The 144,179-nt window shown below is 39.2% G+C and overlaps 2 protein-coding genes and 2 non-coding genes across 4 annotated transcripts; 1 reads left to right on the forward strand and 3 right to left on the reverse strand.

Annotated features, from left to right (window-relative positions):
* Positions 1–25,115: 25,115 nt before the first annotated feature.
* On the reverse strand, positions 25,116–25,219 carry LOC142866068 (U6 spliceosomal RNA). The gene has a single exon (XR_012916137.1). It is a non-coding gene; the product is annotated as a U6 spliceosomal RNA (small nuclear RNA).
* Positions 25,220–34,411: 9,192 nt separating this feature from the next.
* On the reverse strand, positions 34,412–76,259 carry KLHL15 (kelch like family member 15). The gene is made up of 4 exons (XM_012784595.3): positions 76,003–76,259; positions 75,232–75,433; positions 59,667–60,378; positions 34,412–39,767 (listed from the first exon to the last, which is right to left on the reverse strand). The coding sequence occupies exons 1-4, from the start codon at positions 76,031–76,033 to the stop codon at positions 38,658–38,660; spliced, it is 2,055 nt and encodes a 684-aa protein (XP_012640049.1). The 5' UTR covers positions 76,034–76,259; the 3' UTR covers positions 34,412–38,657.
* Positions 76,260–93,011: 16,752 nt separating this feature from the next.
* Positions 93,012–110,691, forward strand: EIF2S3 (eukaryotic translation initiation factor 2 subunit gamma). Its single transcript, XM_012784593.3, has 12 exons — positions 93,012–93,144; positions 93,752–93,815; positions 94,705–94,832; positions 94,921–95,042; positions 97,682–97,776; positions 99,082–99,240; positions 100,296–100,430; positions 101,834–101,928; positions 102,388–102,532; positions 104,201–104,370; positions 107,019–107,191; positions 110,264–110,691. Exons 1-12 carry the CDS (start codon positions 93,076–93,078, stop codon positions 110,325–110,327), a joined length of 1,419 nt encoding a protein of 472 aa, XP_012640047.1. The 5' UTR covers positions 93,012–93,075; the 3' UTR covers positions 110,328–110,691.
* Positions 110,692–126,043: 15,352 nt separating this feature from the next.
* Positions 126,044–126,150, reverse strand: LOC142866027 (U6 spliceosomal RNA). The gene has a single exon (XR_012916100.1). It is a non-coding gene; the product is annotated as a U6 spliceosomal RNA (small nuclear RNA).
* Between the last annotated feature and the right edge of the window lie 18,029 nt (positions 126,151–144,179).

Here is a 144,179-nt window from a genome sequence, read left to right on the forward strand (position 1 = left end):
ATGGCCTTTATCAAAACGTCCCAAAACAATAGATGTTGGTGTGGATGTGGAGAGATAGGAACACTCCTACACTGCTAGTGGGACTGCAAACTAGTTCAACCTCTATGGAAAGCAATATGGAGATACCTTAAAGCGATACAAGTGGATCTACCATTTGATCCAGCAATCAATCCCATTACTGGGCATCTACCCAAAAGAACAAAAGTCGCTCTATGAAAAAGACACCTGCACTCGAATGTTTATAGCAACACAATTCATAATTGCAAAGCTGTGGAAACAACCCAAGTGCCCATCAATTCATGAGTGGATTAATATAATGTGGTATTTGTATAGCATGGAGTACTATTCAGCTCTAAGAAACAATGGTGATATAGCACATCTTATATTTTCCTGGATAGAGCTGGAACCCATACTACTAAGTGAAGTATCCCAAGAATGGAAAAACAAGCACCACATGTACTCACCAGCAAACTGGTGAGTTTAACTGAACAGCACCTAAGTGGACACATAGGAACTACATTAATTGGGTATTGGGCAGGTGGGAGGGGAAAGGGGGGGTGAGTATATACATACATAATGAGTGAGATGTGCACTGTCTGGGGGATGGTCATGCTTGAAGCTCAGACTTATGGGGGGAGGGGGACAAGAGCATTATTTGAAACCTTAAAATTTGTAACCCCATAATATGCTGAAATAAAAAAAAATTTATCCCAGTGAATTATAAAAAAAAAAATTCTGAGGAAAAAAATTTTCTACCTAGAATTCCAAAACCAACCAAGCTCTCAGTTGCTTGTGAGGGAAGAATAAGAGAATTTTCAGACATGCAAGATTACAGAAATTTTATCTCCCATATGCATTTCTCAAGAAACTCTAGAGGATATTTTTTCACCAGTACAAGAGTATAAACAAGAAAGAAGATGAATATGGGATCCAAGAAACAAGAGATCCAACACAAGAGAGGTGAAGGAAATCCTTAAGATAATGGGGAAGTCCCAAAATAGCAGCCATGGAACAGACCTGAAGAAACATATCTACATTGGAGCAGATCAGATGGCTCCAGAAGAGACTTCTTAGGAAATGAAATCATAAATGTAATGTGTTTGAGTATGAAAGGAGATTTACCCAACTGAGAGAAAGTCTGAACATATGTACTTAGGAAACCAAACAAATGGAAAAATTAGGACAGTTATTAACTTCAGAAAATAATTGGAAAAGAAGAATAATCATAGTATATTAGATATTTGAGCAATAAATAACATTTCCATTTACTGATCTAATAAAAATTAGAATATAACTATATGGGAAACCTGGAGGGATGGGAAATATATATAAACGTGTAGTTGTGGGGATGAAGAGGAAACGAGAGTTTAATCCTTATCTCTCCTAATGGAAAGTCAATAGATGATGTCTGTCTTAGCCTTTCAGGCTGCTATAACAGAATACCATAGACACGGTGGCTTATAAACAACAGAAATTTATTTCTCATAGTTCTGGAGGCTGGGAAGTTCAAGATCAAGGTGCTGGCAGAACAGTGTCTCGTGAGAGCCAGCTTCTTGGCTCATAGATGGCTTTGCTGTGTCCTAACTTGGCATAAGAGGGCAAGTGAGCTCTCTTGGGTCCTTTTAATAAGGACACTAATCCCATTCATGAGAACTCTGCCCTCATGACCTCCCAAATCACCTCCCAAAGGCCCCACCTGCTTATACCATCACACTGGGGGTTAGAATTTCAATATATGCATTGGGGTGGAGGTGGAAACACAATCATTCAGTCTATAGCAATGTCCAAAACTGAAAAATCAAGAAGCATCTAATTTAGAGGTAAATGCCAAAAGAATCAGTTAAAATATTTGAAATGGTTGCCTCTGAGAATCAGAAAATGAAGACAAGAGGAGCAGGGTCTAGTAGTTTTTATAACAATCATTAGAACTATTTGATTTTTAAAATTCTATGCAAGTATGCATTTGATTTTAAAAACTAAATTAAAAAAATACAAGAAAGCAGGGGAATTGTTAGGATGTGGACAGGAGTGTGCTGGAGCCGCTCATACTTATCTTGGTCAAGCTGGTTGTTAAATTTTCAAAAATTTTGTGAGCCAGTTGTTAATTACAGCCATTAGTAAAACTTAAATTGTATAAACTTACAACTAAGTAAACTATATTAAAAGCATAGGTATAACTACTCAAATTCATCACTTCCAATTATTTTCTAATTCTTAAATAATAAAATAATTCAATTATTTAATAACTAATTATAACTTAAATAATTATAATTAATATGTATAATTATATATCAATATAATTATAGTATATAATTATATAATGAATAATAATTCTAATAATTCTATATTTTACTATGATCTCCTGATGTTATTAATATCTATTGTATCTGTATGGTGGAAATGGTATATAATGGTGTGTTACTGGACATCTCTTCCCAACTCTGTTATGACATCATGTTGGTAACTTGAAAATATATGTGTGTGTGTGTGTGTGTGTGTGTGTATTTGTTGCTGTTTATTTCTTAGTTTTTTATTGTTACTATAAAACATCTGTAGAGAATCATATAAAATGAAACGGGGTATGGTGTCGTGCACCTGTAGTCCTGTCTGCTCGGGAGGCTGAAGCTAGAGGATGCTTGAGCCCAGGAGTTTGAGACCCGTGTGGGCAACAGAGCAAGACCCTGTATCCAAAAAAAAGAGAAAATTATATAAAATGAATGTACAGTTTAATGCATTATTATAAGGCAAGACACCTTTGTAACTACCATCCATATCAGAAGAAAGAATCACGACTGACCACCCCAGAAACCCTGTGCCTGAGAGTAACCATACTCCTGGTTTTTATGGCAATCACCTCATTCCTTTATAGTTTCATCACCTAAGCATGCATCCATAAACACTGTGGTTTAATTTCACCTCTTATTTTTATATAGCTTTTCCCTCTTTTTAATCCATAGGTTCCCCGTCCACCTCTTTTTTCTCCGTCCTACAATTTGTTGATGAAACTGGATCATTCATCCTATAGCATCTCTGATGATCTGGATTTTGCTGATGGAATTTGTTGATGTAGCTAACATGTTTCTCTGTCCTCTGTATCTCCTGTAAATTGGTAATTGGATCTAGAGACTCATTAAAAACAGTGACAACAAAAATACTAATTCAACAAATATACGTTAGATATTTATTACATGTCTGAATAGGATAAAAACATGAAGTAATTTTTAAGGACTTACATCATTTTAGGCAACTCGACAGAATCTTCTTGAGGGACATATTGTTATAGTTCACTCTGTAACATTAGCTTGATCAACTCAGGAGATATTTCTAAAAATATTAGGCCTTATGTGTGAAATATATAATAACTGACAAAGGGACTCCTGCTAACAGCATAAAAATAGTGCAGCAGTGCCTTCCTGAAGAAATTATTAACTGTATAACCACATGTATAGAAATTGCTGTCTATTTTTCAAGGCTGATTTTAGGAATGGCATATTAACCAAGCACCACTGACAATGATTGCAAATTTCCTGAGAACAATTTGCAGGAACTCAGCAATCAAGGATTGTTAAAAAGAAAAATCAGAGCCTTAGTAATAATCAGTGCCTTAAGTAAAAAAAAAAAAAAGACACAGGATAATAAGATTCTATAACTTGATATTTTCTATCACTTTTTCCTATGGTGAACCAGCAACACGGCCTCCCTAACTAATGCTAATTATTTGTAGAATAATATTAACAACTTGAAGAAATGTTGATTTGCTTAAAATCAAACATCAAGGCTTCCTTTTAATGAACAGTAGTTGGCTAAATTAAGTATGGCTTAATTTTAAGTTGTAGCTTATTTTCATAATGTACATGAATGTATGTACTATGTTTATACAAATAATACAGTTTTAGTAACATGAGAGCTTACTTCAGCTCTACTGTTAAATCTTAGTTTGGAAGTAAGGTGAGATGCTCAGATTTGTGGGCCAGGAAGATGTGAAAGAATGAAGATTGCCCCAAATCTAAAAATTTTCAACCCTAGTCTATAAATTTACAGTATTAGATTGGCTATGATTCATAGAAATGACATTAAGTTTAAAATATTCATGTGTATCATTTTTAAAATTTTTCCAAGAGTAAGTCATTCCCTTCTGTATTTTTGGAAAAGTGAATATTCATTTCTCCCTGGTAATATTAAATTATGACAATCTTTGGCATTCAAATTAACCTGTCAAATTATATTCTCCAAAATTCTCCAACATTTGCAGAGAAATGAGAAATTTCTAAAAGTGAAAATATCAAGATATGATGGTTATGAACCAGAGTAAAATAAGTAAATACCAAAAATTATACTGTTCCATCATGGAATATTAAGAAAGAATCAAATACAACCTGAACATATTTTGGATCAATAATTATTACAGATTTCTATAAATAAAAAGCCTCCAGCATTAAAAGATGTTGGATCAGCATTTCCGGAAATCTATGACTAATACCATTATACTGTCTGTCTCAGAGAGTTTTATTATGACATCATCTCTTGAGAAACTTTAAATATTAATCTATAGGTTATTCTCAGCATACAATCCATTACTTTTTTTCTCAGAGTACCTTCTCAGCACAGGTAAATTAATATATTAATAATTCTTTTAACATGCTAAAGTAAATAGGATCAGATGATGATATTTAGGTTTGCATTAAAGTGAATAAAGGCCGGGCGCGGTGGCTCACGCCTGTAATCCTAGCTCTCTGGGAGGCCGAGGCGGGCGGATTGCTCAAGGTCAGGAGTTCGAAACCAGCCTGAGCAAGAGCGAGACCCCGTCTCTACTATAAATAGAAAGAAATTAATTGGCCAACTAATATATACAAAAAATTAGCCGGGCATGGTGGCGAATGCCTGTAGTCCCAGCTACTTGGGAGGCTGAGGCAGGAGGATTGCTTGAGCCCAGGAGTTTGAGGTTGCTGTGAGCTAGGCTGACGCCATGGCACTCACTCTAGCCTGGGCAATAAAGCGAGACTCTGTCTCAAAAAAAAAAAAAAAAAAGTGAATAAAAATGCTCTATGCAATGACTATGCCTTGCCAGTCTCTTTTTGTCCTCACAGATTGTTTCTGTGAATTCTGTGAATTCAAAGAAATATTATTTTTGACAAAAATTGTACAGTGTCACCCTCAGGAATTACTTCTATAGTTTGAGTAATTTTGAAATAATTCATGATATTCCTACTTTCCTTTAAAATCATACACATCTTTCTCCGGGAGATAATTTGTTCACCATGTAATTCCCCTACCCTGCTGTGGCAGATGCTACAGGTGGCCCACCCGTGTGCCTTACCTTTACCACGTCAGAACACACAGCCTGACTTCCAACCTACCAGCCCCAGGACTTCTTTGTTGAGGGTGTTCTTCTGCCGCAGGAACCCACTGCAGCTCATGCTTAAGCAAGCAGGCCGGAAGTGCCAGGGAATGAGCACCCCTCCAGAGTAATTCTCACTCAGTGCCTGGGAGAAGTTGGTGTATAAATATCCCAGCTCCTTCTGCCCTTGGTGGAGTAACTGTGGTGTGTTTGTATGTGTTTCATACTGGTTCTCCAAATTTCCCCAGCACGCCTGAGGTCCAGGCACCCACAGTGGTAAGGGACTTATAGCCTTGTTGGCTGCTTCGCCTTCCTTGTCCTACTTCCCCAGTAACTTCCCCATTCTCCTACTGAGGTATTTTTTGTTAGTTTGTTTTGGGTTTGTTTTGGTTTTGCACCTTCTAAATAAACTACTGTACTTGCTCTGGAATCCTTGCCTCAGGGCAGGCTTCTGGGGAAAACCAACCTAAAGACTCACCAGCCCTTACTGCTTGGGTTCATTCTTTTTTTTTTTTTTTTTTTTTTTTTTTTTTTTAGTCCATCTGTGACTGAGATAAGGGTTCATTCTTTCCTCAACATTTGAATTCATTTGTCATTTTTACAGGTTTTATAGTGCAATGAAGAGAGTAAATGTCAACTTTGTTAGGAAATGGCTTTTTGGCTACTTCTGAACATACTGTCGTCTTTGCACTCTGTCAAGAATAGTCATTTTATCCCTTTGCTAATCTTCCAAGGTATAGAAATCTATAATTGATTTTAGCTACCTGGACAGAAAAAATGGCATCTCTGGTGTCTTTATAGTCAAATCAAAGTTTCAGTCAGTACTTGTTGATTTCACGTGTGTCTTTCAGCTTTAAAATTCTATGGGTTTTAGCACCAATTCTTATAGAAACTATTCCAGAAAATTGAAGAGTAAGGCATAATTCCCAACTCGTTTTATGAGCAGGTTAAAAATGGTGAAAACTGAATGTCTGTAGTATAGTTAACAGTAATTTACCAATGTCAATTTCCTGGTTTTGATATTATACTATGACTATTTAAGATATCACAACTGGGGAAAACTGGGGGAGGAATGTGTGGGTATGATACTTTGTACTATTTTCGCAACTTCCTGTAAGTCTATAGTTATTTCAAGGTAAATTTAAAAAAAAAATGTATGAGTTTATGTGATCATAACAGAAGGACAAGGCACAATAGGTATTGGTTTGGGATTCTTGGCTACTGTCGCTTTCCAGGTGGTAAAAGTATAGGCTGATAGGAGGAGCCTGGAGGTGATAGAACTAGTTAAGGGCCTGGCTGGAGGTAGAACAGTTACTTCTACTTTACTGGTATTTTCCTACCACATCACAGTGCCTCATTACAAAGGAATGGGAGTGGGAAAGGGAGTTTGGCCCAAGTACTCAGCTGTCCTTTTTAATCTCGCTTGGCAAACTAATAAGAGTGAAGCAGGTGTACTTGCAGGACAAACTCTATTCTTGCCTTGCCTTTCCCCAGCTTATTAATGTGGGAAAAGCTCTTATTAGAGAAAGAATCTTTAACCCATAATTAGAAATGACGCACTTAAAATATAAACTCTTAGAGCAGTAAACATGGAAATAAATTTCTATCAAAATGTAAATTACCCATCATTATAAAATAGAGTGTTCTTGAAACTTGAGGGAGAGGAGTTTGTTCAGCCCATTGGGATGGAAATACTCTCACAGGGCACAACCTCTTCTGCCTTTTCTATTTCTGTACCTTTGTGTTTCTGCCTGCTTTTCTGTCTGTATTTTGCTACTATTGGGGGTACATAAAGGTTCATCAATTATATAATCATAAAATTTCCATCTTTGTCTTATGGAATGTTTGCTGCCTTGAATTCTACTTTGCCTATCATTAAAATTTCCACAATGCTTTTTTGTTTTTTTTTTTTTTGCCAGAATTTGCTTGGTGTAGCTTTGCCCAAATTTATTTCTAACCTTTGCTTGTCATTTTATGTGTGTCTTTGATAAACAGCATATAGTTGTACTTTATTTCCCCAACATGAAAGTCTTTTGTCTTTTAAAGAAGAAATTTCAGGCCGGGCGCGGTGGCTCACGCCTGTAATCCTAGCACTCTGGGAGGCCGAGGTGGGCGGATTGCTCGAGGTTGGGAGTTCGAAACCATCCTGAGCGAGACCCCATCTCTACTAAAAATAGAAAGAAATTAATTGACCAACTAAAAATATATATACAAAAAAACTAGCCGGGCATGGTGGCACATGCCTGTAGTCCCAGCTACTTGGGAGGCTGAGGCAGGAGGATCGTTTGAGCCCAGGAGTTTGAGGTTGCTGTGAGCTAGGCTGACGCCATGGCACTCACTCTAGCCTGGGCAACAAAAGTGAGACTCTGTCTCAAAAAAAAATAAAAAATAAAAAAAAATAAAGAAGAAATTTCATGTATTATGCTTATTGTGACAATTTACTTTGGTCTTATTTATATTATGTTCTCTGCTTCCTATGTGTCCCTGATGTTTCACTTCTTTTTCCTTTTTTGAGTTTTGCTGGGATGATCCAGTCTTCCCTAATCTTTCTTTTTCCTTAAGTGATTTGTAAGATTTGTATATTATTTTTATTCTGCAATTATTATTCTTTTTTTGAGACAGGGTCTTGCTCTGTCACCTGGGATGGAGTGTACTGGTGTCACCACAGCTTACAGTGACTTGAAACTCCTGGGCTCAAGTGATCCTCCTACCTCAGCTTCCCTAGTATCTGGGACTACAGGTGTGCACCACCATGCCTGGATACTTTTTCTACTTTATGTAGAGATAGGGCGTTGCTCTTGCTCAGGCTGGTCTCGAACTCCTGAGCTCAAGCGATCCTCCCACCTCAGCCTCCCAAAGTGCTAGGATTACCAGTGTGAGCCACTGCACCCGGCCAATTCTGTAATTATTTGCCTTAATTTGTTCAGTTTCTAATTCTGTATTTGAAACTATGTACTATTTAATTATGAGAAGTAAAAATTATCTACATCTACCTCCCCGTGCCCATCAAGACATTTACCACACTTTAACCCTACCCATATAGCTAATATTTTGTTGAAATAATCCAGGTTTAGGCCGGGCATAGTAGCTCATGCCTGTAATCCTAGTGCCCTGGGAGGCCAAGGCAGGATTGTTTGAGGTCAGGAGTTCAATACCAGCCTCAGCAAGAGTGAGACTCCGTCTCTACTAAAAATAGAAAGAATTAGCCAGGCAACTAAAAATAGAAAAAATTAGCTGGGCATGGTGGTACACACCTTTAGTCTCAGCTACTCGGAGGCTGAGGCAGGAGGATCACTTGAGCCTAGGAGTTTGAGGTTGCAGTGAGCTATGATGACGCCACTGCACTCTAGACATAAATAAATAAAATAGCATTTTGGTCAGGCTGAGATGAGAGACCAACAATGATAATGGAAAAATAAGGATGATAGAATTTTTTTAAATTAAGTTTTATATTTTCTTATCCTTCATTTATTTTTTCCCTGCCTTTACTAAAATGCTTCACATTTCAGTCACGTTTCAGTCTAATGTTAAAGTGTATTGATTGAAAAAGTTTAATTCTGCAAGTAATAAGAGGAATAATAATTTTCAAAGAGGAGAAAAAGAATTTAGCCCTTCAATCCCTGTTTTTTGCTTCTGATAACTGATAAATGCTGGGTGCCTAGTCAAGCATGACTATGGTTGTAATCTTCACTTAGAAACTTGGGCCAGGGAAAAATGTTCTCAATACAGTGTGAAAATTTTTAAATTAATTTTAAAAATATAGCTGCTTTATTGAGGTATAATTGGCATATAGTAAATTGCACATATTGAAAGAGGACAATTCGATAAATTTTGATGTATGTATACACCCATGAAACCATCACCACAGTCAAGATAGTGAACATATCCCCATAAATTTCCTTGTGCTCCTTTAATCCCTCCCTTCTGCCTTTCCCAGGCCCCATCTCCAAGCAACCACTCATCTGCTTTCTGTCAGTATAAATTAGTCTGCATTTTCTAAAGTTCTATAGGAATGGAATCAAATAACATGTGCTCTTTTTTCGTCTGGCTTCTTTCACTCAATTATTTTGAGATTTATCTATATTGTTGCATGTATCAATAGATCATCTGAGTAGTATTCCATTGTTTTGATATACCACAATTTGTTTATCCATTCACCTGTTGATGGACATTTGGGTTGTTTCCAGTTTTAGGCTATTACAAATAAAAGTACTTTAGACAGTTATGTACAGTCTTTGTGTGGACATAAACTTTTATTTCTCTTGATATTGTCAATCTTTTTAATTTTAGCCATTAGGTGTAAAGTGATATCTCACTCTGGTTTAATATGCATTTCCTTAATGATTAAGGATGGTAAGCATCTTTTCATATGCTTGTTTCCATTTGTATATCATCTTTGGCGAAGTGTCTGCTCAAATATTTCATGCATTTTGGGTTGGGTTGTTTGTGTTCTTAGTGACTTTTGAGAGTTCTGTAGTATTTTGCTTACAATTCATTTATCAGATATGTGTTTTGCAAATATTTTTCTCACCCTGTGGGGGCCCCCCTTTCTTAACAGTGTCTTTCAAAAAGCAGTAATTCTTAGTTTTGGTGAAATCCAACTTACCAATTTTTTATGAATTGTACTTTTAGTGTCAGAAATAAGAAGTTTTTGTCTAACCCAGTTCAAAAAGATTATCTTCTCTTTTCTTCTAGAAGCTTTACCATTTTAGGTTTTATATTAATATTTAGGTCAATTTTTAGTTCATTTTTGTACACGATGTAAGGTATACAACAAGTCTTTTTTTGATTGTTTGGGATATTCCGTGGCTCCAGCAACATTTGTTGAAGAGATTATCGTTTTAAAAATTGCCTTTGCACTTTTGTCAAAAATCAGTTGACCATATATGTGTAGGTCTATTTCTGGATTCTGTTCTATTCCATGGATCTGTGGGTCTCCTTTTGCCAATACCATTCTGTCTTGATTATTCTGGTTTTATAGTTCATCTTGAAATCAGGTACTGTGAGTTTTCTGACTTTATTCTTCTTTTTCACAATTTTTCGACTATTCTGATTCCTTTGCTTTATCTTATAAATTTTAAAGTCAGCTTGACAATTTCTACAAAGTTTTTCTGGGATTTTGCTTGGGGTTGCATTGAACCTATTAATCAATTGGGGAGAATTGGCATTGTATCTATCTATCTATTATCTATCTATTACTGCATTACAAATTAGCCCCAAATCTAGCAGTCTACAATGTCAAATATTTATTATCTCACAGATCCTGTGAGTCAGGAGTCTGGGCTCAGCTTAGCTCAGTGCCTCTGCCTCAAGGTCTCTCACAAGGTTGCAATCAGCTTGTTAGCCAGGGCTGAGTTGAAGGCTCAACTGGAGGAGGTTCTGCTTTCAGATTCACTCATGTGGTTGTTGGCAGGATTCAGTTCCTTGCTGACTGTTGGCTGGAGGCCTCCCTCTGTTCCTTGACTTGTGAGCCTCTCTGTAGAGCAACTTAGAACATGGCAGCTCGCTTCTCCCAGAGGAAGAAAGTAAGAACATGCTCAAGACAAATGCCACAGACTGTTTGCAACCTAATCTAGAAAGTGACATTCTATCACTTTTGCCTATTCTGTTCATTACAAGTGAATGACTAGGTCCAGCCCACACTCAAGGGAAGGGAATTACACAAGGGCATGAATATCAGAAGGCAGGGATCATTGGGGACCATCTTAAAGGCTGTCTGCCACAGATGTCTTAACAATGAGTCTTCCAGGTTAGGAATATAGTATATCATTTATTTATGTCTTCTTTGATTTTTTTCATTAATGTTTTATAATTTTCAGAATATAGACCTTGCACATATTTTGTAAGAATCATGCCTAAGGATTTCATGTTTCTGGTGCTATTATAAATGGTACTGTTTTAAAATTTCAATTTCCAATTATTTATTGAGGTACAATTGATTTTCATATATTGATCTCATATCCTGTGACCTTAATAAACCCACTTATTTGTTCTAATAACTTTTTCTGTAGACTCTTTGAGTTTTTCTACATCGACTAGTTGTCAATAAAAATGGTTTCATTTCTTCTTTTCTGATTTGTATATCCTATATTTCATTTTCTTGCTAGGACTTCTAGTAGGACTTCTAGTACAGTGTTGAATATAGATCACTATTCTTTCTTACATCCCAGAGGTTCCTTCTAGAATCATTTTTATTCTTCTGGGATATGGGGTTTTTTGTTTTGTTTTGGTTTGGTTTTTTTTTTTTTTTTTTTTGAGATAAGGTCTCTCTCTGTTGCCCAGGAGGCCGAATCGTCCACCCTGGGCCTCCTGGGCACAAGGGATCCTCTGCCTGAGCCTTCTGAGTAGCTAAGACTACAGGCATGTACCAGTACACCTGGCTTGGGATATGTTCTTTAAAAGTTATTTTAATGATGTCTGCTTATGGCTGAAAATATCTTTATTACACCCTAATTTATAAAAGTTTATTTGCTAGACATAAAGTTCTAGGTTGACAGTTATTTCTCTTGCCACTTTGCAGGTCCTATTTCATTGTCTTCCAGCTACCATTATTGGAAGGTCTTCTGCTTGTCTTTGGTATTATGAAGTTTTATCACCATGTGTCTGTGAATTTATTTTTAATCATCCTGCTTGGGATTTCTTGGGTTTCTACATCCAAAGATTGGTGTTTTTCATAATTTCTGAAACATTATCTCTTTGTATATTATTATTATTATTATTATTATTTGAGACAGAATCTCACTTTGTTGCCCAGGCTACAGTGAGTGGCGTGGAGTCAGCCTAGCTCACAGCAACCTCAAACTCCTGGGCTCAAGCAATTCTCTTGCCTCAGCCTCCTGAGTAGCTGGGACTACAGGGGCATGCCACCACGCCTGGCTATGTATATTGTTTTTTCTTTTATTATTTTTCTTCCTTCCTTCTGGAACTCCAGTTGAAACATATATCAGATCTTCTCACACTATGCTCCATTTCTCTTAACTGATAATTAATATTTTCTATTATTTTGTCTTTTGTCCTACTTTGATAATTTATTTAGATCTATCTTCTAATTCTCTAATTTTCTGTTTAGTTCTATTAATATCTGCTGTTTCTAGCATCATCTGAGCTTCTAATTTAAATAATAATTTTTTATTGTTGAAACTTCTGTTTGATTTTCTTTCAAATCTGCTCTGGTCAGTTTTTTTTTTGTTGTTTGTTTGTTTGTGTTTTTGAGACAGAGTCTCACTTTGTTGCCCAGGCTACAGTGCTGTGGTGTCAGCTTAGCTCAAAGCAACCTCAAACTCCTGGGCTCAAGCAATCCTGCTGCCTCAGCCTCCCGAGTAGCTAGGACTACAGGCATGCGCCACCATGCCCGGCTCATTTTTTCTATATATTTTTAGGTGGCCAATTAATTTCTCTCTACTTTTAGTAGAAACAGGGTCTCGCTCTTGCTCAGGCTGGTTTTGAGCTCCTGACCTTGAGCGATCCTCCCGCCTCGGCCTCCCAGAGTACTAGGATTACAGGCGTGAGCCACCTCGCCTGGCCTCTGGTCAGTTTTGATAATGTCTTGTACCCTTATTCCATAAACTCTCCCTTTAATTCTTTGTACACTATAAATATCATTATTTTATAATCTATATCTGAGAGTCCCACTATCTGTGGATTTTTTTCCATGTCTTTTTCTGAAGTTTGATGTTTCTCTGTCACTAATGATGATTTGTTTCATCATGGGTTTAGTGATTTTTAAAAAATTCTGAATTTGAAACTTTATAGCAATTCTTTGAAGTCTATAAAGTGTATTCCTCCAAAGAATTTTTTTTTTTCTTCTGGTGGCTTTCTGTAGGCACTACCAAGGACCACTTTGAACTCTATTTTCGGCATAGGGTTTATTCTGGGCCACAGAGATTCAGGTTTAGATCTGCCCCACACCCATGTGAGTTTGCTTATGTTTAGCTATTTTCAGGGAGTTTATTTTCACCAGTTCCATCTGCAGGATGGGCTTTTCCCAGTTGAACTTGTTGAGGGTGATGCTCTTTGGCTCTCCTACCTTCATGCAATGGTCTCCAGTCTGACCTCACACACTGCTTGGCTCTATGCTTTGTCTCCTGTCCCCCACAGGAATGGCTCACTAAAGCCTGGCTCTAGAACAGCAGGAATCAGTAGATATCTCCAGAGTAAATACGGTCTCTAGCTTTCATGGATTTATGCTTTCCTATCATTTCTGCCCTCCTAGGAATTCCTTTGCTTTCTTATCACTATCCTGCACATTAAAACATCAAAACATTTTTTGACATTTAATGTGTTCTAAATATTTAGTCCAGCATACTGTTGGAAACAGAAGTCCTGCTGTTAAAATATTAGTGTATTCCTTTACAGAATTTTTTTCTGTGCAGATGTATAATCTGTAAAATAAGAAAATGCCATGCATAGTGCTTCATTGTCTGTTGCTGTGTCATTCAGCAATATATTTTGAACATCTTTTTACGGGAATGAATGTGTCAGTAGTGTTATAGGTGGGAAACAGGCTCTGAGACAGAGATTTGTGTGCAGGAAGTTTTTTAGGGAATGCTGTCAAAATCAATACCTATGGGGGAAGGGAATGAGGTAGGATTAGGCAGAGGGGGAAGTTAGGCAATGGTGCAGTAGCCACGGGGGATCCAGCCCTGGAGCTGGCAGGGCCCTGCTGAGTTGTCCCAAATTGAAGAAAGAAGGCTGGGACTTTATATTCCTGTGTAGTTTGCTGTGGGATGCCCCAAAGAAGGAGAGGGGGTGATTTTGGGTGAGGCAGCTGACTCCAACTGGGTGCAATTTCTGGAGCTAGCTGACAGAGGAAGGCTGTCAGCCTGTAGCACTCCAAGTATCTGGGAGTTTTCAATGGGGATCTGGGCAGCACATCACAGAATCCATCACGGTTAATTAGGGACATTTTTGGCTCCAAATAACAGAAAATCCAAATGACCCCCTTGCCTAACAAATAGTTAATTTTTCTCACGTAACATAAGGTATGGGCCGGGCATGGTGGCTCACCCCTATAATCCTAGCACTGTGGGAGGCCCAGGCGGGAGGATCCTTTGAGCTCAGGAGTTCAAGACCAGCCTGAGCAAGAGTGAGACCCTGTCTCTACTAAAAAAAAAAATATATATATATATATATAAAGAAATTAGCTAGACAACTAAAAATATATAGAAAAAATTAGCTGGTCATGGTGGTGCATGCCTGTAGTCCCAGCTACTCGGGAGGCTGAGGCAGGAGGATCACTTGAAAAAAAAAAACCATAAGGTATGCAGTAGATGATTGCTGGCATCAATAAGATCTGTCCCTTTTATTAGGAAGGCAAAAAACTTTCTCAAAAGCCCCCAGTTAACTTCTACATACATCTCATTGACTAGAACTGAATGAGATCTGGCTATGTTGTCCAGGCCACTCCTAGCTACATGGGAAGTGGGGGAAAGTGGGATCAAGATTGTCATAATTTTGTGCCTGGAGCGGTGAATATTGCTGTCTTGCACAATATCTGGGTGTTGTTAGCATATAAAAAGAGGGGAAAGAATATTAAACAAGCAGCAAACAGGGTATGCCACAACATAGACCCCTACAAAATTATTTTGAATAATTACATATGGATAGAACTTACTGTAACAATCCCCATATTGCTGAACACCGTGGTTGTTTCCTATATTTTGCTGTTATCCACTGTGCTGCAATAAACATCTTCGTCAGCCCATATCTCCAATCATTTTCTCAGGATGAAATTCCAAATATGTCACTTCTGGGCAGAGAGAATGTACATTTTTAAGGATTTTGATACAGATTACCAAGATGTACCTGAGGAAGGTTCTACAAACGTATGTTTCCAGGAACAGTAAAGAGGCCTAGTTCCCTTACTTGACACTGGATATTAACATTTTTATTCGTTTTCACCAGACTTATATTCTCAGAAAAGTACTGTGTTTTAGTTTGCATTTTTTATTACTTTTTATTCATCATATTTATTCCGTTTTTTAATTATGGTCCCAAAATGGAGTTTGCATGGTTTTAGCTTTTTGGAAGTTGTTGAGATACTTCGTGTTTTGCTCTGTGCTGTAAGGGTTAATCACAGCAGGTCTGCAACTAGCCTCAGCTATTTGGACAAAGCTCCTGCTCCTGGTCAAAGCATGAAACATATTGATTAATAGTGTCTCTATGTAACCATGAATCCGGAGAGTTTCAGGGCAGTTTGACCCAGCTTGTCAGCACTGTTTATTGATAACAATGAGATTGAAGAGTTACACCTGGTCTCGATGTGCTACCCCCCCCCCCGCCAAGATTACCCACCACAGAGTTCTGCTGGTTATGCTGCAGACTGGCGAAATATTAATATAAACCTAGGTGACCAGCAAAATATAAACAACTTCAGCAAAGACTCCATTTTAGTCTCCCTGCTTCCGAAGTGTTCTGTGCACACATTAGTGGTTCCCAGTCCAGGAGACGTCTGGCCTGGCCCTGCTGAGAGAGGACAATAGGAATCTACACCCGGGCTCTCCAGACCCCTTGCTAGAAGTCATCTGGTGTGATGTACAACCTGACTTGCATGCTCTTATGCTAGTGTGTCCTTCCTCTGTGATAAACTGTAGACTTGTAAGCTTTGTCATTTTGGATCCTGTGAGTCTTCTTTAGCAATTGAACACTGTTTTTAAGTGCCACTGTTAGTGCAGCTATAGATCCGATTTTTGTAGATGTTGCATGGGCACTAGACAGAAAAAGATATATAGTCTGATATATTTCTGTCCAGGAAGCTATTAAATAAGACTTATTAATTATATTATTAAGTGAGTCTCTGTCCTTCGTATTTTGGCTTTATATGTTTCAATGTCATTTTATTCAGGAGTTTTTGGTCTCAAATTCTACCAATTTAAGTATTTTAATCTTTGGTTTCCCTTAATTTATGTCTGTTTGTATACAGGATTTTCCTCACTCTTTTACATTGACCTTTTTGTGCCATTGTGCAATTCTTTTAAACAACATAGAATTGATTTTTCAAAAATCCAATCTGGTATCACAAGAATGGAAAAACAAGCAAAAAAAAAAAAAAAGAAAAGAAAAGAAAAGAAAAAAAGGAAAGAAATCCAATCTGGGAATTTTTGTTCTTAAATATGGGAATAGATTCCATTTATTCCTACTACATTTAGTTTATTATGCTTCATCTTTTTCTATGCTATTTTTTCTATTTATAGAGATGGGGTCTTGCTCTGTCACCCAGGCTGGAGTGCAGTGGCATGTTAATAGTTCACTGCAGCCTCTAACTCCTGGGCTCCAGTGATCTTCCTGCCTCAGCCTCCCAGGTGGCTGGGACTACAGGTGTGCATCACTAAGGCTGGCTAATTTTGTTAAACTTTTATAAAAAACAGGGTCTAGGCCGGGCGTGGTGGCTCACGCCTGTAATCCTAGCTCTCTGGGAGGCCGAGGCGGGCGGATTGCTCAAGGTCAGGAGTTCGAAACCAGCCTGAGCAAGAGCGAGACCTCATCTCTACTATAAATAGAAAGAAATTAATTGGCCAACTAATATATATAGAAAAAATTAGCCGGGCATGGTGGCGCATGCCTGTAGTCCCAGCTACTCGGGAGGCTGAGGCAGGAGGATCGCTTGAGCCCAGGAGTTTGAGGTTGCTGTGAGCTGACGCCACAGCACTCACTCTAGCCTGGGCAACAAGTGAGACTCTGTCTCAAAAAAAAAAAACAAAAAAAAAACAGGGTCTAGCTATGTTGCCCAGGCTGGTCTCAAACTCCTGGCCTCAAGCCATCTTCCCACCTCAGCCTCCCAGAGTGCTGGGATTATAGGCGTGAGCCATGGAGCCTAGCCTCTGTGCTGTTTTTTAATGCTTCTTTGCCATTTCCTTTGTTTTGTGATCTTTTACTTCTGTGAGTATTTTCTTGGCTTTTATCTTCATTGCTTTGAAGGGCGTATGTATTCCTTTTATGACTAGTAAGTATGACCTTTAAGCACTCAGTAAGTCTAGAGAAGAGCACATATAGGGCATTTTGAGAGCAAGCAAGTTATCAAAGACTACTAGGCCATGGCAAAATGATTCAGGAGCCAATTTTAAAACATTCCCACTAGCTGTAGTTGGGATAATTTGGGCATCCATAAAAATAATTGCAGTAGATTGAAACACATCAAGTAAGTGAATCTGTGAGTTCATAGTATTACCTAAAAAGGAACTTATTGTTTACCTTTTAAAAAAAAAACCATTGTTTTCTTTTAGAGCAGTTTATGGTACAAACTCTATTTGGAGAACTGCTAAATAAAATATTCAAGCAGAACAATAATTTTTTATTGCTATGTAATATTTGTACATATTTATGGGTTCCATGTGATATTTTGTTACAGGCATGGAATGTGTAATGGTCAAGTCAGGGTATTTAGGTGAGGTTCCATCACCTCGAGCATTTATCATTTCTATGTGTTGGGAACATTTCAAATTTTCTCTCCTAGCCATTTTGAAATATATAATACATTGTTGTAAACTGTAGAAATCCTACTCTGCTATCGACCATTAGGATCTATTCCTTCTATCTAATTGTATATTTGTACCCATTAACCAACCTTTCCTCATCCACCCCCTGCAACCCTTCCCATTCTCTGGCAGCTGTCATTCTATTCTCTACCACCAAGAGATCAACTTTTGTAGCGCCCATGTGAGTGAGAACATGTGATATTTGTCTTCATGTGCCTGGCTTATTTCACTTAACATAATGACCTCCAGTTCCCCCCATGAGAAAAAGAATACTTTTTTTTTTAGATAGTGTCTCACTCTGTTGCCCGGGCTAGAGTGCCGTGGCATCAGCCTAGCTCACAGCAACCTCAAACTCCTGGGCTCAAGCGATCCTCCTGCCTGAGCCTCCCAAATAGCTGGGACTACAGGCATGCGCCACCATGCCTGGCTAATTTTTTCTATATATTTTTAGTTGACTGGCTAATTTCTTTCTATTTTTAGTAGAGACAGGGTCTCGCTCTTGCTCAGGCTGGTCTCAAACTCCTGACCTCCTGACCTTGAGTGATCCACCCGCCTCGGCCTCCCAGAGTGCTAGGATTACAGACATGAGCCACTGTGCCCAGCCAAGAATAATTTTTAAAAAGTATTTTGTGGCCTAGATTTCTTAAATTGTCAGAATTTACATGAAATGGTAACCTTTTAGTTCCTCCTGCCAAGTTGAGCTCACTTTTATTTTCCTCACTCCTTGTTAAGAAAATCTTAGATTTAGATACAGATGAATTATTTAGACTTTGAAAAATTGCCTTTGTAGTTTTTATATGAGATCCCCATTTTTGAATCCTGTGAGTTTTTTGATCTCTTGTTATTGTGGTATATATTTTTACTAGGATTTCTGCAAGAAGTGGGGCATCAATGATGTTTTTTAACCCTGGCAACATAACAATTCAGAGCATGGGCTCAGTTCAGACTGCCTAGGCTCAATCCTAGGCTCAATAAATTATCTAGCCTCCCAGGGCTTTGGTTTTCTCATCTGTAAATTGAGGATAAGAATTCCTGTCTTACAGAGTTGTTCATGGAGTGAATGACTCGAGATACATATAAAGCACTTAGAACAGTGCCTGTCACATGGTGTGTGTTTAATACATGTTAGTTATTATGAAATTTGAAAGGCAGTTTGGCAGAGTGTAAGAATCTCTTTAGTTGTAATCATTTTCTCCAAAAAGTCTAGCTGTTCCTCCATTTTCTTCTGAAAGCTAATGTTGCAGAGAAGTCTGAAACCAAATTGGCTTTGTTCCCTTATAGCAGAGTGGTTGGGAGCTCTGGGGTTAGACTGCTTTGGTTTGTATCCTGGCTACTCCACTTATTAGATGCGTGACCTTGGGCAAGTTACTTAACCTCTCTGATCCTTACTGTCATCATCTGTAATGTGGGGCAACTCATAGACCGTCCTCGTTGTAGACCCTTTGCATTTGTTGGCCAAACCATCCTTCCTCCCTTTTATGTATTTGTTGTTTCTTTCTACTCCAACCTTTGAATTCTGCTGGGACTTCCAATCACAGGGGCCTCACCTCCTGGCCAATGATCTTACTCCATTCCCATGGCCACTGTGCTGGATCTACCATATTTCGCCGAAAGTAAGACAGGGTCTTATATTTATTTTTCCTCAAGAAGACACCCTAGGGCTTATTTTCAGGGGATGTGTTATTTTTTAAGTACGGTACAACAATCTACATTTATTCAAATATAGTTAAATCGTCGTCTTCTGGAACATCATCATAACTCTCCAAACCCTGAATTCCATCCTGAATTTCTTGAGACTCTACTTCCTTTAGAACCATTGGCCCCAATCTCTCATGTGGAGTAATAGGGCTTTCATGGGGCAGATGAGAAGGGCTGCTCGTCTTCTTTCCCGCTCTGTGACGAAATGCATGGGTTGTGCAGATTCGCTGCATAGCCACGCCCATCACTAGGTCTTATTTTCGGGGTAGGGCTTCTATTGCGCAAATGCTTGGAAATACTGCTAGGGCTTATTTTATGAGTAAGTTTTATTTTAGGGGAAACATGGTAAGTGTTGAGCACATGGGATGGAGACAACCAAAGTCCCTCTATGGGGAAACTAGGAGAGAGACTCACACACACATACACACACACACTCTCTCTCTCTTTCTCCTGGGGTTGCTGAGCTAGGATAGGTTGAGCTCAGAGCTGCCAGTGCCACATGTGGAGGAGGAAGCCTGTCTGTAGTAGAAGAGGCTCAGGCGATCACACAGAATGAACCAGAGCTGAGCAGCAGAGGAGAGCAAAGGGATCCCGGACAAAATTGGTTGAGTTCCCGAATCCGTCAACTTGAAGGCCAACACCACCATTTTGTTGGGATGCTGGGAGGTTTATTATTTTTATTTATTTATTTATTTTTTTTTACATAGGAGACTAGCACAAGAGCTGGGAGGTTTAAATGAGAGAATTCATGTCAAGCACCAAGTGAGTGCTCAACACAAGGCAAACCCTCAGAAAAGGATGATTTGTTTTCTCCTGTGTTAATGATTGCAGGACTTTTTCCCCTTGTAGTTAAAAATTGTTGCCTAATGTGTCTATGCATAGGTAGTTCATTCTCCCTGAAACTGGTAATTTCTTTCAGTCCGCAGATGGAGATCCTTCTTAAGCTTAGGAAGATCTTTTTTTTAAGTGTCTTTAATTGTTGCATCTCTTGGCTGGGAATGGTAAGTGTCTGTATGTTGGTGCTCCATTCCCTGTTCTCTGATAACTGTTATCTCTGATAATTTTCTCTCTCCTTCACTCTGAATGTTGGAGTCCCTCAGGGCTTGGCCGTGGGTGGAAGTACTGATCACAACAACAGCTGACTCCTTGTTCTACTCCCACCCGTCCTGGGCCATGTGAGGCACAGGGGAGTCTTGAGCCACTGGCTGCCCCAAGCCCAGCCCCTTTCTACAGGCCACCCGAGGGAAGGGGTTTCTGCCATTTCCCAGTCCCCTTTCTCTTGCTAGCAGGGGTGCTGGCAGGTACATGCGATACAAGACACAGACTTCATGCAAAGCCAGCGGGAGAAGCGATAGCTCTGCGGGATCCCAGAGACCGTGTTGTGGGACCAGCAGTGTCCAAAGGCATCACCTGGGAACTTGCTGTAAAGTGGACTCTCACGTCCCATCCTGGATGCCCGAATCAGAATGAGCATTTCCGTAACATCCCAGGGTGATTTGTGTGCTCATCATCGTTTTAGAAACTGCTTCAGAGCGCAGCCTCAGTTCAACCCTTTTATTCTCTTTTTTTAAATTTCAGCATATTATGGGGATACAAACCCTTTGGTTGCATATATTGCCTTTGCCCCGCCCGAGTCAGAGCTTCAAGCGTGTCCATCTCCCAGATAGTGTGCACTGCGCCCATTAGGTGTGAATATAACCATCCCCTCCTCCCCCCTCCCACCTGCCCGAAACCCGATGAATGTTACTTTCATATGTGCACAACCCACAAAGTCATTCTTTACAGTAAAAACCCCAAAAGTTCTCAGAAGACCAGTTCATGTAATGCTCTGACTCTCTTTAGTCAGAATACTTCATTTTCACTTAAATGTTCCCCTTAATATGTTACCACCATAAAGCGGGGACTCCATTGCCAGGGCTCCTAGAAGCCATGTATGCACACTTCAGACTTCCCTGAACTGTGACTTCACTTAATTCTACTTGGTCTCTCTTGCTGTGTCCCTGGCCTGCTTTGCCTTTGCAAGGATCTCAAAACTTGACATTCGTATGGGAGCAGTTTCTATTTTGTTCTTCTGTCCATTAGAATCACTGATTTGAATACTTTTCCCAAAGTTTAGAAACTTATTTTGTTTCTACCCATAAATCTTCATATATTTTCTTTCCCCAATGTTGCATCAATATTGCTCACCCAACAGTAGCCAGATATTCATGGCTGATGGTGACCATATGTCCTTCAAATGGTTAATCTCATTTTATGCTCATCATAACTCCATGAGGTAGGTTTGACTATTCCTTTTACGGATGAGGAAACTCACGATGGAGTACTGGGTGTGAGTTGGGCTCTTTCTCTTTAGGAGACTTTACCATTCTCATGGCAAAATATTATTTGTATCATGATGGGTGTATGGAGATTCATTATACTATTTTGTCTATTTGTGTGTTTGCTTGACTATTTCCATAAGGAAGAAGTACATAAAACCAAAATAAATACGTCCTATCTGTAATAATGGTTGACTGTCCAATGTCTCCCCCATTCTGACCTCTCTTCTGAGCTTCATCCAGATTTATATATCCAGTGGCTTTTTTGACCTGTTCACTCTTGTGCAACTCACAAGCATCTGAGGCCTCATTTTCATGTGCCTGAACCCACACTCCTGCTATATTCCCTCCCCAAACTGCTCTTCTACCCGTCTTAATTCACGGCGCCATCACATGCTCTGTGCTCAGGTTGGAAACCCAGGAGTTGTTTGGGGCCACCCCCTCTCCAGCACCTTCTATTCCCAACCCATCACCATGTTCTGCCCATCTTAACCTCCAGCGCAGGGGTCCTCAAACTTTTTAAACAGGGGGCCAGTTCACTGTCGCTCAGACAGTTGGAGAGTGCGCACTGTGGGCCCCGGATGAGTCAGCTGCTAAGCAGGACAGGCAGCTGCGGCAAAAACACCCCGCAGGGCAGATAAATGTCCTCGGCATGTGGGCCCAAGGGCCAGTAGTAGTTTGATGACGTGTGCTCCAGGGCATGTCCTCACGCCATCTACTTATTTCTGCAGTGTCAGCCACCACCATTGTCCCAGGTACCCTTTGCATTGCCCTGGGCCCCTCAGTGAGCCTCCCAATTCTATCCTCACATCCCTTCAGGGACCAGATGACCTTTTAAAACATAAATTACATGAGTCCCCTACTGAGTTAGAACCCTTCAATGACTTCCCAGTTCCCTTAGGATAAAATACAAACTCCTCATGCTCCCTTCCGTGGCCCGGTGTGATCTGGCCTCAGTCCTGTCCCGTCTCATCTTGCGCCACATTCCCTGCCTTCCTTAGCTCCACCACGCACCCTGGTCTTTGTCTCTCGGCCGCCGCCGCAAGTTCTTTGCTGCTGCTCTTTCCCGATCATCTCTTCCTGGTCTTTACCTCCCCAGCTATGTGCCCCTTCTTTAGAGAGGCCTTGCCTAAGCACCCAGTCAGAACTGGTTTCGCCCAGGCAATCTTCTTTATAGTGCCTGGTTCATGTGTGGCAACCATCACAATTTGCAATTATGGACTCATTTGTGTTTTTAAGGGTTGAATAGCTGCCTGCCACACTGCGAGGATGGAGAGCATGAAGGCCTTTACAGCCAGCCCTCAGCACAGTGACTGGCATGTAGTAGATGGTCACTAAGCATCTGGTGAGGAACTGATTCTCTTTGTCATTCTCTTCTTTTTTTTTTTTTTATTTTCCCCTGTTTAAGAAGTTTGATCTTTTTTTCTTTTTTAAGACAGAGTCTCACTCTGTTGCCCGAGCTAGAGTGCCGTGGCGTCAGCCTAGCTCACAGCAACCTCAAACTCCTGGGCTTAAGCGATCCTCCTGCCTCAGCCTCCCAAGTAGCTGTGACTAAAGGCATGCGCCACCATGTCCGGCTAATTTTTTCTATATATGTTTTTAGTTGGCCAATTAATTTCTTTCTATTTTTAGTAGAGACGGGGTCTCGCTCTTGCTCAGGCTGCTTTCGAACTCATGACCTTGAGCGATCCTCCTGCCTCGGCCTCCCAGAGTACTAGGATTACAGGTGTGAGCCATTGCACCCGGCCTATTTACAATCTTTTAAAGGTGCTAAACAGTTTGACTTTTTCTTCCGGCTCTGAAAGCAAGTAATTTTCAGAATTATTTTCTTTCTGTGAGTCTTTCCAACTATTTCGTTTATGCCATAGATAGTCTTTGTTGGCAGACCTCAGTTTGTTTTTTCTCTTAATTCATACACAAATAAGGGAAAACCCTTCCAGACTCAGTGTGTCAACAAGACAATGTGTAGGTTGCCCTCAGTCCCAGCTTATATCTACTTGGGTAGTGGTCCCACCCCCTTGATAAATCTGCCAGAAAGTGGGCAAGTTGAGGGGCATGGCTTCCAGTGCACATTTCAGTTGCTAAGTGGCTTTTCCTCATCGTATCTCCTTGCAGTCTAGCAGTATCTTTTTCCTGTCATCCTCTCCTTCTCTCGTACTAGAAGCCAGTGGTAGTTAGTGGACCAGTTCTTGCTGTCTCTGCAGTCACCTCCAATGAGTGAGTAATGGGGAGGAAATGCTCTATACCATGGCCAGTCTGCCCTCACCTCCCAGCCCAGTTGGTTACTGGGATTGTTCTGTTTCAATGTAAAAAGACAGTGGTAGATGGGGCCGGGTGGGCAGCAAAGGGCAAAACTCATGAACAAAACTGCCTGCCTCATAGTACTGCTCCTGAGAACTTCGAGATGAATGCCCTGGCCTCTGGCTGGTGAAGGCTGGAAGTTCTGGGTCAGAACACAGTTGGTGGAGCAAAAACAATGTACCTTTTTTTAAAAAAAAATCTTTTTCCAGTTTCTACTTTCATGAAAGGAAGCCTGAGTATTCCATAAGTGAAGTATGGATCTGCTTTTCTCAGTCTAACTTCATTTGCCTTAAAATTATTTTCAAGGTGGCCCACAATTTTATGTTGTCTGTCAATCTCTATTTTAATGTTTTTTGGGTGTTTTTTTTTTCCTATAAGGTCATGAGATATTTTAGTGAAGAGTTGTGAGGTGTTTCACCAGAGAGGTGGGGGGAGGGCTGTAAGATCCAATTTTTTTCTTATCTTCTTTTCACAAAGTGATCTGCAGCTCCACAGAATATTCATGAATATGATTTTGGTTTTGCTTGACATCTGCTCCCATAGCTCTGTCAGTGAGGAATTCATTCCCAAAACATTCCATATGCTTTTCCACTCTGCATTTACCCATGCAATTTCCCCTGGCATAAGTCCTCTTCATTTTTGGCCGCAAGCAACTCAAGAACAGGATGTTTCGACCCTCTTCTTCTTTTGAGCCTGAGGACACTATGACTCCATGTTTGTAAGTACGAACATTTTAATCAGAATTGTGCCAAGACTGATGGAATTTTCTAAAGAATGTATTTCCCTGAGCAAACGCAAATCAACTTAATTTGTTGATATCAACTTTCTATATAATGTAGGTAAAATGTTTCTAGTATTGTTTTCATTCACTTTTATTTTACTGAAATTATTTTCATCTGGAAAATTCTTATTCTTACAAATGTCACCATACGATTTGTTTTGAAGTTTGTCCAAATAAAATTTTTTAAATTTTAACTTTTTTTTTTTTTAAATATGGAACACTTCACGAATTTGCATCACCTTGCACTGGGGCCATGCTAATCTTCTCTGTACCATTCCAATTTTAGTATACATTCTGCTGAAGCGAGCACTAAATTTTAACTTCTTATAAGTGAGTTGGTTTACCATTATGATAATTATTTCTGCCAATTTCTCATGGTGCAAATATTGCAGGCCTATATTTTGTCAAAAAGATGTGATTCTTCTGGCAGTTTTTTAGTCAATAACCAATGTAGCAGACAGTAGTGGTGACCTACCCATTCCACTTGGCACTCGCTGTTTAGGACACAAGAATGGTGGTTGGCTTCTAAGAGCAAACATCTGCATCTCTCCACCTGAGGGCTCTCAGCTCGCCAGCCCACGCCTGAAGTGCTGGGGAGTTAATGTCCCTGGGAATAGACCTAAAGCAATGACCAATGGGAGCTGGAGGATGAACGCCCCCACCTTCCTTATCTTGCTGGTGGGATGACTCAGGTATGTTCCCTGCTGTCTGCCTGCTCCCTGGGGGAGACTGAACCCAGTTGCTTGATAATGTGCCCTTTATTGACTTCCTTCCCACCCCTGTCTTATGTCCCCACTCTGCTACTGGTGCTTCCTGGAATGACCTCTCAACAAATTCTTCCTTTTTAATTTTTTTTTTTTTTTTTGAGACAGAGTCTTGCTCTGTCACCCAGCTAGAGTGCAGTGGAGTCATCATAGCTCACTGCAACCTCAAACTCTTGGGCTCAAGCAATCCTCCTACCTCAGCCTCCCAAGTAGCTGGGACTGCAGGTGTGTGCCACCCCTTCCAGGTCATTTCTTCTATTTTTAGTAGAGACGGGGTCTCTCTGTTGCTCAGGCTGGTCTCGAATTCCTGAGATCAAGAGATCCTCCTCACTTGGCCTCCCAGAGTTCTAGGATTACAGGCGCGAGCCACTGGGCTGGCCTGGAATGACCTCTCATTCTCGCCTCAGGGAGCCCAACCTAAGACTACAAATGTAATCGTATAGTTTTTGGCAGTGTCAGTTTTCCTATATTGATCATTTTTACCAAGTTTATTTTTTCCATAGTCAGTATTTTTTAAATTATCAGAGTTGAAGATGTTCTTAATGAGTTAAAATGAGTCTTTGGCCATTTTTTCATTCAGAACAAATTTTACTAGGCACTGTTTTATGTTGATTATTTCTACCAGTACTAGAATACATGTGAATAGAAGATCGATAGTGTTGAATAGAAAGATAAAGGCATGGGGTCTGGTGTGTGCTTGGGTCAGAACCTCCTGCCTTGTGTGACCTCCCTGTGCTTTTTCACACATCTTCTCTTGAAAGTTCTTTTCCATATTCTTCACCTAGAGAAATCCTACTTAATCTCCATGACCAAGGAGAAAGCCAATTCCTCCATGAAATTTTTCTTGATTCTCATCAGTGGCAATTGGAACTTTCTGAGCTCCCACCATAGGCTGCTTTCCTGTGTATTTAGCACCTTTTCTTGCCTTAAGTGATTTTAGTTGTTTATGTTCCCTCATTAGATTAAGAGCTGAGTGGCTCTTGTCTTTTTCACTGTCACCTAACTTCACTCCCACTAGCCCCCCCCCACATAGCAGGTATTCAATAAAAGTTTAAATGTATGTTTCCATTACAGAACATGGAACCCTACAAAGAAACCTCTCATATCCCAGCACTAAGTAGAATGTTGTTCATTAACTTTTGACTAGGTCTCCTCTTGAATCTGTAATGTATAATATGCCTTTCTCGGTATCTTTACCAGCTTCCCCTATCTCTCAAATATATTTGATTCTTAGTCATTTTGCTTCATCAGTATAATTCCCATCGTTTTTGTTCCCTCTTATTTTATTTGCTTTCCACATTTAACGAAATTTAACTATATGATTTTTTTTTTTTTGAGACAGGGTTTCGCTCTGTTACCTGGGCTAGAGTGCCATGGCATCATCATAGCTCACAGCAACCTCAAACTCCCGGGCTCAAGTGATCCTCCTGCCTCAGCCTCTTGAGTAGCCAGGACTACAAGGCATGTGCCACCATGCCTGGTTAATTTTTTTCTTTTCTTTTCTTTTCTTTCCTTTTCTTTTTTCTTTTCTTTTCTTTCTTTTCCTTCCTTCCTTCCTTCCTTCCTTCCTTCCTTCCTTCCTTCCTCTCTCTCTTCCTCTCTCTCTTCCTCTCTCTCTTCTCTCTCTTCCTCTCTGTCTTCTCTCTCTCTTCTCTCTCTCTTCCTCTCTCTCTCTCCTTCCTTCCTTCCTTCCTTCCTTCCTTCCTTCCTCTCTCTCTTCTCTCTCTTCCTCTCTCTCTTCTCTCTCTTCCTCTCTCTCTTCTCTCTCTTCCTCTCTCTCTTCCTCTCTCTCTTCTCTCTCTCTTCTCTCTCTCTTCCTCTCCTTCCTTCCTTCCTTCCTCTCCTTCCTTCCTTCCTTCCTTCCTTCCTTCCTTCCTTCCTTCCTTCCTTCCTTCCTTCCTTCCTTCCTTCCTTCCTTCCTTCCTTCCTTCCTTCCTTTCTTTCTTTCTTTCTTTCTTTCTTTCTTTTTACAGAGACGGGGGCTAGCTCTTGCTCAGGCTGGTCTGAAACTCCTGACCTCAAGCGATCCTCCCGCCTCAGCCACCCAGAGTGCTAGGATTACAAGCGTGAGCCGAGGCACCTGGCCTGACTAAATGATTTTTTAAAATCACCTCTATATAATCCTAGCACTCTGGGAGGCCGAGGTGGGCGGATCATTTGAGCTCAGGAGTTCAAGACCAGCATGAGCAAGAGTGAGACCTGTCTCTACCAAAAATAGAAAAAAAATAGCTGGGCATGGTGGCGCATGCCTGTAGTCCCAGCTACTCAGGAGGCTGAGGTAGAAGGATCACTTGAGCCCAGGAGTTTGAGGTTGCTGTGAGCTAGGCTGACGCCACAGCACTCTAGCCCAGGCAACAGAGCAAGACCCTGTCTCAAAAAAAATGAATTATATAGTTAAATTTCATTAAATGTGGAAAGCAAATAAAACAAGAGGAAACCAAAGCAATGGGAATTATACTGATGGAGCAAAATGATTAAGAATCAAATATAGGCCGGGCTCGGTGGCTCACACCTGTAATCCTAGCACTCTGGGAGGCTGAGGTGGGAGGATAGCTCAAGGTCAGGAATTCGAGATCAGCCTGAGCAAGAGCGAGACCCCGTCTCTACTATAAATAGAAAGAAATTAATTGGCCATCTAATATATATAGAAAAAATTAGCCAGGCATGGTGGCGCATGCCTGTAGTCCCAGCTACTTGGGAGGCTGAGGCAGGAGGATTGCTTGAGTCCAGGAGTTTGAGGTTGCTGTGAGCTAGGCTGACGCCACAGCACTCTAGCCCAGGCAACAGAGTGAGACTCTGTCTCAAAAAAAAAAAAAAAAACAAAAGAAACACCTCAATAATTTAAGATACCTAGTTATCGTTTGGAATAGTATACTCAAGTGTGACAAGAATAAATTGATGAAGAATCCTTTAAAAAGCCATAATGTTGTTAAACTGCTTTAACATTGTTTCCCCCCCCACAACCACGCTTGACTAGCTTTAAAAAAAAGAAAAAAGAAAAAGCCATAACGAAACGCCAAAATACCATTGAAAAAACCATAAATGACATGAACAGGAATTCACAGAACATATATGGCAAATAGATATGAAAAACTGCTCAACACTCAGAAATTAAAACACAATTTCCATCTGGTAGATTGCTAATGATTTATCTATTTCTGTATTAAGTTTAAAACCCAGGCCGGCGCGGTGGCTCACGCCTGTAATCCTAGCTCTCTGGGAGGCCGAGGCGGGCGGATTGCTCGAGGTCAGGAGTTCAAAACCAGCCTGAGCAAGAGCGAGACCCCGTCTCTACTATAAATAGAAAGAAATTAATCGGCCAACTAATATATACAAAAAAAAAAAATTAGCCGGGCATGGTGGCGAATGCCTGTAGTCCCAGCTACTCGGGAGGCTGAGGCAGCAGGATTGCTTGAGCCAGGAGTTTGAGGTTGCTGTGAGCTAGGCGTGACGCCACGGCACTCACTCTAGCCTGGGCAACAAAGCGAGACTCTGTCTCAAAAAAAAAAAAAAAAACCAAGCTGGCGAGGATGTGATGATATTCACTACTGATGCGGGTATCATATTCTACAACTTTCCTGGAGCTTAATCTAGCAACATTTGGCAGGGATTTAAATAATTCACTTTTTAATTCCATTTTTAGGAAACTACATTAAGGGTGTGCTGCCTGTAATCCCAGCACTTTGGGAGGCTGAGGTGGGAGGATCACTTGAGGCCAGAAGTTTGAGACCAGCCTGGTATAGCTAGACCCTGTCTCTACAAAAAGGAAAAAGAGAAAATTACATTAAGGAAATAATCAGAAGTGTGGATTTTATATATATATATATAATCAAATTTAAAAGAACTTTAAAAGTGGTAGTTCTCACAATAGAGTCATGATTAGACAAATTACAGCTTGGCCATATTCTGGAACACTAATCACTAAAACTATTATTTTCAAAGAAATTGTAATGGCTTATGAAATTGTCTCTAGTAAAATCCTATGTGAAAATACAGGATACAAAACTATAATTACACTGATCTCAATCACATACTGATCCCTCAGAGGCAGTTAGAAAACCTGAGTATGGGTCACACTTTCCTATTTCTTTGCATGTCCTATTTCTTTTAGAAAATAAATTACAGCAACTCTAGATTGTATTGCCCCACCCCCAATCCAGAGGGTGGTAGTTTTTGCTTGTTTTGTGATTTGTTGTTTAGTGATTTTCCTGGACTAATTATGTGGATCTGTTCCCACCCACTCCCCACCCCCACCTCAGTGTACAGCTACTGGTGTTGTTTTTTTTTAATTCTTGTTTTCATTTTTAAGTCTGGGTTCCCAGGGATTACCCCTGAATTGACACTGCTTAGTGATCAATGATTGATTGGTCAGAAGTTGTGTTTAAACACCTTGAGCCAGTCAGGTGTCCACCCTTTGCAGCTGAATGTGTGTGGCCTGGGGAATGCATTCAAAGTTTGAGCAGTTTCCAAGTCTATTCCAGCTTTTATTTTCTGTGTTTGCAAGGCTTCACACCCAGCCAGGAAAAAGTAGCTTGCTAAGGCCTTTTAGGTCTCTTCTTGGGTGCACACAGCCTTGTGCAAAAGCACAGCCTTCTGGACCACCAGGGATAACTATCAATGCCCTAGAATGTATCAACGCCCTCTTTGGCTGTCTCATTCCCAAGCTCTCTGTTAAATTGCTGGCTGCTCTGTCTGCCAGTCTATTGCTAGCCCAAATCAGTATTGACAAGCCAGGCTAGCTGCAGTGTTGGCCACACTGAAATCCCGTATTCTTGGGCTTCTCCACACTTTACTCCAAATAAAGTCAGCCCCCTCCCGTGGCCCTGGTAAAACTTCTGACATAGAATGGAGGGAGGAGTTGGGATGGGAGCAACCTCAACCTCAGCCTAAAACATCAGACTCTCACTGTTCTTATTGAGGTTCAATAGATTTTTCTTGAATAAATGTTTCTCAATTTGTTGTATGCCCTTGGTCAACTTCTAGAGTCTTAATTTTTTTGACAAGTTTGTTTAGTTTTATCATTACTTTTTAGTAATGGCTGAGCTCCTGGGCCATTGTAGAAGTCCTCTCTCCTTAAATCATACAAGTTGTACAAATTAATTATACAAATTCACCCTCCTAGGGGGAGAAGGTGGGACCTTCCTTGTGATATGAAATCCTTAAGGTAACCTTGGCAAAATGTTGACTTCAGTATAGAAACCAACTGGACCTGCAGTAGGAAGTCCTATTTTGTAGACCAGAGTAACTGAATTAGTGGTCTTTTGTGCTTATCTTTCAGTTACTCCTTAGTCAGCCTTTTCCAAGAGCATTCATGGACCACTTATCATGAAAAAAAAGAACTTAGTGGTTAAATGTTTGGTTTATGCTGAGCTAAACAAAATCAAAATGAGTTAACAGCAGGACTTCTCAGAGGCTTTAATATGCTAATGTTTGGCTGAGCGTGGTGGCTCACGCCTGTAATCCTAGCACTCTGGGAGGCCCAGGCGGGCGGATTGCTCGAGGTCAGGAGTTCGAAACCAGCCTGAGCAAGAGTGAGACCCCATCTCTACTACAAATAGAAAGAAAATTAATTGGCCAACTAATATATATATAGAAAAAATTAGCCGGGCATGGTGGTGCATGCCTGTTGTCCCAGCTACTCAGGAGGCTGAGGCAGGAGGATTGCTTGAGTCCAGGAGAGTGAGGTTGCTGTGAGCTAGGCTGACGCCACAGCACTCACTCTAGCCTGGGCAACAAAGTGAGACCCTGTCTCAAAAAAAAAAAATATATGCTAATGTTTGCTGAGATTCTGTAAGAAAAATCATATGCAGTGTTTCCCAAGATTACTGTAACCACTGAACACATCCCCCCTCCACACAGCATTTCATGGGAGTCATGTTTTGCAAGACACCCTTTAGTCTGTTTTACTTGATCTTTTAGCCTGGACCAGAAATACTGAGATGTTATTGGTTAACAACTGTGTTTGCCGTATGCATCAACCTTCTAGACATAGGAGCAGTAGTAGTGGAAATGAATGGAGGGAAATTCCTCAGACAGGTCAGTTTTGGCAGACAATCAAGCTCTCTAATACAGCTAGCTACCCTTCCTCACCAGGAGCATTTCCTTGGTAACTTTCCAACTTTTTGGGTTCTATTTTTATTAACCACTTCGGTACCAGCGTCAACTATAGTCGATAGCCACAGATGAATGCGCACAGCAACTTTAGCCAACAACCATGATATGACTTTTCTAATTTTTCATTTATCAAAATAAAATTGTGAATATTTAAAAATAACATAATGAAAATATATATGTATGTTTCTATATACAGGGAAAAAAGAAGAAAAAAAACCAAACCATATATGTATACGTTACCTATTCTGATTTACATTACAAGTAAAGCTGCCTGTAAAGTAAAACAAGCTTTCAGTGCTTTAAAGCTTTCCTCATCACACAAGAGCAAAATGGATTCGTCATCAATGCACAGCACAAACTATCATGCGGACTATGAGTGCCGGCTGTGGGCAAGGTTTCGCAGCCAGTGAGCGCCGTACCAAAGTGGTTAAGGAGGACTTACCACGTGCCAGACATTAAATCAGACTCTTGGAAAATAAAAACACATATTTCCCCTCAAGGAATACAGTTAAGGGTGAGATGGAGAAGATAGTTCTAATCAAGTGTCAGAGGAGGTGATGTCTAGGTATTCACAGGCGCTATGATAAGACCAAGGAGATAGCGTTAACCTGGCTGGAAGGATTAAAGAAAACTTGACAGAAGCCATGATGCCCAGGCTGGTTCTTGAAGGCCAAGAAAGGGTCAGCCAAGAAAGGAAGAGGGGAAGTGCCTGTACAAAGACAGAGAGGCTTGAGAAAACATGGTCTATTCAGGAACTCCAATTAGCTTACGTAGCTCAATTAAAACACTGTTGAATCTCAGATCAGGTTTACTTTTTGAAAGCTCCCTCTGGCAGCAGTGTAGAAAATGGATTACTGGAAGTAGAGATCAGAAAGCAAGCTCCAGGCTAGGTGCAGTGGCTCACACCTATAATCCTAGCACTTTGGAAGGCTAAGGTGGGAGGATCACTTGAGGCCAGGAGTTCCAGACCAACCTGAACAACATAGCAAGACCTCATCTCTACAAAACAAATTAAAAATCACCCTGGTGTGGTGGTGCGCACCTATAGTCCCAGTTACTTGGGAGGTGAGGCAGGAGATTCCTTTAGTCTAAGCTCTGGAATTGCAGTGAGCTATGATGATGCCACTGTACTCTAGCCCGGGCAACAGAGCGAGACACTGTCTCAAAAAAGAGAAAAATCTCCAAAAGGAGGTTAGCAAGAATAATGAGGGCCTGAATTAGGACAGTATGGATGGAGAGGAGAGTGCAATTGAGAGTTTAAAGTACTAGAACTGGGTGAACTAAGAGGCTGGGGTTAAGAGGGAGAGGCATTCCCACGTTTCTGACTTGAACAATCACAGGCAATGGTAGAGCCACATAATGATGCAGGGAATATAGGACAAGGGCAGGTTTTTTGGAAGGAAATAATGTATTCAAGTTTGTACTTGTTCAGTTGGAAATTTCAATACAACATGTGAGAGATGTTCAGGAGATGGTTGGAACTCTGGGATGGGAAATACAGATTTGACAGATATCAGAATAAAAGTTATAGATGAAGCTGTAGGTGTGGATGAGATTGTGCAGAGAATGTGTAGACTGAGAAGAAAACAGAGACAAAAACCCTGGGGAACTTTAGTATCTCCCTCATCTGAATACCTACAGCATTCGTCTTTAACTTATATGGACTTTGTCATATGCTGCAAGAAACATTTAGCTCAGTGCCTACTGTGCAGACTATCACACTAGGTATGAGGGTACAAAGAAGAATGAAAGAAGATCCTTTCACCCAAGGAAACAATGATCTAGTTGTGGAGAAAGAACTATGCCCAACTATTATGCAAAATGAAATAAGAGGCATCAATGTATTAGGTGTAGAAGATTCAATGGAAGAGATGAGAAGAGGGGAACATTTGAGTTGGGCTTTGCAAAGTGGATTTTGATAAGGAAGACAGGGGAAAGACAGGCAAGTAATTTTAGGCTAGAAAGGAACACATAAAGACCACAACAGAATGGAGTATAGGAAGTGATGGGGAGAAAAAGGCTGGAAAGGTAGCTTAAGGCCAGGATCTAGGGGCCTGGCAATCCTGCTGAGGTTTCTTAGGAGTCCATTTGAAAGAAGGTACACATGCCTATGTATACCCAAGGCCTTGGCCTATATCTGAATTTCAGAAACGCCTTTAAGACCAGTGAATCAAAAATGCTAACGGGGAGTACAGCTGGCACCATGGGTGTGCTCCAGAGCAGCTTCTATTTGCTCTGAGCCCCATGCTCTGCCTCCCCTAAAAAAAAAAAAAAAAAAAAAAAAAAAAAAAAAAATTCTAACGGGAATCTAAAAATCACACCAAACTAAGGCTTGAGGCTTGTAAATGCTTTTCCTCAGTTCTATATTTTCATTCTGCACAACTCTGTGTTAGTGGAACTTTAATTACTTGGCTTCATTATAGAATTTCCATAGCACATAAGAGTATAAATAATTTCACTCTAATGCTTTCATTTGAATCTGTGGCTAAAAGCATTGGTAGAAATCATTTTCATGGGACTTCCTTGGCATACTGAAAGAAAACAAAATGTATACTGCTAAAAAAGTCATTAGTGACTTTCAAAGTGATGGATTATATAAAAATAGTAAATAATCAGAGATAAAGTAAATTTTAAAGATTAAAAATATTTTATTTAAACTTTTCTTCATAAACACTTTTAACATTTTTTTCAATTTAAAAACAGAATGGACAGCATAAACATGTTTGAATAGATTATATCCACGGCTTGGGAAAAATTACCTGACAAAAATGTAAAGGCTTTCAAAACAGGTATAAAAGGCAAACCTTAAATTATTCTAAGACTTTTACATCAGCCCTACGATTATTTGACTACCAGCCCAAAATGTACCTAAAGGTCAAAATATTTTTCCATAGACAAAGTATGCCCAACAGGTTTGGGACATATACAAGTTAGGTAGAAAATAACCTCTCCAATCACCTCACTGGAACATTCCTTCCGAAAGCAAACACCTAATCGTGACAGGTATACTGATTAATAAAATGTTTAATGTAGTTGTTCCCAGAGATGTAAAAAGAAAATCCAAGAAAACTGATAGGGAACAAAGCTGATGGCATTCTCTCAGTGTTGCTTGTGTATAATATTGAAGTTATACGGGTATACTAAAAGGGTATGGTTTCCATGAATTCATCTATTCCAGTCTATGCCTATTGAATATTTGATTTTATAAACTCTTGATAAACTAATTTTTCAGGACTTTTAAGATAAATCTCTTTTTAGAAGATATTCATTCCCAAACCGACTCTAAATGCGATTGAACAAACATATGATCTCTAAAAATGTTCAGAATACAAAACAAAAATCAAAAATGTGTAATAGGCAAACAAGAAAACTGGCACTAGCAGTTTTACTGCCATATAGCCCTCAATTATAGCTAATTTACACTATTACGTATGTTGTGTTTTACTTCAGTCTAAAACTTTAAATTATGTATTCTCAAAAGAGCTAGTCTCCTCTGAGATATAGCTTATAAACTGAAATAACAATTTATATTATAAACTGAAATGTTATGACCTACACCCACATATACATATAGAAAAATAGTCCCACTGAACGTTTGACATGTTTAGATTATGCAGCTCAAATAATTTGTTATAAAATATTTTAAAGCTTAGTTTCATGTAATTAAGACAAAAATCCATTTTTACCACTTCTCCCCACAAAAACATGTGTGTCCTTTACTATGACTTGAGCAGGCTTCCCAGAATGAGGTGTCCAAAGGTGCTGCTTTAGAAAAGGTAAGTGAAGGGCTCAGTCAGTATTTCACAAATTATAGTAACACATAAAGCAGAATAATGAGGACACAGAGAAAAGCTGTCTCAAGAAAAGCTAATAAATCTATTAATTAAGCTTTGCTTTTTAAAAACCAGTAGCATTTCTTCCAATACAAAACCTTCAATGTGAGAAGCTTGCATTTCATGAAAAGGTTGTAGTGCAAGGATTTTCTTTAAAATAAAAAATTTAGAAGGTCAAAGACAAGGAAGAGAACAAATGGTCCTAATTAAGATGCAATTAATGATGTTCAGCCATTTTTATGAAGCCTGGCATTTAAAATGTAAAGTGAAAATAAGACACATAAAGATATCTCATAACAGTTACACTGTATAATTTCAAATCTCTTACTGGATTTTTAAAAAACTACTATTTTGAGCGCATACAATGTATATAAACAAAAACAGTTCCCAATGAAGCACACAAAAAATAAACTTGAAAAAAATTCTATGAAAAAATTTTCCATAGTTTAGTATAACAAAAATAAATCTCTTGCAGCAATTAAATCATAATTTTAAAAGGGAATGTAAGTTAATCATGGATTTAAAATAACCTAAATTAGAATTACATATAAACAGAAGTTTTCTCATACATTCAGAACTCAAGCAATAGCAACTATTCTTAAAGCTCAAAACTGATTATAGCTAACATCAGGTCAGACATGACTTACGTGAAGCTGAGCCGAGTTAGTTCAAGTTAAAGATTTCACGAATTTTACAAAACATGAACTTTGACCTTGGCCTTGTGTCTTTAAAATGGAAGACCAAGAATATTCAAATGTTTGCCCACATGTTACCCTAACTAGGGCTATGAAGGAAGTCATATCTAAGCAATTAAAGAGAACCACCACTGGAGTGTAAAGCCTTTGATATGGGTACCCTGTCTGATAGCTTTTTCCCCGGTCTTTTCCAGCAAAAGCCATCAACAAGGAAAATAATGAAGACGTTATTTGTTTAAAGCAAGACAGCACACATACGAAACCCTAAACGAACTAATGCATTAGAAAAAAAATTAAATGGCTAACTTAATTCCTAGTTTTCAAAAGTAAAATTAAAACTTATTTTTTTAAATGTATAAAATGACTTTTACTCATATTATCATGGGAAATAAGATATCAAATGTCATGTTTAGAAACTAAATGATAGGGTCATTTAATGAAAATTTAAGTCTCGTATACAAAAGATTATTATTATTAACTTGATTTCTGAAACCAATGCCAATGTTTTTCTTTCTCAAAAGCTATTTGTGTACCTGTTTCTTAAACTCAAATGCCTCCAGTTTTGAGATCAGGTTTTATTTCATATTATGTCTAATTGAACTGCATAAAAACCCAAATAAGATTAGATGACAATACCAAAAAAAAAAAAAAAAAAAAAACCCAAATAAACAAAGTCTTCACATTTCCATGACTTCACGCTTCCATTTTATGTTCAATGGTGGCAGCAGCAAAAAAAAAAGTGAAACTAGAAAATTTATACAACAGCAGCCATATAGAAGGCATTGCAATATTGCACCAATATCCTAAGATCTGGCAAGTTTTGCCAGTGTAGATCTAGTCTGTATCAGATATAGACTACTCATGAGAAAATGGCATCAATTTGAATGATCCACTCCCAGGTTATTCTTGCTTAACTCTGTCAACTGTATGTTTTTTTCCTTTGCGTTTTAAGAGTTGAAAGGTGCAGCTAATCCTAAAACACTTATTATAAAAGCTTTTAAACAGCTATTCTTGATCCATTTCAAACTTTGTGGTTACTATCCTTCATGCTAGTAGCTTTCAGTAAATAAAACAAAAGCTGAGGGCTTACATCCCTAGTGCCGCTGGGTATTTTATATGAAATAAACGAGCAGATATGACCAGTAACATTATAATTCTATTTCTTACCTCTAAGTCAAAACTGAGCTCAAATTTTCTAAGAGTTGCTACCTTCCATTCAATAACAGATGCAGCAGCCTTATTGAATGTAAAGAATGGGAGTTGCACTTACTTTTAAGGGGCCTTTATTTAGGAGTCTGGTATTACCTAAAATTCTCTTTAAAAGTGCTTGCACGCTGCAGGGTCAGAGCTTGTCACATACCACTCCGATTCTCACTAAAAACAGGGCAACGTTAAACAGACTGCAAAGAAAGACATTTTCAAAAAGAAAAGACATACATCGACAAGAAACACTCATGTTTACTTTTGAAAATAAAATATAAAATGTTAGTTTTCACAAGCCCATACATGTTTCAGGAATATAAGGAGTTTAAATATTACTGAATCGGTATGGGCTGAAGATAGGCTACTCTGATAACAAATGAGGACTCCAGTTATTTTAACTTTCTAAAAATGTTAATACACGAAAAGACACTACATCTAAAATTCAACAAGTATGGCGAACCGTGTGTGCAAGTGCACTAGCTTAAAAATATAGAATCCTAACCACGCATAAAAGGGATGTGCCTTATATATTTATAGGATGTATGCATGTATGGATATGCTTTCACTAACACAATGCGGATAAGAGAAGGCAGCTTAGAAATAGTGTTTTGAATATAAAAAGTTAATTTTGTAGAAAATTTATATTTTTGCATTTTCAGCAAAAAGCCATGCAAAAAGGTCAAGAGTTTTAAACTTTTAAATAATAAAACCAAAAAGTATAACAGACTGAAATACACTAAAATAAATGCTCAAAAAGGTTTCAGATAGAGATAGGGACAGAAATCACATCCAGTGACACTTATCGGGTCTTCTCTTAGAAGATGCATGACTCCTACACTAACATTAGGAAGAAATGTTTAAAGCAGAAAATCAATTTCCCAGATAAGTGAAGCATTCTATTAAATTGCTTCTGGAAGTAGCTGCTAGCAGTTAGAATTAAACTTATTGCATGAATTTGAGGCCACTGAAAAGAAAAAAAAAAGGATGCTAGCACAGAATGACAAATTTTTACGATATTTGACCAATGGCTTTGATAGTAAAACTGATGAGGTTTTTCTTTATGTTTTTTAATTAACTACTTTACCACAAACAAACACTTTGTTTGCCTTTTTTTTTTTTACGGGAGAAAGATGATGTCATTAGTTGCAACGTCTGACCTCATCTAGTACATAGTCCGGAAAATGCAGGTTGCATACTTGTAAACCATCCAGCTTGCAGGGCATCCGAGGGTACTCATCTTCCTTCCATTTGTTTTCATCCGGATCAAAAGTGAGAATGGAATCGCTGTAATGACCGTTATAACAAAGGCCTCCAAGAACCATTATTTGTCTGTCCAGCACGGTCACACCATGGCCACTTCTACCAATCGGCATGGATGCCAAGATAGTCCACTGATCAGTCTCTGGGTTGTACACTTCTGTGGAAGGGCATCCCTGAGATTCAAAAGAGGCCCTCAAGATCACACAGACACCACCAAAGACGTAAAGCTTGCCGTTGTAAGAAATCATCTTGTGAAAGCATCTTGCATAATTCATCTTGCTCTTATTCTCCCAACAGTTGGTGACTACTTGTGTTCTCCTGGTCCGTTGCTCGATGGTCCCTTCTTTACTGGGGTCAAAAACGCACACTTGTTTGGAGGTGGAAGATGAGGTGATTCCACCAGTGATAAACAACTTGTTATTGAGCACTGTCCCTTCATGTCCATATTTGTTAACTGGATAAGGATCCACGAATTCCCATCTATCATTGGTGATGTCATATCTCTCAGTTGAATAGAAAGTCTCATCTCTGGTTCTGCCTGCTACAGCGTAAATAAACTTCCCAATAACACCGACTGCAAATTCTGAACGTGGCACGGACATGTCTGCCATCCGCAGCCACGAGTTATGTCTTGGGTCATACCTGAACACTTTGGAAGAAGCATGGAATTCACCATCTGGGCCTAATTCTTCTCCGCCTAACAGGAACACAAAGTTATTGACTATAGCCAGGCAGTCGGGCCGTAGAGGAACTTGTGGTCCCTCCAGCTCCCACCAGATTCTTGGTTTCTTTAAGAGAAGTATTTTACTGTTAACCATGCTATGTCCAATCATTCCTCGGAATACTGTAGTTTGGGGTTTGGCAGAACGGATGCGGCTTGATTTCATATCCAACAGAGGCTGTTGGTGAATATTTTGAAAGTAATGCAGTGCTTGGTCAACTTCATAACGCAGCTGTCGAGAGTATCTGTAAAATTCTGATGTCTTAACCTACGAATAGAAGTAAAAAAAAAAAAAATTTAACCAAAAGAAAAAGCATCAATGGCAGACAAAATATCAAAGCCTACTAATACAATCATTTTAAGCCCACTTTACTAAGACTGCTTTTCCTGGTAAGATCACCTGCTTTCTTTTGTTTTCTATAAACTTTGAAAAATCGTATTTGTTTTTACAATTTGTAATAATCTATGTAAATTCCCAAGCTTTTAAAAGTAAACAATTTTTGAGGCACAAGTTAATTTACAGGCAGAAGGAAATTCATCTAACAAAATATATTAGATACCTGTTGTATGTCAGGCCCTGGGCTACAGGTGGGGGCTATGAGAAAAAACACAGGGCTTCACAGTAGAGGAAACCATGCCCATAGTTTTTCTTGATCACCAGTAGCATAGTAAAACAACCATGACTGAATAATTTGAGTTAATTTAGTGAGGTAGTGAAAATTTAAATACATGGAATATTTCTAGTAGGTTTTTGACATAAAGACTTGATCTGACATCATCAACTCCTACAGTAATAATTCAGTAGGCAAGAATAGGTCAAACTCTTTCCTTTTTGCTTTTGGAGCTATAACTACCTAATTATGATGATTACCAAGATCTTATAAGGTACTTTAAGTATTGTGCTAAGCACTCTAAGGAGATATAAAAATAAGTTTAAGATGTGGTCCATTGCCTTAAAGAACTTAGAACATATTTGAGAAAATGAAAACAAATACAAACCTAGCAATAAGTCAGTCAGTCAGCTAACAATTAGGTATGAAGCTGAAGAGCACATCTGTAAGTGCTTCAGAACTTTAGATACAGAACATATCAAACTGGCTCAAAACACTCAAGGCATACTTTGTAAAAGAGGTAGGAAGTTGGAAACCAAGCAGAAGAATCCTGTATCATAACAGGGCAAGAATGAGATAAGAGGGTCTTAAATTTGTTTAGTAGAAATTAGATATTATAGAGATAAAATCTACAGCCATCCATGACTGATACAAAGTAAGGAGAGGGTGAAAAAATGAGGACTCAAATGTGACTTGAGGATTTAGACTTGATAGAGAGAGTGGTGATATCAATAAGGGATGAGTTGCTGGCAGGATGCTGAGGAGGAAATGTCTAGGAGCCTGTTGGAAATATGTGATGACAGCTTGGGAGGGAGTCAAAACCAGGCATATGTATTTATGAGCTTTCTCTCCTTCCTTCTCCTCTTTTTCCTTCCCTCTTTCATATTTCTTTCTTTGATCCATTCATTCATTCCTCACCTTAGTCCAAAAAAGTATCTGAAACAGCATCACAGAATTTGTTTTCCGTATGTATTTGGATAAATATATTTAATATAACTGGTTTCCTTTGTAATCTCAGGCATTTTATTTTATGATTTAAAAATCATTATTTTGAGATGGAATCCTTCCATGGGCTTCACCCAACTAGCAAAGGGGTAAATGGCACAAAAAAGGTTGAGAACCCCTCGACTAACTACATAAGAGAAAACTAACATTGTTACTGCACTGGGTGTTGTATATGTTCATCTCATGCTAAATTATTCCTCCTGTGAGAACACAATAACCATCCCTGTTTCCCTGATAAATAAAACTGAAGCTCAGAATGTTAAGTGACTTGCCCAAATTGTTTACAGTAACTAAAAATGGTAGAACTAGGATCTGAACCTTGAAAGGGACAATTTTACTAGAAAGTTCATGCAATTTCCAATTTGTTATAACACAGCTTCCATTATTCTTTAGAGAAATCTTTAAATGACATACTCATTTATTAAAACATTTAACATGTACAATGAATGATCCTAATGACCCCTCTCTCAAATGAAAGACAGTATTTATTTATTTATTTTTTTAGGAGACAGGGTCTTGCTCTGTTGCCCTGCGTAGAGTGCAGTGGCGTCATCCTCAAACTCCTGGGCTCAAGCAATCCTTCTGCCTCAGCCTCTAACGGCATGCACTGCCACGCCTGGCTAGTTTTTTTTTTTTTGAGACAGAGTCTCACTTTGTTGCCCAGGCTAGAGTTAGTGCCGTGGCATCAGCCTAGTTCACAGCAACCTCAAACTCCTGGGCTCAAGCAATCCTACTGCCTCAGCCTCCTGAGTAGCTGGGATTACATGCATGCGCCACCATGCCCAGCTAATTTTTTCTATATATATTAGTTGGCTAATTAATTTCTTTCTATTTATAGTAGAGACAGGGTCTCGCTCTTGCTCAGGCTGGTTTCGAACTCCTGACCTCGAGCAATCTGCCCGCCTCGGCCTCCCAGAGTGCTAGGATTACAGGCGTGAGCCACCGTGCCCAGCCTGGCTAGTTTTTTTTGTTTGTTTGTTTGTTTTTTTTTTTTTTATAGAGACAGGGTCTTGTTATGTTGCCCAGGCTGGTCTTAAACTCCTGGCCTCAAGTGATCCTCCTGCCTTGGTCTCCCAAAGTGCTAGGATTACAAGTGTGCGTCACCACACCCAGCCTATAATTGTTCTTAATAAACAGAATCAATCATATGGATCACAATGATTGAACATCCAGTTCAATGCTTCCTAGCAAAGTAACAATTGTGGAAGAAATCACAGCAAATAATGACTAATATTTAATAGTAAACAAGTAATTTCAATAAAAAATAATAATATAATAAAGGAAAATATGAAAAGGACTTGAGGTCTTAACCTTCATTACTTTCACTTCACACATCAAAAGTTAAAGGTGAAGAATCAAGGAAACAAACTGAGTTTCAATCTCTTATGAGAAACAATGGGATACATATGGCCACTAAGGATAACATCATTGAGTGTTAACATGGAATGATGTTCACAATATATTCAGTTTCTAAAATGCAACAGTACTCTAGTATTATCTTAATTTAAAAAACTTGTGTGTATGCTTGCTTGTGTTAATAGTAATTCTCTCTGTAATTTCACATTTTTACATTGTTTTTCATGTATCATATTTATAAACAGAAGCAGAGTTCTTGCCATTCAAAAAATAGGTCTCCTAAAGCCATCAAAAATATATTTCATTAAAAATGAGCATCTAAGCCAGGCATAGTGGCTCACACCTGTAATCCTAGCCCTCTGGGAGGCTAAGGCAGGAGGATAGCTTGAGCTCAGGAGTTTGAGACTAGCCTGAGCAAGAGAGAGACCCTCTTTGTAAAAAATTTTAAAATTTTGATTAAAAAAAAAGAACAAGCATCTTTTCCCATTTTCATTTTCCATTCATTTCTTCTTCATTTTTCTTATCTTTTTCTTATTGACTTATAGGAGCTAAAAGGCAACACCCTGGAAATCAACAAGAATCATAAACTTCAAATTAAATATTTAAGTGCCTACTGTGCACAGCCAGTGGTCTGAGAGCTACACAGGTTTTCAAGTAATAGAATCTTGTCCAGCATAGTAATTAAGCATCATGTCTGGTGATTAAGAATCCAATTTAGGAAATCTGACTTTGGCACTCACAAGCTGTGCAATCATGGACACGTAACTCAAATATCCTTAAGCCTGTTTCCTCAACTGTATTATTGGGATAACAATAGTACCCGTGCCTCCTAACTCTGTGATAGGAGACAAGTGAGATCAGCTCCATCGAAGAGATTTAGTATAGTGCTTGTCATCTAGCAGTGTGCAAAAAATATTAGCTTGTATTAGCTAATTATTACTGACCAGGGGACAGCTGTGAAAGTGTCTGTCACTCGGCTTAAATAAATGCATCTGATGACATGCTTTTGGTCTGTGTAAAAATTTATGCTTTCAGAAAGTAGAGGAGAAATGAGAGAAATTGTTACTTTGGACCTAATCCTCACTAGTAAAACATGATTGGTAATATGAAAGTAGGAGAAAGCTTTAGAGAAAGCAGCCATGTTTGGAGATCAAGAAACAAAGGAACGAGAATGCTGCACATATTGGATAGGCAGATTTCAAGTTTTTCAAAGGAAAATTAGGATCAATTCCAAGATCAGAAATTGTGTGAGGAAGCTCAAGAAGGCTTGGAAGCTCTCAAAAGCATAATGCTGACTGCATAATTACAAAATATACTGATGAGGGGAAGAAGAGGGGAAAGTATCTAAAAAATCTGATGTGCTGCATAGAGAGCTTTCTGGAATTCAGATGTTAAGAAACCACTTACAACAGATGGTAAAAAAAAAAAAATGGGCATATAAAACAAGTATTATAAAGAGTGAAACGGAGCTATAAGAATATAGTGAATAAGGCTAAATCCTCATGATGAACTCTAACTTTACCAAGTACCAGATAAGGAATAAACAGCATTTTAGAGGTTAAAGTAAAAGGAGGGAAAAGTGAAGCCCCCTGCCCCGGGGTGGTTAATATAATATTAACAAATGACAAAGAGAAACAGCCTTACTCCTATTTTATTTCCCTTCTTGCTTAAGAAATCTCTTATTTTTTTCCAACCTGAAGATCAAATACAGTTACTAAGAAGAAACAGGCCAGGCGAGGTGGCTCACACCTGTAATCCTAGTACTCTGGGAGGCCGAGGGCAGGATGATCGTTTGAGCTCAGGAGTTTGAGAGACCAGCCTGAGTAAGAGCAAGACCCAGTCTCTACTAAAAAAATAGAAAAAAATTAGCCAGGCGTGGTGGTGTGCTCCTGTAGTACCAGCTACTCAGGAGGCTGATGCAGAAGGATCACTTGAGCCCAGGAGTTTGAGGTTGCAGTGAGCTATGATGCTAGCCTGGGTGACAGAGCAAGACTCTGTCTCAAAAAACAAACAAACAAAAACCAATTACTAAGAAGAAACTTAAATCCGAGATGGTTGAGCAAAAAGAAAAGCAACTATTCTCACCAAGTTCAAGTCACTCGATTTCACAAATCACATCCTGGGATCCTGAGAGGCTTTGCAGATAAGGCTGCTTAATTGCTTTCTGTAATCTGTGTAGAATCATGATGAATGGGAGAGGACTAGAAGCCAGACAGATTCCCGAATTACAGACTGGTTAGCCTGAGATGGATCCTGGATTGTTAAAAATTAGCACTTGAAAATAAGAAAGCACCACACACTAGGAGGCAGCATGAACTCACCGGGTAATACCAAGACTGACCTTGTTTCCTGTTTAAGTTTTGACGATGTAATACCACTGCTAGAGAATGAGAGAACCCATGACTTCAGCAAAGTAATCAACAAAGTATAATCATAAAGAAAGGAGAAACATAAGGGACTCATGGACCACCTGAAATTGCAGCAATAACTGCATGTTAATACATTTCGGGGGTAGGACATCCACAGTTTTTATCAGGTGCCCCAGGGATCCACGACTCCAAATGTAAAGCTTTAACTGACTCTTTCCTCAATATGAACTAACAATGTGATATGGTAGCCTTAGGAGCTAATAAAACCGTGGGCTGAATTAAAAGAACAGACAATCCTACCTTCTCCATTCAGTTAAAACCACAATGAAGACGGTGTTCAGTGATATCACTATACTATAAAGTAGACATTGACAAAGTGGACCACATCTGGAAAACAATGAAGGGATCCAAAGGAAGAATGGTCAAACAGACGAGGAATGTTTCAACCCAAGAGAAGACGCAGGAGAAAGATGGCAACTGTTTTCAGGACCAAGAAGTGGAAGTTAGGAGGAAGATTTTAGGCCAATACAAGAAAAAGCTCTGTAATTAAAACTGCCAAGATAATGGATGTTCATTGCATTATTATTTGTAAGAGCACAAAAACTGGGAACAACTCCAATTATCAATAATACATTGGTTGGATAAACTCTGCTATATACCATATGCAGCCAATAAAGAGAATGAGGGTAATCCATATGTACTAACGCAGATGTTCAAAATGTTAAATGAGAAAAAATGAACAGTACATGTAATATTCTCAAAAAACAAAAATGGACTGCTTTACATAGCAGTATCTGTAGGGAAAAAAATGCCTGTATATGCATGCAACAATATGGTTACCAGTGAGCTCCTGGGAGACTTGCCCTTTTTCGATTCTATATGGGTCAATATTAAGATTTTTTATGGGGATCATGTCTTTCTTTTATAGTCAGTAGGATTACGAGTACATATTTCCCCCAAGTCGGGGACGGTCAGCTTCCAGAGTCAGTAAGCAACCTGCCACTGGAGGCAGTCCAGGTGTGACCACCTATCAGAGAGCACTGGAGAGGGATTCTGGCATCCTATGAAGGACTAGGCCAGATGGCCTATAACACCCTTCCTTCTACTTTCCAACCCCAGGTGGAAGATCCCATCAAACTGGCCCAGGTTAACTGCTCTTAGAGTCATTTTCTATCTAGCCTTTTGTTTTAAACCCAATCTTCCGGTCACTTTGTCCTCTCTTCATTTATTCAATTGTGCTTTGAAATCTGGGTTCCAAAGAGTTTACTTCGACTCTATGTTAAAGTCCAAATCAAAGCTACATATCTTTATCCAATTTGTTCTACCTCTAAGCCCCTAATAATGAAGTTGTGCCTTCAGATAGCTGACTGTTCATCAAAGATCTTCCAACCAAAGAAATTTAGCTCCTATTTCTTTCTGCCAAGCCTTGTTCTAGATCTGCCCTGCCCTTTTCCCACAGCTACTTACTGCCACAATTTTCCTCTAAAACCACACAATATCATTAAGCATAACCAGTTTCTTCCTTCATTGTAGAAATGGAGAATTAATACCTCTCTGAAAATCCTGGACAAAGTAATTAGAGATATACTTTGCTTTAAAACAAAAAGCATGGCCGGGCGCTGTGGCTCACGCCTGTAATCCTAGCTCTTGGGAGGCCGAGGCGGGCGGATTGCTCAAGGTCAGGAGTTCAAAACCAGCCTGAGCAAGAGCGAGACCCCGTCTCTACTATAAATAGAAAGAAATTAATTGGCCAACTGATATATATATAAAAAAATTAGCCGGGCATGGTGGCGCATGCCTGTAGTCCCAGCCACCCGGGAGGCTGAGGCAGAAGGATCACTCGAGCCCAGGAGTTTGAGGTTGCTGTGAGCTAGGCTGACGCCACGGCACTCACTCTAGCCTGGGCAACAAAGCGAGACTCTGTCTCAAAAAAAAAAAAAAAAAAAAAAAAACAAAAAGCATAGGGCTGAAACCTGGAATCATTTAAAATGCATTAATGTCCAAACTCACTGTCTAGTAAAAGAAAAAAAAATAAAATGCATTAATGAAGGGAGCTATCCAAAAAGAAACATGTGCCTCATCTTTTCATAGAGAAAGTATCTCTCCCATTGTTCATTTCTCATGTAACAGTTTAACTGTGTATCAGGTTTTCTCAAAAGAACAGATAAGGAAAGAATGATATTTCCTTCATGTTCTGAATTACTTTCCTTCTCCTTTCATAGGATTAAAAGGCTGTCATGTTTTAAACTTGGAAAGAATATATTCATAATCACTTTTCTTGCTTTGATACTTTAAAGAATTGTATTATGAAAAGCATTTTGTCTTATTCTGAATATAAAATTCCAGAAGGTATATATTACCTCTTAAAAACAGTGATCTGAAAATTTAAACTGGTCATTTCCTCCTCTAAAACTTCTTTTAATGGAATTGTGTGTGCACATACATATGCATATAGTTAGCAAAGGAGAAAATGTGAGAAATGATTAATTTTGAATGTGGTTCCTGTAAATATATATATTAAGTCGAAGAAATAGTAGTGAGCCATTACTGCTGGGCAAAAATTCTGTCTTTCCCCATTCACTGTGAAAATGTTACATAATCCATTTATTAAATTCTCAAGTTTTAAAAGTAGTTTATAGGCCGGGTGTGGTGGCTCACACCTGTAATCCTAGCACTCTGGGAGGCTGAGGCGAGAGGATCGCTCACGGTCAGGAGTTCGAAACCAGCCTGAGCAAGAGCAAGAACCCATCTCTACTAAAAATAGAAAGAAATTAATTGGCCAACTAAAAATATATAGAAAAAATTAGCCAGGCATGGTGGAACATGCCTGTAGTCCCAGCTACTCAGGAAGCTGAGGCAGTAGGATCGCCTGAGCCCAGGAGTTTGAGGTTGCTGTGAGCTAGGTTGATGCCATGGCACTTTAGCCCGGGCAACAGAGTGAGACTCTGACTCAAAAAAAAAAAAAAAAAAAAGTAGTTTGTAGAAACCACCCTTAATTTTGATAGAATTAAAATGGAACTTGCAATATAATTAAAATAGGCATTTCCACAGAGCTTGCTACCTGTATTTGATTAAAAATGGGAATTTAGGCCGGGCGTGGTGGCTCATGCCTGTAATCCTAGCACTTTGGGAGGCCGAGGCGGGCGGATTGCTCAAGGTCAGGAGTTCGAAACCAGCCTGAGCGAGACCCTGTCTCTACCAAAAATAGAAATAAATTAATTGACCAACTAAAAATATATATACAAAAAATTAGCCGGGCATGGTGGCGCATGCCTGTAGTCCCAGCTACTCGGGAGGCTGAGGCAGTAGGATCGCTGAGCCCCGGAGATTGAGGTTGCTGTGAGCCAGGCTAATGCCACGACACTCACTCTAGCCTGGGCAACAAAGTGAGACTCTGTCTCAAAAAAAAAAAAAAAAAAAAAAATGGGAATTTAAAAAATCTGTTCAAACTGGCTACAGTCTATTATTATCTTAGGCTTTTAGCCAGCCAACATAAGATATTATCAGCTGTTTCACTTTTTGAAATAATTTTTAAATATTCAATATGCTTATACTACACCAAAGAAACAAAATGCTCTTTATATTTTTTTGAGACAGAGTCTCACTTTGTTGCCCAGGCTAGAGTGAGTGCCATGGCATCAGCCTAGCTCACAGCAACCTCAATCTCCTGGGCTCAAGCGATTCTCCTGCCTCAGCCTCCCGAGTAGCTGGGACTACAGGCATGCGCCACCATGCCCAGCTAATTTTTTCTATATATTTTTTTAGTTGGTCAATTAATTTCTTTCTATTTTTAGTAGAGACAGGGTCTCACTCAGGCTGGTTTTGAACTCCTTACCTTGAGCAATCCTCCTGCCTCGGCCTCCCAGAGTGCTAGGATTAAAGGTGTGAGCCACCATACCCGGCCCAAAATGCTCTTTATTAGTTGGTCTATCAGTGGGGGATAGAGAAGGAGCAATCTCTGTACTCAAGATCCCAGGTTTTAGGCTTGACATTGAACCCAAGTCACTGTGTGACCTTGGACAAGCCTCTAATTTAGATATTTCCCCTTTTATAAAAGAGGTTAGCTGCATGAACAGATACCTCTCTGGCCCTTCCTACATCTAAAACCTGCTAAACTAATTCTCAGAATGATGAGTATAGGAGGTATCATGTGGAAGACTCAATCATGGGTCTCAGTGTTACCTTCCCTTCTTGACCATGATGCAATCTTCTCAAGAGAAATATCCAGAAACAAAGCAGTTACTATCATGGGGCTTTAATGCTAAAGCAAACCATATCTTTGGGAACCACAGCTACATTTGATGTAATTTTGATTCTTAGTAAAATGTGGAGCAATCTTTATATTTTGTATTACAAAACTATCTACCCTGGTTTGAGAAGTCCTTATTTATAAAGTAATGCTCAGAAATAAAGTTTATGTTGATTTATGTGAAACAAAATCATCACAAAAAAGCTAGGTGCAAAAATGCCTTTAATTAATACCTTTGTCCTGAAAATTGAGTTAATGACGTGGGATAAGGCACAAATCCTCTCAGTAACACTATAAGTATAGTCAGATACCAAATGGTAAAGACAAATTTTAATAAGAATTTACCCATCCTCCTCTGTCTAAAGCATTGAACTTCAGAAGTAAAGTGAGGAGGGTAAATGAGGGTGAGGGACAGGCCCCCTTCAGGATAAGATTCTAAGAGTTTCAGCACAATTTGGTAAAATTTTCTATCCCTTAAACTCTTCTGTAGAATTAAAAATATTTAATTCAAAGATAAATGTGTTTAGAAAGTATAATTTCCTTCCAATGTGGTGCAATAGTAATAGAGTACTACTAGACACTAACAGTGCACAAGCCTAACAGGTAGACAATAATGTATTTTTTAAAAAGACTTAAGACCATCTTTTACTATCTGTTACACTCTTATTTAGATAGTACAACTAAGTTCTAGAATTCACAACTTATGAGGGATTTTCCCTATTTATAGAAATACTCTCAACTATGTAAATATTTTATTTATAAATATAGAACAGGAAAGCCAAATAGGTTTAATCCTAAAACTAACTTTTAAATTAGCAATGCTTACCTATGACACACATCGCATTTTCTGAAAAATAAATTTCAAAATTAAAACTTTAAAACCTAAAATGTTAATACTCCCTGTTATTCCTTTCCTGCTCTGAACCTTTTCTCCAGTCACTTCCAGACTCTCAAAATCCCAGATCAGAGATCCTTTTTGATTCCTGCTTATTATTTGGTTTCCTTTTTCCCCAATTCATTAAAAAGGTTTTCTCCTTTTACATGTCAACAAAGCTGCCCCCATTCCATATTTTCCTTTTTAATTTCCAATTTTCCTATGCTTTTGTTTTCATCTTTTATTTGAAAGGAAAATCAGCAAGTAAGACTGAATTTTTTAACTCCAGTTTTCAATAGGTTCCTATCTGCTTAATATGCTCCCTAAGATACTATCTTTCCCAGGGCTCTAACAGCAGTCAACACTCAGATTACAGGCACTCTTCAGGAACCTGTGAACCTGGAATGAATGCAAGTGAAAGGTACAAAACAAGAGCACTCTACATCTATATTAAAAGGCAGAGGAGAAAAGACTTCAGGAGAAAAACACCTTGGGTGATTTTTAAAGAACTGCACATGTGTTAATTATAATCATCCAAGTCCACAGGGTTGGGGAGGAGGGGTTGGCAAAAAGGAGACTGATGTAGAAATAGACATTAAGTTAACCAGGAAAACACACTTAACCCAGTGACCTCGTTTCCAACAGAAATCCTGCTCATCTCTGTGTTTTCACTCCAAGGGGCAAGTGAGCTGATTGTTAATTTAAGCAATTTCAAGTTCTAGCTGCTTAAGTACTATTTAATTTCTGAAGGAGATTTTCAACTTTTTCAAAAACAACAAGATTAGAAATTCTAATCAAATTTCACATTTGAAATACAGGTTACTATCTTTTAAAAATATTTTTACTTTCAAATACAGCACTGTTTATGCTTCTCGTGTACTTCTAAAACTGTGAGGGTTAGAGGGAAATTTCCACTTATTCTTTTAGACTAATCTGGCTCTACCTGAAATCACTGGATATAAATAAACTTTTTTTCAAGAGTATTTCACTAAACTGTGATAACACTGTAGTTAATGGTTTGGTTGCTGGACAAAAATTGTGCAATGGTCAAGTGCTAGATTAGGCAAAATGTTCCAGTGCCTAAGTCAAGGAATTCTGGGAGGACAAACAGCACCTACACTTTGTATACATGTGGCCTTGCCCAGACAATTTCATTACCACATGGGTTGTGCCTCAATTAACCAGAACACCACCCATCCAAGCATGAGATTATATTAAGAACAATAAATGTCTTTATGTGTCATAGGCCATTATTAATACTATATAGATTGACTATACTAATAGAGAAAACACATGGAAGGACTGGGAGCGGTGACTCACGCCTGTAATCCTAGCACTCTGGGAGGCTGAGGCAGGTGGAATGCTCAAGGTCAGGAGTTCAAAACCAGCCTAAGTAAGAGCAAGACCCTGTCTCTACCAAAAAAAAAAAAAAAGAAATTCATTGAACTAAAAATATATAGAAAAAAAAATTAGCCGGGCATGGTGGCACATGCCTGTAGTCCCAGCTACTCAGGAGGCTGAGGCAGGAGGATTGCTTGAGCCCAGGAGTTTGAGTTTGCTGTGAGCTAGGCTGACGCCACAGCACTCTAGCCTGGGCAACACAGATTCTGTCTAAAATAAAAAAAAAAAGAAAGAAAAGAAAACACATGGAAGATTATTGTGTTTTGGGAAGACCAGCTTGGAGAGCTACTACATTCTAAGTAAGATATACCTTAGATACTTAATTTGTCATCTTCGAATTCTATCAGTTTTGAGGTGAGTTCAGGACACCTCATTTCCATTTTAAAATGTAGCTTATAAGTCAGTAAGCAGAGTGGTGCAGTGGAAGTGTGCTGGGCCCATAAAACTTAGCTTATAAAGCCACAAATTCTGTTCCTTAAGTAAAAGATTAAAAAAAAAAAAAAAAACTAGCTTTTCAGGCCGGGATCCTAGCACTCTGGGAGGCCAAGGTGGGAGGATTGCCCAAGGTCAGGAGTTTGAGACCAGCCTGAGCAAGACCAAGACCTCATCTCTACTAAAAATGGAAAGAAATTAATTGGACAACTAAAAATATATAAAAAATTGGCCAGGCCGGGCATGGTGGCGCATGCCTGTAGTTCCAGCTACTCAGGAGGCTGAGGCAGAAGGATTGCTTGAGCCTAGGAGTTTGAGGTTGCTATGAGCTGGGCTGATGCCACGGCACTCTAGCCCAGGCATCAGAGTGAGACTCTGTCTCAAAAAAGAAAAAGAAAAAGAAAAGAAAACCTGATTTTTGGCCAGGCACGGTGGCTCACGCCTGTAATCCTAGTACTCTGGGAGGCTGAGACAAGAGGATCACTTAGCTCGGGAGTTCGAAATCAGCCTGAAGAAGAGTGAGATCCTGTCTCTCCTAAAAATAAAAAAACTTAGCTGGGCGTAGTGGTGAGCACCTGTAGTCCCAGCTGCTCAGGAGGCTGAGGCAAGTGACTAGCTTCAGCCCAGGAATTTGAGGTTGCTGTGAGCTGGGCTGACGCTATGGCATTCTAGCCCTGGCAAAAGAGCGAGACTCTGTCTCAAAAAATAATAATAATGATAATAATAAAGAAAAAGAAAATCTGATTTTATGATTTTGAAGATACTGTACGTATTAATACAATTCCTAAGGAGATCATTAGTATACTGAGTCTTATCTTATGCATATCTATGATACTGAAGATGCCCTGGGTTCAAAAATATTAAAATGTTGCTGTACTAAAGAATCAACATGAGTATTTTAATGAATTTAACAATTTTGCTAAAAAGATCCTTTAACGTGCAAAAAGGTATAATACGCATTTTGCCAAATAATACATTTACTTCATAAAATGCTTTCAATAAAGCAGTAATTGTTTTTTAAAAACCAAAAGATCAAAGAAAACATAGTTTAAACTATGTAAATCTTCACATCACTGGAATTCAGAACAACAAATGTCAGGCCTTATCTCTGTTAACAGATGCAAAGACCATCAAGAGTTAGTAAAAAATACATGCCACAGACATTTGCGTTCAGTAAAAACTGAAATTGTAGTCTAATTTTAACATTGGGAATCCACTATAAATCAAACAAATCATAAGAACTCTTAAACAACTACGTCTAAAAGACAGATCTTTAAAACCTCAGATTTGATTATACAGTGAAAACCCCAGAATTGTGCTTTTTACATCCCTAAGTTTTCCTACCTTATAATTTTTCCGTGCTGTTAAATTTCCTAGGCTATGTTTTGTTCATGCAAACACGTTAGAATTTTCACAACTCTAGGGCCTTGTGCAGTGGCTCATGCCTGTCATCCTAGCACTCTGAGAGGCCGAGGCAGGCTGATCACTCAAGGTCAGGAGTTCAAATCCAGCCTGAGCAAGAATGAGACCCTGTCTCTACTAAAAATAGAAAGAAATTAACTGGCCAACTAAAAATATATAGAAAAAATTAGCCGGGCCTGGTGGCGCATCCCTGTTGTCCCAGCTACTCGTGAGGCTGAGGCAGGAGGATCGCTTGGGCCCAGGAGTTTGAGGTTGCTGTGAGCTAGGCTGATGCCACGGCACTCTAGCCTGGGCAACAGAGTGAGGCTATGTCTCAAAAAAAAAAAAAAAGAAAAGAATTTTCATAACTCTGTAACAACTTAAATGACCCAGGCTGTGCCACAGGTTAACAGCATGTTTTCTGCACCTTAGGGTCCTTTCCCTACTCTATCGGCTATAACAGGAAGTTGATGGGCTGGGAAGCAAGCAGACCCAGGTTCTACTCTAGACAGTGACACCTGTTCTAGAATACAATTCCTAACCTTTGAGTTTTTTCTTATCTATGAAATGGGGATAACATGTAGATACTACCCATATGCGGGCACTTAATGCATGAGCTTACATATATACACAGTGTTCAAATAAACAGTATCATTGCTTCAAAGAACTTGGTGAAGAAATTCAGAAGCCTTGGCCTCTTTGGTGATGGTCCCACAGAGTATTCAGTACAAAAGCTAAGATAGTCTACCTTCAGCTGAGAAGAAAATCCAGTAGAGGACTACAGGGAAAGATACTACAGAAGAATAAACCCAAAAATTTCAGCACAGTATAGAGCATGACTCAGATCTCTGGAATCAGTGGGGGCTCTTCCTTGGGTAGACACAGAATGTCTCCTTCCCCTTAGTATGGAGCCACTGCACAGATATGATTGTTACTACCAAAGGAAGAATCAAAATCTCCATGGGTTCCTTCCCCAAGCTTTGTGCAATTACTTTTTATTTTCCTGAGGCCAGGGAAAAGATCCTGACAAAAAGATGCTACACCCAACTAACAGTTATTTTCATCAGCCACTCTACAGAATCATTAGGTAGGTAAGTTCACTTAACAGTAACTGTACATAATGTTTCTAAAGGCTAGGAATCTGGGAGAGGGGTTAAATATGTGAGAAAGGCTGTTTTCATATGCATATTCAGAGGGTTTCTAGTGAAAAACTCACTTCCTCAACTTCTAGAGCAGCGCTGTGCAATAGAAATACAATCTGAGACACACATACACAACACACACACAGCCAAAGATGTAATTTTACATTTTCTAGTAGCCACATTTTAAAAAGTAAAAAGGTGAAATTGATTTTAATAATATGTTTTATTTAATTCAATATAACCAAAATACCATTTCATTGGCGTTGGTGGTATAGTGGTGAGCATAGTGGCCTTCCAAAATACCATTTCAACACGTAGTCAATATAAAAATTATTGAGGTAATTTACATTCATTTTTGTCATCTATGTCTTTGAAATCTCAATTCAGACTAGCCACATTTCAAGTGTTCAATAGCCACAAGTGGTGACCATATTGACCAGCGCAGTTCTAGAATCATAGATATATACCAATATTTTTAAGCATGAAAATGGAGGTTTATGGAAGAAAGATAGGATTATAGACCAAGAGCAAGATATAGGTTTACAGAGTGAGAGCAAGATACATTCGCCACAGGCGACGAATGGATCCCTTGTCGTGACAAAAAGGCCACCAATTTTTGTGAGAAGGAATAATCTTTCAATCTTGACATGAGCTACTTTTAATCCCAATCTATTGAATGCAAGTGTTCTAAATCAAAAAGGGGGAGGGAGGATTTTATGAATCTAAAAGAAACCTAACACAGAATAGTGTGAATAAAATTCTTGATGATTTTAGACATCGAATTGGGCTACTTAACCTCATAATACAAAAAAGAACAAAAAAGAATTTAAAATTTGATCACTGTTGCTAAGGGTTGTCCCAGGTTTTTCTCTGACATTACTACATTTTTCCTGTAATTGTTCCTAAAAAACATGATGCTAAAAAGATGTGTTAACAGGAAATAAAGGGAATATAGGAACTAAGTTAACACCAACACAAGGAAATAATTAGATAAATCCAGAATGTAGTATATACTGAGACAATCATTGGTCTGGTCTTTCTCAAAAAAAAAAAAAAAAAAAAAAAAAAGGAAAGTGAGGCTGAATGGCTGAATGTAGTGGTTCACACCTATAATCCCAGCACTTAGGGAGGCTGAGGCAGGAGGATCACTTGAGCCCAGGAGTTCAAGATTAGCCTGGGCAACATAGTGAAACCCCATCTCTACAAAGCATTTAAAAATGAGCTGGGTGTGACGGCATATCCTTGTAGTCCCAGCTACTCAAGAGGCTGAGGCAGAAGGATCACCTGAGCGAAGAAGTTGGAGGTTGCAGTGAGCTATGATCATGCCACTGCACTCTAGCTTGGGTGACAGAGCGAGACCCCATCTCTTTAAAAAAAAGTGGGGAATTGTTCTAGATTAAGAAAGATTAGATAGACATGATAGCCAAAAGCAATGCATAAACCTTGAGTGGATTCTAGTGGATTTTGGAGACAACTGGGAAAATTTGAATATGGATTAGCTATTATATTAGGATCTTACTATTAACTTTCCCAGGTAGAATGGTATTGTACTTAGGTAGGAAAAAGTTCTTACTCTTAGGAGAAGCATGTTAAGTATTTAGGAGTGAGGTGTCTTGACGTTTACAACTTATTATCAAAGGTTCAACCAAAGAAATCTATATAAAGCAAATATGACAAATGTTAACAGTTCTTGAATCTGACAGCTATTCAGGTAGGCATTATACTATTCACTCAACTTTTTGTATGTTTGAACATCTTCATAATAAACAGGAAAAAGGAGAGACAATTCTAGACTAAGAGACATGGACTCTTGTTATGACAGGGGGCCTGTTCACTGTATGTGGCGAACATATCTTGCTCTTGCTCTATAAACCTATCTTGCTCTTCCTCAATAAACCTAATTTTTGTGCTAAAAAAAAGAGAGAGAGAGAGACAATAACCAAATGTGCTGTGTGAACCTTGATTAAATCCTGGTTCGTGAAAAACAGCTTAAAAAAGACATTTTTGGAACAACTGAGAAAAATCGGAAAATGGGCTGGATATTACATGACATTACAAAATTATTGTTAATTTCCTTAGGTGTGACAATCGTATTGTGGTTATGTAGGGCAATATCCTTACTCTTGGGAGATGAGATGCTTGCTGAAGTAGTTAGGGATGAAGTGTCATAATGTGTACAACTTTCTTTGAAATGGTTTAGCAAAAAAAACCAAAGCACATTATACATAAAGGCTACACATCCTCTACCTATCTAGCTAGCTAAAGTAAATATGGCAAAATATTAATCTACATGATATGTTTATGAGTGATCATTCCACTATTCTTTCAGCTTTTTTGTACGTTTAGAAAGTCTTGTAATAGAAAATTTACAACATTTTAAAGCTAAAGGCTGGGTGTGGTGGCTCACGTCTGTAATCCTAGCACTCTGGGAGGCCGAGGCAGGCTGATCACTCAAGGTCAGGAGTTCGAAACCAGCCTGAGCAAGAGCGAGGCCCCATCTCTACTAAAAATAGAAAGAAATTAACTGGCCAACTAAAATATATAGAAAAATTAGCTGGGCATGGTGGCACATGCCTGTAGTCCCAGCTATTCAGGAGGCTGAGGCAGGAGGATCGCTTGAACCCAGGAGTTTGAGGTTGCTGTGAGCTAGGCTGACGCCATGGCACTCTAGCCAGGGCAACACAGTGAGACTCTGTCTCAAAAAAAAAAAAAAAGCTAAAAATATATGCTTATCAACATTACATTTTTCTAAATTTCAGCAAATAGGATAAAACCACAAATCAAAACTGCCTACACTTTTCTCCATGTAAATTCTAATACTAAAAAAAGGAGCAGCATGAACGTAGTATGTCTTTATTTCTGTGCCCTCTTTGGGGCTGTACATATATAATGGAAGTTAAAATGGCCTTGTTTGAGACCTGCAGTTCAGGAAAAATAGATGGGTCTTATTTTTAAGGGGCTCAAAATAGTATGGTATAAAATGATCTAAATTCTTATTTCCCAATGAAATTTTCCATTTTAGTTTCTGGAGTTTTATTTCTACAGATAAGGTCTCATATCTGCCTAACTTAAGTGTTTCTCAACATTTAGAAAGCCACAGATTCCTCTGACAAACATTAAATCTCACACATCACTTTTTTTCTATTTCTTAAAAATCTACGCCACAGAAGTAACTCACACATCATTAAGGCAAGAATCACTGACTACCTTCTATTTATCTTACCAGTATTACTAAAGTAAAACTGAAAGATTTACACATGACAAAAAACTGAACGATTTTTCTGCAGCTGGGTCCTTATTAAGTTTTCCTAAGAAATTAATTCCAGCCAGAAGCCTTAGCAACATTTTTATTCTGATAACTCCCCATACCTGGCCAATGGGTAATAATCACCCCCAATGCTGTAGATGCCAAAGGAATCCATCAGCAGATACAACTGGTATCTTCTACAATTTGCAAAATTAACTGATAGTGTTAACTAACGTTCAGCTGTCACTATTATCTACCTTGAGCTGATAATTAAAATAAAAAGGCTCTGCAGTTCAGCACTTAAAAATCATTTACCGCTACCAATTATCCATCATATTGTCCCAAAAGAGGGAAAAATTTATTTTCTATTTCACTAGTACTTCCATCTAGACTGAAGCTGGAGAGGTTTTGTTCTAGTACTGGGAAGGCGTTTGCATTTAACGTAAAAAGATAAAACAGGATTCCCCAGGGAAAGAGAGCAATAAAAACAATAGTAAGGAAAAAATAAAAATATCAAAACCACATGATTTACATGGTTGACGTACAGCTGATTATCACTAAACAAAAACATTTAATATATTCCTTAGTTTCAATTATTTCTGCCATATCAGTACATTCTGAAAATAAAGCCCTATAAAACTGAGTTCTCTATTAAAAGTATAAGTTAATGACATTTCACAGCATTTTGGAGGAAAAAACACATGCCAGGCTGCTGTTATTCAAAAGTGCAAATGTGTTTTTTTTCCAAATGGCATAAACAATCCTCCTTTGTAGATATTATATTTTTATCACTAGGTCTGGTAACTAAAGCTGAGGAACTATTTAACATGAAAGGTGTCGACCAAGCTTTCAGTGTGCTTTCTAGAAAGAAGAAAAGATGCAAGAAGTAAACAGAGCCCCAGAGGTAACCATGTGATTAGAAACCAATTAAGTTAAGCAATTACTAAAACTGCTCTCTCTCCTTTGGGCAAAAAAGGATCACAAGTAAGACTCTGATATAAAAATGAAAATGCTTATATGCAAAAAGGCCAAGGCTGTTTTGGAGAAAGACTACTTTTAAGGGAGGACTATTTACATGGTAAAATATGCACAGAGATGTTTGATTAGTGCAGATAGAAAATTTACTTGTTTAGAAATGCCACAGTGATGTTTTTAGACATAGAACATGTTTTCATGGTCAAATTTGATTAGTATTCACAGGGAAAAACAGGTGAGAGTAAGGAAGACAATCACCACTAGGGCCTATTGGTATTCAAGAGCTATTTTATGTGTCCTTACTACATTTCAGAGGAATAAGAAACTGTATCAGCCGGGCACTGTGTCTTACGCCTATAATCCTAGCACTTTGGGAGGCCGACTCGGGAGGATCGCCTGTGCTCAGGAGTTCGAGACCAGCCTGAGCAAGAGCGAGACCCTGGCTCTACTAAAAATAGAAAGAAATAGCCGGACATCTAAAAATGTAGATATATAAAAAAATTAGCCAGGCATGGTGGCGCATGCCTGTAGTCCCAGCTACTTGGGAGGCTGAGGCAGCAGGATCGCTTGAGCCCAGGAGTTTGAGGTTGTTGTGAGGTAGGCTGACGCCACAGCCCTCTAGCTGGGGCAACAGAGTGAGACTCTGTCGAGAGAGAAGGAAAGAAAGGAAAGGAAGAAAGGAAGAAAGAAACTGTATTAATTAATTAATGTATACCATGCAAAACTTTTCTCAATGCCAATTTCAGCATGTATTACTTGATTACATAATTCCTAGGTAATTTTACAGAGAGCTAGTCTGACCCAGTTCAGATTTAATTTGTGAAAAGCTAAAGCAAAGTTGTAATATTTTACGTCAAATAATTATGCTTCAACTTTAAAAGTACTTTTAAAATGAAACTATTCTACTACCTACCTGGTTCATCTTTCACCCACAAAATGTATTTTAAAAAACCTAAATGCACAACAAATCAGGTTTCTCATACATAAACTATTCTTATAAGCTATTCATTCCTTTTTTGGCTCTTAAGTCTGGGAATCTTATGTATAAAGACATACTGCCTTAACTAAATGATGAGTCCTGTCTATTGCTTTCAAATGCACTAACCTTCTCAAAAACACTGGATGGGGTCATCAAACAAAACCTGATGTTCTGAATGATGGTATCGGTATGTCTCCAGCGTCTTCTATCATGCCGCAGCCAAGACTGCACAGCCTCGTACAGCTCTATCTCTGGGAACCTGCTCAGATGATCATTATCCAAATAAGACATGAGCTTCTCAAAGCTCAGATAGGACAGGAAGTCAGGCCTGGACATGAGTGGCACAAAGTTGTCTAGCAGAAAGGCGTCCAACTTCTCCCTGACTCCCTCGATGTTTACACCGAAATCATCTAAGAGTCTCATAATTTCTGCACAGTTTTCTAAGCAGATTTTCGCTAACAGAAAAGAGCAGCAGAACTTCACCACTTCTATAAGTTGAACATACATGGCAGCCTGAAGAATCTCATGAACAGTATTCATACTCAGTTCTATAGTTCCATAGTACATAAATTGAAGGACGTGGCTGAAACCAGTAGCAGTTAGACCTTTTAAATGAATTTTGTTCTGATCTCGTTCCCTCATGTCTGCAGTAAACATAATTCTGAAGTAATCACTCTGGGTGGCCAAGAGTGCTTTATGGGCCTGGAACTGATGATCTTCAATAACCAGAGTGACATCGAGAAGCAATCCTTCCTCATACAGTGCTCTGAACCCGGCAGAGACACTGGTGTCATGGATGGAGGAACAGAATCCTTCCACGTCCCCCGCCATGAATAACCTGTAAAAAAAAAAAAAAATAGTGTTAAATATTTCCATGCATTCAGAAGACATTATTAACTTAGAGTTTTAACAATTTTTATAATTATCTCAATTCCACTGCATAAGTCCTAAATGTACAAGCCCTTAGGGAGAAGAAAACCTGAAGGATTGCAGACTAATGTTTTTGGCTTCCTTACCTGGGGAAAAGAATCAATTGAATATGTATCAGACAATGGTAAATTGATATCTTACAAACAATATATATTCCTATCACATTGATTTTACACTGTTCATCAAATATATTTAAATATGTTCCAAAATTAGCAACACAAAAGGGATTTCACAGCCAAATACTAAATTATGAGAAAAAAGGACAAAAAAGAAAAAAAAAATTTTTTTTTTGAGACAGAGTCTTGCTTTGTTGCCCAGGCTAGAGTGAGTGCTGTGGCATCAGCCTAGCTCACAGCAACCTCAAACTCCTGGGCTCAAGCGATCCTTCTGCCTCACCCTCTCGAGTAGCTGGGACTACAGCCATGCGCCACCATGCCCGGCTAATTTTTTTTTCTATATATATTAGTTGGCCAATTAATTTCTTTTTTTTTTTATTTATAGTGAAGATGGGGTCTTACTCTTGCTCAGGCTGGTTTCGAAATCCTGACCTTTAGCAATCCGCCTGCCTCGGCCTCCCAGAGTGCTAGGATTACAGGCGTGAGCTGCCGTGCCCAGCCACAAAAAAGAAATTAAACCAAAAAGTCACTTGCAAACTCCTAGAAATTTACCCAAAGGAAATATTCAGATAAATATGCCAAAGTTGTACATACAAGGTTTTTCTTTCTATCCTTCTTTGTAATAAAAAAATAGAAAGTAAAAAAAAAGCTATAAAAAGAAAAAACAAAAAAAATTAGAAAGTATTCAAAAGTCCAATATATTAAATATGGTATACAGTCTGATAATGGATTATAACAATTAAAAATGATGGCAATGGCCGGGCGCTGTGGCTCACGCCTGTAATCCTAGCTCTTGGGAGGCCGAGGCGGGCGGATTGCTCAAGGTCAGGAGTTCAAAACCAGCCTGAGCAAGAGCGAGACCCCGTCTCTACTATAAATAGAAAGAAATTAATTGGCCGACTGATATATATATATAAAAAAATTAGCCGGGCATGGTGGCGCATGCCTGTAGTCTCAGCTACTCGGGAGGCTGAGGCAGAAGGATCACTCAAGCCCAGGAGTTTGAGGTTGCTGTGAGCTAGGCTGACGCCACGGCACTCACTCTAGCCTGGACAACAAAGTGAGACTCTGTCTCAAAAAAAAAAAAAAAAATAAAAAAAATAAAAATAAAAATGATGGCAACAATCCACCTATTGTGACAAAGAATATTTATTAGATATTATTTTAAAACAAAGCAGGTTGGCCAGGTGTGGTGGCTCACATCTGTAATCTTAGTACTTTGAAAGGCTGAGGCAGGAGGATTGCTTGAGGCCAGAAGTTCAAGACCAGCCTGAGCGGGGATGCAACTTCATCCCTACAAAAAATAGAAAAATTAGCCGGGCATGGTGGCATGTGCCCCAGCTACTCAGGAAGCTGAGGCAGGAAGATCACTTGAGCCCAGGAGTTGGAGGCTGCAGTGAACTATGATGACACCACTGCACTCTAGCCCAGGCAACAGAAAGAGACCCTGTTTCACAAACAAACAAAAACAGGTGACCACAGCATACTGATTATATCTTCAAAAATTAAATACACATGTATTTGTTTCAATGAGAAAAAGTCTGAAAATGATGTCCCTTGGTAGTGGGATTTCAAGAGAGGTTTGTCTTATCCTTTTTACTTACCTCATTAACTTATTATTATTATTATTATTATTATTATTATTATTGTTTTGGTAGAGATGGTGTTGCCCAGACTGGTCTCCAACTCCTGGCCTCAGGCAGTCCTCCCACATCAGCCTCTCAAATAGCTGAGATTACAGGCCTGAGCCACTGAGCCTGGCCCTGACATTTTTTAAAATGATGATATATTGCTTATATGTTTAAAATACAAATATATAATTTTAAAGGAACTTAAACCACATCTTTGCATATCAGAGAAATGAAGCTTAGACAGTAGAATTATAATTAGATCTAAGTAAAGCACAATAAACTAATTCAAGCTATTAGACTATTTATGAAGCAATTTTCTCCTTTTCACACAAACTTCCTCAGGCTATCTATCTCCTTCTTAACACTCATCCTCACACAGCTCCCAGCTTCCTCCCCAATGACCTATCCTCCATTCTGAATACCCTCTCAACTCTTTCCACTGTGCCCAGTGGAACGTTGCTTCAATGTAAATAAACTTCCCTAGCACTCAGGTTGGTTCCAGAAAGTTCCCTCCTTAATCTGATTTAAATGAGACATAGTTTTCCTCAAAGTCACAGCTTCTAAGCCTCCTATCTCCTACCCCTATCCCCACTTTAAATGCTCTTCTAGAGCTTACAGACCTACGTTTTTTCTTTTTGAGACAGGGTCTCACTCTGTTGCCCAGGCTGGAGTGCAGATCATAGCTCGTTACAACCTTGAACTTTTGGACTCAAGCAATCCTCCTGCCTCTCAGCTCAAGAAGCAGCTGGGACTACAGGCACGTGCCACTGCACCCAGCCCACAGAGTTACTTTCTAAGCTTTCTCTTAGCTTTCTACTCCCTTTTCTCAAACCTGGCCCTTTGCTCTGATAAAAATCCACCTTTTGTTGCCCTTTATCATTTATATACACACCTCCTAAACAATCACTCTCTCACATTTGCTGAAGACTTCAGCAATTGGCTGAGTCATCATCACCTCTTCAATGTTCACATAAGATCACCTACCCAAGGACCAAAATCAAAGCTCTCTGACCCTCAACTTCTACAACCTCCCCACCCCCTTAACTCCATTGCAAATCCTACTCCCAAACCCCTTGGACCTGGCCCTGGATCCAGACCTGGTCCACATCTCAAATCTTTCAACTGTCAACTTCCCACTTAACCTTCCTACCCTCTTTTCACTTAGTCTATCATCTCCTTACTTTACCTCTGTCCTCCAGCTTAGACCTTCCTGTATGAGAACAACTACCTTCTTGCCAGGGCCTTCATTCTCCTTAACCCTTTGCCTGTTGTCCATATCTGCTAAATCAAAGCTATGCCAATTGGTCCTTTACTCTCCCGTAGACCTTCAGTGCCTCTGGGCAGTTTTGTCCTTTGAACAGCTGTGAGGGCATTCCCTTCTGGTGCACACTGATGCACCCTGAAAGATGTTCCCAAACTAAAAGACAAGTGATATGGACAAATCCCTAAGATTTTTAAAGTATTGTGAAGAACACCTCATGACTCAGAATCATATATGTGGAATTATTTGTTGACACAGTATCCACAGACCATGCCAGCCCAGAAGAGCACAATCAGATATTGCAACCAACATCTATGGCTCTGAATGCCCACTAGTGACAATGCTGGAATCCAATCTCCCAAGTTCCTTCCTTCCCCTGGTTGAGTGTTTAGATGGACCACGAGCCCTCCAGTAAAGCAACTGGCACTGCAATCAACTGGTATCATCTGCTCTATCCTCCCTTCAGGGATGCCATCACTTCCAATCTCACCACTCTGTTACCAATGCCTCCCTTTTATTTACTAAAAGGAAAAGCCTCTGCATGTGCCAGGCACTAGCTTAGGTATGGAGGCACGTGCCATTTGGGAATCCCCTCTGTACTCTGGATTTGACTGAACCCTCAGCTGCTGAGAGAGAAAAGGTGTCTTTGATGGACACACTAAAGGCAGCACTTCTCCACTTTCATGGGTAGGCTATCACTAGATTTACTACTTTGTTTCACCAATATGTTGTCCATGACACCCTATATTTAAATTCTTGACATATTAACCCATTTATTCAATACCGTGTTTCCCCGAAAATAAGACAGGGTCTTATATTTATTTTTCCTCAAGAAGACACCCTAGGGCTTATTTTCAGAGGATGTGTTATTTTTTTTTAAGTATGGTACAATAATCTACATTTATTCAAACATAGTTAAGTCGTCGTCTTCTGGAACATCATAACTCTCCAAACCCCGAATTCCATCCTGAATTTCTTGCGACTCTATTTCCTTTAGAACCATTGGCCCCAATCTCTCATGTTGAGCAATAGAGCTCTCATGGGGCAGATGAGAAGGGTTGCTCGTCTTCTTTACCGCCCCTCGAGGAAATGCATGGATTGTGTGGATACGATGCTACCCTGTGTAGCCACGCTCATCACTAAGGTCTTATTTTCAAGGTAGGGATTATATTGCACAAACGCTTAGAAATCCTGCTAGGGCTTATTTTATGGGTAGGTCTTATTTTCGGGAAAACATGGTAGTTATCCCAGCCTGAGGTCATCTCAAAAAAATCTTATTAATAAATAAGAATCTGAAAGAGTAATATACCAAATATTAAAAATGGTAGCTGGCTAGGAGTCCAAATCCAGCCTGGGCAACGTAGTGAGATCCCGTATCTATTAAAATAAAAATAAAATAAAAATGGCTATCTTGGGATGGTAGAGTATCAGACAGTTTTATATTTTTTCCCTTCCTATTTGCTAATCTGTATTTTCCAAACTAACTGCAATGAAAGTGGATTAATGCTAAATATATATATCTTTAAAAGCCTCTCATTGGTAAAATTCAATGGTTACATCCTAGTCCCTATTTCCCTGGATCCTTCTATAGCATGATTTATGCCCTCAGTTCATCACTCTCTCAGCTCCATGATACTGAGCTCCTGATGCTCTTCCTCTTCTTGGGCTGCTCAATTCTCAATTTTCTTCATGGGCTCACTCTTGAGTACCCCTTAAAAACTGGTATCCTTCAGGATTCTGTCCTTGCCCCTTCTCTCTTCTCATCTAAATATCATGTGTCCCTAAACAATCTCACCTAAACCTCGGGTTTCTACTTAGATGTACTTTCACCAATACCTTGATAATCTCTGTCCAAATCTCTATCCTCACTCTAGTCCTATAAATATTGAATCAACTGCCTAGGAAACATTTCTGGGTACCCCATTTTGGGATCTCAAAAATCAACATATCTAAACAGAATCGTAATTCTACCCTCTCCCCAATCAGTTTTCTCTTTTGTATTCCATATCTTAGCAAGAGGCATTCTAGGTGTCTCTGTCTTCTGATGTGTCCCTAAGCTACCTTTATGTCCTACTGATTCCACCACATTAAATGTTCACTTATCTAAGACAGCAAAGTATGCACAAGATGAAATACCAAATTTTTGTTAGTATTCCATTAATCAAAAGCTATATAATTTCATTTTGGAAAGGCAGAACATAAGAGAACTATCTATAATTTAGAAAAATGTACTTTAGAAACTGCAGTTAATCAATGCTTGAAAGAACTACTTTACTAAAATATTCAAGATTAAAGTAAGCTATGCTATCAGTTTGGTCTTGTTAATCTGAATTATTATTATTATTTTTTTTTAGAGACAGGGTCTCACTACGTTGCCTAGACTAGAATGCAGTGGCTACTCACAGGCACAATCATAGCACACTACAACCTTGAACTCTTGGGCTCTAGCAATCCTCCTACCCCAGCCTCCCAAGTAGCTGGGACCATAGGCATACACCACCTCACCCATTCTGAATTATTTTTTTTTTTTTGAGACAGAGTCTCGCTTTGTTGTCCAGGCTAGAGTGAGTGCCATGGCATCAGCCTAGCTCACAGCAACCTCAAACTCCTGGGCTCGAGCGATCCTTCTGCCTCAGCCTCCCGAGTAGTTGGGACTACAGGCATGAGCCACCATGCCCGGCTAATTTTTTTATATACATATCAGTTGGCCAATTAATTTCTTTCTATTTTATAGTAGAGACGGGGTCTCGCTCTTGCTCAGGCTGGTTTCGAACTCCTGACCTTGAGCAATCCGCCCGCCTCGGCCTCCCAGAGAGCTAGGATTACAGGCGTGAGCCACCGCGCCCGGCTAAATTATTTTTAAAGGTAAAATTAATGAGCTTAGAATCTTCCAAGTGACATAAGGCATATGTCACAAATGTGTACTGGGAACAAAACGAACCTCATAGAGTGTGGTGTCTGAATAAACAAATATTCATGTTAGTTGAGGGCTATCAACATCATGCTAATTATTAATTTTCAAAATAATCAGAATAAAAATATAACATTAAACTGGATGAAAAATTTGATATTTCATTACTGTTTTCAGGCTCTTTATGGTTACCAATGATCACCCTGTTGGTCACATTTTATGAAGATTTACTAATAAAAGGCTGGACATTAGTATCCATATACTTGAGAGTAGACTAGTCTGCGTTTCATTAATCTGTTATTTTGACAGTGCATAAAATACCATATATTTCACTTTCATGTCATAGTAACCCTCCCAATTCAACAGTTATCACTATCTGAAAAGATCTCAAAAAGCTAATATCACCTTTCTGAAAAACACTCCATCTAAAGGAAATTTTTAAAAGGAGATACTATGCTTTCTCAAAAAAAGCAATCCAGGTTTGATACTTGCTATGGCGGAAATATTATAGGGCAAAGAAGTGGGGGGGGGGGAATGAGGAGGAAAAGGATTGGTAAACTGCAAGTCAAAAGACCCCAAAGAGGCCGGGTTGCTGTGGCTCACACCTATAATCCTAGCACTGTGGGAGGCCAAGGCGGGAGGATCCCTTGAGCTCAGAAGTTTGAGACCAGCTTGAGCAAGAGTGAGATCCCATCTCTACCACAACAGAAAAAAAACTAGCCATGCATGGTGGTATCCACCTGTAGCTCCAGCTATTCAAGAGGCTAAGGCAGGAAGATTCCTTGAGCCCAGGAATTTGAGGTTGCAGTGAGCTATGATGACACCACTGCACTATAGCTGGAGTGACAGAGCGAGACTCTGTCTAAAAAAAAAAAAAAACAAAAACCCCAAAGATGTATGTAAGGATAGCATCTGCCTGAGTACCCAACACTCTCCTCTAGGCACCAAGCCTGCGAGGGGGTTCCTGGCCCCAGTCATATATGGTCATACTGCAGTAGGAAATATGAATCAAGATGAACAGAAATTTAGAAGGGGAAGGAGAAAGAAGAAAGAAAGAGAAAGAGAGAGGGATGTGCACTGACTGCGTATGACTGGGACTGGAACATGTCAAAGAGCAGCTATGGGTACCCACTTCTGCCCACCATGTGGGCTAAGGATCAGAGAAAAGCAGTCAACTGAGAAAGAAGAATAAAGCCAACATGAGAAGACAGGGAGTGCTCCTTAACACCTTCATTTTCCTAGTTCTTAGGCCCAGCTCTATGCTTGCCATTGGGTTCTGATAGAGATCCTTATGTTCTTAGAATAAAGTTCCCCTTTTTACTATCTTAGGTTGATTTTTCCTACTTAGAACTCAAGGTCCTAACAGTTTTATAACACAGATATCTATACTTAAGTTACTCAAACTTCTTTGTTGTTCTCTCTGCATCTGTAAAAGTGAGACCATTAAACATGATGATCTCTAAAATTTCCTTTTTTTTTTTTTTTTTGAGACAGAATCTCGCTTTGTTGCCCAGGCTAGAGTGAGTACCGTGGCATCAGCCTAGCTCATAGCAACCTCAAACTCATGGGCTCAAGCCATCCTCCTGCCTCAGCCTCCTGAGTAGCTGGGACTACAGGCATGTGCCACCATGCCCGGCTAATTTTTTGTATATATATTAGTTGGCCAATTAATTTCTTTCTATTTATAGTAGAGATGGGGGTCTCGCTCTTGCTCAGGCTGGTTTCGAACTCCTGACCTTGAGCAATCCGCCTGCCTTGGCCTCCCAGAGTGCTAGAATTATAGGCATGAGCCACCACGCCCGGCCTAAAATTTCCTTTAGTCATAAAATTCTCATTTATTCTCCCACTTTTTACATGATTTTACAGATATGCAACGTACTTATATAGACATGGAAAGTAAATAAACAACAGTTACTTTTAAAGTCTCAGCAATGCATTTGTGAAGTTTACCTGATCTAAATAGACTACTTCTTTTTTTTTTTTTTTTTTTTAAGATAGTCTCACTCTGTTGCCTAGGCTAGAGTGCCGTGACATCAGCCTAGCTCACTGCAACCTCAAACTCCTGGGCTCAAGCAATCCTGCTGCCTCAGCCTCCCAAGTAGCTGGGACTTCAGGCATGCACCACCATGCCCGGCTAATTTTTTCTATATATTTTTAGTTGGCCAATTAACTTGTTTCTATTTTTTAGTAGAGACCGGGTCTCGCTCTTGCTCAGGCTGGTCTCGCACTCCTGACCTTGAGCGATCCACCTGCCTCGGCCTCCCAGAGTGCTAGGATTACAAGGGTGAACCACCGCTCCCGGCCCTAAATAGACTTCTAAAACTAATTTGTGATAGCTGAGACATATGCAGTAACTTCTTTTCTACCTGAATAGTTTAGTGCATCTATCAATAAGACTAACAGCTTCAGAACAGCAGCAGTATTTCATGGGAAATGCATACGTAAGTAGAAAACAGTGAAATACTCAGTGATTAACTAACCAACATGATATAGTCTCTAGATGAAGTAGTGAGTTAGAGCTGGGGTCCCTAACCCCGGGGCCACAGACATAAGTGGCTGGCTGCAGAGCTCCACATCCTCCCCTCCCATCACCATCCCCCTACCCCACCCCTGTACAAAAATTGTCTCCCATGAAACTTGGGGGGGCACACACAGCAGGAGATGAGCAGTGCTGAGTTCCACAATACCAACACCCCTGCTCTCCCTACCCCCATCCGTGGAAAAATTATCTTCCATGAAACCAGTCCCTGGTGCCAAAAAGGTTGGGGACTGCTGAGTTAGAGTACAGGTCCAGAGTCAGACACCTAGGTCTGAACCCTGGTTCTACCTCTTATTGCTCTGTGACCTTGGGGCAAGCTACTTAGCCTCTGTGTGCTCTAATACGTAAAATCTAAAACTTTAAAAAAAACTGCTAATATTAACAGAAACTACCTCATAGGTTGTTGTGAGGATTAAATGAGTTAACACATGTAAAGCACTTAGGATGGTACATGGCCCTTAAGTACACCATAATGTTAAGGTTTATTATTAATATTATGACCCTTTACTTGGTGCTACTAAAGCCAGAATAATAAACCTGAGCCTCTAACTTTGGAGTTAAATAATAAATCTGACCTAGTTAACTTTGGAGAAACCCTTCTCCCTAGCAATGACGCTTCTAACCTCAGCCTGCCTTCTCAGTGAAGTCTCTCAGGACCGAGGCCAACTCTAACTTGATAGATGACAGATGATGACACTAAGGTCCACAGGTGAACTGACTTTTTATTCAAGGTCATACAACTAGTAGTTAGAAATAAAGACTAGATAGAATCTGATTCGCAAAAAAATACAAAATAGTGTGATTGGAAAGAGCAAAACCTTTGAAATCAGAGTGTGTTACTAATACCACCTGTGTGACTTGGAGAAATTTTGTTAACTTTCTGATCTTGGTTTCCATCTACATATTAATAATAATAATCACCATCATCTTATTGGGTTGGGGTTGTGATTAAATGAATTACAGTAAGTAGCCCAGAGCAAGGCACTCCGCCACAGGTCAATCAATGCTGGCGATCTTCATCCAACTCTTGCCTAATGCTCCTTATCACCCACAAAACCACAGGGACTCGAGACCCCTCAATTTCCTCTCTACCAACTCCATCCCTCCCTAGGGTTTATCATACTGCAGGTTTATAAGAGATCAGAAGATGCAAGTCAAAAACACTGGTATCTTCTTCTAGGAACATGTTTTTTAAAAAAAAACACTGGTATCATTTTCCACCAAGTTCTTAATTGTTTTGGAAAAGTTATTTTTCATTTAAAAAAATGTTAATTAGGTTACCATGTAATGGGATTATTTTTTAAAAAATTAATTACAAATAAGCATTTTTTAAGTTTCCATTTTCAATTTCTAGTGTGGTAAATATAAATTTATACAACCCACTTGTATTCCACTAATTTTTAAGAGCATAAAGAGGTCCTGAGACCAAAAGGCTTGAGTACCACTGAAGGCATGATAAGAGGTAAGTGACAACACAGCCACCCACCCATACACCCCAAGCTCTTCCTACCTTTGCCCTGGAAGACTATTACTGCTATTTATATCACAGAAATTTCTAAGAGTTCAAACTCTCTACCAACCAGTAAGAAAGAAGTCTGGTTGGGGTAAAATTGGACAGGAAATTAAAGGCAAAGAAATTAAATGCTCTCTGCTCAGTTAGAAGGTTGCCATTCTAACTTGAAATCAAAATTCTAGGCAATTAAATAAAAGATGTTTCAAAATTAACCACCCTCCATGTTTATACCATAAGCAATAACTTACTTTGCTTTCATATTCCTTCCATAGTTGCTTGAAAATTCGTACAAAACCCTAAGCAGGCCGGGCGCGGTGGCTCACGCCTGTAATCCTAGCTCTCTGGGAGGCTGAGGCGGGCGGATTGCTCAAGGTCAGGAGTTCAAAACCAGCCTGAGCAAGAGCGAGACCCCGTCTCTACTATAAATAGAAAGAAATCAATTGACCAACTAATATATATAGAAAAAATTAGCCGGGCATGGTGGTGCATGCCTGTAGTCCCAGCTACTCGGGAGGCTGAGGCAGGAGGATCGCTCAAGCCCAGGAGTTTGAGGTTGCTGTGAGCTAGGCTGACGCCATGGCACTCACTCTAGCCTGGACAACAAAGCGAGACTCTGTCTCAAAAAAAAAAAAAAAAAAAAAAAAACCTAAGCAATTCAGTACAAAAGCTAAATTCTCAGAGGTTGATATAATCCACTTATCCTCAATGAAAAATTTAAATTATTTCATACTACCTTCATCTTCAAACTGTTCTCCTACCAAAATTGAGGCCTGTGCAGAAAATGCCATACTTGCATATTAAAAAGACAATGCAAGGCTTACTATGGATAAAAATAGAATTAATTTTTGAGTCATAACATTTCTCACAATTTCTGTAACATATAAAGTAAAAAAATTTAAATTCAACTATCTCAGGCCAGGCATGGTGGCTCACAGCTATAATCCTAGGACTCTGGGAGGCCGATGCAGGAGGATCCCTTGAGCTCAGGAGTTTGAGACCCTGTCTCTACAAAATATAGAAAAATTAGCTAGGTGCAGTGGCATGCACCTATAGTTTCAGGTACTTGGGAGACTGAGGCAGGAGGATCTCTTGAGTCCAGCAGCTGGAGGTTGCAGTGAGCTATGATCATGCCACTGCACTCTATCCTGGGCAACAGAGCAAGACCCTGTCTCAAAAAAAAAAAAAAAAGAAAAGAAAAGAAAAAAATCTCAAAGTGGCCAACTTCTTAATGTACCAATCTAAAAGGAAAGAAAAGTTTGAAAACAGACTTTAGTTCTATTAGCAGTCATTTTATTTCAAGATACACTACTCAAATTGAAAAACAACTCAGTTTAATATGGGAGGAAAGGCTACATAAGTTAACTTTAATTTGTTTAATACTGGAAATTCTTTCTTGTCATCAAAATATTTTCATAACTCAGTACCAAATTGCAAATGACCATTTAGCTAAGCTATTAGGAAGGTTCTGGGTCCTCTGGCCTCCAGGCTGGCACCTATTATCCAAATTACTTCACTTTTCAGGTATGTTTAGCATTTAGTCATCCTATAATACAAGAAACCTTATAAGAAAAAAACACACCCTTGCTTAAATGCTATTTTTCATTAGAAGACTTTAATTTAATGCTCCTCTCCTTATTCCTCACTACAAGTAGAAGTAGTCCAAGAGTGATGTCATGGAAAACAGCTTCCCTAGCCTTTAGAGATTGGATCCAGTGAGAATTCTAGGAAAAGCCTCTACTGGGGACTAAAACCCCAAATCTTTTAAGTTACATTCTAACATGAAATCACAAATACTGTAATGTTAGCATTTCAGTTCTCTGCAAGAATTACGCAACTAAACTAAATCTTTCTGAAGGTCTTGATGTTATGGTACAGATTTCCTGCAAATATTTAAAGACTATGATGCAGAATCATTAACTAAGTTCAAAGACCTTGTCAAAGACAAAGGATAACTTTTCTATCCATTCCTATTTGCTTCAGTGATTCAACCAGATGAGTTTTAAGGATCTTATATTAAAAGCAGAAAATATGAGAACATATTTTGCCTTTCCTAGTTTCTTTATTTCAAACTTAAAATTTCTAATTTTGAAAAGGCCTTTCATTTTTGGACCAGCAATAACACAACATATACCCATGGCAGAGATGAACTATGAGAGCCTTTCCAATGATTCCTAAAATGGCAATAATAATTATCTCTTATTACTTTCTCCCTTGTTGCTGCTGTTCCTTGAAAACCAGCCACCCTCTCACCTTAAGGCCTCTCTACTTGCTGTTCTCTCTGCCTGGATCACATTATCCCCAGATACATATGGCTCCCTTCAGGTCTTTAGTGTCATCTTTTAAAATTGCAAAACCCCACCCATCCCATCAATCCCCATCCTCCTTCTCTGCAGCAAGTATATTAAATGATGATATAGGCTATCTATTTTACTTAAGTTTACTTCATACTTCAAATTTTTCTTTTGCTTCATTGACTGTTGTAGCTCCAGCACCCAGAACAGTGCTTGGCACATAGTAAATGCTTAATAAATATTTGTTGGATGAACAGATAATTTAATCCTCACACCCTTCCATGTTCTGTAACCATTCTGATTTAAAGATGAGAAAAATCAAAGCTCACAGAGGTTAGGTATCTTGCCCAAGGCTATGCTTGTTAATAAGTTGTAAAGTTGGGGTCTGTCTGACTTTAGAGCCTTCAAGATTAACCAGTATTTTACAATGCCTCACCATGATTCCATCTTTCATTTCTCTTCAATAAAAAAACACCACATGAGCTACAGTATTCAAATTTGGAGGAAACATATGCTAATAAATTAATTCACTCCTTTGACCAAGCTAAAGACGCCTTCTCAGTTAACAGTTATTCACTCTCAAAACATTTGTACAAGGAAAGGCCAAACAGGCCAGAGCAACATCACTTGTGGAGCGCCTCTTGTTCAAAATCAGGAAAAAAATGTCTTTAAAGGTACTAAAATATAAAGCGTTTCTCTTTTTTCTGTCTCCTTTGACTTGTCTCTGTCTTTTTTTATTTGCTGTTTAATGTCGGTCTAAGTAAAGAAAAATTAAAAATGTAAATTAGCGTGAATTTTACCGTTCACCTTTATACTGTACAATGCCAGTTTGACACGCAGGGTTATTAAACCAACTGTGGGACCCTTCTGAACACCCATAAAGCCAAGATTTTAGCTCCAGATAACCCAAATCAAGACAGAGAGAAGGTCAAACCTTGAAATTCCCAATAAAGCAGTGATTTGCCAAAATTTTATCTTCAGGACAAGTGATAAATACAATCCATAAAAGCAACCACTTTATAGGAGGCTTTTCCTTTTGCTATTTTAATGCTGCTCACCTTATATTATTCTGCCTTTTTACAAAACAAAAAACATACTCCGAAAGACAACTGGTATTGGACTAGGGGATTATAAATTTAATAAACATCTACTCAGAAAACCATTTGTTAGCTAAAAATAATATACCAAAAAATGCTTCTCTTTCACTTTTTGTGGACCATTTAAGCCAAACCATACTAGATTTTTGATGTGCCAAGTTAAGAATGATTCCATACTGATCTGTTACACATATAAATTCTGGCAAATTCTATTTTCAAACCACAAATATTTACTATACTATTCTTTTTCCTAAATTAATCAGCAATGAAGAGTGCAAACGAACACCCTTTACTACTGATAACTGTGACTCTAAGCACCTACTAAGTGTTATAATGATTAAAAATGAGAATTACATAAATATTAAAATGCCAAAAAGTTGAGATTTTCTATACATTTCTAGATCTATTAAGAATTACAGAACCATGAATGCATTTATAAGCTCTTCAAAAAACGATTTTCAAATTAGTAGAGGTATTCAGCCATCCTGTTCCTTAGATATGCAGGCATTACATTTAGGGCATATACATCTAAAAAGCATTTTCTAAATTACAACTTAATCAGATTAACAAAGGAAAACAAATTCAGAAAATATAAAGGACAAATGCAAGGTGTTAAACAAATATTCTAAGAAAGAGGGCCTAATCGGCCTAGAAAGATGAAAAGCAAAGCCCTGCAGTAACGTTAAATTTGAATTAAAGAATACCGTTATTTAAATAGGCAGTTAGCATTTTGTAGGAGGAAGGCCAAGCAACGTGACCATTATATATCGATCCACAGCACTGCTTTGCTATTCCGTACTTATTTGCTCACACTTATAATATAGAAATAAAGAGACAGCAACAGTTAGCCACTACAACATTAACCACTCTGGCAAAGGTTATTTAAAAAACGGCCTTGCATTTTTACAACACTTTATAGCTATAGATTATTTTCACATATATGACCTCATATAGTCCTCGCAACCCTGTGATGGGGGTATTACTGACTAGATTTCATAGATACGAAAGCCGAGGCTCCGTACGCGATTTTCTCAGCGTCACCCAGTCGAACCCAGACCTTCCGATTCCACGTTTTAACCCCACATTTCGCATAGCTCTATTTCAGGCATAAATAGAATTTTTAAAGGGAAGGAACGGGTTAGGGAAAAAATAATCATGGTACCTGCAGCTGTATGCTGCAAAAAATGGCTGAATTATGCTTCTTCCTTTTTTCTCTCTCTCTCTCTGAAAAAAAAAATTAGATTTCGAACAATTTAAGTAAACTCAAAGACAAATTAGGTCTCGGCGTCTACCAAAGGTTTGACTAAGGTCTGTGTAAAGAGGGCCACGAAACCGGTGCCTAGCTCGGGGCTGCGGGCGAAGCCCGGGCTCCTCAGGCCGGCGGCCAGGGGCGGCTACGTACCTCGGGGGTCCTGTCCAGCCTCTAGTGGACGGCAGTCTGCATGAGGAAGAAGCGGGCCGGCGGGACGATCGGTGGGCGCTCGGGCGCCGGGACGGCACTCGGTAGGCTCCTCGAACGTCTACAAGGGGCCGCTCCCGGAGCCGGCCGGGGCGCTCCAGCGGGGGACGAGTCTGCGCGACTGCAGCCCCCTCAGAAACCAGTCCTGGGAAAGAAGACAGCGCTGAGTCGCGAGTCCAGACAGTCGGGCTCCGCGCGAGGCGGCGCGGCGTCGGGGCCGGGGCCTGCCTTGCCAACGCCGGGGGGCCTCGCAGCGCCCGGCGGGGCTCGGCGGGAGGGCCGACTGCAGCAGCAGGCGGGGGAAAGGGCTGGGGGATGGCGGGCTGAGGTAAAAGCGCCGGCGGTGGCGGCGTCGACGACGGCGTCTCCGGGCTTCTGCCCCGAAGCGCGCCGAGCCTCAGGATCACCCACGCCGGGGGTGGAGGAAGGCGGGAAAGGGGCGGGGCAAGGGGCGGGGTGTGCGGGGCCACAAGCCAGGGGCCGCTCCGGGCCGCGCGCCCCCTGCGGGCCGCGGGAGCCGCCCGGGGCCCGCCCAGGGAGGCGGGGCTGGCCCGCAGGAGGCCCCATGCGCCCGAATCTCGACGCGCAAGCCCGCCAAGCCGGGAAAGAGGGCGGGGGGTGGGAAGCCAGGGGATGGAAAGCTGGGCCAGGGAGGCCCCCTCGGCCCCTGCTGGCGCCCCAAGGGGGCCAGCGTGCAGCCTAGCGGGTGTTTACCTTCTCCCTGGTCGGGCGCCAACGCCGCCATCTTTCAGCCCAATGAGCGTCACTTCCGGCGCCACGGGAGCGGGAGCTGGTGTGGGAACCGGGTGGGGGGAGGATTGTCCTGCGCCCACTGCGCCCTGCGTCCTAGCCACTTGCGCGCCACCCCAGCTCGGCCCCACCGAGGAAAAGAGGCGACCCGGCGCAATGGCTGAGGACCCGGTCCGACGCTGCTTCCCCCACAGCGCCGCCGTCGGGTCTGGGAACACTGGGCTGTTAGCTCCTCCCCTCGCAGCGGTCCTTCTCCGGCTGCGCAAGCGGAGGGCCACCAGCCACTGCGGTGCGCCCACCTTGGACAAGTTGAGGGTTAGAAAGCTGGGAGTGTTTTTTTTTTTGCATCTTGCACACGGTGGGGGCGGGGGAACCGGGACAACGTGGAGAGAGCTTTGCAATAGCTACCTGTTATAAAAGTGACTAGATCTGCACCAAATGACATCATTTTTGTAAAGCAGTTTGCAGTGGTTTATTGCGTCACACTTCTGCTTGGCTTATAGCACAACGACACGTTTCATAAATAAATTTCCTAGAGGTGGGAAAATTAATAAAAAATGGCATGTCTGCACCACACGGAGAAATGCCGGATCTAAAAAAGCTGTTTCTACTTGCGTAGAAAATAAGCAAGAACGAACATTCAGAGGGCAGTGATTCTCGTTCCTTTTTAACAAATCAGCTGTAGAATTTTAGCTAATGCTTTTTAAATATCACCTTTAAGAATATAAGGACTACACTATAGGACTGTTTTGTAAATTTATTATTATGCAATGTCTTTGTGGGAAAGGTGTAGATGACAAAAATACAGTTGGAAGCCAGTGGTTCTACAACTAACCTCAAATTAGGGCATCCATTGCCCATTTTTGATCCTAAACTGAGGTATTTCTGCTTCCCCAACCCCCACTCCCACCCCCCGCCGCCATTTTCTCTCTAGACCAATATCCCGATGAACTTTCCGTGAGATGTGTGGCTAAAAGCAATCATTATCTCTTTCTAGCAAAGTTGAACATGCCATGTTTCCAAAGAGGCCAGAATAGCATACTGTGTACTGTTTTGCTGAAGTAGACTACTTCGTGGGAAAAGCAGAGAATCACCTCAATCTTTTGGAAATGGGGAAATAATCTTCCCCTTTTCGATTTAAAGTATAAAACAAGCTTTAAAAACTATAAACCACTGAAATTCCCAAGTTGCTCACACATTCTTCCCATCTTTTCCAGTAGATCCTTTAACATATTTGTTCATCATTTTTAAATCCTTGCTGTATTTGTATCTATTACTGCATGACAAATTACCCCAGATTTCACCTTAAAACAAATTAAAACATTTTTAAAACTATAAAATCAACATTAAAATTGCATACATTCAACTTTTGAACATTTTAATTTTCATAAATTATTCCTGGACATCTGAAAACGCTAAATTTTTATTTTTGTGCACTAATTAACACATACATTTTGAGCTATACATTACTATGTGGCACTGACCTGTCCAGAGAGGCTTCTGTTCTTGATTCAGGCAGGAACTGAAATGTTTCTGTGTTCTGTGTAGCAGGTATAAATGTACAGTGAATGATGTCATAAGCCATTGTGATCAGTGTACACCCCTTATGATTTTACATGATTTCATAGGTGGTATTTCATTATGTTCAAAATGTGCTTTTTTGGATACTTTACTGCTTCTGAAACTGGGCTGTGTTTTTCAATCCTTCTATATATTTACTATGTAAACTCCCTTCAAAGTTATCTTTAATCAGTGATGCCTCTTTCATTCTCATATAAAAAAATAGTAGTGTGTTATATATAGAATCTCTAGTACCTTAAGAAGACATTCTGCTCCTCCATTATCAAGGAAAGTAAAAACCCCTCATTTAAGTAAACTAATGCCTCCAGGTAATTCCTGTTTTCAATTACTTTACCTACCAGTTGCTGGAAAGTAATGGAAGTTTCTAAATACCTTGAGGTTATCCTTTCACACTTGGTTAGAGCCCCACAGGGCAGAGGGAAGCTGTGTTTCCTAGCCCTCTGGCCTAAGTATTTAAGAATACACATTTCTCAATCGCTATCTATCCTATTTATCTAGAAACCCTCAAGGTCAGAGGTATGCTAGAGCATTGGGCCTGGGAATAGTGATGGAGTTGGAAGGAAGTTCCTCCCCAGGGGTTCTGAAGACTTAGGATACTGCATACCCTCCTCCACACTCCTGTTTTTGTTTTTTAAGAAGTTGAGGCTTTCCAGAAATCCGGAGTCTTTTGTAGTTGTCTTGGTAATCACTTTTCATGTAATTAGCCCCCACCCAATCAATCTTTGGGAGTCAGAGTAATATCTTTTTTTTTTTTTTTTTTTTTTTTTTGAGACAGAGTCTCGCTTTGTTGCCCAGGCTAGAGTGAGTGCCATGGCGTCAGCCTAGCTCACAGCAACCTCAAACTCCTGGGCTCGAGTGATCCTTCTGCCTCAGCCTCCCGGGTAGCTGGGACTACAGGCATGCGCCACCATGCCCGGCTAATTTTTTTTTAATATATATATCAGTTGGCCAATTAATTTCTTTCTATTTATAGTAGAGACGGGGTCTCGCTCTTGCTCAGGCTGGTTTTGAACTCCTGACCTTGAGCAATCCGCCCGCCTCGGCCTCCCAAGAGCTAGGATTACAGGCGTGAGCCACAAGAGTAATATCTTAAGCAAACTCTAATAAAGCTGCATATGCATTCTCTTTCCTCTTGAAAACTGTTTTGTCACTATATAGCTGTTCAGAATTTTTCCAGCATTTTGTAGGATCCAGTCCAGCTCAGTACCTCGGGGTCCACTGGTATCCCCCAAATCAGTACCAACTTCTTCTAGGGCAAGTCCACATCAAACCCTATATGCCAGCATGTTCAAGCAGGACAGTGGCTGTCATCCTAAACATTATATCTTAGTTCCTAGATAGAACCTTCAAAAAGCAATCTGAGGGTCCCCAATTTTTCCAGCTTTTTAAATTCATTGTTTTAACAGCCAAATAGAATAACTTGAGCCCCATGGCCAGTTCGGTGGCTCACGCCTATAATCCTAGCACTCTAGGAGCCCAAGGTGGGAGGATGGAGAGGAGAGGATCGCTTGAGCTCAGGAGTTTGAGAGCAGCCTGAGCAAGAGCAAGAGTAAGACCCCGTCTCTACTAAAAACAGAAAAAAATTACCCAGGCATGGTAGTGGACGCCTGTAGTCCCAGCTACTCGGGAGGCAGAGGCAGGAGGATCACTTGAGCCCAGGAGTTTGAGGTTGCAGTGAGCTAGGCTGATGCCACGGCACACTAGCCCAGGCAACAGTGAGACTCTGTCTCAAAAACAAAACAAAACACGGCCGGCCGGGCGCGGTGGCTCACGCCTGTAATCCTAACTCTCTGGGAGGCCGAGGCGGGCGGATTGCTCAAGGTCAGGAGTTCGAAACCAGCCTGAGTAAGAGCGAGACCCCGTCTCTACTATAAATAGAAAGAAATTAATTGGCCAACTAACATATACAAAAAATTAGCCGGGCATGGTGGCGAATGCCTGTAGTCCCAGCTACTTGGGAGGCTGAGGCAGGAGGATTGCTTGAGCCAGGAGTTCGAGGTTGCTGTGAGCTAGGCTGCCGCCACGGCACTCACTCTAGCCTGGGCAACAAAGCGAGACTCTGTCTTAAAAAAAAAAAAAAAAAAAAAAAAGTTTGGGCCTTTGGCAGGGCGCAGTGGCTCAGGCCTGTAATCCTAGCATTCTGGGAGGCCAAGGCAGGTGGATCACTCTAGGTCAGGAGTTTGAAACCAGCCAGAGGAAGAGAGAGACCACATCTCTGCTAAAAATAGAAATTAACTGGCCAACTAAAAATATATAGAAAAAATTGGCTGGGCATGGTGGCGCATGCCTGTAGACCCAGTTACTCAGGAGGCTGAGGCAGAAGGATCGCTTGAGCCCAGGAGTTTGAGGTTGCTGTGAGCTAGGCTGACGTCACGGCACTCTAGTCCAGGCAACAAAATGAGACTCTGTCCCCCCCCCCCAAAAAAAAATCGAGCCTTTATGTTGCATGACTAATAGGAAATTGGTGTCTTCATGAATGTTGGAAGATTCCTAGTTATACTAGGAATAGTATAATAGTATAACTATAATTATAGTTAACTATAATTCCTAGTTAGTTATACATCTTGGTCATCACCGGTCACCTCTCACTTGCACTGGCTCCTCTTAGCTTCTCTTCTTAGTACCTCTGGCCTTCTGGTCTGTCACCATTTCTCCACATTTCTCTAGTTCTCTCTGTCCACTTCTTCCTAATTTATGAACCTGAATCTCCACTTCCCTAGGCAAAGAAAAACCTAAAGCTATCACAAGGAAACATCAATCTCTTTAAACAGGTCATGGCTTTTAGAGATCCCTACACAGGGATTTCTTCACTGGCATCTCTAAGTCAGGTCTGTAGTCATTTGGTGGGAACCCTTTCTTAAGCATATCAACTGTTTCTCCCATCTCTTCTCTTCTCCAATGCCATGAGCCCCAAATCCAGCCCCTGGGCCAACCTGGGATAATACTAAATCCCTAAATATCCAAAAGGGATGTGGATGCAAAACCCACACAAAACTCCTGCAAAGTGTACTCCCCCCAAAACAGATGGTGTCTGAAGTATTTACATTTGTATTATTTCACCAATGTGGGAAGCTACTTGAGGAAAATGAATTGATAATTTGAAGTATATGTACATGCCCAAGAGGACTCAACGTGATCTGTCCTGGAACCAAGTGCTTCTCCACTATTTCACTTTCACCCTTAAAGCCTTAGCAAGCAAATATCTGCTGGCAGTTGTTAAAATAACTGCTTGGCCCCTGCTGCCAGCTGTCAAGGGTTCAGAAACATTCAGGCTTAGTCTCAGAGTCCCCAACACATTGTGACAGGTTTAGGGAACATGGGGTGTTATGATGTAACCCAGGCTTGGGGCTTCTCAGAGTCAGGGATCTATAAGTTCAGGCCAAAGGGAAGAAGGAGAGGGGGAAATGGAGAGAATAAAAGACATCCACAGGCAAGTGTGTTCCAGACCTGGAGAGGCAGTAAGGAACTTTTAGAGAATTACTGATAATTTAGTAGGGTTAGAATGTAGGACAAAAGGAGGGGGAAGGGAACAAAGGAAAAGATCAGGCAGGCCACTGAATGTAGACTGTGGCAATCAGGGCTTCCACCCTCCTGTGTTGCCTTTCCTCCCGTGCTCTTTCCATTGTACCTTGTAATTGTACTAATTAACATATTAGATGATCTTTACATTATTGCGTTTTATTCCTACTTAATTCCATAAATTGTTAGTTTGGAATCTATTATACTAATTTATTTACTCATTCCATAAGTATTTATGAGTGCCTACTACATGCCAAGACCTGTTCTACACACCAGGGATCTATCAGTGAATAAAACATATGAAAATCCTAGCACTCAGGGGTGGCTGGTGGGGTGAGAAAAAAAAAGAAAATCCTAGCCCTCTTACACATTACATAAGTGAGGTAATAAACAAAATAAATAAACAAAATAACTGGGATGATGGGGTAGGAGGTGTCATTTGAGCCTTGACTTGAAGGAGATGAAGGACTAGACTGTATAAAGCCTGTAGGCCACTCTAAGGTCTCTGGCCTTTGAGAAACTGGGAATCATTGGAAAGTTTTGAGGAAAGGAACAATGTGGTTTGATACTTGGGCTGCTGTGTAAGTAATAGAATTTAGGAAGACAAGCACAGAAGCAGTGAGATGGGTCAGGAGACCATTCCAACAATGGAATGGAATGAAGGCTACTGTGCAGACAGTAAGAAGTAGCTGAACTCTGCAAATATTCTGAAGATAGAGCCAGCAGAATTTCCTGGATGTAGGGATAAAGGAAAGAGAGAGTCAAGGATGACACCAAGGTTTCTATCCTGAGCAACTGGAAGCATGGAATTGTCATTTCCCAAGACTGGAAGACCTCGAGGAGCAGGTTTGAAGGGACTGAGGATGGAAGGAGAAAGGTGCAAGGACTGGGCCCAAGAGCATGCCAAGGGTAGGGAGCCATGCTACAGAATGAAGGGAACTGGTCTAGGAGATCAGACAGTATAGAATGCTACAAGCTGGAGAGAAAGATACTGTAAGTTGCTAAACATCCACTATCAGTAAGAGATACAACAAATATTGCCATTTTAACTGCATATGTTTATCTTGAAACATGATGTACACAATACTCCCTTGTAAATGAATGACCTTGAAAAGAACACATTGTAATATTTAGAGACAAGGTCTTAGCTCTGCTGCCTAGCCTACAGTACAGTGGCGTGATCATAGCTCACTGTAACCTTGAACTCCTGGGCTCAAGTGATCTTTCTGCCTCTGCTTCCCAAGTAGCTGGTACTACAGGTTCGGGCCACCACACCTGGCTGATTTTTCTATTTTTTGTAGAGACAGGGTCTCTTTCTTGCTCAGGCTGGGCTCAAACTCCTGGCCTCAAGTGATCCTTCCACCTCGGCCTACTAAAGGGCTGGGAATACAGGCGTGAGCCACCTCACCCAGACAAAAAAAAGAACAATTTTTTTTTTTTTTTTTTGAGACAGAGTCTCACTTGTTGCCCAGGCTAGAGTGAGTGCCGTGGCGTCAGCCTATTTCACAGCAACCTCAAACTCCTGGGCTCAAGCGATCCTTCTGCCTCAGTCTCCCGAGTAGCTGGGACTACAGGCATGCGCCACCATGCCCGGCTAATTTTTTCTCTATATATTAGTTGGACAATTAATTTCTTTCTATTTATAGTAGAGATGAGGTCTCGCTCTTGCTCAGGCTGGTTTCGAACTCCTGACCTTGAGCAATCCGCCCGTCTCGGCCTCCCAGAGAGCTAGGGTTACAGGCGTGAGCCACCGCGCCCGGCCAAAAAGAACAAATTTTTAAAAGAAGGTAATAATTTTTGTGCTCCTTATGAACCAATGAAAAGTAACACTATGCTTCAGCTTCAGAAACCTCAGAGTTCAAGCTACACATTCAAGAGGTGAGATTGAGATTACCAGGGGGCTGAGTGTAAATAGAGCAAGGTCTGGGCTGTGGGGCACACCAATATGAGGGAGTCACCTGGGAGAAGATAGGGAACTTTCAAGGAAGCAGAGAAGGAGTAGCCAGTGAGATAAGGGTAAGACAAAGAGTGTGCTATGCTAAGCCAGATACAAAAGCACTGTAATTGCTAAACATCCACTGTCAATGAAGGATGAAATGAATGTCACCATTTTAACTAAATGTATTTTTTTTATTAAGACACAATCTCACTCTGTTGCCCAGGCTAGAGTGCTGTGGCATCAGCCTAGCTCACAGCAACCTCAAACTCCTGGGCTCAAGGGATCTTCCTGCCTTAGCCTCCCAAGTAGCTCCCATGCCCACTAATTTTTCTATATATTTTTAGTTGGCCAATTAATTTTGTTCTATTTTTAGTAGAGATGGGGTCTCACTCTTGCTCAGGCTGGTTTCGAACTCCTGACCTTAAGCAATCCTTCCACCTCAGCCTCCCAGAGTGCTAGGATTACAGGTGTGAACCACCGCGCTGGGCCTTAACTAAATGTATTTGCTTTGAAACACAATGCAGACAATGCCCCCCTTATAAATGAAAATGTTAAAAGGAACAACCCCCCAAAAGTTAATCATTTTAAGCTCTTTATGAATCAATGAAAAGTAACCTTAGAAGCCTCAAGATATAAGCCACATTTTCCTAAGTACCACATTTCAGTAGATGTGGACCCAAACACACACACACATCCTAAGTGTGAGTGCCAGAGTTGAGGCGAGTAGCAGCAATAAAGAGCTGCTGTATTGTGTTGCAAGATGAAAGAAGTGAAAAAAAGCCTCCAGTAATTGCCATTGCCAGCAGTACAGAGACACAACTTTAGGTTTTGGGGACTGTGGCTAAGGACACAGACAAGAATGAATGTAGGCTCTAGGGTTATGTATTCATTCTAAAGCTAAGTGCTTAAAAAACAGTTATAGGCTGGGCGTGGTGGCTCACACCTGTAATCCTAGCACTCTGGGAGGCTGAGGCGGGTGGATCGCTCAAGGTTAGGAGTTCGAAACCAGCCTGAGCAAGAGGGAGACTCCGTTTCTACTAAAAATAGAAAAAAATTAATTGGCCAACTAAAAATACATAGAAAAAATTACCTGGGCATGGTGGCGCACAGCTGTAGTCCTAGCTACTTGGGAGGCTGAGGCAGGAGGATCGCTTGAGCCCAGAAGTTTGAGGTTGCTGTGAGGTAGGCTGATGCCATGGCACTCTAGCCATGGCAACAGAGTGAGACTGTCTCAAACAAAACAAAACAAAACAAAACAAAAAACAGTTATAGCATAACTAACTCAAGACAAACTTTCTTTGTAGATGTAGGGCAGAGAGGGACTTTAGGTAAGTCAGTGCTGGCCTCCTCAGCCTTGGGGGGGGGAGCTAAAGGGAAAGCAGGGGTACAGTTTCACATCTGAACATTGAGACCCAGGCCAGATGGAAAGGAGGCTGAGTTTCATGCTGTCTAGGGACTTGGTGAGGGATATTATAATAGAATGCTAAGCATAGGTGAGGCAGGATAGCCCTTTGGGATTAGAAGTCTCCATATTGTCAAGATGGTAATTCTTCCCAAATTGATCTGCAGATTCACAATAATCCCTATCAAAAACCTGGCTGGTTGAGAATGATTGTACATGGGTGAAAAAAAAAAAAAGAAACCAGCAAGAATGGGTATGGAGTTTCAGTTTTGCAAGATAAAAAAGTTCTAGAGATCTGTTGCACTAACAATGTGCATATAGTTAACACTACTGTACTGTATAGTTAGAAATGGTTAATATGCTAAATTTTACGCTATGTGTTTTTACCACAATAAAAAAACCTCAGCGGCCGGGCGCGGTGGCTCACGCCTGTAATCCTAGCTCTCTGGGAGGCCGAGGCGGGCGGATTGCTCGAGGTCAGGAGTTCGAAACTAGCCTGAGCAAGAGCGAGACCCCCGCCTCTACTAAAAATAGAAAGAAATAAATTGGCCAACTAGTATATACAAAAAATCAGCCGGGCATGGTGGCGAATGCCTGTAGTCCCAGCTACTTGGGAGGCTGAGGCAGGAGGATCGCTTGAGCCCAGGAGTTTGAGGTTGCTGTGAGCTAGGCTGACGCCACGGCACTCACTCTAGCCTGGGCAACAAAGCGAGACTCTGTCTCAAAAAAAAAAAAAAAAAAACACCTCAGCACGGTTTGTTTGTTTTTTTTACAGAAATTGACAAGCTGATCCTAAAATCGATATGGAAATGCAAAGGCCCTAGAATAGCCAAAACAATTTTGAAAAAGAACATATTAAAGGACTTATACTTCACAATTTCAAAATGTAGCATAAAACTAAAAAATCAAAACAGTGTGGCACTGGTATAAAGACAGACATATAGATCAATGGAACAGAATTGAGAGTCCAGAGATAAACTCTTATTTATGGTCAATTTATTCTATTTAGGTATTTTTTGAGGCAGAGTCTCACACCGCTCAGTCACCCAGCTAGAGTGCATTGGCGTCATCATATTAAACAGCTTGCTGCAACCTCAAACTCCTGGGCTCAAGCGATCCTTCTCTGCCTCGGCCTCCCGAGTGGCTGGGACTTACAGGTTTGTGCCGCCATACTCGGTTAATTATTCTAAAATTTTTCTATTTTTTGTAGAGATGGGGTCTTGCTCTTGCTCAGGCTGGTCTGGAACTCCTGACCTCACCCGATCAGCCTCCCAGAATGCTAGGATTACAGACCTAGTATTATAGCCTCTGCACCCAGCCTATTATTTATATTTTTAAAGGTGGGGTCTCACTCTGTCACCCAGGCTGTAGGGCAGTGACACGATCATAGCTCACTGCAGCCTTGATTTGAACTCCTGGGCTCAAGCAATCCTCCTGTCTCAGCCTCCCACGTAGCTAGGAGGTGCAAGCCACCTCACCTGGCTGATGGTCAATTTATTTTTGATAAAAGGTGCCCAGGCAATTCAATAGAGAAAGGACAGTCTTTTCAATAAATAGCGCTGGGACAATTGGATATCCAGGTGCACAAAGATGGAGTTAAACCTTCACCTCAAACTATACACAAAAATCCATCTAAATGCCTAAATATAACAGCTACAACTATAAACCTGTAAGAAGAAAACATTGCAGGGCTTTGTGGCTCATGCCCATAATCCCAGCACTTTCGGAGGCTGAGCTGGAAGGATCACTTGAGTCTGACAGTTGGAGGTTGCAGTGAGCTGTGAACCTGCCACTGCACTCTAGCCTGAGTGACAGAGTGAGACCCTGTCTCAAAATAAAATAAATAAATAAATAAAATGAAAACATAGAAGTAAATCATATGACCTTGGGTTAGGGAAAGTGTTCTTAGATGTAACACCAAAAGCATGATCCATAAAAGAGAAAATCAATACATAAATTGACTTCATCAAAGTTAAAAAGTTTTGCTCTTAGGCCGGGCTCAGTATCTCATGCCTGCAATCCTAGCACTCTGGGAGGCCGAGGCTGGTGGGTTGCTCAAGGTCAGGAGTTTGAAACCAGCCTGAGCAAGAGCGAGACCCCATCTCTACTAAAAATAGAAAGAAATTAATTGGCCAACTAACATATATAGAAAAAATTAGCTGGGCATGGGGGCGCATGCCTGTAGTCCCAGCTACCTGGGAGGCTGAGGCAGAAGGATCACTTGAGGCCAGGAGTTTGAGGTTGCTGTGAGCTAGGCTGATGCCATGGCACTCTAGTCCGGGCAACAGAGTGAGATTCTGTCTTGAAAAAAAAAATTTTTTTTTTCTCTTCAAAGATACCAATAGACCAGGCTTGGTGGCTTGCCTGTAATCCTAGCATTCGGGAGGCTGAGGCAGGAGGACTGCTGGAGTTTAGGAGTTGGAGACTAGCCTGAGCAGGAGCAAGACCCCTTCTCAACTAAAAACAGAAAAAATCAGCCGGGCGTGGCGGCACACACCTGTTTTCCCAGCTACTCAGGAGGCTGAGGCAGGAAGATTGCTTGAGCCCAGGAGTTTGATTTTGCTGTGAGCTATGGCACTCAAGCCCAGGCCACAGAGTGAGATTCTGTCTCACAAAAAAAAAAAAAAAAAAGACACCAAACTACAGACTAGAAGAAAACATTTGCAAATCTTACATTTGAAAAAAAAAATCATACATCTGGTAACCGACTTGTGTCCAGAATACAGAAAAAACCTCTCACAACTCAATAAGAAGATAAACAACCCAATTTAAAAATGGGTAAAAGATGTGAAAAGACATTTTCCCAAAGAGATACAAATGGCTTAATAAGTACATGAAAAGATGCTTATCATCCATTAGTCATTGGTGAAATGTGAATTAAAATCACACCCACTAGAATGGCTATAGTAAAAAAAAAAAAGACAATTGCAAGTGTTGGTGAGGATGTGGGGAAACTGGAGCCTTCATACACTGCTAGTGGGAATGTAAAATGGTACAGCCATTTTGGTAAACTGTTTAAATGTTTCTCAAAACATTAAACATAAATTTACCATAGGACTTAGCAATTGTGCTAGATATTTATCAAAAGAAATGAAAACATGTTGTCATAAAAACTTACATACATATATTCATTAGCAGCATTATTCACAATAGCCAAGAAGGGGAAACAATCCAAATATCTATCAACTGGTGAATGGATAAACAAAACATGATATGAAATTATATTTCAGCAATAAAAAGAATGAACTAAGAGTGGAATTGGAATGTTCCTAACACAAAGAAATGATAAATACTTGAGGTGATGGATATCCCAATTACCCTGATTTGATTACACATCGTATGTCTGTATCAAAACATCATATGTACCCCACAAATATATAAAACTATTACGTCCCTACAATAATTAAAAATAAAACATTAAAAAAGGAAGGAACTGATAAATACTACAACATGGATGAACCTCAAAACCGTTATGCTAAGTGAAAGAAGCCAGACACGAAAGACCATATAAGATTCCATTTAAGTGAAATGTCCAGAAAAGGCAAATCTTTAGAGGTATAAAGTCCATTAGTAGTTGCCTGGAGCTGGAGATAGGAGCAGGATTTTTTTTTTTTTTTTTTTTTTTTTTTTTTTTTTTTGTCATAAAACAGCTTCCAAGGGAAAGGAATTGACTGAAAATAGATACAAGGGATTTCTTTGGGGTACTGGAAATGTTCCAAATCTGGATTGTGGGGATGGTTGCACAACTCTGTAAATTTACTAAAAATCACCGAATTGTATACTTAAAACGGGCAAATCTTATGTATGTAAACTACAATAAAACCAATATTTTTTTAAAAAAGTATACTTATACTTGGTTATGAATCCCAGCTCTAATACTAGCTGTGGAATTTGGGGCATGTTACTCAATCTTCCTTTTTTTTTTTTAAACATTGAGTGATTCTTATTAGAAAATCCTCTAATAGAAAATCCTCAGAGATATATCATGTTTATAGACTAAAATACTCAATAGTATAAAAAGACATAATTTCTTTCCCAAATGATTCCATAGGCTGAAACAAATTTCAAAATAGTCATGATATTTTAAAAAATGGAACATGACAAGCTGATTCTAAATATATTTGGAAATGAAAAAGACAAAGAATAGGCAATATACTTTTTTTTTTTTTGGAGACAGAGTTTCACTCTGTTGCCTGGGCTAGAGTGCTGTGGTATCAGCCTAGCTCACAGCAACCTCAAACTCCTGGGCTCAAGCAATCCTCCTGCCTCAGCCTCCCGAGTAGCCAGGACTACAGGCATGCACCACCATGCCCGGCTAATTTTTTCTATATAGTTTTAGTTGTCCAATTAATTTCTTTCAATTTTTTTTAGTAGAGACGGGGGTCTCGTTCTTGCTCAGGCTGGTTTCGAACTCCTGACCTTGAGCGACCTGCCAGCCTCTGCCTCCTAGAGTGCTAGGATTACAGGCGTGAGCCACCGCGCCAGGCCGGCAATATACTTTTGAAGAAGAAAATGCATTTGACTCTTCTTGCTTCCTGCCTGCAAAAAATAAATAAATAAGTAAAAAGTATAAAATATATTATTGAAAAAAAAAGAAAATGCATTTGAAGGATTTTCTCCATTAGATATCAAGACCTTCTAGAAAGCTATAGTATTTAAGACTACCAGATACTGGTATAAGGCTAGATAAAGAAACTGATGGAGCATAATAAAGAACTAAGAAACAGACTCATGCACTTCTAGACACTTAATATTTAGTGTTTGTTTTGTTTTGTTTTTTTGAGATAGGGTCTCTGTCATCTGAGCTAGAGTGCAGTGGCATTATCATAGCTCACTGCAGCCTCAAACTCTTGGACTCAAGCGATCCTCCTGCCTCAATGTCCCCAGTAGCTGGGACTATAGGCGTGTACCACCACGCCCAGCTATAGACACTTAATATTTGTGGGTTTTTTTGTTCTTTTTGAGACAGAGTCTCGCTTTGTTGCCCAGGCTAGAGTGAGTGCCATGGCATCAGCTTAGCTCACAGCAACCTCAAACTCCTGGGCTCAAGTGATCCTACTGCCTCAGCCTCCCGAGTAGCTGGGACTACAGCCATGCGCCACCATGCCCGGCTAATTTTTTCTATATATATTAGTTGGCCAATTAATTTCTTTCTATTTCTAGTAGAGACAGGGTCTCGCTCTTGCTCAGGCTGGTTTCAAACTCCTGACCTCAAGCTATCCACCCGCCTCAGCCTCCCAGAGTGCTAGGATTACAGGCGTGAGCCACCCTAAAATTTGAATGAGGTGGTTTCCAAATTAGAGGGGAAAGAACAAACATTCTCATACTAAAAGCTAGAATATTTGCATAATAAATAAACAAAAAAGTTAAAATCCTTGTTTATACTATATAGCAAATTTCATTTCAAAGAGTATAATACCTGGATTTAAAAGAAAAGCTATCGGCCTGGCGAGGTAGCTCACGTCTGTAACCCTAGCACTCTGGGAAGCTGAGGCGGGAGGATCACTCAAGGTCAGGAGTTTGAAACCAGCCTGAGCAAGAGTGAGACCTCATCTCTACTAAAAATAAAAAGAAATTATTTGGCCAACTAAAAATATATATATAAAAAAATTAGCCGGGCATGGTGGTGCATGCCTATAGTCCCGGCTACTTGGGAGGCTGAGGCAGGAGGATTGCTTGAGCCCAGGAGTTTGAGGTTGCTGTGAGCTAGGCTGATGCCAGGGCACTCTAGCCTGAACAACAGAGTGAGACTCTGTCCCCCAAAAAATGAAAAATTAAAAAGAATTCACTCTTAAATATAGCAATGAGATGGAACTGAAATAAACCACGAGTTTGTAAAGATGTACTTGTTAGAGAATGAATCCACACACAAAAATTAGGTATCAGGCTTGTAAGAATTATCAGCTGGTTAGGTGGTAATATTGAGATCCCAGATGGAGTTTTTTTTTAAATGCATGGATAAGCAAATGAGCCAGGTAGTAATTCCTGACACTGCCTGCTCACCTACGTATGCTTGCAACCAGCAAAATCAGTGCAAAGGCCAGAGGACATCTGTTTTGTTTTGTTTTGTTTGTTTTGTTTTGTTTTTGAGACAGAGTCTCACTCTCAAAAGAAAAAAAAAAAAGAAGAAAAGCTATCAAACTTTTGGAAGGTAGGAAAGATTACTGCCTTCATAATCTCAGGGTAAAAATTATATTAAAACAATGTAAAAATTTCTAACCATTAAGAAAATAATAGTTTTGATTGCCTTAACATTAAGAATTTTTGCTTATCATTAAAGAAAGTTAGATCATATTTTCCACTCAGAATTAACAAAGGACAAATAGCAAGTATAATAATTCTACAAATTGATAAGGACGAAAATAGACAAATCAAGATAAATATCAGCAAAATATATGACATTTCAAAAGAGAAAACATAAACAGGCAATATGTTGAAAGGTACCAAATATTATTAAACTCAAAATGAAAATTATAAAGAGATTTCCTTAGATTTGCTTTAGAATGACAGAAAAATGAAAATTGGGTAATACTGTTGGTGATAATGTGCAACAAAGATAAATTTCATACACTTTTAAAAGTGTAAATGCTGCAAATAATGTGAAAAACAAGTTAGCCTTACCTAGAAAAATTGAATATCTCCAAGAACTTTGAATAAGTATGTTCCCTAGAGAAACTCATGTACATGGAGAGCAGGATTCATGCACAATACTGTTGATAAAGCCTTGTCATAAAAGCCCCAAATTGGAAATAAACCAGATGCCATCAACTATACACTATAAAATGGACTAATAAACTGAATATATTATGTAACGAATTAATATAGAGCAATGAAAAGAAATAGTCATATGCAACACTATGGTTTGATCTTACAAACATACTCAGTGAAAGAAGCAAGCTAAAGAGATTACCTACACTATTTATTATTCCAGTCACATAAAACTCACAGGGAAAATGAAACCATACTATTTATAAATTTATTTATACATCCATGTAATAGAATAAAAAAGAAAAGCAAAGAATGATTAAAAGTTAAAAGAGTGTTTGACCTTAGAGGGAAGATAAGAGTGTTTGATCATTAATTGTCATGAGAAGCCATTAGAATACATGTTATTCAATCTTTCTAGGACTGTTTCCTCATCTACCTTATTGTGAGGATTAAATAAAGTTAATACTTGTTCAGTTGGTGCCAATAATTGTGAACTATATTATTTTTATTAATAAACATATTTTTCCTGTGACATTTCTACTTCCAATAAGTTTCTGATGATGCATATTATTGTTCTGCATATTTAAATGGATTTTATCTTTTCAGATAAAATTCATATATCCTAACATTCACCCTATTAAACTGTACAACTGACTGTTTTTCAGTAAATTCACAAAGATGTGCAACCACCACCACTATCTAATTTCACAGCATTTTCATCACCTTAATGGATTTTCATAATTGGCTGGTATAACTATTTAGAATGCAGGATAAAAAGGAACTAAATACCTCTGGTTTCCACCATCACTTAATGAATACACTTATTGCAATACAACTTCCTATTTGAGATAAATTGTTTTTGCCTGAAATTTATGTTTTATAAAACACGTATTCATTTTAAATTAAGTATTCAGTGAACACAGATAACCTAAATTCTAATTCACCTCTCCTTACATTTTTTCTGGTTTGAAACGAATGGCTTTTATGACAGAAAATGTGTATAGAAATGCATGGATAAAAAATATCACCCAACTGCTTTTTAACACACGATGAAAAAGGGATTACGAAAGTCTCAAATATCTTTAAATTTTAAAATCCCGATTTATTGGTAATCCTTCCATTAAGGAAATAGGTGTTCATGGGTCTTTAAAAAAAAAAAAAGCTAACTTTGACGTTCTAACACCACCTCCTAGCTTCTACCCGACGCTAAATGCACTCTGTACGTCATCTAGCGTCACCACGGACCACCTCCTTGGCCAGAGAAAGCGCTCTCTGGGAACAAGCTAGGGGCTTTGCTTTTGCCAGCCCTGCGCCGCAGAGTCTTTCACCAAACTACCGGGCGAGGGCGCCCTCCCGGCCGCGGCTCAGCACGAGGTCTCCTCCCAGCCAAGAGCGCCGTCACAGGCGGACGCAGACGCCCAGCCGATCTTGCCTTATTACATTATAGATTGGTTAAAAAAGAAAAGGGGTGGGGAACATTCTCTGTTTTTTCTCTCACATCCAAGTTAAAATTCCCAGGTTCCGGAAAACTCCACAGGAAACGGAAATGGCTTCTCCCTTGCCAGCGCGCGCGTCGGGTTGCATCACCCACCTCACAAGGGGGCCTTTTACCGGGGCTGCCCTCAGCGTTGCCTGCACAAATATTTAACAGGTCTGTGATGAACAGATCCCGAAACTTTGCATCGTGTTTTTTAGTGAGCCTGGCAGCAGGTACTGCACAAACTCATGCGGAAAAAAGGCTAAGCAGTGAGGCCACTGCTGCACCGGTCACTCCCCTTTCCAGGCCTGGGCCCTAGTCGGCCTTCCAGCCTTCGATTCCCCGCCCCGCCCTAGGGGGCCTGCATGTGGTCAGACAGCAGCCCGGTGACTTCCTTCCTCTCTGGGCAAGATGGCGGGGGGTGAGGCTGGAGTGACTCTGGGGCAGCCGCATCTTTCGCGCCAGGATCTTGCCACCTTGGTGAGATTTTGCTTTGGGAGAATGGAAAGTGAACTCAGGAGTGAGCATGACTGAGCCTCCTGGGAAGTGTAGGGACGAGTCAGTGCTGGGCTGTCGGGAGCATGAGTTGAGAGGGAGCCCCAGAGCCGGGCGCCTTCAGCCTCACTCGCGCCGCCTCCTGTACCTCGGCCAGCCCGCGAGCTAGACTCGGGTATACGGTCGTGGGACCTCGAGCTTCTGAAGCATTCGGCTGGAAAATCTTGGGTTAAATGTCATTAAGATTTTCACTTTTGAAGGTCCGAGAAGGGGGTATCTACATTGTCCTCAGTGCTAATGCTCCCAAGATGGGGGGGGGTCCCAGCCTAAATTGAGTAGGAGTGTAGTCTGTTGTGTAACGATAAAGGACTCTTATGGCAGCCATAAGAATACAAGATTGCTTATGCAGGAAAGGTGCTTTAGAAGTAGAAGGGATTTGTGTGCAGGCTTGATGAGGCCGGAAAAAAAGATTATAGAAGTAGAAGAGATTTAGACATATGGTGGCGACCTGTAGATAGAAAACGTAAAGTCAGAGGAAAAGTTCTAATTCGTCTTATGTGCAGTGTTTCAAAATAGATATATTTCATTGCAGGATGTTACCAAGTTGACACCACTTTCACACGAAGTTATCAGCAGACAAGCCACAATTAATATAGGTAAGACAAGAACTTAAGAGACCTGAACTTGCTTGATCTCTAGTAAGTAATTTTAACCTCACCTTTTCTGTGATTACCTGACTATGAGGATTCAGATATTCGAGAAATAGATGTTGAGCTCTTGTGAGCAAAGCGTCTGCTAGATTTTTGGCGGGAAATACAAAGAATGCTGCCTATGTCTAGCTTACAGACTTGGTGAGAAAAAAAAGAGACTTAGGAAAAGTTTAATAGCATAAGGCAGTATGTAGTCATCCATAGCAGAAGTTTAAGGAAGAGGGGAAAATGTGGCTGTACTTGCTTGCTACACAGGGTTATTGCAAGGGCAGAGTTTATGAAAGTTTGATGTATAGGCTTTAAGTATTTTCTTAATTGGCACCTAGAGCTTTAGAGGATAAGTTATATTAACTGTAAATTTTGGACATAAGGCTTTTAAAAAGTTATGTGCTGTCCTTGACAGGATTACAGTAATTAAACTTGGGTTTTCATGTTTTTATGAATTCCTTTTTGTTGTGTCAGAAACCTAATTACTTTTACTCTAGAAAAAACTGGGAAGTTTGTTAATATGCAAGATTTTATGTAGTTTTTATTGAGTGTTTATTTTAAATGAAAGCAGTCTTTTCTGTGATTAAAAACATAAGATGAATAGCTTTTATTACACTGAGTATTTTTTTAAAATAAGGTTGTTAGTTACATGGTAAGTTCTCTTCAGTCCTCTGTCAGAACAAGTTTTTAGTAAGAAAGGACATGTAAGGAAAAATTAAAGTCGCTGTTGGTTTTACATTGGTATTTACAGTGAGTTAGGGCTTTGGGTTTTCTACTCTTAATGCTATTTGAAAAAAAATATTTGGTGTAACTGAATGCATGTGAGTTAATTTTTTGTACTTTGTAGGTACAATTGGTCACGTAGCTCATGGGAAATCCACAGTTGTCAAAGCTATTTCTGGAGTTCACACTGTCAGGTTCAAAAATGAATTAGAAAGAAATATTACAATCAAGCTTGGGTATGCCAATGCTAAGGTGAGCTGTGTACTGTGGAACTAGAAACTATTTAACTTTAATTTTTGTGCAGATAACAAGTCCAAATCTTTTTCATTGAAATGTTTAGATTTATAAACTTGATGACCCAAGTTGTCCTCGGCCAGAATGTTATAGATCTTGTGGGAGCAGTACACCTGATGAGTTTCCTACAGACATTCCAGGGACCAAAGGGAACTTCAAATTAGTCAGGTGACCTCTTTTGTGCTAAAAACACTTTACATTTTATATTTTATTGTCTTGTGCTTTTTGAAATATTTAATGGAGATATTAAACAATGAACCTAATTGCTAAGTGGTTTTGTTAATTTTCTGTTGTTTTGTTTTCATTGCATGTAATGATAATTTGAAATGTTAAGTATTTAAATCTAAGTTAAAGTCCTTACATGCAAGTTCTCCAAACTAAAAGTATTACATAAGCAGAGTAGAATGGAGGGGAACACAACTCATTGGATTTAAGGGATTTTTTTTCTTCGCTTCCTAAATTTATTTCAGTGTTGTTTCTGTTTGTTAGATAGGAGAGGACCAAAGCCCTTTTTTTTATTTTTGAAGCAGGGTCTCACTCTGTTGCCTGGGCTAGAGTGCAGTGGCATTATCATAGCTCACTGCAACCTCAAACTCCTGGGCTCAAGTGATCCTGCTACCTCAACCTCCTGAATAGCTGGGACTACAGGCATGTGTCGCCATGCCTGGCTAAGTTTTCTATTTTTTCCGTAGGTCTTGCTCTTGCTCAGGTTGGTCTTGAATTCTTGATCTCAAGCAGTCCTCCTGCCTTGTCCTCCCAAAGTGTTAGGATTACAGTCATGAGCCACTATGCCTGGCCAGTCATTTTTAATAACCTCTCTAAAACACATGGACTTGTTCTGCATCTATTTTCTGAATATGATTGCACATCCGGGTTCTTTATCAGAGGATACTGACATTTGTCTAGTGATGATTATGGGTGTTGGGGATGCCCTACAAGGAAATTTTTAATTAGGGCATGCCTGGGACTAGGGAGAGACAAGTGAGGCTGGCTTCATTTCAGGCTCAAAATTTAAGGGGAGTATATGTCAAAAAACTCATTAATCAGGATTAATATTTTAATGTATTTTTTAAAATTAATACAGAGAATTGTAATGAACAGAATATATCCGTTTTAAATAAAGGCAGACTCAGTATTACTGATTTTTTTTTTCCTCTTGCTGCACTATCACTTTTTTTTGGCTCAGCATAGCATTGTTTCTGATCCTGTTTTCATTTAAAATTTTGATGTTTTGTTCATTATGGATTTTTTTGCATTATTTTTTTTTTTATTTCAGGAAATTATGGGGGTACAAACACTTTGGTTACGTTATGACTTTTCCACATCCCAACGATGATTTGAGATGTTAAGTTTGTTTTTTTTTTTTATACTAAATTTAAATATTTATCTTGATTACTGAATTTTTTGGCATCCCCTTAAAATTTGCACTGGCCTCACTGTAGTCCTGGCCCTGATTAAGGATCAGCAGGCCAGATGCAGTGGCTCACTCCTGTAATCCTAGCACTTGGGGAGGCTGAGGTGGGAGGATCGATCAAGGTCAGGAGTTCGAGACCAGCCTGAGCAAGAACATGACCCTGTCTCTACTAAAAATAGAAAAAAATTAATTAGCCAACTAAAAATATATAGAAAAAATTAGCCGGGCATGGCGGCGCATGCCTGTATTCCCCTACTCGGGAGGCTGAGGCAGAAGGATTGCTCGAGACCAGGAGTTTGAGGTTGCTGTGAGGTAGGCAGACTCCATGGCACTCTAGCCTGGGTAACACATGAGACTCAGTCTCAAAAAAAAAAAAAAAAAATCAGTAAATTTTTTCTGTAAAGGGCTAGATAGTAAATATTTTCATCTTTGCAGGCCATAAAGTCTATGTTACAAGTACTGGTACTGGTCTCTGCTCTTCTATTATGAAAGCAGGCATAAACAATACATGTGTAAATGGGTGTGGTGGTGGGCCAGATTTGGCCTAAGGACTGAACCCTATTTTAGATCATGACGTCATGAGCATACAATTTAAAAAAACAACTGTGATTCTGAATGAGTACCATAGTTTTGTTAAAATAGCACTGCTATATCCCCTTCAAATGGGCAGTGTAAGAGTTTCAAGGTGCTAAAGGAATTTTTTTAAAAGGCAAATTAAGATTTAGCTTTTGCTTGATTGACTTTCTTATTATATACCCCAGCAATCCCCAACCTTTTTGGCACCAGGGACCAGTTTTATGGAGGACAATTTTTTTGGTGGTTTCAGGATGATTCAAGCACATTACATTTATTGTGTACTTTTTTTCTGTTATTATTATAACATTATGAAATTATTTTACAACTCACCAAAATGCAGAATTTAATGCCACTGCTGATGTGACAGGAGACAGAGCTCAGGTGGTGATGTGAGAGATGGGGAGTGGCTTGAAATACAGATGAATCTTGTCTGCCTGCCTGCCCCTTGCTTGCCTGCCACTCACCTCCTGCTATATAGCCAGGTTCCTAACAAGTCACAGACCAGTATCGGTCTGTGGCCCGGGGGTTGGGGAGGACCACAACTCTGTACCATTATTCTATACCATATTTACTTTGCTTGGATTGGGAGTTTCTATATCTTCAGGTATTTCTCCTAATTTCATTTGCTTTGTTAGGATCTGTAGTAATTTATTCTCAGCTGGTGATCTTATTTTCTAGTTCTAGAAACACCAAGTCATATAATCATTTTATGACAATAAGATTATTTCCTAAATGATTTAACTTTAGGAAATCTATACCTTGCATGTTTATGTATTGGTTGCTCTTTTAAGACTGATTGTTATTTCTCAATTGTTAGGCATGTTTCCTTTGTTGACTGTCCTGGCCATGATATTTTGATGGCTACTATGCTGAACGGTGCAGCAGTGATGGATGCAGCTCTTTTGTTGATAGGTAAATACATCAGAATTGGTTTGGACAAATCAATGTGGAACAAATCCAAAGTGGAATATTTAAAGGGGAACTAAGGCCTTTAAGGGCTATATCCATTACCTAAGGGTGCCATGTATGGAAACTAACATGTCATCCCTGATGACATCCTTACCTGTCAGCTGTCACAAAATACTAAGCAAGATAAACTGAGGGCTGATGGCCTGTGAAAATTCTTTTGGTAGTATTCCCCCAAAAAGAAAAAAGTCAATAGTGCATTTTTCTCATTTAAATCATATGAGATAGTTTATTATTTTAACTTTATGTGTAGAAGTATTTGTATGTGTTGTGGGGTTTGTGTGTGTGTGTGTGTGTGTTTCTGAGCTGTCTACTTGTAGACATATAATAGTTGGATTTCGATGCAAGTAATCATTCATAGTAAGTGCTGAAGTCTAGGCCTGAGTAGGGGTTTTTTAAGGCTAGGGTTGTGCTTTCTTAGATGAGCTGTTGAGAGATTTTATTGCTATGGGATAGAAGTTTTTAAAAGCTTGCCAAGTAGATAATAGTTCAGGATACCTGAACATCACAACCTGGGGAGGGTAATCGTTACATACCAATACACTGTTGGTTTTCTTTACAATTAGTGTTCTTCCTTTCCTAGGTTAAAGAGTAGCCTCTGATATTAGTTAAAATTCATAGACAGTATTAAGTATCTTTCCCTCTTAATTACTCTCTACCTCTCAGGAGCTTGGCTGGGCCAGAACATTTCTGAAACTGAATAGAGCTAGAGGGCTGTATCTTATGCCTGAGCAAAAGCTGAGGGTAGACCCTGGGAAGCCAAAACTCGTTGATTTCGTGCTTCTTGCTTAGGACCAGGATAGGGATCCAAAAGATTGGGAGGTTCCAGTGGAGGCAGGCATAGAGGGTAAAGCAGAGGGGTAAAAAGTGGATGCTTGGCAGTGATATCCAGGACTTTTGCCTGAGTAGGGGTAGAACATTCAAAAGTTGTCTTTATTAGATGCCAGCTTTTTGTGGCGGTGATAGTAGTAAAATACTACATAAAATTATAGCCATTTAAAGTGTATAATTTAGTGGCATTAAGTACATTCATAATGTTGTACAATATAGTGATTGTAGTATCATCATTATCTAGTTCCAGAACTTTTTCATCACCACGAAAGGAAAACCCATGCACTCAAGAAGCAGTCACTCCCCATGCCTCCCTCCAACCTCTAGCAACCAATAATCTGTTTTCTGTCTTTGTGGATTTGCCTGTTCTGGATATTTCGAGCTATTCTTAACATGCATCTTTTTTTATTGATCAACTAGCTGGTAATGAATCTTGCCCTCAGCCTCAGACTTCTGAACACCTGGCTGCTATAGAGATTATGAAACTGAAGCATATTTTGATTCTACAAAATAAAATTGATTTGGTAAAAGAAAGTCAGGCTAAAGAACAATATGAGCAGATTCTTGCATTTGTACAAGGTAAGAAGCCATAATATCTAACCAATCTATAAATCACTTCAAGAGGCATTTAATCTGGATACCAAATGTTAAATTAACTTTTAGTATAATAGATTACCTAAAACAAGGTAAACTTATGGGTCTAAAGCCTTTTTCTCTCTGCCTACTGCTTGTTATTGACCCAATAAAACTAGTGAAATCTGTGTTTCTGGATTTAACATACTAAAGTATTAAAGTAATTAAAGTTAGAACTGAAGTTAGGGGGAAAAAGAACTGAAGTTGTATTCTGGGAACCTCATCAAAGTTTTTTGGTTTTTTTTAATCCTCAGTAAAATGAATAAAAGCATTTTTTTTTTTTTTAAATCTTACACTGTTTATTCTTACTTAGCAGCTACTTTCAGATTTGGGAATGACAGTGATTTATTTAATCTTTATAGTGTTCCTTCCTCTAACAGCATAGTGTTTTTCATTTCCAGGAAGACATGATATATCTTATTGTTGACATTTGATTCTCTCGTAGTCTTGTTTTTCTTGTTAGAAAGGTTAACTTCCTATGAACTCATTTCTGTCATCATGAAAAAGAATAAATCATTTTGATTAAAATCTAATTATGTTTGGTCCATTTCTTTGACCAATCTGTCTGACATATAATTAATAAGGAGCAAATATTATATGTGCCAGCAGTCTTTGGTTAGCACAGAGTCTATAATTTTATCTTGACATTTATTAGGAAGTAAATTACATGTTATTAGAAATTTTTTTGACTAGTAGAGTGCTCTTTCCCAGGAGTGTTAGTATTTTATTCATTTAAACAGGTTTATCATTTATTATATTAAATGTATCTATCAATATACGTAACACTTTTTCCCTTAAAGGGACTAGTACTCATTTTCAGGAGTAAAAACAAACATAGGATATTGCCATCTTTCTAAATAGAATTATCACTTTCCACTTGTTGCTGGCATTTATATGGAGTTGTTTAGGCATGTATTTTAGTAATATTGTTTTTTGTAATGTGTGTTGAACAAGTTTTGTAAAACTGAAGAATCTTGATCTTTCTGAATTTTGTTGTATAGGTACAGTAGCAGAAGGAGCTCCCATTATTCCAATTTCTGCTCAGCTGAAATACAATATTGAAGTTGTCTGTGAGTACATAGTAAAGAAAATTCCAGTACCCCCAAGAGACTTTACATCAGAACCCCGACTTATTGGTAAGTAATAGGAATTGCCTGTAACTCTTTTTTGTTTGTGTCTTTGTTTAAGAGAGAGTCTCATTCTGTTGCCTAGGCTGGACTGTAGTGGTGTAATCATAGCTCACTGCAACCTTAAACTCCTGGGCTTAAGTGATACTCTTACCTCAGCCTTCTGAGTAGCTAGGACTACAGGCAGGTGGCATTTTGTTTTGTTTTGTTTTGTTTTGTTTTGTTTTGTTTGTAGACATGGGATCTTGCTATGTTTCCCAGGCTAGTCTTGAACTCCTGGCCTCGAATGATCCCCTCACCTTGGCCTCCCAAAGTGCTGGGATTACAGGTGTGCCACTGTGCCTGGCCACCTTTAACTCTTAATTTCATCTTTTCCACATTGGTGATTCCTCTTTAAGGGTGTTTATTAATGTTTTCCCTTTCTGCAGAAGTGATAATCCATAAAATTTTTTGAGATCGATTAATGCCAAGATTATATTGGCAATGCTAGATTGCATTACTGGATGAAGGATAGAGTCCTGAATATAGTAGGAACTGTTAACCTTTCTTTGTTCACTATGTGGTAAGTTATGTAATCAAGATGGCATAATACAGTATTTTCTATGGAATTATAATGTTTTAGTCAGGATGTTAGAACTTCCATACAAATGATTTCACTATACCATAAATAAAGAATTGGTGTGATTTGATCATTTAAGCTTATGGTTCCTACACAAATATGTAAGGAGCCTTTTCAAAACAGACATTTTAGACCTTTTGGGGTCTTCATCTGTGGCTCCTGTGTGTTTGGTAGGAAATGTTCTCTCAGGTGACCTAAGTGCAGGTCACATGGTCCTAGTGTTTTGTAGTTTTGAAGTTAAATTTTTATTACAGAAGTCATAGGTTATAGAGGTGTATAAAGAAAATGTCCACAGTCTCCCTGCTTTCCAGTTTTAGTCCCTTAACCCTGAAGTAACCAGAGTTAACATTTGGTGTGTATTATTCCCACACCTTTTTCTTTGTTCATATCATTACTTATAAACATATACATATGTTTACTGTTTTATTCTTTGTGGAAATGGAATTATATGCATGTTATTTTTGTAACTTTTTTTTTTCTTAACAGTATGTTAAGGTCACCCTTCCAGATCATTATATATAGCTCTAATATTCTTTATTAATAGCTGCATGATATTCCCCTATACTGGTATACCATAATATGCCACCTGTTAATGAACTTCAAGTTATTTTCAGTTTTCCCATCATAAGTGAGGCTGCAGTAGCATTAGAATTTAATATTAGATTTTGTTGCAGCCCCCCCTTGGTATAAATCTTATATGGCTACCATTTTAGGAATGTTAACTTAGAAAAGAATATTTCTTCTAAAGTTAAAATTAACAGAATTGGCTCTAATTTGTTTTATCTTCTTTTAGTTATTAGATCTTTTGATGTCAACAAACCTGGCTGTGAAGTTGATGACCTTAAGGGGGGTGTAGCTGGTGGTAGTATTCTAAAAGGAGTATTAAAGGTAAACTGGGTTTTGGCTGTTGTGTTTCTGTTTTATTCTTTTTTTTGTTGTTGTTTTGCCCTTGTCTTAATCAGGAAAAAAATATGGACACTCCAAATTGAAAAATAAAATTTTTTTCATGGTGTCTAGTCTAGTATTGGATACAGATTTCTTTGTCTACTATTATGTCTTTTGAATGTGCCTGACCTCTAAACATATAGACTTCATGTGAGCATAAGGCACATTTTATATGGTGATAGGCTTGAGTGGTAGGTAGTTAGCAACAGTTGGATGGTTCTGGTATTAATGATCTCATCCATGCATTTTTCTTTCTTTCTTTTTTTTTTAATTAAAAGTGATCTTGGAAGTAGAGGAAGGATTACCTTTTCAGTGTTATGATCTTCTTGTTGGAACTTTTGATAGATAAATGATAATTGTGTTGTCCTACAGTAATTCTGATTACTTATTGTATGTTCATAGGTGGGCCAGGAGATAGAAGTCAGACCTGGTATTGTTTCCAAAGATAGTGAAGGAAAACTCATGTGTAAACCAATCTTTTCCAAAATTGTATCACTTTTTGCGGAGCATAATGATCTTCAGTATGCCGCTCCAGGGGGTCTTATTGGTAAGGATTTTCCTTTCACATCTTCTCTTAATTTGTGGCTATTGGTGGTACTTTTCATGGGAAATGGGTTACTCAAAAAGATATATTGTAAGGCCGGGCGCTGTGGCTCACGCCTGTAATCCTAGCTCTTGGGAGGCCGAGGCGGGCGGATTGCTCAAGGTCAGGAGTTCGAAACCAGCCTGAGCAAGAGCGAGACCCCGTCTCTACTATAAATAGAAAGAAATTAATTGCCCAACTGATATATATATAAAAAAAAATTAGCCGGGCATGGTGGCGCATGCCTGTAGTCCCAGCTACCCGGGAGGCTGAGGCAGAAGGATCACTTGAGCCCAGGAGTTTGAGGTTGCTGTGAGCTAGGCTGACGCCACGGCACTCACTCTAGCCTGGGCAACAAAGCGAGACTCTGTCTCAAAAAAAAAAAAAAAAAAAAAGATATATTGTAGATTTTTGATTGGCTATTTTAATGATTGAATGGAGTTGGTAACATTCATGTGGTTAAGCTCGTTTTAGGTTATACGATGGTTTCATGTGTTTGTAAAAATTATTTTTAAAGAAGGATGCATTTTGGTTTAGTAAATAGAGTAACTCCTTTTTAGCAATAACATAAGTTTTATGACCTAGCGTTTAAGATACCTAATTATACTTTTTTGTCTACACAGTTTTTGGAGTAGAGAGTGGTTGCTTTTTATGTATGTTTTGCAAATGGAAAGTAACCCACAGATGTCAGTTGAATGATGTCAGATCATAATTACACTGAGATGGGAATAAAAAAAGATAACTTCCTTGTGTAAGAATTACTGAAATAATTTAAAGATTTTCTAGTCCCTTACAATGTAGCGTATGACTAGATACCCAGAAAAGTGCAAGATTCAGTGAGAATTATAGGCGGTGTTGTACCTTTGGATTAAAGAAGAAAATGTTCAGTGAAGAAGCAATTTATTCTTCATCAAAGAAATTGATCTAATTTTTGGCTATGTAACTCATTTTTTCATTCTATCCTATAATTAACAGTTTACCATATACGATTTCATCTTTTTTATTTTTATTTTTTATAAACAAGGAAATTCTGAAAATGGTTTTTAAAATTCAACTTAAGGAACTCTTCAAACAGAGAGAATGCTGTAATGATAACCCCCACGTAGCTACCACTCAACTTCAGCAGTTATTAATATTTTACCAATTTTGATTCATCTATATATCTTCTTTCCCCTCCTTCCCTCAAAATATACAGCTAAAATATTTTGAAGTAGATCCCAGGAATCATATGAAGTCTTTAAACTGTCATTTTTATCATCCTCCTAGGAGGGAAATGGCATGCAAATATTCTGCAAACTACTCATTATGAATTTTGTATCTTTTTAGTCTTCATTAAGGATATTCAGACTCATTTTGAATTAGGTTATTATTTGCCCTTTGTTTAGAATTTAAATCAAGAGAATCAATCTGTTCTCAATTGCCCAATCAGCCCATGAATTTATAATTCTTTTTCTTCAGATAAACAGGTATTTTGTTATGCCTGTGTAGCTATTGTATGAGTATGAAAATATAAGTATATATTAAAATGTATAGATAATATGCTGTATTTGTTTCACTAAACTGTTGAGTAAATAATTTATAGATGATTTAGGTAATAAAAAGTTGGACTATTTACATTTTCTTTTATATTAGGAGTTGGAACAAAAATTGACCCCACTTTATGCCGGGCTGACAGAATGGTGGGGCAAGTACTTGGTGCAGTTGGAGCTTTACCTGAAATCTTTACAGAATTAGAAATTTCCTATTTCCTACTTAGACGGCTTCTAGGTGTACGCACCGAAGGAGACAAGAAAGCAGCAAAGGTAAGTGCTTTTTATAATTCCTGTTTTAAAAAATGTGACAAATGGTGATGTTAAAACCAGTTTTGAGTTTTACTCTTTTATAGTTAATGTGAAATTAAGAAAAAAGAAAAGGTAAATAAGTTTGCCTTCCCCCAAATTTGGAACTTCTATATGGCAATCAGTTTAAAGTTAAAAAAATACCCAAAGAGACAAAATGAACAGGGAAAAGTATTTGTGTCGTGTGTGACAAAGACATGATATTCCCAATATCTGTATGACTTTTTTTAAAATGTCACACTAAGATTAGATTGGCAGAGATGGGAAATTGCTGGCACCTAGTTAGTGTTGGCAAGGATGTAGGAAAATAAGTCATGCTTTTTGAGAAAGTGTAAATTGGTAGTATTTTGAGACACATGTGGTGATATTTATGAACATTTTAAATGTGCCAACACCCTATCACAGCAAATTTTGCTGCAGCATTGTTTTTTAAAATAGCGTAATATTTATTATGGGACTATCCATTCAGTGGGAAAATGTACTGCTTTAAAGCTATACAAGGGGCCGGGCATGGTGGCTCATGCTTGTAATCCTAGCACTCTGGGAGGCCCAGGTGGGCAGATCCTTTGAGCTCAGGAGTTCGAGACCAGCCTGAGCAAGAGTTAGACCCTGTCTCTACTAAAAATAGAAAGAAATTAATTGGCCAACTAAAAATACATAGAAAAAATTAGCCGGGCATGGTGGCACATTCCTGTAGTCCCAGCTCCTCTAGAGGCTGAGGCAGAAGGATTGCTTGAGTTTAGGAGTTTGAGGTTTATGTGAGCTTGGCTGACGCCATGGCACTCTAGCCCCGGCAACAACATGAGACTCTGTCTCAAAATAAAAGAAAAGACTATACAAAGGAACTTCAAGAGTTCATGGAAAAATGGAATTAAAAGATAAAAATTATAAATTTTATTTCTCAACATAAACTCCATCAAGGTTAAGACTTTTGTAAGTGATAACAGCCATTTAGTTTATCCCTAAAGAACTGAAGATCCTGAGAATTTAACCATGTATGCAGTCTTTTTTTTTACATTATTAACTGAAGAAAAATAGATGCCCTTTAAAGATTTTTAAGATTAGAAAACAAAAGTCAGAAAAAGCCAAATCAGGATTGTAGGGTGGGCCGGGCACGGTGGGTCATACCTGTAATCCTAGCACTCTCGGAGGCTAGGGAGGGAGGATCACTTGAGGTCAGGAGTTTGAGACTAGCCTGAGCAAGAGTGAGACTCTGCCTCTACCAAAAATCAAAAAAATTATCTGGGTGTGATGGCACAGGCCTGTAGTCCCAGCTACTCAGGAGGCTGAGGCAGGAGGATCGCTTGAGCCCAGGAGTTTGAGGTTGCTGTGAGCTAGGCTGACGCCACGACACTCTAGCACGGGCAACAAGAATGAGGCTCTGTCTCCGAAAAAAAAAAAAGAGAGAGAAAAACATGATAGAAGAGTTATAGAATTATTTCTTATCAGTTATAACGCTTCTATGGGCCTTCTATTTGAAATCATAAGAGTCTCGTGAAAAATTCACAGAGCACAAATAAAATGACAAAAAGTTATTTTCATGAAAAAGTGATAAGGAAAGAAATTTTGACTATGAGCCACATGCTTATAAAACTTTAGGTTTGTCATGTTTTTCAAAATTCCTTTAATACTATTTTTTTCTCATCAAGCTCTTAATAAAAATATGAAGCCACTAAAACAATGATCTAAATTCGGGCATTAGGCTTTATTTAAGTGGGGAAAATAGCTGTAATAGGAATAGCTTTGGCCAGGCGCGGTGGCTCACACCTGAAATCCTAGCACTCTGGGAGGCCGAGGCAGGAGGATCGCTTGAGGTCAGGAGTTCGAAACCAGCCTGAGCAAGAGCGAGATCCTGTCTCTACTAAAAATAGAAAGAAATTAATTGGCCAACTAAAAATATATAGAAAAAATTAGCCGGGCATGGTGGTGCATGCCTGTAGTCCCAGCTACTCAAGAGGCTGAGGCAGGAGGATTGCTTGAGCCCAGGAGTCAGAGGTTGCTGTGAGCTAGGCTAACGCCACGGCACTCTAGGCTGGGCAACAGAGTGAGACTATGTCTCAAAAAAAAAAAGGAATAGCTTAATTTATTCACTTGATATTCAAAACAACCATGTATGGTAAGTGTTAGCCAATTTTGCATAGGCTCAGAGAGTTCTGTTAGCTTAGATGAAATTGGACCTTCAGAACCACCTTATTAACTCTCATATAGCCGTTGTCCTGCCCTCCCCTGCCTGCTCCCAACCCCTGCCCCACACCCAGGGAAAATTTTTACCTCATTTCTTTTTTTTTTTTTTTTTTTTCTTTACAATATTTGTGGTGTTGAATACCTCATTTCTATTATACAGCTTCTTTAGAATTTTAAAAGGTTCTATGCTATGGTTACTAGCTTATTTTTTAAAAGTAGATCTTGTGTAGATGCAGTAGGTGCCAAAATAAACCTTCCATTTGCCACCTTTAGGCTTATATATAATTCAAATCCCTTTACCATGAAATTTCTGTAGAATTTTTTTTCTTTCATAATTAATTTACAAAAGTATTTGGTAAATTCCCTCTTATTCTTGGAAAGCATTTTCTTGATTTTGGGGTTTATTTTTCCCCAATTTATTTCCCTAGGTGCAAAAGCTGTCTAAGAATGAAGTACTCATGGTGAACATAGGATCTCTGTCGACAGGAGGGAGAGTTAGTGCTGTCAAGGCAGATTTGGGCAAAATCGTTTTGACTAATCCTGTGTGCACAGAAGTAGGAGAAAAAATTGCACTCAGCCGAAGAGTTGAGAAACACTGGCGGTAAGTTTATTAGCCTTTGCCACTGTCTAATTAAAAGACATAGTCAGTTTCCTTAAGTTCTTGGTGGTATACACATAAGTGCACACTCTTCCTTGAACACAACAGTTATTGTGGCTTTCTCTATCACCTAGTTATCTGGATGACTTTGAAAACTATACTTCTAGCTTTGATTTGTAGTCCCGTACTTTAGTCCAAATACAGTTGGCTTCCCTTCCTCTTAGGCACAGCCTATGCAAAAAGCAGTGAATTTAGGTTCAGTATGTCTGTTATCTTTGACTTTAGAAATAATTTCACACTTAATGAAAGAATTGCATTGTACAGAAAACTCCTATATACCCTTTCCCTAGATAAACACATACACACATGCATTTATTTACATATATAAACTTTTTTTCTGAACCAATTGAGGGATGGGTTATATATATCATGCTCCTTGATCTCTTACTGCTTCAGTGCATATTTCCCAAAAAAGAATATTCTTACATAACCACTTCAAGAAATTTATCATTGATGAAATACTAAAATCTATAGTCCATATTTCAGTTTTATCACTTACCCTAATAATGTCGTTTATGTCTCTCCAATCTAGAATCATGCATTGCATTTAGTTTCATGTCTCCTTGATCTCTAATCTGGAACTTATTTAGCCTTTCTTCGTCTTACTTGATATTGACAATTTTGAAGAATACAAGCTAGTTACTTTATAGAATGTCCGTTGATTTGGGGTTATCTGATGGTTTAGAAACCTAAGATTAGAGATTAGATTCAGGTTATGTATTCTTGGCTGGAATATTTAGATAGGTGGTGGTTTCCTTTTTGGGGAATCACTACCAGAGGCACATGATATCTGACTGCTTCTCCTTGTTAAGTTTCAATTTGATTATGTGGTCAAGATGTTGTCCAGTTTCTCTTTTATGCAGTTACTCTTTTTACCCTTGCAACTAATAAGCAATCTGTGAGGATACCCTTTGAGCCTCTGCAAATAGCCTGCTGCTCATCAAATCCACCGTCCTGGATTTAGCATCCACTGATGATTCTTGCCTGAATTGAACTTGACTATAATTACAAAATTATAGCACCTCGGCAGATCATAATGCCCCCACCAACTCCACCATCCCACATTTATCATTTGCCGTTCTTTCTTCTCCATTATTTATTTACCTGTCTAGTTATAATGTGGGTTCATGGAGTTCTATTTTATTCACTGGGTTATGATCCATTACTGTCCTTATTTATTTTGATGTGCAAATTGTTGAAGATTTGGCCAGTGGAGACCCTTCAAGCTGGCTCCTGTATCCTTTTGATATGTACCCATCCTTTTTTTTTTTTTTTTTTTCCTTGTGATTAGGGGGAGCATTTCTTTATTTTCTGGCTCAAGATGTTCCCGGCTCGTCTTGGACTTCCCTGCTCTAGTTTTAGAATTGGCCATTTCTCTAAGGAGCCCTGTTTTCTTTTAGTCGGAAATTATATTTATAAATGAAGATCTGGGTGCTCACTTTGGCAGTACATATACTAAATGAAGATCTGGGTGCTAGGTGTACTTATTGCTCCTAGGGTGCTCTTGCTTTTAGGTCTTTGGATAGAGCTAGGAAATACATATGCATTTGGCTCCTAGCTCTTTTGCCCTTTCTCAGGTTAGTTACTTACTGCCCCTTCCTTTCCATTCTGTGTGACCTCATGATAGTCCATACCACCATCATTTTACGCTTAACAATTATTGCAAAAGACTCCTAGTTTGCCTTTATTACTTTAAGAGCTCAGCCAAAATTTATCTTTTTTAAACATTTCATCATGCTGTACTTAATAATTTCCAATAGCTGCTCACTACTTTCTGATAGTCAGGACCTTTCTGGAAGCTTGCTTCAACCTGTTTAACCTTTCCTCCTGCTTGTCTTATATAAACCTCTAAATTAGACTCTTCTGTGTCCCGATTGTCCTCATAATTATTCAGATCACCCTGGGCTCTCTGTTCTTTTCCTCACTGCCTACTTCCTTTGTTAAGGCTTGCCTGGTACTGTGCCCCATGATGTTCTCTAATGATTTACTGTTCAGAAGATTGATTTGAATTATTACTGTGTAATTTTAAAAGAGTTAAATTTTTTGTTGTCTCATAAGTAAATAATTCTGCTTTGTGGTGATTTATGCCTGTTTGATTCTAGAATAGGTTCTTCTCTAGTATGATTACTTATTTGCTATTATAGACATACTAGTTTCCAGTATGTTTTTAAAAATAGGTTTAGATAATAAACTTTCAAAAACTCAACATGAAATGTATTATTGTCGCTTAGTTTTAATGGTACATTTCCTTGATTCAAACAGATTTTAAAACAAAGAATCTTTTGTGTCTGCCCACTAATATTATAAGAGGATTCTATTCAAATGAAATTTCAGACTTTGCTTCTAAATTAGCAAATATGTTAAAATTCTTAAGAGAACATCTGAATGATCCTTACATTCTTTGGAATTGTGGTTTTTTACCCATGTTTAGGTGGATTTTGTCCTAGAAACTATGATTGGGGTAGCAGTATTAAGCCTGGTTCTTTGAAAGAGGGAGCGGAGGTCTCTTTGCTATTGAGAATAATCTGCTTGTGTACTATATGTTCCTTTAGATCTTTTATTTTCCTTTACCAACTAATATCATGCTAAAGGCATTGTGATCTGTTGAGGTGCTATGAATGATAGGAAAGCATTTTTCAAGGAGAAAAGGATAGAGAATGAGGCTTTAAAAAAAACAGACTGAGGTGGTTTGTGTATCGTCATGGTTCCTTAGGTGAACTGAAAGGCCCTTGGGTGATTCTGAAGGAGTAGGTATGTTTTGATAGAGTGAAGATGAGCATATTTATGGTAGCAACTTTCTGTTTACTTTTCCTGTCATTCATGCTGGCCAGAGCCCATCTGTCTGGTTCTAAGAATCTAAGAAGATAGTGTGGGCTATCTTTATGGTAAAGCAGGCTTTGAGAACAAATTTGAATTTAGAAGACAGGCAAATAAAACTAGTTCTATAATATGATTGTGTGGTAATGATAATGAAATGGATGTAAAATTCATGGTTTCTTTTCTTTTCATTTGCAGTTTAATTGGTTGGGGTCAGATAAGAAGAGGAGTGACAATCAAGCCAACAGTAGATGATGACTGAAGAATCCCAGTTAAATAATACGTTTGGATGAGGAATTTCTCTTAACCTAGGATGTATTTTCAAAGCAATATTAGGGAATTGATTTCACAGCTCATTACCTTAGTAGGTAGCTAGCTGTAAGGTTATTCTCACTTTTGATGATGAAAATTTAACCTCTGGTAATAAAATAGGATCTGTAATAAACATAAAAATTGGCATAATGTTGGATTGAATCTACATTTTAGCAGAAGTTAAGCATTCCAAAATAACGTCTAATTTATAATGTCAACACAGGTTTGAAATGAAATTGCTACAACCAGCCTTTGTTGTAGCATACACACATACCACTGAACCTGTTTGAAATAAAATTTTTCTTCTTCTTTTTCATGATTTGTCTTTGAGTAGCTCTAGGCTGAAGGACTGTTGTACTGTTAAAAACTTGAAGACACAAATTCTCCTTGAAGACCAGCTCCCTTTTGTTTGGCCCCATATTTCATGTTGCTTTATCTTTGAAGTTTTGAGTGAAAAGGAAATTAATAGGTTAAAATGAAATTGTTCTTCAGAGCATGAGTGCTTATTCCCATGGACAAACCTTTCTCTCCCCTTACTCTTCCTGGATTAGAACACAGGAAACCAGAGCCAGAAGTTCTGTCCCTATCCCTGTGGTGCCTGGTATTATTTCTGCATTGGTTTATGCCTGAAACCTAATAGTCTTCCCCCATTGGAAAATATTGTCATGCCAAATGATTCTAAATGAGTAACAAAGATGGCCGTTATTTTATGTGTTTTCTTAAATGTTTAATTGATAATAGTTATGACATAGATTCTTTTTATTTATTTATTTATTTTTTTGAGATAGAGTCTTACTCTGTCTCCCAGGCTAGAGTGCTGTGGCATCAGCCTAGCTCACAGCAACCTCAAACTCCTGAGCTCAAGCAATCCTCCTGCCTCAGCCTCCCAAGTAGCTGGGGCTACAGGAGTACACCACCATGCCTGGCTAAGTTTTTCTATATATTTTTAGTTGGCCAATTTCTTTCTAATTTTACTAGAGATGGGGTCTCACTCTTGCTCAGGCTGGTCTGGAACTCTTGACCTCGAGCAATCCGCCCGCCTCGGCCTCCCAGAGTGTTCAGATTACAGGCGTGAGCTACCACGCCCGGCCATGACATAGATTCTAATATTAGTAATCTTTGGACCTTTCAAAAGCTCAAGAGATAAAGGATATTAGAAAGCATGACTCCTTTTGATTTTTAACTTATTCTCCATGTCCCCAAACTTTTCCTGTGCTGTTCTTTTTTATTTTTATTTATTTATGTTTTTGCTTTATAAAAGATTCTTTTGAGCAGTAATTCCCAATCTGGCTGACATTAGAATTGTTGGGGAAGCTTAATCAAAAAAAAAAAATGCCCCACAGAGATTCTGAATTGGCTTGAGGTAGAGCCTAGGTGTTGATATTTTCAATACTCCCATGTTGAGAAACAAGTTTAGAGATTTGAGAAGTAGATATATAAAATAACAGAATCTTACTGAGTTTTGTTAGTCTTATAATACTCTAGTTTGCTTTTCTTAAATTTGCATTGACGTGGGATTTGATGCCACAGTCATCATATGGTGCTCATTTGGACATTGAAGCTGCCTTGTCAAAGTTTAGAAGCTGTGGTTGTGGGTCATTATTTAAGTTGATATGCTTTAGGGAAGCATATTAATGTTTTAATAATATACGTGGTTGACTTTGAAGGGTTGTGTTGTAGCATGAGGAACACATTTAAATAAAACAAGGTTCTAAATGAAACATTAATTTTATTTATGTCTAACATATCCCCATGTGTTTTGTAAGTACCTTCTATCAGAAATTCAGGACTAAGACCCCAAATATTGACTAATTTATTATATTTAATCTCATGTCAAACTAGAAATCTGTTGTAATTAATTTCATACATCCACATGAATTTCAACAAATTTGCAGAACACTGCTGGGTGTAATTGGATATATACAGATGAGAAAACAAGAGACCTTATTTTCAATAGAATTTGAAGCCAGTGCAATGATTTTTAGCAAAAGGTATACATCATTGAGATCTGCCTATAAAGTGACATTTCTGATGAAAGTATATTGCATACATAAATCTTCTTGGCTTTACTGTCAAGGTATTTTCAAACTCTGACCAGTTCTCATAACCTCTAGTGCTACCACCCTAGTCAGAGCTACCGGTGGCTCTCACCTGGACTAGCCCTTGTAACATCTCCCTGCTTCTATGCTTGCCCGGCTGCATTCTCTTTTCAACACAGTAGCCAGAGTTACCCTGTTTGTAATAGAATAATGCGTACAACTCTATGATAATAAACTGTAAAATTGGTCTCAGAAATGACAGGCATGAAGACAGTCTAACTGTGACATCATTCAAATGGTTTCCAGGCTGACCTAGAAAGCTCTCTGTATTTTACTCCTTATATGTAATCTCCAGGGATAATGTGTGTGTGTGCTTGTGTTTGCAGGGGAAAAAGAACTAATAAGAGTGTGCAAATATCTGCACTCATAAAACTTCTGGAATCCCATTTCTTGAAAAATGATACGGTAATGCTTCCAGTGAAATGGATGCTTTTCTGGAAATTTGTAATTTTTTTTTTTTTTTTTTTTAATTTGAGACAAGAGTCTCACTCTGTTGCCCAGGCTAGAGTGCCGTGGCGTCAGCCTAGCTCACAGCAACCTCAAATTCCTGGGCTCAAGGAATCCTACTGCCTCAGCCTCCCGAATAGCTGGGACTACAGGCACGCACCACCATGCCTGGCTAATTTTTTCTACATATTTTTAGTTGGCCAATTAATTTCTTTCTATTTTTAGTACAGATGGGATCTCGCTCTTGCTCAGACTGGTTTCGAACTCTTGACTTTGAGTAACCCGCTGGCCTCAGCCTCCCAGAGTGCTAGGATTACAGGTGTGAGACACCGCGCCCGGGTGAAATTTGTAATTTTTTAAAATTACCAAAAGCAAAGCAGATACTCTTAGGAGATAACCATAAAACTAAGGTTATTACGTTATATCTGCAAAAATCTCCATAGACTCACACATTCTGCCCAATTTTAAGGAATAGATAATTCCTACGTTATTTAAATTGCTCCAGAATATAGGAAAAGGAAGGGGGAAAAAAGACATCCTAACTCATTGTTCAAGATTATTGTATTCCTGTTACTCAAACCTGGAGAGAATACTACAAACAAACAACAACAAAAACTAGAGACCACTCATATGTAGATGTAAAATCCATACTAAAATTTAATAAATCCAGCAATGTACTAAAAGAATAATGTATTCTTGTATATACATGGATTGTTTTATAGGTTGAACAAAAAAAAGTTCCTTGGAGATGTATTTAATACAATTCAAAGTAATTTTTAAAATATAGGTAATGTAAAGAGGGAAACTTTATGGACTTAATGTAGTGTATGAAGCAAAGAATTACCATAACCATTGTTTTTAATGATGAAACTTTGGAGCACAGTAACATCCTGCCATAATGCCATAGGTGGGGTAAAAATCCCAGTTGGGTAAAATATGGAGTTATTGTGAAGTTAATGAAATAACTAGAATAAATTTCCCAGGGTGGGAAGCAATCATCTATTGCATTATATCAGAATTCATATTGTATGATTTCTCTATATTCTCATTACAGTCCGAAACAAGAATGTCAGCTACTTCAGTTCTACAACATTGTTTGCTGGGGCTTAGCAGAGGAGATAAAAATATTGGGAATGGAAGAGACAACATTTTTTATAGGTATAAAATTTTCCACCTAGAAAATACACCCCAGAAACTGAAAAACAGACTGGCAAGAGAGTTAAATAAGGTGACAGTTCAAGATAAACATGCAAAATTATTAGTTTATGTATTCACATACAAATTGAAATGAAATGGATATAAACTTTCCAGGTATACATTTAATAAGAATATGTGAGATATGTATGAATAAAGCTAACATTTTGCTAAAGGATAGAAAAGGAGATATGAATCATAAGAAAGGTAATTTTGGATGGGAACATTCAATATTGTACAGATGACTGTGCCTTGCATTTTTTTCTACAAATTCAATCAAAATTTCAGTAAAGCTTTTAAAAGAACTTGTCAAGCTGATATTAAAGATTTGGAAAAGTAAGTTCACAAGAATATTATATAAACATTTGAAAAAGAATCATGATGGCAAGTAGATATAACATTCTAGAGCATACAAAGCCACAGTATTTATAAGAAGTATGGTATTGATGCAGGAATAGATCAGTCATTGGAACAAACTTTATAATCAGATATAAAATTTTAGTAATTTATGCTATAGGCAGTGTTTGATGTCAGTGAGGAAAAGAATATTTTGTAGTCAAAATGGCTAGCCATTTGGGGATTAAATCTTTTATTTAAAATTATATTTAAGATTTAATTTTGTTGAGACAAAATTTTGAACAGAGAAAATGTAGGAGGTTATTTTAATAATTCCGGTGAAGAAGGCAAAATGAAACCCAAAAGCTGTAAGGGAAAAGTTGACAGATCTGATAACGTAATGGTTCAACACTTCATATGGCTAAAGATATCACAGTTTTAATAGATAATAGGTTGGGAGAAAATACTTTAAAAACTTACATGAGGATTAATATCTATAGTACAAATCAGTAAGATAAGGAAGAATAGAACTGGAGTTAAAATATATATTACATCCCTTTAGTAGGCTAAAGACTGGCAGAAAGAGAAGCCTCATGTATACACACACACACACACACTGAATGCTACTGATTGATTTGTGATTTGGGCAAAAATAGAGAAGTAAGTGGGAGTGAAATGGTTCTACACAGCAGGAGCAGATGCAGCACATTATCTGCATGGAGTTTTTGTGCCCCAGACTAACAGGGAAGGGTTGTGCTGCTGCTAGTGACTTTGTTACAAGGTAGGGGCTTGCTGGATCAGAGATGGATTTTATGCTGGGCCATTGTATTTCTATACTCAGGGATTATATCTCTGTTCTGGAAGAATTTAGAGAAATTTAATGTTTCCATTTAAGGGAATATATGCAAACGTTGGCCATCAGGGAAATCACTGTGTTCTGGGAAATAAAGCAACATTATTGAATGATACATCTGACTTCAGCTTTTTGACAACAAGGAAAATGCATCTCTTGCAAATATGTGTAGGCAATTTATAGAAGAAACACAAGTCCCAATACACATTTGTGAAGTGCTCAGCCTATCTAGTAATAAGGAACAGGAAAACTAACAATGATGTGATAACATGTACACTCAGAATTTACAAAAGTTTAAAAGATTTATAATGAATGTTGTTGATATAATATTGGTGACAAGTGTAAACTACATTCTAAAGAGGGCAGTTTGACTAGCACTCTGGGAGGCCAAGGCGGGCGGATTGCTCGAGGTCAGGAGTTCGAAACCAGCCTGAGCAAGAGCAAGACCCCGTCTCTACTATAAATAGAAAGAAATTAATTGGCCAACTAATATATATAGAAAAAAAATTAGCTGGGCATGGTGGCGCATGCCTGTAGTCCCAGCTACTCGGGAGGCTGAGGCAGTAGGATCGCTTGAGCCCAGGAGTTTGAGGTTGCTGTGAGCTAAGCTGACACCATGGCACTCACTCTAGCCTGGGCAACAAAGCGAGACTCTGTCTCAAAAAAAAAAAAAAAAAAAAAAAAAAAAAAAAAAAAAAGGGGGCAGTTTTTTTTTTTTTTTTTTTTTTTTTTTACTCATTGATTAAAAGGCTGTAGGATAAAGGGGGGGCAGTTTGAGTATACCTATCAATATTTAAAATGTCTCACCCTTTGACCCAGAATTCCATCTCTGGGAATGAATCATAAAGAAGTGTTTACTCATGTTCACAAAAACTTATGTAGAAGGATGTTCAATCCAGCATTGCTTATTATGACAACTATTGTAAGGCATCTAAATGTTAGTCAAAAGGAATGATTAAAAACATTTTGTGGTATGTTTATTCTAATATGAAAAAAAAGGTATGAGCTACCTTTGATTTAGCCCTGGTTAAAATTAAAGGTGCAAATACTGGTCCCAAAAGTATTTTACGGAAATCACTGTGAGGAAATAATCTTTTTAACGTACGGTGACTGAGAATTCAAAATACAGTATTGGTTATTGCTCACTTAACAAAAAGAAAGAAGAGGAGTATCAAAGGAAAAAGCTCCACATCAGTGTTAGCATTGAATCTTATTTATTTATTTATTTATTTATTTATTTATTTATTTATTTATTTATTTATTTAGAGACAGAGTCTCATTCTCTTGCCCAGGCTAGAGTGCCGTGGCGTCAGCCTAGCTCACAGCAACCTCAAACTCCTGGGCTCAAGTGATCCTTCTGTCTTAGCCTCCCAAGTAGCTGGGACTACAGGCATGTGCCACCATGCCCGGCTAATTTTTTCTATATATTTTTAGTTGTCCAGCTAATTTCTTTCTATTTTTAGTAGACACGGGGTCTCGCTCTTGCTCAGGCTGATCTCTAACTCCTGAGCTCAAGGGATCCTCCCGCCTCAGCCTCCCAGAGTGCTAGGATTACAGGCATGAGCCACCGCGCCCGGCCAGCATTGATTCTTAGAATCACAACTTTTTTGCTCTTAAACAACTTTATAGGGAGAAAGCCAAAACTAACAAGTGAATTTATGCCACTTTTATATTAGTGAAATTATACATTAATCACTATTGGGTTAGTGTGTATATTATAATTTATTTTCCTACAACAAATACTTTTAAGTAGAATTTCCTATTACAAATGAACAGTGAATAATAAATTCCCCACAACAAATATATACAAAGACTTGGCAAGAATCATAACTTTAAGTATTATACTCCAAAAGAGATAACAATAGGCTGGGAACAGTGGCTCACGCCTGTAGTCCTAGCACTTCAAGAGGTTGAGGCAGGAGGATTGCTTGAGGCCAGGAATTCGAGACCAGCCTGGGCAACATAGGGAGATCCCATCTCTACAAAAAATAAAAAACAATAGCCAGGCATGGTAGCATGTGCCTATAGTCCCAGCTATTCAGGAGGCTGAGATGGGAGGATCGCTTGAGCCTAGGAGTTTGAGGTTGCAGTGAACTATGATCATGCCACTGCACTCCAGCCTGGATGACAGAGTGAGACTCAGTCTCTAAAAAAAATGAAGAAGAAGAAAAAAAAAAGACCAACACTATGGTTTGAATGTCCCCTCCAAAACTCATGTTGAAATTAAAGTGCCATTGTAACTGTGTTGAGAGGTGGGACCTTTAAAAGGTGATTAATGCTATCATCTTGAGAGTGGGGTAGTTATTATGGGAGTGGGTTCCTGATAAAAGGATAAGTTTGGCCCCCATTTTCTCTCTTGTCTTGTGTGTGCACTTCTTGTGTGTGCACTTCTTTGCCATGTGATGGCTTCCACTATGTTATGACATGGCAAGAAGGTCCTCACCAGATGCCAACCCAGTGCTGGTGCCATGCTCTTGGACTTCTCAACCTCCAGAACTGTGAGCCAAATAGATCTTTTTTCTTTATAATACCCAAACTGTGGTATTCTGTTATAGCAGCAGAAAACAAACTAAGATAAGCAATTTTTGACTTTATTAAGTCTCTCTCTTGTACTTTTAATTTCATTGATTCCTTACCTTTATTTTGTCCTTCTACTTTCTTTGGATTTATGCTATTTTAAAATTTTGTTTTAATATTTTTCCTTTTTTTAGTTTTCCTTTATTATTATCATGCTATTTTAAATTTTATGTATTTATTTATTTATATTTTTTTAAAGGTAGGCTCTCACTGTGTCCCCCAGGCTGGAGTGCAGTGATCCAATCACAGCTCATTGTAATCTTGAACTCCTGGACTTAAATGATCCTCCTGCTCCAGCCTCTTGAGTAGCTGGGACCACATGCACACAACCCCATGCCCAGCTAACTTTTTTATTTTTTGTAGAGACAGGGTCTCACTTTTTTTTTTCTCTTTTCTTTTTTCTTTTTTTTTTTACTAATAATTTTCTTTATTTTTTTTACTATCTTTTTTATGGCTGTGTAATATTCCATAGTAGAGACAGGGTCTCACTATGTTGGCCATGTTGGTCTCAAACTCCTGGCCTCAAGCAATCCTCCTGCTTCAGCCTCCCAAAGTGCTGGTATTACAGGCACAAGCCACTGCACCCGGCCTATCATGTTATTTTTTGTAAATGTAATATTTAATTCATTAGTTTTCTTTTAGCCTTCTTTCTAATATAAACGTTTCTCACTTGGGACTTCTATAGCTGAATCAAATAAAGTTTTATTTATTTAGGCATAATTTATATTCAATAAAATCTACACATGTCAATTTTTTTTTTTAGAGGTAGCATCTTGCTCTGTCATCCAGGTTGGAGTGCAGTGGTGTGATCATAGCTCACTGCAGCCTCAAACTCCGGGACGCAAGTGAAGCAATCCTCCTGCCTCAGCCTCCTGAGTAAACTAGGTCAAGTATTCATTTTGATGAGTTTTGATTTTTGTACACACCCTTGTATCTATCTGCCTAAACATGATATAGAACATTTTCATTACCATAGCAAAATTCCGTATCATTCTACAGTATGTAGTCTTTTGGTATCTAGCTTCTTCCAGTTAAAATGTTTTTGAGATTCATCCATGTAGTAACATGTATCAATAATTTGTTCCTTTTTATTGCTGAATAGTATTCTACTATAAAGAAATACTACATTTTGTTTATTCATTCACTACTTTGATGGACATTTGGACTGTTACCACTTTTTGCCTGGTAAGAATAATGCTGCTATGAACATTCGTGTGCAAGTCTTTGTGTAGACATGTATTAATTTCTGTTGAGTGTATTCCTAGGAGAGGAACGTGGAGTTGTATGGCAAGTCTATATTCAACTTTTTAAGAAACTGCTAAACTCTCTTCCAAAGTGACTATACTGTTTTATATTCCCATCAGCAAAGTAAAGTTCCAGTTTTCAATGTGTTCTCTAATACTTGGTGTGTTTTTTATTATTATTATTACAGTAGTCCCCCATTATCCATGGGGGATACATTCTAAGACCCCCAGTAGATGCCTGAAACTACGGAGAGTCTATACTGTGTTTTTTTTAATTTGATAACCAAGATGGCTAAGTGACTAATGGGCAGATAGTATATGCAGCATGGATATACTGGACAAATGGGATAATTCACATGCCAGGCAGGTCGGAGTGGGATGGCATGAGATTTTATCATGTTATTCAGAATGGCATACAATTTAAAATTTATAAATTGTTTATTTCCGGAATTATCCATTTAATATTTTTGGACCACTGGGAGGCCGAGGTAGGAAGATTGTTTGAGGTTGGAAGTTCAAGACCAGCCTAAGCAAGAGCAATACCCTGTCTCTACTAAAAATAGAAAAATTAGCCAGGCATGGTGGTGCTCACCTGTAGTCTCAGCTACTCAGGAGGCTGAGGCAAGATGATTGCTTGAGTCCAGGAGTTTGAGATTGCAGTGAGCTATGATGATGCCACTGCACTCTAGCCAGGGTGACAGAACAAGACTCAATTTTTTTTTTTTTTGGACCATGGTTGACTACAGGTAACTGAAACCACAGAAAGTGAAACCACATCCAAACTTTCAGTGTGTTTACTAAAATAAAAATTAAAAAGGAAGTGAAACCACAGATAAGGGGAGACTAGTGTATAACCCTTCTAGTGGGTAAGTAGTGGTATCTTATTGTGGTTTTAATTTACATTTTGCTAATGACTAATGATGTTGAGCATCTTTTCATGTGCTTTGTAGCCATTCATATTTCTTCTTGAGTTAAATGTGTATTTAAATCTTTTACCCTAAAAAAAAAATAAATAAATATTTTACCCTTCTTTTTAGAGGTAGGGTCTGCTCTATGGCCCAGGCTAGAGTGCAGGCTGGGCTCAAGTAATCCTCCTGAATCAGCCTCCTGAGTAGTTGGGACTACAGTTGTGTGCCACCATGTCCAGCTAATATTTTTATTTTTTGTTGAGATGGGGTCTCACTATGTTGCCCAGGCTGGTCTTGAATCCACTTCTTAAACAATCTGCCTGCCTCAGCCTCAAAAAATGCTGAAGTTACAGGCGTGAGCCACTGTGCCCAGCCTCAGTTTTTAAAATGATAACCACTAGCCATTGAGCAGAGAGTTTATTTTTTAAAATAGATGTACATCATTTTGGGGTGCATATGATAATTTAATACATTCATCTAATTTGTAAAGATAAAATCAGTGTACTTGGGATATCTATCACCTTAAATATTTGTCTTTATGCTAGAAACATTCAAATTACTCTCTTCTAGCTATTTTGGAATGTACAATAGATTATTGTAAACTACAGTTTTGCCCTACTGATCTATCAAACATTAGGTCTTATTTCTTCCATCAAACAGTATATTTGTACTCATTAATCAACTTATTTTTATCCCCCCTCCCTGCACCCTTCCTGGCCTTGGTAACCACCAATATATTCTCTATCTTTGTGAGATTCACTTTTTTAGCTCCCACATATGAGTGAGAACATGTGATATTTGTCTTTCTGTGCTTGGCTTATTTCATTCAACATAATAATCTTCAGTTCCATCCCATTTTTTAATTGGGTAGTTTGTTTTATTATTGAGTTGTAAGAGTTCTTTACATATTCTGGATATAAGTCCTATATCAGATAAATGATTTGCAAATATTTGTTTTTATTTTGTGGCTTATCTTTTCATTGTTTAATGATATCTCTTAAAGTGCAAAAGTTTTTAATTTTGGCCAAGTCCAGTCTACTTTTTCTTTCTTTCATGGATTGTACTTTTGGTGTCATATCTAAGAACTCTTTGCTTACCCCAACATCCCAAAGACTTTCTCCTATGTTTTCTTCTAGAAGTTTTATAGTTTGGACTCTTCTAATTTAAGTCTATGATCTATTTTTAGTTAATTTTTTTATAGTATGAGGTAAAGGTCTAAGTTCAATTTTTTAAATATGGATATCCAATTGTCCCAAACTATTTGTTTAAAAGACTATCCTTTCCCCATAGGGTTGTCTTTGCCCCTTTATGGAAAATCAGTTTGCAAAGGTGTAAAAGATAATTTCTTGAATTCTATTTTATTGATCTATATGCCACACTGTCTTAACTACTGTGGCTTTATAGTAAGTTTTGAAATTGCATAATGTAAATCCTCCAACTTTGTCTTTTTTTCTCAAAACATTTTTGACTATTTTAAGTCTTTTGAATTTCCATATAACTTTCAGAATCAGCTTGTCAGATTTTTCCCAAAAGAGCCTGCTGGAATTTTGATAGAGATCATATTAAATTTCTAGATCCAGTTTGGAGGGGAATTGCTATCTTAACAGTATTGATTCTTCCAATTCACAAACATGGAATGTCTCTCTATTCATTTAGATTTTCTTTAATTTTTCTCAGTAATGTTTTGTTAGTATTCAGTGTATAAGTCTTCCAGTTATTAGCACAGTCATAGCATTGTTAAAGAAAAAAAAAATAAAAAATGTAACAAGTCTTCCAGTTATTTTGTTAAATATATTCCTCTTTAGTTATTATTACTATTATTTTTTTTAGAGACAGAGTCTCGCTCTGTCACCCAGGCTAGAGTGCAGTGGCTTGATCACAGTTCACTGTAACCTTGAACTCCTGGGCTTGAGCAATCCTCCCACCTCAGTCTCTCCAGTAGCTGGGACTACAGGTGTGCGCCACCATGCCCAGCGAATTTTTAACTTTTTTGTAGAGGTGGGATCTTGCTATGTTGCCCAGGCTGGTCTCGAATTCCTGGCCTCAAGTGATCCTGACACCTCTGCCTCCCAAAGTGATGTGATTACAGGTGTGAGCCACTGGGGCTGCCTATTTTTTTCTTTTTCTTTTCTTTCTTTCTTTCTTTCTTTCTTTCTTTCTTTCTTTCTTTCTTTCTTTCTTTTTTTTTTTTTTTTGATGACATGGTAGCACTCTATTACCCTACGTTGGAGTGCACTGGTGCAATCATAGTTCACTGCAACTTCAAACTCCTGGGCTCAAGCAATCCTCCTGCCTTAGCCTCTCAAGAAGCTAAGACTACAAGTGTACATCACCATACCTGGCTAAGTTTTTTGTCATTTTATGTAGAGATAGGGTCTTGCTATGTTGCCCAGGCTGGTCTCAAACTCCTGACCTCAAATGATCCTCCCACCTTGGCCTCCCAAAGTGCTGGGATTGCAAGCATGAAGCACTGCACCTGGCCCAGAAGTTCCCTTCTATTTCTTGTTTTTTGAGAGTTTTTATCATGGATGGATGATGGATTTTGTGTAATATTTTTTTCTGCATCTATTGAGATGATCATGTGTTTTTTTTGTCATTTATTCTTTTAAACATGATATATTAATTGATTTTTGGATGTTATATCAACTTTGTATTTCCTAGTTAAATCCCACTTAGTCAGAGAATATAATTATTTTTATGTGTTGCTTACTTCAGTTGGTTAATATTTTGTTAAGGATTCTCGCATTTATATTAATGAGGGATAATAATTTTTAGTTTTCCTTTCTTGTGAAAGCTTTTTCCAGCATAGGTATGGGGCCTGACCTCATAGAAATAGTTCGGAAGCATTCTATACTCCTCTATTTTCTGAAAGAGTTTTTGAAGGATTGGTAATACTTCTTTAAATATACATTTACATTTTGATGAAGTTTAACTTACTCATTTTTCCTTGTATGGTACTTTGAGTGGTTAAGTCTAACAACACTTTACCTGGCCCTAGATCAAGTGATCTCCTGGTTTGTTGGTTTTTCTAAACGTTTAAGAATTTTATGTTTTACATTTTAGACCACAATCCATTTTGAGTTCGTTTTTGTATGAGGTGTGAGGTTAGGTTGAGTTTCATTTTTTTGTCTATGAATGTATAATTGCTACAGCACCATTTATTGAAAAGGGCTATCTTTCCTCCATTGAATTACTTTTGCACTTTTGTTAAAAATCAGTTGGGGGAAGGGCATATCTCTAACCCTTGCTAGGGAGAGGCAAAGATATAAAATGCAACCAAAATGTTAAACAGACAGACAAACATTTATCGGGTGTCTGGCAGGTGGGAGGGGGGAGGAGGGATGGGTATATACATACATAATGAGTGCGATGTGCACCGTCTGGGGGATGGACACGCTTGAAGCTCTGACTCGAGGGGGGAGGAGAAGCAAGGGCAATGTATGTAATCTTAATGTTTGTACCCCCATAATATGCTGAAATAAAAAAAAAAAAAAACAGTTGAGTATATTCATGTGGGTCTGTTTCTGGGTTCTCTGTCCTATTCCATTGATCTATGTCTATCCCTTTGCCAATATCACACAATCTATATTACTGAATATTATCTATATTAATAAAGCATGAAATCAGGTTGACTGATTCCTTCCATGTTTTTTCCTTTTTTTCCCAAAATTAATTTAGCTAATCTCGTTCCTTTTTGTTTCCATATAAATTTTAGAATAAGCTTGCTATATCAATAAAAACATCTTGCTGGAATTTTGATAGGAATTATATTAAACTTGTATATCGGTTTGGAAAAGATGGATCACTTGAGCCCTGGAGTTTCAGGTTGCAGTGAGCTGTATGATTGTACCACTGCACTCTAGCCTGGATGACAGAGGGAGTTTTTTTTAGAGAGAATTGGCATCTTTTCTATATTGAATCTTCCAATCCATGAACACAGAATGTCTCTACATTTGTTTAGATTTTCTTTTATTTTTTTAATCAGTGTTTTGCAGTTTTCCACACGTAACTCCTATACGTGTTTTGTCAAATTTACATCTACGTATTTCATTTTTTTGAGTAATTGTAAATGGTATCTTATTTTAAATTTTGGTGTCCATGTATTCATTGCTAATATATAGAAATACAATTGATTTTGTATGTTTATTTTTATTTGTTTATTAATTGTTTTTAGAGATGGGGTCTTGCTCTGTTGCCCAGGCTGGAGTGCAGTGGTATGGTCATAGCTTATTATAACCTTGAACTCCCGGGCTCAAGAAATCCCCCCGGCTCAGTGTCTTGAGTAGCTGACTACAGTCTCGTGGCACCACATCTGGCTAATTTTTAATTTTTTGTAGATATGGGGGTCTCACTGTGTTGTCCAGGCTAGTCCCAAACTCCCTGCACCTCAAGTGATTCTCTCACCTTGGCCTCCCATGATGCTGGGATTACAGACATGAGCCACCGTGCCTGGCCAATTTTGTATGTTTATATCATATCCTGTGACCTTGAGGAACTCACTTATTAGTTCTAGGATTTCTTTCTTTCTTTCTTTTTGAGACTCTCACTCTGTTGCCCGGGCTAGAGTGCCATGGTGTCAGCCTAGCTCACGGCAACCTCAAGCTCCTGGGCTCAAGCGATCCTCCTGCCTCAGCCTCCTGAATAGCTGGGACTACAGGCATGTGCCACCATGCCCAGCTAATTTTTCTATATATTTTTAGTTGGCCAATTAATTTCTTTCTGTTTTTAGTAGATACAGGATCTCGCTTTTGCTCAGGCTGGTCTCGAACTCCTGAGCTCAAACGATCCGTCAGCCTCGGCGGCCTACCAGAAGTTCTAGGATTTCTGTTACGGATTTTCTACACAGACAATTATGTCATCTGCAAACAGGGACAGTTTTATTTCTTTCTAATCATGATGCTTTTTATTTCTTTTACTTTTTTGCCTTGCTACCCACCCTCTGGGCGGCTAGAGCGGGAAGATCGCTTGAGCTCAGGAGTTTGAGAACAGCCTGAGCAAGAGTGAGACCCCATCGACACTAAAAATAGAAAAAAATTAGCCGGGCGTGGTCGCGCATGCATCTGTAGTCCCAGCTACCCAGGAGGCTGAAGTGAGAGGATCGCTTGAGCCCAGGAGTTCAAGGTTACAGTGCGCTATGATGACGTCACTGCACTCTAGCCGGGATGTAAGTTTTTTGTAGATTTTCTTTTTTTTTTTTTTTTTTTGAGACAGAGTCTTGCTTTGTTGCCTAGGCTAGAGTGAGTGCCGTGGCGTCAGCCTAGCTCACAGCAACCTCAAACTCCTGGGCTCAAGCGATCCTTCTGTCTCAGCCTCCCAAGTAGCTGGGACTACAGGCATGCGCCACCATGCCTGGCTAATTTTTTCTATATATATTAGTTGGCCAATTAGTTTCTTTCTATTTATAGTAGAGACGGTCTTGCTCTTGCTCAGGCTGGTTTCGAACTCCCGACCTCGAGCAATCCGCCCGCCTAGGCCTCCCAGAGAGCTAGGATTACAGGCGTGAGCCACCGCGCCCGGCCTGTAGATTTTCTTTGTCAAGTTGATGAAGTTACCCTTTATTCCTAATTTTCTGAGGATTTTTATCAGGAATGGGTGTTGAATTTTGTCAAATACTTTTCTTTGTGTACATTGATATGATTTTTTTTTTTTTTTTTGAGACAGAGTCTCACTGTTGTCCAGGCTAGAGTGAGTGCCATGGCGGCAGCCTAGCTCACAGCAACCTCAAACTCCTGGGCTCAAGCGATTTCTGTATGTATTAGTTGGCCAATTAATTTCTTCCTATTTATAGTAGACACAGGGTCTCACTCTTGCTCAGGCTGGTTTCGAACTCCTGACCTCGAGCAATCCACCCGCCTCGGCCTCCCAGAGTGCTAGGATTACAGGCGTGAGCCACCGCGCCCGGCCCATTGATATGATTGTGTGAGCTTTCTTCTTTAGCTTGTTAAGGGGCTGGATTATATTGATTGATTTTTGAATATTGAACCAGATTTTCAAGTGAACAATTTTTTTAAAATATGGAACGCTTCACGAATTTGTGTGTCATCCTTGAGCAGAGGCCATGCTAATCTTCTCTGTATTGTTCCAATTTTAGTATATGTGCTGCCCAAGCGAACACTGTATGATTTTTTTTAACAAAAAAATCTTATTGTGGCAAAATACACGTAGCATGAAACTTCCCATGTGAGCCACTTTAAAGTGTACAATTTATTGACATTAAGTATTTTCACAATGTTGTGAAACTATTACCACGATCTAATTCCAGAACATTTTCATCACTCCAAAAAGAAACCCTAAACCCATTAAGCAAGTTACTCCCTATTCCCATTCCCCCAGCCCCTGGAAACCACTAATCTGCTTTCTGTTTATATGAATTTGCCAATTCAGGATAATTCATATAAATGGAATCATACAATATGTGGTCTTTTGTGTCTGGTTTCTTTCACTGAGCATAATGTTTTCAAGGTTCATCCATGTTGTAGCATGTGTCAGTACTTCATTCCTTTTTATAATTTAATAATATGCCATATTTTGTTTATCTATTCATCTGCTGATGGACATTTGGGTTGTTTCCATGTTTTGACTATTGTGAATAATGGTACAATGAACATTCATGTGCAAGTTTTTGTTTGAACACCTGTTTTCAATTCTTTTGGGTATATAGCTAAAAGTGGAATTGCTAGGTCATGGTAATTAAATGTTTTAACTTTTTGAGGAACTGAAAAGCTATTTTCCAAAGCTGCTACACAATATTACATGGGATTTTTAAGAATAGGAATTCGATTTCCTTAAGAGATAGAGGACTATTCAAATTATGTATTTCATATTTCGTGCATTGTGGTCGAGGAATTTGTGTCTTAGAGGAATTGGTGCGTTTCATCTTAGTTGTCAAGTTTTCATTTGTACAGTTGTTTGTAGTATTCCCTTATTATCCTTTGATGTCTACAGGGTCCATGGTGACATCCCCTGTTTCATTCCTGATATTGGTAGTTTTTATCTTCTTTCTCTCCCACTCTGTCATCTGTCTTGCTAGAGGTTTGTCACTTTTATTGATCTTTTGCAAAGAACCAGCTTTTTGTTCCATTGATTTTTCTCTGTTATTTTTCTGTTTTTACATTAGGTTGTGATCTTATCTTTATTATTTCTTCTCCCTCTGCTTTCTTTGTATTTATTTTGCTCTTCTTTTTCTAGGTTCTTCTGTGGGGAGCTAGGATTATTGCTTTGAGATTTTTTCCTCTCAGCACTGCTTTAACTTGTGTTCTGAAAATGTTGATATGTTGTATTTTCACTTTCATTCAGTTCACTGTATTTGTTTTTATTCTAATAGTAGGTGATTTATTTTTCTTTCCAGTTTTTCTACAATATGTAAATGTGTTTACATTTTAATTGTGATAAAATATATAGCATAAAATTTGCCATTTTAATCATTTTTAAGTGTACAGTTCAGTAGTGTTAAGTATATTCACACTGTTGTGAAACAGACCTCCAGAACTTTTTCATCTTAAAGATCTGAAACTATTTACCCATTAAAAAACAACTCCCCTTTATTCCTTTCTCTTTTTTTTTTTTTTTTTTGAGACAGAGTCTCACTTTGTTGCCCGGGCTAGAGTGAGTGCGGTGGCGTCAGCCTAGCTCACAGCAACCTCAAACTCCTGGGCTCGAGTGATCCTCCTGCCTCAGCCTCCCGGGTAGCTGGGACTACAGGCATGCGCCACCATGCCCGGCTAATTTTTTATATATATATATCAGTTGGCCAATTAATTTCTTTCTATTTATAGTAGAGACGGGGTCTCGCTCAGGCTGGTTTTGAACTCCTGACCTTGAGCAATCCGCCCGCCTCGGCCTCCCAAGAGCTAGGATTACAGGCGTGAGCCACAGCGCCCGGCCTCCTTTCTCTTTTTTAAAGTACATTAAATTTTACTGTGCAGTTACCCAGGGAAAAAAATAAATAAATAAAAAATAAAGTACATTAAATTAAATGTTTTTATTCTTTTGTTTGTTTGTTTCTTTTTTTTTTTCTTTAAACATGATCATAGACACTCATATTCCTTTCTCTTAGCCCCTGGTAACTACCATTCTACTTTCTGTTTCTATGAATTTGACTTATTTAGATATATCATAAAAGTAGACTCATAGAGTATTTGCCTTTTTTAATTCACTGTATTTTAAAAATTTCTCTTGAGACTTCCTCTTTGACCCATGAATTATTACAAGTATGTTTAATTCCATGTGTCTAGAGATTTTGATTTTTAGTTTGATTACATTATGGTCAGAAAACACACTCTGTATGATTTGAATTCTTTTTTTTTGAGACAGAGTCTCACTTTGTCGCCAGGGTAGAGTGCAGTGGCATCATGATAGCTCACTACGACCTCAAACTCTTGGGCTCAAGCGAACCTCCTGCCTCAGCCTCCTGGGTAGCTGGGACTATAGGCGAGCCTCACCATTCCTGGCTAATTTTCTATTTTTTGTGGAGATGGGGTCTCTCTCTTGCTCAGGCTGGTCTCGAACTTGACCTGAAGTGATCCTCCCACTTCAGCCTCCTAAAGTCTTAGGATTAGAGGTGTGAGCCACCACTCCTGGCCTCAATGCTTTTATTCATTTATTTATTTATTTTTAGAGACAAGGTGTCACTCTGTTGCTCAGGCTACAGTTCAATGGCACCATCATAGCTCACTGCAACCCCAGGCTCTTGGCCTCATGCAATCCTCCCACCTCAGCCTCCCAAAGTGCTGGGATTACAGGTGTGAGCCACCACAACAGGCTTTTTGAACTTATTTTTATTTTTATTTATTTTATTTATTTTTTTAGTTTTTATTTTATTTTATTTTATTTTATTTTGAGACAGGGTCTCACTTTTGTTGCCCAGGCTAGAGTGCCGTGGCGTGAGCCTAGCTCACAGCAACCTCAAACTCCTGGGCCCAAGCGATCCTCCTGCCTCAGCCTCGCGAGTAGCTGGGACTACAGGCATGTACCACCATGCCCAACTAATTTTATATATATATATATATATATATATATATATATATATATATATATATATATGTGTGTGTGTGTGTGTGTGTGTGTATATATATATATGTTTAGTTGGCCAATTAATTTCTTTCTATTTATAGTAGAGACGGGGTCTTGCTCTTGATCAGGCTGGTTTTGAACTCCTGACCTTGAGCAATCCACCCTCCTCAGCCTCCCAGAATGCTAGGATTTCAGGTGTGAGCCACCTCGCCCGGCCTATTTTATTTTTTATTTTATTTTTTATTTTTTTATTATTTTTTTTTTATTCAATGCACACTCTGCTCAATATTTTATTTTTTTATTTTTATTTTTTACCCAAAACATTGCAGGCAGATAAACTTATTTATTTATTTATTTTTGAGACAGAGTCTCGCTTTGTTGCCCAGGCTAGAGTGAGTGCCATGGCGTCGTCAGACTAGCTCACAGCAACCTCAATCTCCTGGGCTCAAGCGATCCTCCTGCCTCAGCCTCCCGAGTAGCTGGGACTATAGGCATGCGCCACCAGGCCCGGCTAATTTTTTCTATATATATTAGTTGGCCAATTAATCTCTTTCTATTTATAGTAGAGACAGGGTCTCGCTCTTGCTCAGGCTGTTTTTGAACTCCTGACTTCGAGCAATCCTCCCGCCTTGGCCTCCCAAGAGCTAGGATTACAGGCATGAGCCACAGCGCCCGGCCTCTCCCTCTTTCACTTAGAAGGACCTTGTGATTATATTGGGCCCACCCAGATAATGCAGGATAATTTCCCTGTCTCAAGATCTTTAACTTAATCACACCTGCAAAATTCCTTTTGTCATGTAAGGTAACATAGGTAACATGTTCACAGGTTCTAGGGATTAGGATGTGGACTTTTTTTTTTTTTTTTTTTTTGAGACAGAGTCTCACTTTGTTGTCCAGGCTAGAGTGAGTGCTGTGGCGTCAGCCTAGCTCACAGCAACCTCAAACTCCTGGGCTCAAGCAATCCTACTGCCTCAGCCTCCCGAGTAGCTGGGACTACAGGCATGCGTCACCATGCCCGGCTAATTTTTTCTATATATATTAGTTGGCCAATTAATTTCTTTCTATTTCTAGTAGAGACGGGGTCTCACTCTTGCTCAGGCTAGTTTCGAACTCCTGACCTCGAGCAATGCGCCCGCCTCGGCCTCCCAGAGTGCTAGGATTACAGGCGTGAGCCACCACGCCTGGCCAGGATGTGGACATTTTTAGGGGAGCATTATTATTCCTACCACAGTAGTGTAGTTCAAGTTTTCTCTCTAGTTCTATCAATTTTTGAAAGTAGGGTAGTGAAGTCTTTGCCTATTATTGCTGAATTGTCTATTTCCCCTTTGAATTCTTTCATTTTTTGCTGCATGTATTTTTGAGGCTCTCATTAGGTGTATATACAATTTATAATTGTCATATCTTCCTGATATATTGACCCTTTTATCATCATGAAATATAACTTCTTTGTCTCTAGTAATATTTCTTATCTTGAAGTCTGTTTTGTCTGATATTGCTGTATACACAGCCTCAGCCAGGAGTGTGCTTGCTCCAACTACTATGGCAACCCCAGGCTAGGAGAGATGTTTATCATCCTCTTTCACCCTTTGCTGAAATTGGCACTTCCTCTGACAGTGCTACTGTGCACGGGCATCACCCACTTTTCCAAATTGAGTGAGACTACTTGGACTGTGGCAACAAAGCTGCCAGTCCTCATGGCCAACCCAGCCCTAGCAGAACCTCCATGTTCACGGGGCTGGGGAAATCTGGGAGCAGCCACAAGGAAGAATGCCACGGACTCCCACTGTTCTTCCATAAAGTTCAGCAATTTTTTTTTTTTTTTTTTTTTTGAGACAGAGTCTCACTGTGTTGCCCGGGCTAGAGTGAGTGCCGTGGCGTCAGCCTAGCTCACAGCAACCTCAAACTCCTGGGCTCAAGCAATCCTGCTGCCTCAGCCTCCCGAGTAGCTGGGACTACAGGCATGCGCCACCATGCCTGGCTAATTTTTTCTATATATATTTTAGTTGGCCAATTAATTTCTTTCTATTTTTAGTAGAGATGGGGTCTCGCTCTTGCTCAGGCTGGTCTCGAACTCCTGAGCTCACATGATCCGCCCACCTCGGTCTCCCAGAAGGTTCAACAGTTTTTCAAGCATAAGCACTTCTTAGATTGTCATATGGTTGTTTTTGTCCATTTTGTCTAACTTTATAGTTACTTTTCTGGGAGAGGTTTTGCCTTCTGTTTTTGCTGGAAGTCTCACCTCTACTATAGTGTTTTTTAAGTAGATTTCCTTTTCCAGATTAAGGAAGTTTCCTTTTAATTCTAGTTCTCTTGTGTTTTTTGTTTTGTTTTAAATAATAAGTAAATATTTATTGTCTCTTCTGTATCTCATGAGATGATTATATTTTTTCCTTTAATCTATAAAATATCATATTACTAGGTTTTCTGATATTGAACCCTTGTTGATACATTCCTTGTAAAATTATGCTCAGTCATATCACATTACTTCTGTAATACATTGCTAAAATTTGGTTTGTTATTTATTTAGAAGTTTTATATGCATATTAATAAGTAATATTGGTTTAAAATGTCATTTTTTTACTGTTTTATGGGTTTGGTATCATAAAATGGGCTGAATAACTTTTCCATTTCTTCTGTTTTCTGAAATATATCATTTAATATAGAGAGATTATCTTGTCTTTGAAGGTTTAGTCAGAGTTTTAATAAAACTGTGTGTGCTTGGTATTTCTTATCATGTCAGACATTTGATTGTGAGTTCCTATTTTGGTAATTTATATTTTTCTTGAAATCTTTCCATGTCATTTTAATTTTCAAATGTACTAGAATAAAGTTGGTTATAGTATTCTCATGTGTTATTAAAAATTTCTACTATTATTCTTTGTTGTATTTCTTTTTGTTTTTCTTTTTTTTGAGACAGAGTCTAACTCTGTTGCCCTGGCTATAGTGCCATGGCATCAGCCTAGCTCACAGCAACCTCAAACTCCTGGGCTCAAGCAATCCTCCTGCCTCAGCCTCCCAAGTAGCTGGGACTACAGGCACGTACCACCATGCCTGGCTAATTTTTTCTATATATATATTTTTAGTTGTCCAGCCAATTTCTTTCTATTTTTAGTAGAGACGGGGGTCTCACTCTTGCTCAGGCTGGTCTCGAACTCCTGACCTCAAGCTATCCTCCCGCCTCAGCCTCCCAGAGTGCTAGGATTACAGGCGTGAGCCACTGCACCTGGCCTATATTTCTTTTTCTGTTCCTAATATTTTCTATTTTCTCCGCCCCCCCTTTCCTGATGATCATACTTGCTGGAATTTTTTTTTTTTAGTAATTTTATCTGAGAACAAGATTTTGGTTGTATTGATTGCCTTTTTCTTTTTTCTTTCTTTTTTTTTTTTTTGAGACAGAGTCTCGCTTTGTTGCCCAGGCTAGAGTGAGTGCCGTGGCGTCAGCCTAGCTCACAGCAACCTCAAACTCCTGGGCTGGAGCGATCCTTCTGCCTCAGCCTCCCGAGTAGCTGGGACTACAGGCATGTGCCACCATGCCCGGCTAATTTTTTTATATATATATATCAGTTGGCCAATTAATTTCTTTCTATTTATAGTAGAGACGGGGTCTCGCTCTTGCTCAGGCTGGTTTCGAACTCCTGACCTTGAGCAATCCGCCCGCCTTGGCCTCCCAAGAGCTAGGATTACAGGCATGAGCCACCACACCCGGCCTGATTGCCTTTTTCTTTGTTTTCTGTTGTTAATTTCTGCTCTTATATTTTTTTATACCATCTTCCTACTTGTTTGGGGTTTCATATTTTCACCATAGGGTCCTGAACTGAATGTATCTCACTTATTTTCAGGCTTTCCTATTTTTATTTTCACAATTTATTTTTTTAATTAGCCCCTTCTCCAGGAGCCAGCAGGTTCAACATCTGACTACAACAAGAGGGGCCACTGGATCTTATTCTGTTACTTGAGGCTTGAGGTTATTTTATTTTATTTTAATTGAAATACAATTTATATGCCATAAAAGTCACCCTTTCAAAATATATAATTCAGTGGTTGTGCAACCATCACCACTATCTATTTCTTTTTTTTTTTTTTTTTTGAGACAGAGTCTCACTGTATTGCCCAGGCTAGAGTGCCATGGCGTCAGCCTAGCTCACAGCAACCTCAAACTCCTGGGCTCAAGCAATCCTCCTGCCTCAGCCTCCAGAGTAGCTGGGACTACAGGCATGCGCCACCATACCCGGCTAATTTTTTCTATATATTTTTAGTTGGCCAATTAATTTCTTTCTATTTATAGTAGTGACGGGGGTCTCACTCTTGCTCAGGCTGGTTTCAAACTCCTGACCTTGAACAATCCTCCCGAGTTGGCCTCCTGGAGTGCTAGGATTATAGGCGTGAGCCACCACACCCGGCCTCTAATTCTAAAACATGAAACCCCATCTCCCTTAGGCAGTCATTCCCAGCCCTCCCTCACATACACACACCCAGCCCCTGGCAAGCATTAATCTACTTTCTCTTTCTATGGATTTGCCTATTATACACATTGGTGTAATGGAATCATATAATGTGTGTCCTTTTCCACCTGGCTTCTTTCATTTTGCATAATGTGTACAAGGTTCATCCATGTTGTAGCATATATCAGTACTTGTATTAGTTTTCTAGGGCTGCCATAGCAAAGTACCACGAACTGGGTGGCTTAAATTACAGAAATGTATTGTCTCACAGTTCTGGAGGCTAGATGTCAGAGCTCAAGGTGTCATCAGGGTTGGTTCTTTCTGAGGGCTGTGAGGGAGAATCTGTTCCAGGCCTCTCTCCTAGCTTCTGGTGGTTTGCTGGCAATCTTTGGCTTTCCTTGGCTTGTAATAGATGCATTACCCTTATCTGCACTTTTGTCTTCACATGGCATTCTGCCTGTATATGTCTGTCTCTGCATCCAAGTTTCCTTATTATTATTATTATTTTGAGACAAAGTCTCACTCTGTCACCCAGGCTGGAGTGCAGTGGCAGGATCACAGGTCACTGCAACCTCCAACTCCCGGGCTCAAACGATCCTCCTGGCTCAGCCTCCCGAGTAGCTAGCTGTACAGGCATATGACACCACGCCTGGCTAAATTTAAAATTTTTGTAGAGACAAGTCTCGCTATGTTGCTCAGGATCAAATTTCCTTTTTCTAAGAAAGTCACCAGTCGTTGGATTAGGGCGCATCTTAATGACCTCATTTTAACTCGATCACCTCTGTAAAGACCCTATTTCCAAATAAGGTTGCAATCTGAGGTACTGGGGGTTAGGATTTCAACATATCTTTTTTGAGGAGACTCAACTCAACCCTTAACAGTGCTTCATTCGTTTTAGTGCCAAATAGTATTTGAATAATATGGGTATACCACATTTTCTTTATCCATTCTTTCATTGATGGACATTTGGGTTGTTTCCACCTTTTGGCTATTATGAATAATGCTGCTATGAACATTTAGGTTTTGCATGGACATATATTTTCAGTTCTCTTGGGTATATACTTGGGAGTGAAATTGCTGGGCCATATGGTGACTCAGTATTTAGCCTTTTGAAGAACTGCCAGGTGGTTTTTCACAGCTGCTGCATCATTTTACATTTCCACCAGCAGTGCATGAGGGCTCCAATTTTTCTACATCCTCAACAACAATTATTATTTTGATTCTAGCCATTATAATGGATGTGAAGTGGAATCTCATTGTGATTTATTTGCATTTCCCTGATGGCTAATGATGTTGAGTATCTTTTTATGTGCTTGTTGGCCATTTGTATATCTTCTTTAGAGAGGAGTGTGTTAAATCCTTTGCCTGTTTTAAAATTCGTGTATTTGTCTTTTATTATTGAGTTCTTTATATATTCTAGATACAAGTCCCTTATCAGATATGTGATTTGTAAATATTTTTTCTGGCCGGGCATGGTGGCTCACGCCTACCTAGCACTCTGGGAGGCTGAGGCGGGCGGATTGCTCGAGGTCAGGAGTTCGAAACCAGCCCGAACGAGACCCCGTCTCTACTAAAAATAGAAAGAAATTGGCCGAGCGCGGTGGCTCACGCCTGTAATCCTAGCTCTCTGGGAGGCCGAGGCGGGCGGATTGCTCGAGGTCAGGAGTTCGAAACCAGCCTGAGCAAGAGCGAGACCCCGTCTCTACTATAAATAGAAAGAAATTAATTGGCCAACTAATATATACAAAAAATTAGCCGGGCATGGTGGCGAATGCCTGTAGTCCCAGCTACTTGGGAGGCTGAGGCAGGAGGATTGCTTGAGCCAGGAGTTTGAGGTTGCTGTGAGCTAGGCTGACGCCATGGCACTCACTCTAGCCTGGGCAACAAAGTGAGACTCTGTCTCAAAAAAATAAATAAATAAAATAAAAATAAAAACATATATTTTTTCTCATTTTGTGGATTTTCTTTTATATTAGTATATATATATATAAGTGTATATATATATATATATATATTTATATATATATATATTAGAGAGAGTGTCTCACTGTCACCCAGGCTGGAGTGCAGTGGGGTCATCACAGCTCACTGTGACCTCAAACTACTGGGCTCAAGCCATCCTCCTGCCTCAGCCTCTCAAGTAGCTAGGACTACAGGTGCATGACACCACACTCAGCTAATTTTTTTATTTGTAGAGATGGGGTCTGGCTGTGTTGCCCAGGCTGTTCTCGAACTCCTGGCCTCAAGTGATCCTCCTGCATCAGCTTCCCAAAGTGTAGGGCAGAGGAAGGGCAGAGGAATTTGTAGGACAGAGGAAGGGCAGAGGAATTTGTAGGACAGAGGAAGGGCAGAGGAGTTTTTCCAATTGTCGGGAATTTACTTGGGTGGGGCAATGAGCTAACCGCAAACTTTTGCTTCTGGTCATTGCTTGCTTGCTACGCCGCTGTATGGGGAATTATGGGATGAGGTCATTGAAGCATGGGCGACTGGCCCATCAGGCAATAGAGGGCAACCAACCCGCCAATTATTTCAAAAGGCAATAGTGGGCAACCAATCATTTTATAAAGGTCAACGCATGATCCATGCGTAGTCGGCTTGTGCGCAGCTTGTGCACCATGGGGATAAAAGGCATGCCGTTGTTCCGGTCGGGGTCCTTGCCTGAGAGAGTGGCCACTGCGTTGGTGCTCTGGGGCTTGGACCCTGGCTAGCCAGAAAATAAACCTCCTCTTGTGTGATTGCATCCTCAATGTCTCTGCTTTTCTGTCCGGTGGGGTTGTGGAAGGTCGGTCCCTAACAAAAGTTCTGGGAGTACAGGTGTGAGCCAGTGCATCTAGCCTAGATTGTTTTTTTTTTTTTTCTTCATAGTATCATTTGCAGCTCAAAAGTTTTAATTTTGAAAAAAGACAAAAAGAAAGTTTTTAATTTTGATGAAGCTCCATTTATTTTTTCCTTTGTTGCCTGTGCTTTTGGTTTTGCATCTAAGAAGTCATTGCCATATCTAAGGTTGTGAAGATTTACTCTTACGTTTTGTTCTAAGAGTTTTATAGTTTTAGCTCTTACATTCAGGCCTATGATCATTTTGAGTTCATTTTTGTGTGTTGTGTAAGAGTTCCAACTTCATTCCTTTGCGTGTTGATTTCCAGTTGTCTCAACGCTATTGAAGAGACTATTCTTTCCCCATTGAATGCCAATTGGCATTCAATGGGGAAAGAATTGGCACCCTTCTCAAAATCAATTGACCATAAATGGAATGGTTTATTTCTAAGCTCTTAATTTTGTTTCATTGATCTAGATGGCTATACTTATGGTAGTACTTCACTCTAACTTCGTAGTAAGCTTTGAAATTGGGATATCTGAGTCCTCCAACTTTGTTCTTTCTCAAGATTTTTCTTTTTGGCTATTCTGGGTCCCCTGCTTTTTCTTTCTTTTTCTTTTCTTTTTCTTTCCTTTCTTTTTCTTTTCCATTATTTTCTTTTGTTTTTTTGAGACAGCATTTTGCACTGTTGCCTGGGCTAGAGTGCAGTGGTGTCATCATAGCTCACTGCTACCTCAAACTCCTGGGCTCAAGCCATCTTCCTGCCTCAGCTTCCCAAGTAGGTGGGACTACAGGCACGCACCACCATGCTTGGCTAATTTTTATATTTCTTGTAAAGATGGGGTCTCATTATGTTGCTCAAGCTGGTCTCAAACTCCTGGCCTCAAACAATCCTCCCGCTCAACCTCACAAAGTGGCGATATTACAGACATGAGCCACAACACCCAGCCACCATGCATTTTCATATGCATTTTATGACTAATTTGTCTATTTATGCAAAACAAACCAACCCGAGATTTTGATAGGGATTGTGTTGAATCTGTAGATGAATTTGGGGAGTATTGTCATCTTGACAGTTTGTTTTCCAATCCATGAATATATATGTTTTTCCATTGATTTAAATCTTCCTTAATTTCTTCAAAGTGTTTTATAGTTTCAGCATATATATCTTGTATTTTTTTCTTAAATTTATTCCTAGATATTTTATTCTTTTGCTGCCATTATAAATGGGATTGTTTCCTTAATTTGATTTTCGGATTGTTCATTGCTAGTATATAGAAATACCACTGATTTTTGTGTACTGATTTTGTATCCTGCCACATTGCTGAATTTGTTCATTAGTTCTAATTGTTTTCTGGTGGATTCCTTAGGATTTTCTATATTTGAGACTGGGTCATCTGTAAATAGAGATAGTTTTGTTTCTTATTTTTCAATCCAGGTACCTTATAATTCTTTTTTTTTTTTTTGAGACAGAGTCTTTCTCTGTTTTCCATGCTAGAGTGCCATGGCATCAACCTAGCTCACAGCAACCTCAAACCCTTGGGCTCAAGCAATCCTCCTGCCCCAGCCTCCTGGGTAGCTGGGACTACAGATGCATGCGTGACCATGCCTGGCTAATTTTTTTCTATTTTTAGTAGAGACGGGGTCTCCCTCTTGCTCAGGCTGGTCTTGAACTCCGGAGCTCAAGCGATCCTCCCGTCTCGGCCTCTCAGAGTGCTAAGATTACAGTCATGAGCCACCACGCCCAGCCTTTTTAATTCTTTTTCATGCCAGATTGCCCTGGCTAGAAAGAACCTCTACTGCAACGTTAAATAGAAGTTAGGAGAGCAGACATCTTCAGCTTATTTCTGATCCTAGGGAGAAGGCATTTAATGTTTCTGCAACAAGCATGATGTTAGCTGTGTGGTTTTCATAGATGCCCTTTGTCCCACTTTTTTTTTTTTTAAGACTGAGTCTCACTGTGTTGTCTGGGATAGAGTGCCCTGGCATCAGCCTAGCTCACAGCAACCTCAAACTCCTGGGCTCAGGCGATCCTCCTGCCTCAGCCTCCCAAGTAGCTGGGACTACAGGCATGTGCCACCATGCTCGGCTAATTTTTTCTCTATATATTTTTAGTTGGCCAATTAATTTCTTTCTATTTATAGTAGAGATGGGGTCTCGTTCTTGCTCAGGCTGGTTTCGAACTCCTGACCTTGAGCAATCCTCTCACCTCGGCCTCCCAGAGTGCTAGGATTACAGATGTGAGCCACCACGCCTGGCCCCTTTGTTCAACTTTTTTTTTTTTTTTGAGTCAGAGTCTGGTTTTGTTGCCCAGGCTAGAGTGAGTGTCATGGTGTCAGCCTAGCTCACAGCAACCTCAAACTCCTGGCTCAAGCAATCCTCCTGCCTCAGCCTCCAGAGTAGCTGGGACTACAGGCATGCGCCACCATGCCCGGCTAATTTTTTCTATATATGTTAGTTGGCCAATTAATTTCTTTCTATTTATAGTAGAGACAGGGTCTCTCTCTTGCTCAGGCTGGTTTCAAACTCCTGACCTCAAGCAATCCTCCCGCCCCGGCCTCCCAGAGTGCTAGGATTACAGGCGTGAGCCACCGCGCCCCGCCTTTGGCCTACTTTTAATGGGCAACAATTGGCTATTGGGTTCAGGTATTCACAGTGTGATCCTTCTGTTATCAAATCCCCTTTTCACCTTTCATCTAGAGATTTTAACAACCACTGATAATTGTAACTTAAATCATAACTTCATTAGGAACGGTGAAATGTAGATTTTCGAATACTCTCATTCTTTCTGCACTTTTTGGGTTGGAATTCTTGCTTGTATGAAGAAGAAATTTTCTCCATTAACTATTTGGCAACCTTAGAGTTTTGCCTAGGGACTGGAATGCCATGCTAAATGTTTGATTCTTTCTATTTATCAGTCTGCAGAGTTATGAGATAGTGCTATAGCATGGTGAGATTTGTTAAAATTTCTGTGGGTTGTTGTATGTTATATATTTTATATATTTCAGCTGGTTACAGTCATTATTATTTCTGATGCTCAAATTATCCCTTGTTTGACCATGGGAGCCCCTTCAAGGTGACTCCTGTGCCTTCCTGATAGCATCTTTGCAAGTTGTCCCAGGTTTGTCTTGTACATTTCCTGTTCCAGATTTGGAATCAGCCGCATTAGAGCTTTTCTTTTTAAAAAATTAATCCATTTAACAATAAAAAGTTATGTCAAAATACTGATTTTGCTATATCTGATAAATTCTGGTATATAGCACTTACATTCCAATTGAGGTGTATTTTATAATTTCTATTTTGATTTACTCTTTTTAACAAAACAGCTCCATTAAGATGTAAATTCACATACTATACAGGTCACCCATTCAAAGTATACATTTCAATGGTTTTTAGTATATATATGCAACCATCATGACAGACCATTTGAATCACCTCAAAAAGAAATGCCATACCCTTTAGCAATCACTCACCTATTCCTCCATTCCCCAACTTCCAACCCTAATAACCACTAATCTACTTTCTGTCTCTATAGATTTTTCTATTCTGGATTTTCATATGAATAGAATAATATAATATGTGGTCTTTCATGTCTGGCTTCTTAGCATCATGTTTTCCAGGTTCATCCATGTTGTAGCATGTATTGGTAGTTCATTCCTTGTTAAAAAACAGTTTTATTGAGATATTATTTACATACCATACAATTCATCCACTTAAAGTATACAATTCAAGGGTCTTTAGTGTATTCATAAGAGTTGGAAAACCATCACCACAGTCAATTTTGGCACCTTTTTATCAGCTCAAAAAGAAACTCCATGCCCTCTAGGTATCACCCCTTACCTGTTGGCACCCTCCCCCCACCCAGTCCTAAGCAACCACTGCTCTACTCTCTGTCTCTATAGATTTCCATATGCTGGACTTTCATATGACTAGAATCATTCAATGTGTGGTCCTTTATGACTGGCTTCTTTCATTTAGCATAAAGTTTTTAAGGTTCATCCAGGTTGTAGCATCTATTAGTACTTCGTTCCTTTTTATTGCTGAATAATATTCCATTGTATGGCTAGACCACATTTGGTTTATCCTTTTGTCCACTGATGGACATTTGGGTTTTCACCTTTTGGCTATTATGAATAATGCTGCCATAAACATTTGTGTACAAGTTTTTGTGTGGACATATGTTTTCATTTCTCTTCAGTATATACTTAGGTGTGGAATTGCTGAGTCATATGGTAACTGTATATTTAAGCATTTGAGGAGCTGTCAGACTGTGTTCCAAAGTGGCTGCACCATTTTACATTCCTACCAGCAATGTATAAAGGTTCTCATTTCTCCACATTCTCACCAACACCTGTTATTAGGACTTCTTTGGCTGCATTTTATTATTATCATTATTTTATTCTTCAGCAGCCTTTTTTTTAAAACTGAAATCTGTAATTTACATTAAGATTCACTCTTTGTGTTGTACATTCTATGGTTTTTTGTTTTTTTTTTCTTTAGACAGAATCTCACTCTTTGCCTGGGGTAGAGTGCCGTGGCGTCAGCCTAGCTCACAACAACCTCCAACTCCTGGGCTCAAGCGATCCTTCTGTCTCAGCCTCCCAAGTAGCTGGGACTACAGGCATGCGCCACCATGCCCAGCTAATTTTTTCTATATATTTTTAGTTATCCAGCTAATTTCTTTCTATTTATAGTAGAGACGGGGTTTTGCTCTTGCTCAGGCTGGTTTCGAACTCCTGACCTTGAGCGCATTCTATGGGTTTTGACAAATATATAATGACTTTTATCCACCATTACACTATCATACAGAATAGTTTCACTGCCCTAAAAATCCCCTGTGTTTCACCTACTCATCCCTCCTTCCTTCCCTTCCCTCAACTCCCTGGCAACCATCATTCTTTTTAATGTCTCCATAGTTTTGCCTTTTCCAGAATGTCATATATTAATAGTTGGAAAAAAACAGTATGTAGACTTTTTAGTTTGGCTTCTTTTACTCAGCAATATGCATTTAAAGTTTCTTCATGTCTTTCTGGCTTGATAGCTCATTTATTTTTATCACTGAATAACATTCCATTGTATGAATGTACCACAGTTTGTTTATCTATTCACCTATTTTAGGACATCTTGGTTGCTTCCAGATTTTGGCAATTATGAATAAAGCTGTTATAAACATTCATGTGCAGGCTTTTATGTAGACATAAGTTTTCAATTCATTTGGGTAAATACTAAGGAGTGTGATTGTTGGATCGTACGGTAAGAGTATGTTTACTTTTGCAAGAAACTGCCAAACTCTTTTCCATAGTGGCTGTACCATTTCACATTCCCACCAGCAATAAATGAGAGTTCCTGTTGCTCCACATTGGGTTGTAAGATTTGGGCTGTAGATCTCCAATTTCTCTTGATCTCAAAGGCCATTCTCATTTCAGTTTTCAAAGCCTTTACTCTGCTATTTTGGGCTTATTTTACAAATGGCCTATGTAGAGGTTAGCTTGAGTAGTGTTTTATATTGTAATTCAGTTCTCACAGTCTTTGCTCTATTGCTTTGGGTCTGCAAGCTCAGCCCAGAGGTAAACCTGGGATTTGTGCCATGTTCATACACACAATTAAAGGATCCCTTCTGCAGTTCTTTCCTCTGTGATTCCCTCCACACTTTCTAGTTTTCAGGGGCCATTTTCTCAGTCCTCTGGCCAGAAAGATGAGGTTCTTTGGAGTTTTTCTTCTTGCACTGCCTACATCTGCTCTGCTGGAGACTTCCCCTCTGATCAATGTTGGAAGAGAAAGTGAGGAAAAAATATAGGTAAACTCATCCCTGTAAGAGTCACTTCAGGTTTTGACTTTCCTTCCCAATCCATCTGTTCTTGCTTACTTTTCAGAGTTCTCAGGTAGTTGCTTTTTGTATTTTCTCCAGAGATTTTAGTTGTCATAAGTGGGAGAGATGGATTGTAGTGGGCTTACTCCATCTTGGCTGGCGACAGAAATCAGTATATCCACAATTTTCTTTTTCTTTCTTTTTTTTTTTTGAGACAGAGTCTCACTTTGTTGCCCAGGCTAGAGTGAGTGCCGTGGCGTCAGCCTAGCTCACAGCAACCTCAATCTCCTGGGCTCAAGCAATCCTGCTGCCTCAGCCTCCCGAGTAGCTGGGACTACAGGCATGTGCCACCATGCCCGGCTAATTTTTTTTTTTTTTTTTTTTGAGACAGAGTCTCACTTTGTTGTCCAGGCTAGAGTGAGTGCCGTGGCGTCAGCCTAGCTCACAGCAACCTCAAACTCCTGGGCTTGAGTGATCCTTCTGCCTCAGCCTCCCGAGTAGCTGGGACTACAGGCATGCGCCACCATGCCCGGCTAATTTTTTTTTTTATATATATATATCAGTTGGCCAATTAATTTCTTTCTATTTATAGTAGAGACAGGGTCTCGCTCTTGCTCAGGCTGGTTTTGAACTCCTGACCTTGAGCAATCCGCCCGCCTCGGCCTCCCAAGAGCTAGGATTACAGGCGTGACTAATTTTTTCTATATATATTAGTTGGCCAATTAATTTCTTTCTATTTATAGTAGAGACGGGGTCTCGCTCTTGCTCAGGCTGGTTTCGAACTCCTGACCTTGAGCGATCTGCTCGCCTCGGCCTCCCAAGAGTGCTAGGATTACAGGCGTGAGCCACTGCACCCGGTCTCTTTCTTTCTCTTTCTTTCTCTCTCTTTCTTTCTTTCTTTCTTTCTTTCTTTCTTTCTTTCTTTCTTTCTTTCTTTCTTTCTTTCTTTCTTTCTTTCTTTCTTTCTCTCTCTCTCTCTCTCTCTCTCTCTCTCTCTCTCTCTCTCTCTCTCTCTCTCTCTCTCTCTCTCTCTCTCTCTCTCTCTCTCTCTCTCTCTCTCTCTCTCTCTCTCTCTCTCTCTCTCTCTCTCTCTCTCTCTCTTTCTTCTTTCTTTTCAGACAGAGTCTCACTGTGTTTTCCAGGATAGAGTGCCATGGCATCAGCCTAGCTCACAGCAACCTCAAACTCCTGGGCTCAAGCAATCCTCCTGCCTCAGCCTCCCAAGTAGCTGGGACTACAGTCATGCGCCACCATGCCCGGCTAATTTTTTCTATATATTTTTAGTAGTCTAACTAATTTCTATTTATAGTGGAGACAGGGTCTCGCTCTTGCTCAGGATGGTCTCGAACTCCCGAAATCAAATGATCCTCCCGCCTTGGCCTCCCAGAGTGCTAAGATTACAAGCGTGAGCCACTGCACCCGGCCTATTCACAATTTTCTTTTAGTGAGTCTGTGAGTGGTAACCTCTACTGCTTTGCGTGTCTATAAATGTCTGTATGTTGCATTTACTCTAGAAAGATAATTTACCTAGGTATAAAATCCTAGGTTACTAATAACTTCCTTTTTTCACTTTGAAAATATCATTCCACTGTCTTCTGGCATCAGTTGTAAGCAGATGTGAAGTCTGCTAATGATCTCATTTCTTAGTGGCAATGCCTTTTTTTCTCTTGTGCGTTTTAAGATTCTCTTTATCATTGATATTTTTCAGCTTCACTCCAATATGGAAAAAAAAAATACGCACAAACTCCTAAAACACTCCCTGGAGGGCAGTATTGTCCCTGTTGAGCCCACAGCACTTCAGAGACAATTACTGTCTCTTGACTGAGGTTGATTTTTTAGGCAGAGATTGGCTGGGTTGTCAGATTTGGGCTGTAGATCTCCAGTTTCTCATTATCTCAAAGGCCAGAGTAAACCCCATTTTATGGACAAAATGACATTGAGTACAAAATTTTAAAATAGGAGTTGCACCCACAGTTCACATAATTCTCATTTCTGGGCTTATATCCTCTCAATACCTATTTCTTTCATTGATTCATGGAAAGCTGCAGCTTTCCTGAAGATTTTGG

The sequence above is a fragment of the Microcebus murinus genome, chromosome X, assembly GCF_040939455.1.
Source record: "Microcebus murinus isolate Inina chromosome X, M.murinus_Inina_mat1.0, whole genome shotgun sequence".
Taxonomy (NCBI): domain Eukaryota; kingdom Metazoa; phylum Chordata; class Mammalia; order Primates; family Cheirogaleidae; genus Microcebus; species Microcebus murinus.

Coding starts and splice junctions, on each gene's coding strand:
- EIF2S3 (XM_012784593.3), top strand. CDS start 93,076: ATGGCGGGGGGTGAGGCTGGAGTGACTCTGGGGCAGCCGCATCTTTCG. Junction 97,777..99,081: donor TGCAGCTCTTTTGTTGATAG/GTAAATACATCA, acceptor TTGATCAACTAG/CTGGTAATGAATCTTGCCCT. Junction 107,192..110,263: donor AGAGTTGAGAAACACTGGCG/GTAAGTTTATTA, acceptor TTTCATTTGCAG/TTTAATTGGTTGGGGTCAGA.
- KLHL15 (XM_012784595.3), bottom strand. CDS start 76,033: ATGGCGGCGTTGGCGCCCGACCAGGGAGAAG. Junction 75,434..76,002: donor GGCGCCCGACCAGGGAGAAG/GTAAACACCCGC, acceptor CTTCTTTCCCAG/GACTGGTTTCTGAGGGGGCT. Junction 60,379..75,231: donor GGCTGGACAGGACCCCCGAG/GTACGTAGCCGC, acceptor TTTTTTTTACAG/GTTATTCATGGCGGGGGACG.